We start from the raw sequence: 144,179 nt of genomic DNA on the forward strand, positions 1-144,179 counted from the left end.
TTAAAGAACACCTTAGAAGATGGAAAGATCTCCCATGTTCTTGGATAGGACGAATTTTATTGTCAAAATGGCCATACTACCTAAAGTGCTGTACAGATTCAATGCAATTTCAATTACAATCCCAATGATGTACCTTACAGAAATAGAGCAAGCGATTATGAAATTCATCTGGAAGAATAAGAAACCCAGAATAGCTAAAGCAATCCTTAGCAGAAAGAGCGAAGCAGGGGGTATCGCAATACCAGATCTTCAACTGTACTACAAAGCAATAGTAACAAAAACGGCATGGTATTGGTACCAAAATAGACAGGTAGATCAATGGTACAGAATAGAGGACATGGACACAAACCCAAATAAATACAATTTTCTCATATTAGACAAAGGGGCCAAAAATATGCAATGGAGAAAAGATAGCCTCTTCAACAAATGGTGCTGGGAGAATTGGAAATCCATATGCAACAGAATGAAACTAAACCCATATCTCTCACCCTGCACAAAACTCAACTCAAAATGTATTAAAGACCTTGGAATCAGACCAGAGACCCTACATCTTATAGAAGAAAAAGTAGGTCCAAATCTTCAACTTGTTGGCTTAGGATCAGACTTCCTTAACAGGACTCCCATAGCACAAGAAATAAAAGCAAGAATCAATAACTGGGATAGATTCAAACTAAAAAGCTTTCTCTCAGCAAAGGAAACTATCAGTAATGTGAAGAGAGAGCCTACAGTATGGGAGAATATCTTTGCCACATATACTTCAGATAGAGCACTAATCTCCAGAATATATAAAGAACTCAAAAATCTCCACACCAAGAATACAAATAATCCAATCAACAAACGGGCTAAGGAAATGAACAGACACTTCACAGAAGAAGATGTACAAGCAATCAACAGACATATGAAAAAATGTTGAACATCTCTAGTAATAAGAGAAATGCAAATCAAAACTACCTAAGATTTCATCTCTCCCCAATTAGAATGGCGATTATCAAGAACACAAGCAACAATAGGTGTTGGCGAGGGTGTGGGGAAAAAGGTACACTCATACATTGCTGGTGGGGTTGCAAATTAGTGCAGCCACTCTCGAAAGCAGTATGGAGATTCCTCAGAAAGCTTGGAATGGAACCACCATTTGACCCAGCTATCCCACTCCTTGGCCTATACCCAAAGGACTTAAAATCAGCATACTACAGAGATACAGCCACATCAATCTTCATAGCTGCTCAATTCACCATAGCCAGATTGTGGAACCAACCTAGATGCCCTTCAATTGATGAATGGATAAAGAAACTGTGGTATATATATATAATGGAATATTACTCAGCCATAAAGAATGATAAAATTATGGCATTTTCAGGCAAATGGATGAAGCTGGAGAATATCATGCTAAGTGAGATAAGCCAATCTCAAAAAACCAAAGGTCGAACGATATCGCTAATAAGTGGATGAGGACACATAATGGGGGGAGGGAGGGCTTAGTGTTAGGGTTAGAGTTAGGGTTAGGGAGGGGGGCAAGAATGGAGGAAGGAAGGATTGTATAGAGGGAAAAGAGGGGTGGGAGTGATGGGGTGGACGGGAAAAAAATAACGGAATGAATCAAACAACATTACCCTATGTAAATTTATGATTACACAAATGGTATGCCTTTACTCCATGTACAAACAGAGAAACAACATGTATCCCATTTGTTTACAATAAAAAAAATCTGCTCCTTTATGTGAGAAATGGAGAAAACCTCTATGCTGTGAGAATCAAATAAGATAATAACCATGAGAGCTTTCCAAAGGAGTACTACTACAAGTGATAATACAGATGTATATAAAAAATCAGAAATAGAGGGTTGATAAGTTTAAGAAGTTAATGCCAGATGGTAAGCTCCTTCTCAGGGGCAGGAGCAATGCTCTGCCCATGCTCACTCCGTGCTTAGTATAGAGTCTGCCACAGTGAGTGAATGAATGAATTAGTGAATGATCACAGCATCTCTTTGCCTCCAGAAAGACTTTCATGCAGAAGAAAAAAATTTAGTTATAGTACTTTGTAAGAAATTATATCAATAGTATTGTCTTTAGTTTTCATTTATTCATTCATAAGAATTACTAAGTACCTATTATGTGCCTAGTCTCATGGGACCTCATAGTATGATGAGAAAGACATTAATCAAATAATCACCAAAATAAAGACTTATAATTACAACTTATATGAGTGCAAAGGAATGGATTTGGAGTACTGTGAAAATTATAATGCATAACTATTTAAACCAGATGTTATAACATTTGTCAGACAAAACATATATGTTGGTTATTATGAAAGGAAGATAGCTGGATGAGAAATAGATTAAATAAATTGGTATTTTTGGCTCATCCACAAAGGTTTGCTAATTTAAATTAACTACGGAACAACTAACATGTCCAAATATTTATTTTCAAAGAAAATTTTCTCTATGTTCATATTTAAGTTCATCAGCTGCCTTTAATGTCACCAGAGTTTGGAATGTTTCTTTACCCTTCAAAATGAGTATTTCCTCTTTTGAATTGTTTGTCTCACTGAGTTCCTTTGACATGAGAAGGATTGAATGACAACTTTACTTAAGAATTTCAACCATCATCCAACAAAAGGAAAAAAAAAAGTACTGGTGTTTTTACAGGTGGAAATATTGTCCTTATCTAGCACCTCAGAAATCATTTTCAAAGTGTTCTAGGTGATCAGGTGTTATTTTGGATACTTTGATGGTTCTTTCATTTCTATGTCTTGAATGTACCTTCAATAATGTAAGCCAATTTCATAAAATTACTAAGAAATTCTTAAATTAAATCTAATTTTAGAAGAAAACAATTTGCTATGAATAACCTTATATGATAAAAAAATTTTGTTATATCCTTTCTGGTTGATAATGAGAGATTCAGTTTCTGTCTTTTTCCCACTTAAGATCTAATACAAGTAGATATGCATGATGGGAACTATTTAACATTGCATGTTCCTGGAATAAATATTTAAGAATAAAAATCACAGAACACTTGACACTTACCTGGGTTACAGGTAAATATTGGATTATTTTATATAGCTTATAGATTGCTACCATTATTAGAATGTCTTCTATTCCTAGGGAAGGAGTATAAATATATTCCTCCATTTGTACATACACTCTACATTTGTAAGTGTCTGTAATACAGTATCTATAGTTTTATTAAGTTATACTTCCAGATCAATTCTTGATAAATTTATCAGTGTGTAAATCCTATGATAAACATTTCATGCTTACTTGCTCTCAATATCCCTCTTTTCCCTTTCATTTGTTATTTTTCTCCCTCCCTTCCTTCTTTTCCTCCTTCTTTTTTCCGTTCTCTTTCCTCTTGTTCCTCCCTTCCCGCTTCTTCTCTCCCCTTTTCTTCCCTTCCTCCCTCAGTTTTCCTTCCCACCCTCCCTTCCTCCCTTGCTTGCTCGCTTGCTTCCTTCCTTCATTGGTCCTTTCTTTCCTTTTCTATAGGCAGTACATTCACATACATATATTTACACATACATAAAATATGCAGAAAAATTTCTTTCCCACACTTACCTTCTGTTACCCCAATTCCCAATCCTCAGTTCCATTCCACAGAAGTTATCAATTTTTCCAGTAGCTTTTTAGTTTCATTGTGTATATGAACTGCATAGTCTTACTATTTTCTCTTTAAAGAAATAAAATAACTCATAAAATACCATATACACTGTATATGGGGTTTTTTTACTTAATATATTGTGAGGATTAATATATTCTTCCTATCCAAGAACATGGGAGATCTTTCCATTTTCTAAGGTTTTCTTTAATTTCTTTCTTTAGTGTTGTATAGTTCTCATTGTAGAGGTCTTTCACCTCTTTTGTGAGATTGATTCCCAAGTATTTTATTTTTTTCGAAGCTATTGGGAATGGGGTAGTTTTCCTAATTTCTCTTTCTGAAGATTCATCACTTATGTATAAAAATGCGTTGGATTTATGGGCATTGATCTTGTAACCTGCTACTTTACTGAATTCACTTATGAGTTCTAAGAGTTTTCTGGTTGAATTTCCAGGTTCCTCTAAATATATAATCATGTCATCAGTGAACAGGGATAGTTTGAGTTCTTCTTTTCCAATTCGTATCCCTTTAATTTCTTTGGTTTGTCTAATTGCTCTGGCCAGAGTCTCAAGAACGATGTTGAATAGAAGTGGTGAAAGAGGGCATCCCTGCCTTGTTCCAGTTTTTAGGGGGAATGCTTTCAGTTTTTCACCATTTAGAATGATATTAGCCATGGGCTTAGCATAAATGGCCTTTACAATGTTAAGGAATGTTCCCACTATCCCTATTTTTTCTAGTGTTTTGAGCATGAAGGGGTGTTGTATTTTATCAAATGCTTTTTTCTGCATCTATTGAAATAATCATGTGATTCTTGACTTTAAGTCTATTAATATGGTGAATTACGTTTATTGATTTCCTGATGTTGAACCAACCTTGCATCCCTGGGATGAAGCCCACTTGATCATGGTGCACTATCTTTTTAATATGTTTTTGTATGCGATTTGCTAAAATTTTGTTGAGAATTTTTGCGTCGATGTTCATTAAGGATATTGGTCTGAAATTTTCTTTCCTTGATGAGTCTCTGTCTGGTTTAGGTATCAGTGTGATATTGGCTTCATAGAATGAGTTTGGGAGGGTTCCCTCCTCTTCTATTTTATGGAATACTTTGAGAAGTATTGGAATGAGCTCTTCTTTAAAGGTTTTGTAGAACTCGGCTGAGAAACCCATCTGGTCCCGGACTTTTCTTTGTTGGTAGGCTTTTGATGACTTCTTCTATTTCAGTACTTGAAATTGGTCTATTTAAATTGTTTATGTCCTCCTCGTTCAGTTTAGGCAATTCATATGTCTCTAGAAACCTGTTGATGTCTTCAAAATTTTCTATTTTGTTGGAGTATAGATTTTCAAAATAGCTTCTAATTATGTTTTGTATTTCAGTCGTGTCTGTTGTGATATTTCCTTGTTCATTCCGAATTTTAGTGATTTGAGTTTTCTCTCATCTTCTCTTTGTTAGTGTGGCTAAAGGTTTATCGATTTTGTTTATTTTTTTGAAGAACTAACTACTTATTTTGTCAATTTTTTGTATTGTTTCAATTTCATTGATTTCAGCTCTGAGTTTAACTATTTCCTGTCTTCTACTACTTTTGGTGCTGTTCTGTTCTTCTTTTTCTAGGACTTTGAGCTGTAGTGTTAGGTCGTTTATTTGTTGATTTCTACTTCTTTTATTAAATGCGCTCCATGAAATAAATTTCCCTCCAAGTACTGCTTTCATAGTGTCCCAGAGATTTTGATATGATGTTTCTTTGTTCTCATTTATCTCTAAGAATTTTTTAAATTTCCTTCCTAATATCTTCTGTTATCCATTCATCATATAATAGCATATTGTTTAATCTCCAGATGTTGGACTAGTTTCTGTGTTTTACTCTTTCATTTATTTCTAACTTCAATCCATTATGATCTGATAGAATACATGGTAGTGTCTCTATCTTCTTGTATTTGCTAACATTAGCTTTGTGGCATAATATATGCTCTATTTTAGAGAAGGATCCATGTGCTGCTGAGAAGAAAGTGTATTCGCTCTTGGTTGGATGGTACATTCTATAAATGTCCGTTAAGTCTAAATTATTGATTGTGTTATTGAGATCTATGGTTTCTTCGTTCAATTTTTGTCTGGAAGATCTGTCCAGTGGTGAGAGAGGCGTGTTAAAATCACCTAGTGTTATTGTGTTATGGTCTATTTGGTTTCTGAAATTGAGAAGGATTTGTTTGACATACATGGATGAGCCACTGTTTGGGGCATAGATGTTTATGATTGTTATATCTTGCTGATTTATGCTTCCCTTAAGCAGTATGAAATGACCTTCTTTATCCCTTCTGACTAACTTTGGCTTGAAGTCCACATTATCGGAAATGAGGATGGATACTCCAGTGTTTTTGCTGAGTCCATGCGCATGGTATGTTTTTCCCCATCCTTTCACCTTGAGTCTATGGGTATCTTTTTCTATGAGGTGAGTCTCTTGCAGGCAACATATTGTTGGATCTTTCTTTTTAATCCAATCTGCCAGTCTATGTCTTTTGATTGATGAATTCAGGCCATTAACATTCAGGGTTATTATAGAGATATGATTTGGTTTCCTGGTCTTTTGGTTCATTTTATAAATTTTATTTATTTATTTGTTTGACACAACTTGTTTCCTCCTTTATTTGACAATTCCATTAGGATAATTCCTCCCTTTGCTGATTTGCTTCTTTGTTTTTCATCTCTTCCTCATGGAATATTTTGCTGAGAATGTTCTGTAATGCTGGCTTTCTTTTTGTAAATTCTTTTAGCTTTTGTTTATCATGGAAGGATTTTATTTCATCGTCAAATTTGAAGGTAAGTTTTGCTGGGTATAAGATTCTTGGTTGGCATCCATTTTCTTTCAGGGCTTGAAAAATGTTGTTCCAGGCCCTTCGAGCTTTTAGGGTCTGGATTGAAAAGTCTGCTGATATCCGTATTGGTTTCCCTCTGAATGTAATTTGGTTCTTTTCTCTCACAGCCTTTAAAATTCTGTCTTTATTTTGTATGTTAGGTATTTTCATAATAATGTGCCTTGGTGTGGGTCTGTTGTAATTTTGTATATTTGGAGTCCTATAAGCCTCTTGAACTTGATTTTCCATTTCATTCTTCAGATATGGGAAATTTTCTGATATTATTTCATTGAATAAATTGTTCATTCCTTTGGCTTGTTTCTCTAGGCCTTCCTCAATCCCAATAATTCTTAAATTTGGCCTTTTCATGATATCCCATAGTTCTTGTAGATTCTGTTCATGATTTCTTACCATCTTCTCTGTTTGTTCAACTTTGTTTTCAAGGTTAAATATTTTGTCTTCAATGTCTGAGGTTCTGTCTTCCAGGTGTTCTATCCTATTGGATATGCTTTCTATGGAGTTCTTAATTTGGTTTATAGTTTCCTTCATGTCAAGGATTTCTGTTTGGTTTTTTTTCAATATCTCTAACTCTTTATTGAAATGATCTTTTGCTTCCTGTATTTGCTCTTTTAACTGTCGATTGGTGCGATCATTCAATGCTTGCATTTGCTTTTTCATCTCATCATTTGCTTCTCTGATCATTTTAATTATGTACATTCTGAACTCCTTTTCTGTCATATCTTCTGCCATGCTGTCATTGGGTTTTATTGATGTAACATCTAGATTTGTTTGTAGCATTTTCTTTTCTTGTTTTCTCATATTGTTCAGGTATCAGTGGACCGCTGAGATATTGCAGATTTCCTCTATTGACTTACAATGTCCCTGAAGATTTCTATATATATCCCCCCTTAGCCTTCAGTAGCCTGAAGTCTTGGAGGAAGTTGATAATGCGGTGCTCCACAAGGAAGCTGCCTCTCTAGGAGTGGTGGCCTTCAGGTGGGGTATATTCCCTGCTAGTGGGCAGAGGTGCCTCCACTTGTTGACCAATGGTCATCCAAAGGGGACCTAGGCTGCGGGCTGAGGCAAGGCCTGTTTGGGCCTGAGTCTCTAGTTTTACCGTCCTTGTGGGGAAACCTCACCCGGTAGGGAAGACTCACCCGGTGGGGAGGTCTCGCTGGTCAGTTCCCTCCTAGAGGTTCCCCTCAATTTACAGCTACTGCCTGGGCTGGGCTGCCTTCCTCTGCAAAGTTCCCAGGGGCCCGGCCCTACCTCCTGGGCCTGGGAGCCACACCCTTCGCAGATGGATCTCCTTAGGCTGCCCCTCCTCAGAGAATCTGCCCGCAGGCCTGGAACCTTCGCTCCGCCCTAAGCCTGTCTCTGTGCGGCTCTTCCACCCAGAAGCCTCCTAGATCCTGGGACCCTGCTCTGTACCTAATCACCTGGCTATGCGGCCCCTCCTCTGAGCAGCCACCTGGGGCCCCGTACAATCGCTCTGAGACCCAGAGACCCGCCACACGCCTCTTCCTCCAGACAGCCGCCCAGTATTCCGGTGCGGTCACTAGGAGTCCAAGAAACTCACTGCGTGCCTCCACCTCCCACCAACCACCCGTAGCCCTGGGCAATCAATCACTCTGAGTCGAAGTGACCCTGCCCGTTCCTCCTCCTTCTCCAGATAACCCCCCAAGTGTTCAGGAGCGGTCGCTCTGAGTGGCTCTGAATCCACGTGACCCGCAGCACGGGTCCTCTGGGCAACCGCCTGGAGCTCTGGTGCGGCCAGTCAAGACCAAGCAACCCACCACACTTCTCCTCCAGGCAGCCCCCGTGTTCAGGCGCTGTCACTTTAAGTCCAAACAACTCACCACTCGCCTTCTCCTCTGAGCAGCCGCCTAGAGCGCTAATGCAGTCACTGCGAGTCCAAACGACCTGCCGCGCTCCTCCTCCTCCTCCTCCTCCCCCCCCGGGCAGGCCCCGGTGCTCAGAAGTGGTCCGAGTCCAAACAGCTCGCCGCGCGGCTTCTCCTCTGGCAACCGCCTGTAGCTCTGGTGTAGTCACTCCGAATCCAAGCGGCCCCGCTCCTTCTCCTCCTCGTCCTCAGGGCAGGCCCCGGTGTCCTGAGTCCACACAGCTCTCCTCGCCACTCCTCCCCTGGGCAGCCGCCGGAGCCCCAGTGGTTGCTCCGAGTCCCAGCGCTGTGCCGAGCGGCCTCCTTTACGGCGCTCCCAGTTGTCCGAGTTCACTGCTCCAGCAGGGGGAGGGGCGTCTCGCCGGCAGCTCTACTTCACAAAGTTTCCTGCGTTCCGGGACCACCATCCCATCCGGGATGGCTTCCCAACGGGTGAGAGTCACCTGGCTGCTTTGAGTTGGTCCCAAGTGTCTCAATATCTTCTCTTTTGAATCCTGAGTCCTGGAGCAACATGAAATGCAGCCACCCTCTAGGCTGCCATCTTGAAACCCTCTGCTCATTAGCTATTGAAGCTTTTTCTTATTCAGGGTTCTCCAGAGAAACAGAACCAATAAGATGTATCTATAGGAATAGATTTATTACAAAGTATCAGTTCACACAAGTGTGGAGGCTTAGCAATCTTATCATCTGCCCTCCACAAGCTGGCAAGCCAGGAAAATCTGTGATTTTAATTATAATGTTAAATTTATGTTTTAGCTCAGCAGACAGGGTAAATTCTCCCTTTCTCCACATTTTTGTTCTGTTCAGGCCTACTATACTAAGGAAGGCAGTCAAAATCATGTAGTCCACTGATTCAAATGCTAATCTCTTCTAGAAGTACTCCCATAGATACAATCAGAAATATGCTTAATCATATACCTGGGTACCCAACAATCCCATTGAATTTGTACATAGTTGATCATTGCAGGCTTTATAATATATTTAATTCTACTCAAGTCAGGTACTGTTATCCCTTTTTTTATTTTGCAAAATTTTACAATTCTGATACATACATGTAACTTTTAGAATCAGGCAGAACAGATTTTTTTTAAAGTAAAATCTATTATATGGTTTAATTGGGATTGCAGTGAAGCTATGTATTAGTTTAAGAAAAATGAATATATTGTGTCTGATTAGTTTAAATCTTCTTTTGAATACTTCGGTTTAAGCTTTCCTTTAATGAAGTCTAACACATTTGTCTAAGTTTATTTCTAGTTTTTTGTTCTTTTTGTTGATGTAAACAGAATCTTTACTTTCATTGTATCTTCAAACTGACTTTTTGTGTATATATAAATTATTGGGCCATATAATTACATATTTGTTATATACTCCAGTATGATTTGAATGTGTACTCATTTTTCCATTGATTCTGTTAGGTTTTCCAAGTATACAATCGTATTATCCTCAAAGAGCGATAATTGTATCTCTCCATTTCAATTCGTCTGATGTATTAGGTCATGTATGTAGTCCAGTGTTAAATAATAGTGGTGACCATAAGATCCCTTGTTTTGTTCCTGGTGTTACTGAGACTATCTCTGTTTTCTCTTATTCTAATGGTTTCAGAATGGTCTTATTATGAAAAATGAGACCAAAATATGTCTTATTTTGTATTGTTAAGGAAGTATTCCTCTAGCTCCTTTTCTTTGTTAGTTTTAAAATCAAGAAAATAGATGCTGAGTTGTTCCAAGTTTCTTCTCAGTATCTGCAAATGCCCAAATAATATTGTTCTTAATAGCCTATTTATATGATAACATATGTTAGTAGATTTGTATTTATAGGTAAACCATCAGTTCATTCCTGGAATTTTAAAAAATGGGGTTAATAGTATATTACTTTTTAAATATGCTTCTGGATTCTGCTTGGTAATAAGCTAATAGACATATGCATTTATATAGTAACATCTTTACATAATAATTCTCAGTAAAATTGATCTGCAATTTTATTGTTTTGTTCAATCTATTTCAGTTGTTGGTATTAAAAGAAAATCAAAACTGCTTTAACAAGGAAGACTAAGCATACAATGGAAAGTTCATCTGTCCATCACATCACTTTTTTGAGGCAAGTAGTCAAGTTACTATTTGACATGATTATCTATGTGGTCACATTTGTTCCAGTTTATTTCTTCAACAAACCCTCTAATGCTGTTTTCCTCGGTGTGATTGAATCTGTGTGAGAAGTCACATTCCAGCATGTGACAAGAGGAAAGGATGTTGAAGGATACACATTCAATATTTGGAGGCCCAGAGGTGGAAGCACTATACATTCTCCTACTCACATTAGCAAGAAGCTATCATGTGTTCATACTCAAGTACAAGGGAATCTTTAGGTGGAGATCTATGAGCCCAGAAACAAGTGTGTTACTGTGAAAGAAGGGAAGAGAGATTTTCACAAGCAATTAGCAGCCTTTATAACAGGTCTCATTATCTTTGCTTTGATTGGAAATGGTCTTTTTTATGCTCTGAAATAGTTTCTGTATTTTTTATTTGTTCTTATTAGTTCTACATGACAGTGGAATGCATTTTGACATATTTGGAGTATAACTTCCCATTCTTCTGTTTGTGTATGATGTGGAATTACATTGGTCCTATATTCTATATGCATATAGGAAAGCAATGTCCGATTCATTCTACTATCTTTCCTATTCTCATTCCCCTTTTTCTTTCATTTCCCTTTGTCTAATCCAAAGTACTTCTATTATTCCCTACCCCTCCCCACTTACTGTGAGTTAGCATCCACATATCTGAGAGAACATTTGGCCTTTGGTTTTCGAATTCCCTATAAAACCATCTGATCCTGGAACCTTTGCAAATATCTGATAACTGCAGTTCTTTTTTTAAAATTTATTTTAATCTTGATTAGATTTTTATTTATTCTAGTCATTAATGATATTTTCTTTAAAATTGTACATTTCATGCTTGTTTCCAAATTTATGTGCTTAAAGTTGAGTAAAAGAACAACTACGATTCTTTCAATCTCCCCTTCCTCCCACTCTTTTCCCAGTACTGTGATGGAACAGAGGACCTAGTGAATGCTAGACAAGCACTCACTTTACCCCAGGCTTTTTTATTTTTCATTTTGAGATGGAGTCTTGCTAAATTGACCAGATTGGCCTTGAAATAGTGATCCTCCTGCCTCAGCCTCCTGAGTAGCTGGGATTATAGGCAGATGTTATTGTGCCTGGCAGCTTTCTCCTCTTTTGGTGGTTATTTCTCCTGTATTTCTTCTTGTGCTTTTGTTGTGTTATTCTTTAATTGAGTTGTGATTTTAAAATTTTACAGTCCTTCCATGTTTTGTGATTTATCGATTTTTATGTTGCTAATATATGGCCACACAAAGTTTACCTAGAATACTACATTGGCAATGGAATGGAAACTTTATTCTCTATTCTGTGTATATAGTTTATATTATTATGCAAAGCCGATCTTATTAAAATAATTCTTCTATATTCATACGCATTGTTTCCCACTTAATCTGTTATGGGTGGAAGGAAGAAGTGTCCTAAAAGTGGTATATTTCTATTTCTCCTTCCTACATGCTATATGCTTTCTGATTGATGCAACTACTTTATTCATAACTATTTAAATTCATTATAATTCTGTGATCTGGAAATGTTACCTCCTTTTTTGTCCCATTTAATGTGTTTGAATTCATCCTAATCTGCTATTAAGATCATAACCTCTGTTTTCTGTTTTTATTTGCCTTTTTCACTTACCCATTTTGAATCTAGTCAGGTGAGCCTATGTCTTAAATCTCATAAAGTAGGATTTGTTCAAAAATTTTTTTTCTGTTAATTAATCCAATATAAATGTATTGGTATGACTTAAACCTGGCCTCATTTCCATCATAATTTAAATTGGCAATTTGTATCAGACGCCAGGATGAAATTAGTCAAGCAGGAGATGTATTGGGTGGAAAGCCTGTGGCAGATAGAAGGGAGCAAGTGTAGGCAGAGGAAGCCTTCAGACCATGCTATAGGTCTGAAACTTGAGAAAGAAGGGAAGGAGAGGACAATTGGATAGGAAGGGCCTCCCACTGCAGTGCAGTTTGGAAAAAGCCATGGCCAACTTTTCAGGGAATTCCAGAACAAAGATACTGCATAAGAGAAGTCTCAAATTGGGTAGAAATGACCAGTATTTAATACCCCTGCCATGTCAAATCACTGGTTGGAGCTTCTGGAAAGAACATATTTGTGGCTCCAGTACTATTGACCATGCCAGAGGTGCTACAGCTTGAGGTTATACTGAATTGCACACATTAAGGAAGACATACTCTTTTTTAAAAATATTTTTTAGTTGTCAGTGGATCTTTTATCTTATTTACTTATATGTGGTGCTGAATATCGAACCCAGGGCCTCACACATGCCAGGGAAGCACTCTACCACTGAGCCACAACCCCAGTCCTAGACTTACTCTTAAAGAGCATCTGAATGAAAGATCTCTATGGATGCCACACACACTTCATAATATTTTTATTCAAATATAATTAACATACAGAAATGCACAGATCTTAAGTGTACACAGAAAACAAGTTTTGACAAAGTCATAAATCCATTTACTCTGTCCCAAACAAGGTATGGAATATTTTCTTCACACAGAAAAGTTGCCTTGGGCCATGAGATCCAATCAGCCCACTCCCCTCTGCCTACCCATCTCCCCCCACATTCACCACACACACAAACATACACTGAGGCAACCACTGCTCTGATTTTTATTACCATTGTTTATTTTGACTACTTTGAACTTCATATAAATGGAATCAGACCACATGTTCTGTTTTGTTTCTGGCTTCTCTCATGCAATACAATGTTTTTTTTTTTTTTATGCTCATACATGTAATTGCATGTATTAGTAGATTTAGATTTTTTGTCCCATAGAATTTCCAGTTGTTGATTATTATAAATAAAGTTACTGTGAATACTTTTTATTCAAGGTTAATTTTGTGTGTGTGCAAGGACATGTGTTTTCATTAATCTTTGGTAAATATCTAGGAATGGAATTGCTGAATCATTTGGTAAGTGTATGTTAAATTTAAAACTGATGGTTTTCCAAATCATTTGTACCATTTCTCACCAATAGTTGGCTGTGTGTTGATTGGTATTAATTAAGTCTATATACCATTTTGGAGTAAACTGACATCTTAACAACACTGAGTCTTCCAGGCAATGAACAGCATTTATCTCTCCATTTACTTAGAACTTTTTCTCTCAGAAATGTTTTGTCAACAATGTAAAAAACAGGTAATCACTTGTTAAATATATTCTTCAATATTTCATGTTTTTATGCTATTGTTTTAAAATTTTTCACTGTTTAATTTTTCATTGATATTATGTAGAAATAGTTGATTTTTACACCATAACCATATAGTACACAAACTACCTAAAATAATTTATTAGTCCTAGCTTTTCATTTGTAGATTCCTTTATATTTCTATGTACAACATCATATCTTTCAAAGATAAAAATTTGATTTCTTTCTTTCTCAATTTATACATTTAATTTCTTTTCCTGTTCTATCTCACTGGCTAGGACCACAAGTACAACAGAAGTGGTAAGAACAGATATTATTTGCCTTACCTCTGACCTTTAGGAGAAGTTGTTCAACATTTCGCCACTAAGTTTTCTTTTTACTATGGATTGAATGTTCTCGCTCCACTTAATGTCTTATTTTAAAATTTTTATTCCTAACAGTAAGTATAAAATACCAAGGTTGCTTTATTTGTCAAATTGTACAAGTTTTTTCTTATTTGTCAATTAGAAGAAAGGTTGTTTAGTCTGATTCTAAATAGGTTTAGAGTCAAGTTGAAGCTTGTCTAAGGTTACATTGCGTTTACCTACTCACAGAATGGGAATATGACTTTGCTTGACTAAAAAGAATTCATTTCACCCAAGTACTTAGTCCACTGAGGCTCCCTTGTATCTAAGACACTGTTTTAGTTCCATAGAAAAGTATAGTATTTACCTTATCCTCTATATTCTTGTTACCTCCAATAAGATATTTTGAATCCTTTGACATCCTAATCATTAACATTTGGAATATTTCAATTGTATCCTAGTTGTAATCTAGTTTGTCCCTTAAAGTGGGTTCCTTATTGTCCATTGTTACCAGTGTTTCTTTCCATTTATCTTCATTTCTCTAATGATTTTGTTTTTGCATCTTTCCTGAGATCTACTCTCTCTCCTCCTCTTGTTTTGTCATATCTTTCCTACATTCTTTTTGCTTGTTCCATTCCTTTCTGTAGTCTTTCTTCACATGTTACTGTTTTACAAGAAAAAAATTAAAAGGTCTGTCACAATTTTTCATGGATACTTTTTTGTAGTCAGCTGGTGAATTGTGCTGCTCTCTTCCACATGTTTATCTTATAGTATCTGTTTTGGGGTTGTGCCAGTATTCTTTATTACTTGTTATTGAATGGGGTGAATTTCCTGGACCAGCCACTAAGGAGTTTCTTGGTTAGGAAAGAGAGGCCAAGATAATTTGCCAAGCTTTAGAACTAAAAAATTCTCTCCTCTGCTCCCTATAAATACAGCACATGAGTGTTTGTGATGCTTTGTTTAGCCCCAAGCCAGGTTCAGTGGAGTTTCTGCCTCTATCCTTCCTTAATTTCTTACACCATTGCAAACAAGCAATAGAACTTTTCTTCTTAAGAAAACCTCTTTTTTTTCTTTTGTTGCTGTTGAAGTCTGCTGTTATTGAATACTTCTGTCACTTTTTCACTTCCAATCATGCAACTTTTTCCAGATCCCAGCTGCTCTTGGTAGCTATTGCATGTACTTTGAGTTTGTTTATTATGCTGTTTGCAGGTTTTTTAAATTGTCATTTTCTTTACTGCTTTTGTATGATTTCCAAGAGAAAGGGGAAAATGCCCACTTGCATAACTATGTTTGTATCAGACCTCACCTAAAGGTATTTTGGCAGATGCCTAAATTCTAACTCATGTCTTAAGACACAGTGTTTTGTCTGCTCTCTTGGATAATGTAAAACACAATTAGAAACACAGTAATCAAGAATTAAAAATGCTAAGTTCACTAATTTATCTTATTAAAGAAGGCATATGGGGGTTGGGGTTGTCCCTCAGCGGCAGAGCACTTGCCTAGAATGTGTGAACCACTGGGTTCAATCCTCAGCACCACATATAAATAAATTAAATAAAATAAAAAATATATTTAAAAAAGAAGAAGTATGTAACATTTCCCAATAGTGTCTTCTAGGAGAAATTCTCTTCATCTGAAATTATTAGAGCAATTCAATTATCAAAATACTTTATCATCTAGAAAGTGATTGCATGGTAAAATAAGCATTTTAAATAGGCAGAGAAATAGGCAGAGAAAACTGTTAGGTGGTCCCCAGGTTTGCTTAGAGAACTAAAGTATGAAGAATACCTAGTAAAATTAGATGAGCTATGGGGAGGTTATAAGTGCAAGGATATATTTCACTGTGAAATTAGAGTAGGCATTGAAGTTGAAGGCTAGCCCCCTGTGCATTTTCTTTTGGGAACACTAAGTAACCATCAGTACAAAGGTCACAGAAGTATCGTATGAAACTAACCACATATGCCTTTTTGTGGCTATGGAATTGATCAAGTCAGTTGTCAAATGAAGGCCTGGGAGCATGGGGGCATGAACTAAAAAGAAGAGAAACTGAAGGAGAAACACACAAGGACATAGATTTGAATGTTATTTTTATGTATATTTATGAAACTTTTGTTTTTAAATAAAAATTTTGGCTTTAATGTCTGGAAATGAAGAATTTTTAAAGATATTGAGGAGTTTTGCCTCATACCATTCCCCCATTCTCTCTCTCTAGCCCCAGATCATGTGGTACTCCCCCAATTTTTTTCCTCATATGCAGAAAATGATACTTGCATTACATCAAAATAGAGCATAGATTAGTGGTATTATTTAGTGAAGTATTTATTATCATGTTTTATATAATTATGATAAAAACACAACTATTAAATACTGAGTTTATGTAAGGTTTTAAACTAAACTATTTTTAGTTTTTTAATGAGAAACTTAAATTTGCTTTTCTAACTATACTTTCATAGTGGATTTTATACACAAAATGGCTACACATACTTCCTGGCCCAAATTTATGATTAAAATAATAAGTGTTTGTGACAGTGTCTACTAAATAGTGTTATTCAACTGCATATAAAATTTCATAAAAAAATTTGGAGATTTTTATAGTCATTCGATGTCTATAATAGTTGAGATTATACTTGAAAAAGCTAACAACTCTTCCTATTCTTGAAAAACAATGTTACAACTTGCATAATGAAAATGTCTTGTATTTAATCAAATTTTTCATATGAGAATGTCAAACTAATCATGAAGCTCCAATTTAGAAGCCATACATTGTTAGATTCATACTTTGTCTGAACACTAACAAATCAGCCCAGACCCTAAGAAACATCTCATATATAGAAAGACAGAGATCTGTGGCTCCTACCTAGAGCTACAGCCTCTCCCACCCTTTACCAGTCATACTTAAGCCACCTGGAACATGACCTCTTCTCTAGGTCCACAGGTTCCTAACCCAGGGCACACCCTGCTAAAGTGGCAATTTCCTGATGAAGCAGATATATGGGTGATGAACAAATCTTTGGCTATCCTCAATACAATGATAGCTCATGACAGATATCATCCGTCATACTTGCCATCTTTGGTGATCTCAAAATACATCATGAGACATAGTCCAGTTATAAGTTCATGAAGTCCTAAGTGAAATCACTCATGACCACTGAGACTGTCCTGAAGAATCTGGAGATTTGGAAGTTTTAGGGAATCCATATATTGCTGCATATCAGTGTATTCTAGCACATGGGTTAGGAATCTGAAATAAGATATTGCCCCTTCAATAATATGCTGAACTGAAGCTTTTCATTCCTTAACACAATGGAATGAATAATAGTAGCTACAAGTCACAGAGAGGGATACTTTTGGTAATGTTGGAGAAAAATTTGGAGTGGTTTTAGGGAACACAGACAAGTGCAGGTCATTATAGCTCAAGCTTCAAAATTAGGAGTCCAGTTTGATTCTAAATCCTAGTGGCAAAATGATCAAATGGTTTTAGTGCCTCAATTCCCTACCCATGTTAATATTTAACGCACACTACACATTTGTAAGTGTACTTTATTCAGTGCTATTTGTTCTCAAAACTTACTTCTCAAAACCCCCATTTGTTTCATTTTTTGTTGGTTCATATTATTATAACATTATGATTCATTTTGACATAATTACAAAAGCATAGAAAACAATTGACTCTAACTCAGTCCCTTTCACCCTCCTCTCTTCTCTCCTCCTGTTCCCTTTCCTCTACTCTACTGATCATTCTGTTATTTAATTTTTTTTTAATAACATCTTGTGGACATACATAATGGTGATATTCACTTTAGTATATTTATATATGTAGATAGAAAAGTTAGGTCAGATTCATTCCACTGTTTTTCCCTTACCCTGTTCCTCTTCCCTCCCCATCAATTGCCTTCCTCTGCTGCACTAATTTTTCTTCTATTTTAATGGAACCCTGCACCCCCATTTCTTTTCTCTCTCTCTCTCTCTCTCTCTCTCTCTCTCTCTGTTCTTTATTTTGAACTAACTTCCACATATCAGAGACAACATTTGACCTTTGAATTTCTGGGTCTGCCTTATTTCGCTTAGCATGATAGTCTCCAGTTCTATCCAATGATGTCATTCTGCTTTATGACTAATTTCCATTATGTATACATACCACATTTTCTTAGGTTGGTTCCATAGCTTGGGTATTGTGAATTGTGCTGCTATAAACATTGATGTGACTATATCCCTATGGTATGCTGATTTTAAATCTTTTGGATATATACCAAAGAGTGGGATAGTTGGATCATATAGTGGTTCCATTCCGAGTTTTTTGTAGAATCTTCATACTGCTTTCCACTAATCACAGTCCCACCAATGTATGAGAGTACACTTTTCCCCACATCCTCACCAATATTTATTGTTATGTGTATTCTTGATAATTGCCATTCTAAGATGAAATCTCACTGTAGTTTTAATTTGCATTTCTCTAATTGCTAGTGATGTTGAACATTTTTTCATGTATTTGTTGAACATTCACATTTCATCTTCTGTAAAGGGTATGTTCAGTTCCTTTGTCCATTTATTAATTGGGTTTTTAGGTTTTGGTGTTAAGTTTTTTTGAGTTCTTCATATACTGTGGATATTAATGTTCTATTGAGGAGCAAATGGCAAAGATCTCCCATTCTGTAAGCTCTCTCTTCACATTACTTCCTTTGCTGTGCAGAAGCTTTTTAATTTGATGCCATCCTGTTTACTGGTTTTTGGTTTTATTTCTTACACTTTATGGGCATTATTAAGGAAGTTGGTTCCTGTGTCAACATGTTGGAGTGTGGGTCTACATTTTCTTCTAGCAGTTGCAGTTGTTTTGGTCTAATTTCTAGATCTTTGATCTACTTTGAGTTGATTTTTTTGTGCAGGATGAGGGGTCAACTGTCATTCTTCTACAAATAGATTTCTAGTTTTCCCAGCACCATTTGTTTAAATGGCTATCTTTTCTCCAACATGTTTTTGTCATGTTTGTCTAGTATCAGACAACTCTATGTGAGTTTGTCTCTCTTTCTTCTATTCTATTCTATTGGTCTTCATGTCTGCTTTGGTGCTGTTTTTATTATTATAGCTCTGTAGTATAACTTGAGATCTGGTATTGTGATGCCTCCAGCATCACCCTTTTTGCTTAGTATTGCTTTGGCTATTTTGAGTCTCTTACTTTTCCAAATAAATTTTAGTACTTCTTTTTCTAGTCCTGTGAAGAATGTCATTGGTATTTTAATGGGAATTGCATTGAATCTGTATTCTTTCGGTAGTATGACCATTTTTTCGGTAGTATGACCAATATTAATTCTGCCTATCCAAGAATATGGGAGGTCTTCCTCTTGTCTAATGTATTCTTCAATTTCTTTCTTCAATGTTCTATAGTTTTCACTGTAGAAGTCCTTCACCTCCTTTGTTAATTTCCAGGTTTCCAGGTTTTGCTTTTCTTTGTTTTGTTTTAGGTTATTGTTAATGAGATAGTTTTCCTAATTTCTTTTTCAGCAGATTCATTATAGGAGCATAGAAAAGCAACTGATTTATGAATGTTATGTTCCTATAGGACTAGAAGAAAAGTGATTGATTTATGTATGTTGATCTTATATCCTGCTACTTTATTAAATTTGTCAACTCTAGAAGCCTTCTGGTGAAGTTTTTTCCATCTTCTAAATACAGGATTATGTCATTAGCAGAGATAAGTTGACCTCTTCTTTTCCTATTTGTATCCCTTTAATTTCCTTCATTTGCCTGATGGCTCTAGCTTAAGGTTCAAGGACTATGTTGAATAGGAGTGGTGAGAGTGGGCATCCTTAAGAGCCCTTTATACCTTTAAAAATAGAGGACCAGGGAATTTTAGATTATGTAGAAGGAAATGAGAGGGAGGGGGTATGAAAAATGGTGGAATGAGACAGACATCATTACCTAAGTGCATATATGATTACATGAATGGTATGAATCTACATCCTGTACAACCACAGAAATGAAATGATGTACCCCATTTGTGTACAATGAATCAAAATGCAGTCTGTAAAAATTAAAAGATGAATTAAAAAAAATAGAGGACCTCAAAGAGTATTTTCTGAGGGTTATGTGTATCAATGTTTACTGTATTAGAAAATGAAACCAAGGAATGTTTTTAGATAGTAATTCATTTAAAATGACAATAATAAACGTACCACCTGCTGGAATACATTACATATTCAGTAAAAATAAAAAAATTTCTAATTAAATTTAGTGAGAAGTTTAGTTTTATATTTTTTAAAAAATCACTTTAATATCAAGACCAATAAAAGACAATTGGATTTCCCCATATACTTCTGCACTGAATCTCCTGTGGTGTTATGTTAACATTCAACTTTTGTGAAACTCCTGAGAGAAAACAAAAAAGACAAATATCAACTTAGTGGCAAATTAGTTTTGATCTCAGATTTCCTGAAAATGTCCTGGGGAGGACCAGAGATCCCGTAAGCACAAATCGAGAATCAGCTCACTTATACTGATTTATTATATGGGTACAATTTATCCTATGGGTGTTGGAGGAATAATGGTGATAAAGTTCCTAAACAGCACTGATTTGTATTTGGAAAGTGAGATATTCAAGATGCTTTCTGAAGGGGTCCCTGTAGTGTTTTTTAGAATGGGACAGCATTTAAGCTAAAGCTGTTTTCTCTCTGATGTACACTTTTGGTTTTAAGAATCTCTTGACTTTTTCAAACATCTAAACAAAATTAGTCACTCCCCAAAGGCACCGATTACTGAATTAAATAAGCATACCTTTATTAACTGAACTTTATTCAGGAAAGTCAGATAAAAATCATTCCCAATGTAATGTCTCTCTTAAGATATCACAATAAAAAAATAAGTTACAAAACTGAAGTTTAAAAAAAAAAGTTTTTCAAAATATTTTTCATGACTTATTTTTAATTGGTAAATGAATATTGAATATATTTAAGGTATACAATATGAGGCTTTAAAATATGTATACAATGTGGACTGGCTAAATTAGCATACGCATTACTTCATTTTAGTGTGTATGGTGAGAATAATTAAAATCTAGTCTCAGCAGTTTTCAAGTATATAATACATTGTTGTTAACTATAGTCACCATGTTGTATGACAGATCTTTTAAACTTGTTTCTCGTGTCTAACTGAAATTTTGTATTCTTTGACCAACATCTCCTGCCAGTCCTCCATCCTCTTCCAGCCTCTGGTGACCACCATCCTACTCTCAACTTACATGAGATCAACTTTTTGGATTCCACATATGTGTGAGATCCTGGCAGTACTTGTCTTTTTGGCTTTTTTTTACCAAACATAATGTCCTCCAGGACCATCCAGGTCTTCACAAATGAGAAAATATCCTTCTTTTTAAAGGCATAATTTCATTCTACTGTGTATACGGACTGTATTCTTATCCATTCATCTGCTGATGGACATTTAGGTTGATTCTACCTACAACTTAGCTATTACAAATAGTGCTGCAACAAACATGGGAATTGAGTTATCTTCTTGACATGCTGATTTCATTTTCTTTGACTATGTACCCAGTAGTAGGATTGCTGAATCATATGGTAGTATTTGAGTGTGAGTGTGTGTGTGTGTGTGTGTGTGTGTGTGTGTGTGTGTAAGAACTCCATGCTATTTTTCCAAATGGTTGACTAATTTACATTTCCATTCAGTGTATAAGGTGTATAAGGGTTCCCTTTTTTCAGGTCTTCTCCAACACTTGTTATCTTTCATTTTGATGATAGCCATCCTAAAAGGTGTGAGGTGATATTTCATTGAAATATTAGTTTATGTTTCCCTGATGATCAGGGACGTTTAAATTTTGATATACTTATTGACCATTTGTTTTCTTTTAAGAAATGTTAATTAGAGTCCTTTACTCATTTTGGAGGGATATTGGGGATTGAACCCAAGAGAGCTTTACCACTGAGCTACATCTCCAGTCCTTTTTTTATTATTAATTTTTATTTTGAGACAGAATCTTTCTAAATTGCTGAGGCAGGTCTCAAATTTGCAATCCTCCTGCCCAGTGACCAGCCCTTGAGTCACTGGGATTACAGGAGTACATCACTGTATCTTGCTTTTGCCTATTTTTTAATTGAGTTATTTGCTTTCTTCATATGGGGTTGAGTTCTTTATATATTTTGAACATTAATCCCTCATTAGATGCATGATTTGCCAATTGTTTTTTCTATTCCATAGACAAAAGTATCATTGTATTTTCTTCCTTTGCTGTGTTCAGGAGTTATCCCAAAAACTATTGCCCTAAAACATTTAAAACGCAAGTCCAATATGTGTTTAAAGAATATTTTAAAAGCATGTACTTATGTAACCAATTCCTGGTTGCAATACAATCCAAAAATAAAAATTTACACTCCAAGCTCATACTGAAATAGAGATGCCCAAATCCTAAACAACATATTAACAAATAATGTGATCTCAGAAACAGTATGACAAAAACAAGACACAAATACAGATATGTATAATTCCATTCACATAAAGTTGAAAAATGGACTAACCTATACTATTTTATTTATAATGAAATAAGAGGCGATAAAGCTATAAAGAAAAGGAAGGCAATTATCATAAAGGTCGGAATAAAGGTAACTTCAGTGGGTGGGGATTTGTTAGTAGGGAGGATTTCTTGAATGCCAGCAACATTTGTTTAGACCTGTGGCCTCATAAAGTAAGTTGGGGACTATTCTACATTTTTCTAATCTCTGGAAGAGTTAGTATAGATTTGAATTCATCACTTTTTTGAATATTTAATAGAATCATTCATTAAAGTCATCTGGGCTTGAACTTTTCTATACAGAAAAACGTTAGGCAACTGGTTCAATTCATTTAACTGTTATAAGATTATTCAATTATAGCATTATTTAGGTGACATGATGTCATTATACTTTTAATGAATTTTCCATTTTAGCTAAATTTTGGCATAAAAATGCTTATCACATTCCATCCACATGTGCTACTTTGAGAGGCTTTGACTTACATTACATAAATACTAGGAAGACACTGAAACATTTTATAGCCTAAAAACAATGACAGGATCAGATTTTCTACTTTTAGAAAAATTACTGGCATTAGTGTAGAAGGTGGACTGGCGAGAGTGAAAAACAGAGACCACCCAGTGAGACAGCACAATAATCTAAAGGAGAGAAGATATGAACATAGAAAATAGAGTCATCAAAAGTTTCACTATGAAATTTAAAGAGAATGCGCTTTGACCTCAGAATGCCCCCCAATGTGAAAACTGAATTATTGTTTACATAGCATAAAAATTTATTGGACTCCCTTAAGATATTTCATAGACAAATACAATTAAAATTAGTTTCCTCTTGAAAATCATACACACAAAAAATCCCTTTTATTATAACCCAAGGGAATTATAAAGGTTTTTATAGACTCTTCATCTTCCTTTTCTAGAAAAGAATACTAGTCTTTTATGACCAGGGGTGGGGGTGGAAACAATCAGTTAAGGTTAAAACCCTATTGTAGTGAAAAATTAAGAATCCTGACCTAACCAGTCTAAGAAAATGTCACTAAGGCTTATTGCAAAAGGGTAGCTTGGTATAAAAAAAGCATAAAGAATTGAGTTCCTATCCCCTTCCACTTTCCACCCCATTCTGCTGCCCAAATACCCTCAGCTAAAGAGTGACCAGTTCTTTGATCTTTTCCCTTTTAAAACAACCAAATAGCTCTAATTTTTCCTTCTTTGTCTAATTTTCCTTCTTATAACAAGGGTTTTATTTCTACATTGGTAGTTGAGTTGGGTATTTATTAAGAAGACTTAAAATTAAGAAGATAATTTAATATCTTACAATTTTAATGTTTTCCAAAGTCTAAATTTAAATAATTTCATGGATATCCTGACTTCTTCCCATAATCAAAATATTTCTTTAGTAATAGAGGGTCTAAGTATATGGTCAGAGTAAATTAACTCCTGCCTCAAAGTCTCTGAGAAAATAAATTGCTTAAGAAGATTAGAGTCATTTTCTTTACTTAGAGGTATTTCTGAAAATCCACACTGAAATTACACAAGATTAACTCCATTAACACTATTTCCCATTCTTGAAACCAGTAGATATTTAGAAAGCAGCATTCAGACTGAATAGTTCAAAGCATATTTTAAGAAGATCTCAAACTTCTTAGAAATGTGAATACAAGTATCATTTAAAGATTAGAGTAGGGTGCTGAGAGGTCAAGCAACATATAGTGAGCCATGAAATATGAAGATGTTGCTTCTTTTTCTCTTTGTCATTTAGTCTGCACATTATATTTGCAAGTGGTATTTCAAATCAAATGAAAACTTGTAGAATATAGCACTGTGAATCCCTCAAAACCAGGGCTATTATCTTGTTTTTGTTTTTCCCATTGCAGATCATAGAGTGCCTTTAATTTAGGGTTATTCAAGTATTTGTGGATTATTATGGTCATATTTGGCACTGCTAAGTAGCCATTAAAAAATGTAAAGCAGAGGGTTTAGAAAACTAGATTAAAATAGTTCCATAAGACATCAGCTATCACTAAGATAGACTCTACTAGAAATGTGAAAGAAAAATCCCTAATATAGGCACTAAATTTTAAACTACAGTACTTATATAAGCTGTCATTGGCACTATTAAAAGATATAATGAACAGATTCATCTCCCTGGCAATATATGTTGGCATGGACTACCAGAACCTTTCTGAACAAATACAATCATAATCCATCAATTCCTTTACCTTCTATTCTCTGAACCTTAAGTAGTTTTCAAGATTTTTAATTGCAGAATTAATACCCAATCATATTCTTGTTTTAAAATTTAGTCAGGCAGAGTGGCGCATGCCTATAATCCCAGCTACTCGGGATGCTAAGGAAAGAAGGTGGCAGGTTCAAAGCCAGCCTCAACAACTTAGTGAGGACCTAACCAATTTAGAAAGACCCTGTCTCAAAATTTAAAAGTTAAAAGGGTTGGGGATATGGCTTAGTGATGAAGTGCCTTCATTCTCCGGTACCAAAAAAATATAAATAAAATTCAAACATTTCAGAAATAAGTGGAGGAAAAAATGTCCCATTTTGCTACCTTCTATACATTCCTCCAATTTCTTTTCCAACCTTTCATTAATGCAAGAAAATTTTGCATTTAGTTATGCAGGGTTATGCAAGGTTTCATGCTCTTTTTGGTCTCTGAATGGTTGTTTCCAGAGAGAAAATTTTGGGAAACACTGACCTAGATAGTTCTTAAAGATCCTAACTTCAATGAACTGCTGAATCTCTAGATTTAGAGATAGTCATTTCTACTTATTAAAAAAAAAAAAAAGCCTATTCTGAAAGTGAATTTTAATTACTTTATGCCAAGACACATCAGTTCTCAAAGGAAAGGTTATTAAGAATTGTATAAGACATTATAGAAAAGTAATATTAACTTTAAAAACACTTCCTGAAATTTATTGCATTTTACTAGGTGCCACACTATTCTCATTGTTTCATAGGATTTTCTAAAATGAATTCCTTATCAGTAAAATTTTAAGATATGGCATAGGTGATCATTAGTACTTTGATTCATAGTATCTTGAATTTGTATACTTTCATAATTTGTTTGATATAACACTACCTGCTACTGACAAAACAAAAACTAATGTTATTTCACATCTGAGCACAGTTCGATAGATAAATTCAATGGGTTACTAAAGTAACCAAAGCAGTGGTGGAGCCTGTGTGTGAGTTCAAGGATTCTCAACTATACCAGTATTCATTAAACTTTAATCATTCACATATTACTGTCACAAACTACTGCTATATTTTCACTATTATTTACTGAATACTTTTCAACTGATTCTTCCTTTTAAAAATTAAATTTAGTTTTAAAGGAAATACAGCATTATCACATAGAATAGACTCCAAAATTGTTTGCCATAAATACATATTAAGTGGAAAAATACATTCAATAAAACAAAACAATCTTATTAAATTCTAGTTAGATATTGCTGCCTGCTGATATTCCTGAGCATAAGATCCTAGCTATTTCTACTAAAAAAGAAAATCAGCAAGCACTACTAACATATGTAAATTAGTATCAATCAGCTTTAAGCGAAAAGATTGATGAGAGGACTAAGAGAAAATTCAGCAACTTCCTCACTATGCTTTTTCAATAATATTTTACATTGGACTAGGCACCATTTAAAATAACTTCCTAGGACCTATAATGGTTTTGCATTTCACTACAGTATAAATCCCAAAATATTTTGCAAAATATTTCAAAAAGATTTGGAAATTTCTTGAAGGATCTCTTTTACTTCTATTTTAGTCAGGAATCTCAAAAGGAATCTTGTTTCTCTCAAGACACACTCCAATATGCCTATTAACTAATGGCAGGCAATATCAAGCTGGCAGAAATGAACTTATGTAAAAATTCTTATCTTCAGAAGGTAAATGTTGGGTATATAAAATAGTATTGATCTAGGAAGCATAATCAAATTGAACTATACACTATCTTATTTGACCTTAAATAGGTCAGCAAACCACTCAGATATGTTTCTAATCTACAAAAAAGAGGGGAGGGGGATGCTACCTCCCCATGGGGTGGGTATATGGATAAAATTAAATAAACTGGCACAACAGATATTCAACACATGACAGTTGGGGCAAAAGTTACATGTAACCTTTAGTTTATTAAAACTGACAGGTGTTTTTATCTTGATAAAAAGAACTCAAAATTGTTTCCCTGTACTCATCTGCAAGAACTCATTCAGTTTCAAATACAACCTTGAAAATTAAAACTAAACCAAAGGTCATGCTTATGAAGATCTGAAATACTCTAGAGAAAATTTAAAAACCTGGATGACTGGTCATCAGTTGGTTCAAAGTACAATAATACAGCCCCAAAACTGAAAGAAAGAAAATTATCAAGGCAAATATTACTGGCATATAAAATGACTTCCCACATGAATAATATCTGAACATATTTTATAGTGGCTTGAAATAAACTAAGAGATCCTTTCTTCCTTCATGTATGGCTGAAGTATTTACTAAATAAATAAATAAATAAAATATCTAAAATTACAGTGCCATCTAGAGGCAAAGTAAGAGGGCAAATTTTATTCCTTTCATATTTTTCTAATAGCTACTCAACATTTACAAGAAAAGCAGGATTTTAGTAATTTATATAACTCATTTACTAATTACATTTATAGGATATATCTTATGAAATAAAGTTAAAACACTTTTTCTAATAAAAAATTTTACTACCTAAAGATCATCACTTCATTCTCAATAAACATTCAAACTCTGCAGGAAATTTTTTAAAAAACCAATGGTACTGTAATACCCAATTTTTTTTTGTTTTGAGATTTATTGCCAAATTATATAATGCCAAAACAGTAACTTCTTAGTATTTAAAAGAAATCAAACACTCCATCATCTTAAAAGAACATTTTCTTTTCTTTTTTCTCTTCCAAGCTTGCACCTGAAGACATTTTTTAATAATAACTTAAATGGTAGGCATTTCTTAAAGCTACTTTACATATTAATGTATTAGTTAATATTCAAAAATCCTCACATAAATCCTATGCAGTAATGTCTATATTAACATACCTATTATAAATGTTGAAACTAAAGCTCAGAAGCTTAAGTAACTTGCCCAAAGCTATAATTAGCAGAACCAGGGTTCAAACTGGGAGAGTTTGTCTCCAAAATTTGTGCTTTTAATCACGATGTCAACATGCCTTTCATTTGTAAAACTGAATTCAGTACCTTACTGCATTTGTTTAACACCCACGTTTTGTTTTTAGGGGGCAACATTTTCTAATGTTACTAAATTCTTCATCATCATTTTTTAAAATTTTTGTTTTGAAGTTGTAGGTGGACAGTATGCCTTTATTTTATTTGCTTATTTTTGTATTCGGTGCTAAGGATAGAACCCAGTGCCTCACACCTGGTAGGCAAATACTCTGCCACTGAACCCCAGCCCCAGCCCACCATTTTTAATAACTACATGTTTGCCATTAACTTGGTATATTTCATTTAACTTACATTGGTTATTTAATGCGGTCTTTGAAATTATTTCTAATTTCTTTTACTGTAAAAATGCTGCAACAAGCAAATTTTGCATTGCATGGTTTTTTTTTCCTTTTTCTGAATTTTATTTTCTTATGCTAACTCTCCCTAAATGGTTACACTGACAAGTAGATAAAAGTGTCTTGTTATTGATATATAATGATCCACACTGCTTCTTAGACTTCATCATGATATACTGTAATGAAAGGATGCGCAGAGTTTCTCTTTTCAAATACGTATCAGTCACCCTTCTCCCCCTCAAACACAATTTAACTGATATAAAATCATTAAGTGGGACAGTGAAACCAACAAACATTAAGTTTTTCACATGGGCAAAATGTTTTCTTCTAGCAACAGAAAAAGTAGGAATAATCGTCTTATTTATCACTTATAAAAATGATATTGTCTTGATTCTCAAAAAGAGTCAATAGCATATTCAAAGTCATTGGTAAATTATCATAGCTGGATCTGAGCAGAGCTCTGACTCTAAAGTCTGTGTTTTAGATAATAACCCAAAAAGTTAGGGGTCAATATACACTGAGATATAAAAATTATATGAAAATGTTTATTTCAAGTTATATCAAAGATTATTTCCTAAAGGAGTAATAACTAGCCTGGGATAGCTATCATAAAGAGAGATAATATTTTCCTCATATGTAGTTATGGGTAATAATTTCAAAAACAGGAAAGGATGACATTACTTTTTTAAAAAATATTTTTAGCTGTAGATAGAGACAATACTTCTATTTTATTCAGTGCTGAGGATCGAACCCAGAACCTCACATGGGCTAGGCAAGCGCTCTACCACTGAGCTACAATCCCAACCCAGGATGACATTATTAATTAACAAAGTGCTTCATCTGTTTCTCTCCAAACATAAAGGATTTCATTGCAACCTAGGTTTACCTGCATTCTAAGCAAGGAGCTAGAGAATACGAATACTATTTGACGAATTTTTTCTTAAGTGTTAGTTTGCAGTGGTATATGTTCTTAATAGATAAAAAAAATTGGAACTTTTATGACACAGAATAAAGTTCACTGAAACATGGTAAATAAAAAGAACACAGGCTGTCACATAGATCTTAAATTCAGACCCTGACACTTAATTGCCATACGTCCCCTGGAACTTAAAAGCATCAAATTCCAACTTCTCAATATGCTGTGAAAATTAAAGCAGACAACAATTACGAAGCTCCTAGCACATGATAGTGAAGAAATTTTAGCTCCCTTTCCTTCAAAGAGTGACACATACATGATTATATCAAGGGTTATTAGTTTTAAATGTTGTACTTCATTATTTCCCTCAGACAAACTGTTGCATAACATGAAGCATCGAGATCGAAAGAGATCAAAAGAGATAAAGTTGATTCATCAATGTGGGAACCTTCCATTTGGACATCATGATCTCCCATTAGTTGGTATGAGAGATTATGGGCATGTTTCAAAATCTGTCTATAGCATCCTGGTACGTTCAGTTTCAGAGGAGGTACTTTAAACCTACATGTTTGTAGTCCATCTCTACTAAGTATTTCATGGTACCACTGTCCTACTTGATTCCTTGGGTACTGAATATTGTATCCAAGTACTGGAAGAACCACCTGTGAATGAGAAAGAAAAAAAAATACATGAAACAGCCTTCAGAAAGATGTACAAATGATCATATTTTACTTTTATTACTGGGATCTACAGCTATAAAAACAGTTCAAGGTGTGTGTGTGTGTGTGTATGTATGTGTGTGTGTGTATACACACATACACATATACATGTTACAGTCAGCCTACAACCACAATATTTTTAATGCTGCCAAGTAAAGAAAAAATCTAAAATCAAGGACTCATAATAACTAAGGAAGTCAGTAATCAACTTGTTTAGTTATATTTAATTAACCAATAAAAACTAAATCTCTATGAAATCATGCAATTCCAAAGTCATATTATTTCTGTAACACAGAATGGCCTCTGTTGCTCAATCATAACAGCTATTCTGAGAGACAATTTTAAATTCCTTTTATTTATAAACAAGAAAGCAAACGAGTCACAGCAAAAATGTTTAATTTCTCAAATACTTATGAATAAACACTGCATTTTGTGGGGCTTCCCTCCTCTGCCAATAACTTCTAGACAGGTTGCTTGAATAGTACCAGAAGGTAATTATGAAAAGGAGTAAGGTTTTAAAAAAATCAAATATCACACAGCATGAATGAATTTTAAATTCATTATGCTAAGTGAAAGAAGCAAGATGTGATTCCATTTATATGACATTCTTTCAAAAGCAAAATCATTTGACATAAAATAAGTCAGTGGTTGCCAGGGGCTGGAGTGGGTGTTAACTATGAAAGTACATGGAGGTTGGGTGCAGTGGCCAGTGCCTATAAGCCCAACGGCTCAGGAGGCTGAGGCAGGAGGATCACAAGTTCAAAGCCAGCCTCAACAACTTAGTGAGGCCCTAAGCAACTGAGTGAGACTCTGTATTTTAAAAAAGTGCTGGGGATGTGGCTCAGTGGGTAAGCACCCCTGGGTTCAATCGCCAGTACCAAAAAAAAAAAAAAAAAGAAAAAAAGTACATGGGGAAGTTTGGGAAGGGATGAAAGTATTCTTTATATTGATTTTTATGACAGTCATATGAATGTATATGTTTATTAAAGCATGTAGAACTGTAAAGTAAGTGAATTTATACATTAATTATAACAATTTAAAAGTTCTTAAATGTTTCTCTAAAGCAGGGAGAACTGATCAACATTCTGTCTTTAGGGAACAAGGTTTACACTTAAATCTTAGTGACTGTTTTTTAAGCAAATTTACCTGATGTATTGCATATATACTAGCTGACGCTTCTTCTTCTGTTACCAGATGAACCTATTTAAAAAAAAAAAAATGATGAAAATATGAGTGATTCCCAAATGTTAAATGCGGGGGCGCCTAGCACATAAAACTCATGCCAGGGAAGTGTGCCTGGCGCATAAAGACCCATGCCAGAGGTTGGTAATCTTCCTCTGGAGGATGATAGCAAGGACTCGTCATAAGTTGGGTGCTGCCAAGGCCTTCCCTGGAAGACGATAGCAAGGACTCGTCGTAAGTTGAGTAAAGCTGGAGCCCCTTCCTCAGAGTGTTAATCTCTCTTCCTTTTTTGTTTTTCACCAGAACTCACAATATTACGCGGATTAATCATGTTTAATAAAGTTCTTCGGTTGAAGGATGATGGGAACACAAACAGTTCATATGAGTTAACTCAATTCCAGTAAAATAAAGTTCATTTGTTTACACAAAGCACTAATATTCCTATAGGGAATGGTGGACATTCTGAAGCAATATGTCTTGTGATGTTTTTGTTAACTTTTACAAGACTCCCAGACATCTAGTTGCATATAAGTGATTCTCTTAGCTTCAGTGATCAACATATTTATTACATCTGGTTTCTTCTGCAAAGTAATGAGCCTCCCACAGAAATACATTATATTTAGTTCAAAAGAAAAGTTTTAGTTCTTTTAGATGAAGATTTTTACTCTAAAGACAATAACTTGGTTCTTAATAGTATAATATGATTTAACATAGCATAGACATGTAATTATAGTCATGAAAAATTAATAACAAATTACTAGAAGTTATAATTAGTCTTAGCAGTAAGAGATCAAATAAGAAGTTAAACTTCAAAGAAAAACAAGTGGTATACATCAACTTGCTTTTGTAAGTTTCGAGTCAAGGATAGTTCATTGTGGGGAAATGTCGAGTAAGATGAATGTGCCAGGTGGCGCTAATTGGCTAACTGTGCAGACCTAACTTCTGTTATCTATTGATAAACTTCTAAGAACTTTCTTCTTCATATGAAGTCATAAATATTTTTAGTGAAAAGTGTAAGGGTATAAAAACTGTAAGAAGAATTCAATAAACTTGTCAGCAACCTAACACTGACCTGAGTCTGTGTGGTTGCTGTCCATCGCCGACGCTGCGCCGCCTAATCTTTTGGGGCTTTTACATTTCAGGCCATCAAGGACCCCTGGACTCTGCTGCTAGGGCTGGTCCCCGGCAGTTAAAATTACCTCAAATTTCTCTAACTCTATTGTGTATAATTTAATTCTCACACCTAATATGCATACAGTTGAACAAGATCTTTTCATAATTTGTCTCTGGAGACATAGACTACATAAAAATTAGAATAATTTTTCCTGCTCTAACTGCTAATAACTAAAGTTGGAAAATGAGAATAATGGGTTAATCTGAAGCAACTTTCACCTTAGTAACCAACAATCTTTTCCTGATTTATAAGGTATTCTTTATTATGGTGAATCAAAAGTCTACATCTGTAAAACCAACCCCTCTAATGCCACCGAACTCTGAACCCAACAAATATCATAATACTCTATGCAGGTGTGGTGTTTGTCAACATTTGTTTCATAGAATAGTGAGAGGTGTCATAGGTAGGAAAAAAAATATGTGCATGATAAATTAAGTTTGAAAAATGTTGCTCTCAACATTTAATATATAGTATACATTATATATCATATAATATAGTGTTTATGTCCCAAGTCTACTTACCCAGCCCTTTTTTGTATTTTATTTAGAGACAGGGTCTCACTGAGTTGCTTAGGGCCTTGCTAAGTTGCTAAAGCTGGCTTTGAACTTGCAACTCTTCCATACGATTCTGATTTCTCTTCTATATAAAAGCTCAAGTATAAAGGCAGCTACCATCTTTCCACAAGGATTAAAAGCATTCTGATATTTCTAAAGCATTCATCATACAATATGGTGTCTATACCCCAAGTCTATTTGCTTTCCCCTCAATTTTCCCTACTCATCAGGAATGCCCCTTCTCTTTTTCTCATTTTATTTTGTTCAATTATCGGTAAACAGCCCCTTTTAACAACTACACTCAGAAATGGCTATAAAGTTCTATTGCCCAGATGTGATCTGACCAAAATACAAGAGGCAGACAAATGACATTGGAACTATGATCTTTCTTGCATTGATACTTCCAGTTTTTCGTCTTCCAGAGAGTCACAGACAAGTATAATCTGTCTTTCACAGATCCACAGGCATACTAAGTAACAACATAGATACAGCTGTTAATCTAGTAACCAATCAAAAGAGGAAATGAGATTAGTTCCCTACAATTTTTAATTACAGATACACAATACGGCATGCCCAATATACTACTTGCTAGTAATCTTATTCCTTTTCCTCTTCATATTTTAGTTTGTACCTTGTAAGTCCTGCCTTTTCTTTTCTCAGTGCTAATAAAATATAAACAATAAGACTTGAAATATATAAAGGTTCTTTTCTTTTTGTTAGCAAAACGAAATTCTGCAAGCTTTCCTTTTCCTGCAGTTCCAAAAAAGGAAGAGTAGATACAAATCTGATCACAAAATTATCCTTGGCAAATGTTATTTTGAACAATGAAGTCTTATAAAACATGCATTTAAGGGATTTCTACTATACCTAATGAAAGTAATCCTTAACATCTAAAATCTGAATTAGAAAAGACTAACTTACTAAATAATGTGCTACCCAGGTAATATTTAAGTGGATCAGCTTTCTCAATTTTTTTTATGATTTTTAATTATTTATTAGAAGATTACTGACATATCTTTGCCCACATGATATAACCACAAAACCTACAAAACTGCTAAATTTCTTTTTCCACAGTTTGAGAGTCTGTCTCAATCGAATGACCATTCTCAGTAATATGTGATCACTTTCTTACCTCAATATTCATAAACCATCCATTTAATAAACAGTGAAGCACACATCTGTTGTACAACCTTTACTCCCACTTTTCTGGTACTAGCACCCTCATTTTCCAAGGGACTTCCTCCCAGATCTCAGATATACATTTGGTGGCATGGTCCCAGGAACACAGACTTAGCTAGTCAGGTACTGTAGTCCACATTAATTGGTTTGGTCTGGACATGTGACCCAGGCCAGGCCATTCCTAGCCACTAAGATTCAATTCCATGGCTCTTGTTGACATTTTGGGGGAAAAAAAATCCCTCTTTCCTGCAGAAAAAATGAGTAGAGTTATGAGAAGTAAGCCTAGAGTTTCCAATAACCATCTTGCTGCCAAAAATATATGCCAGACTGGAAATGGATCTAATAGAAAGAAAAACAGAGCTGAAAGATGGGACAGGAAAAAAAAAGACAGATTATTCAGGATGTTGCTTAAGCCTCTGGATACAGCTGCACCTGAATCAATAATGGACTTTCAGTCATAAGGGTGAATAAATTCCTGGAGATTTTTCCTTAAATTAGTTTTACTTAAAACTAAAACGCATATCTAGAGTTCTGCCATTAACTTAGATAATGCTTCCTTTACGTAGAGTTCAAATCTATTTTTCCTTCATTTTTGAAAAACTGGGCCATGATCTAGCTCTGCATGCTGACCCCTTTTTTATCTTCATGTAGTAAAGCCCAATTTGGGTTAGGAGTCAAGCAGCAGGATCTTTCTAGTTCTGTTACTTGTGTGACTCTGATCTCAATTTTTATGTATAAAATGGGAGTCAAAAAACAGTCTCTAAAATTTTTTTCTCCTTTCAAATTTAATTGCTTGTAGGATGTAATATATGAAAGCATTGCTCAAATCCTTGCACTAATTTCTAAAACTTGTTTGGAAGACTGACGTAAGATAATGATGGAGAATAATCATTTATTCCTTTTTTATTACAATATTATAAAATAAACTTTCTCACATGATTTGTGGAATCCAGTTTCATAATTTAGTTGAGACCCACAGAGGTAAAAACACTACTTAGAGAAGAAATGAAAGGGTCACCTTTTATGATATACATGGTTATAATTTCATTAATGTAAATGTCATTAAAACATTGTTAAGAGGAAAAGGGCAGTTATGAATTTATATTTACATAAAATCACATTTATAGAAAAGAAACACATTATATATTCTGCATATCTTTATCATAAAACTCTATTTCTCCATGTTCTGACTTCTTGATTCTCAGTTGGTAACAGAGTAGAAGCAGATGAGTAAGACTAAGTAAAAATAAATATATAAAAAGTATGCTTAGTTTTAAAGTGTTTCCAATCAGGCGTTCTGAAAATGAATGTCCCTAGTATGATAATTAAATCTACTTGATGAAATACTTACTTTACTACTTGGGAAATGCTCATCAACATCTTCATCCAAACAGACCAAATCACCCTCCACTACTCTTGATCCATAGGTTTCAAGTCGATAAGATGCTGCCTCATTCCAAATTTTGCTGCTGTATGCATGAACATAGAATATGCGCATGGAATGGGGAAAAGAGAACCACGCCTGGATACAACCCTCCTCTGTCATGCCAAAGCGATGTAATGACTCCAGCAATGCTCTCTCTCGAACTTTGAATTCAGGCATCAATGAAAGTGTGCCTTTAGCATCCTCTGAAATGAAAAGCAAATCAGACAGTTATCTTTATTTAAAAGCCACTATGAAGGTCTTTCTTATGCTGTCTAAAAGGTCTTTCTTATGCTGTCTAAATGAGGCAATCAACATATACATGAAGATGACATTTTTCATTTGTTCTTTTTAGTTCTATATGATAGACAAGTACATACATATCATACACACATGGAATATAACTTCTCATTTTTGTGGTTGTACATGATGTGGAGCTACACTGGTCATATATTCATATATGAACATAGGAAAGTTATGTAGGATTCATTCTACTGTTTTTCCCATTCCCATCCCACCTCCCTTTCTCCCAACCCTCCCCTATGCCCTGCCCCCCATCCCAAACAGGTGAACCTCCACTCCTCTCTCCCCACCCCTATTGTGAGTCAGCATCCACATATCAGAGAGAACATTCAGCCTTTGGTTTGGGGATTGGCTTATTTCACCTAACATAATAGCCTCCAGTTCCAACCATTTGCCAGCAAATGCCATAATTTCAACCTTATTTATGGCTAAGTAATACTCCATTGTGTATACATACCACATTTCTTTATAATTTCATCTGTTGAAGGATACATAGGTTGATTCCATAGCTTACCTATTGGGAGTTGAGCTGCTATAAACATTGCTGTGGTTGTGTCACTAGAGTAGGCTAATTTTAAGTCCTTTTAGGAGTGGGATAATGGTCAAATGGTAGTTCCATTCCAAGTTTTCTAGGGAATCTTTACACTGCTTTCTAGAGTGGTTGCACCAATTTGCAGTCCCACCAGCAATGTATAAGAGTACCTTTTGTCCCTACATCCTCACCAACATTTATTGTTACTTGCATTCTTGATAATTGCCATTCTGACTGGAGTGAGATGAAATCTCAGTGTAGTCTTAATTTTCATTTCTCTAATTGCTAGTGATGTTGAACATTTTTTCATATATTTGGTGACCATTCATCTTTCTTCTGTGAAGCATCTGTTCAGTTCCTTTGCCCATTTATTAACTGGGGGTTTTTTTTGGTGTTAAGTTTTTGAGTTCTTTGTATATCCTGGAGATTAGTGCTCTATCTGCATGTGGTAAAGATTTTCTCCCATTCTGTAGGCTCTCTGTTTATGTTCTTGATTGTTTCCTTGCTGTGAAGAAGCTTTTTAGTTTGATACCATCCAATTTATTGATTCTAATTCTTATTTTACTTCTTGCACTTTAGGAGTCTTGTTGAGGAATTTGGTTCCTACACCAACATGATGGAAATTTGGGCCAATTGTTTTTAAGATGATTTTTAACACTATCAGGTAAACCTGGCTATCCTTAAAGACCTACAGCTTTTTTTTTTTTTGTATTGGCCTTGCTTTTGCTTTCCCTGCTAAAAACACCACCACCACCCAATATCAACACCCAACATCAACATCAGTAATGGCTTGCCAGCATTCCGTCATTTAGAATAGAGCTAAACTAACCTGAGGACTGCCAAAACAAACAGCAACAACAAATATCCCTAAGAATTAAATAAGTTGCTAAGTCAGTAGGAACTAAAGAATTTTAAAGAGTTATTATGGACATATACAAAGAATTTTTAGAGTAACAAAGGGTTGAGATCTGGATCCTTTAAGTACAATATTAGGCCTCACTAATGAGACACTTTTTAAAATGTAGATTATTGAGCAGTACTGCAAAGATGCTCATTCAGGTAGGGCCTTATAACAGACATTTTAATAAAGACACAAGGTGTTTCTTATGCACATTAAAGTTTAAGAAACACTGATATGAGGAAATTATCTTCACAGACACTATATCCACTGTAAAGTATAAAGGAATAAGTTACCTTGAAATGTCTTTATTATTACTTAGAATATTCATAAAGTCAGAAATGCTCATATTGCTTATATATCATGGTGTGGCACAAAAATATTTCTCTCCTGCAAGTATCTATATTAATATGTATATAATTTAAAATCATGAATAGAGATATTTGAAAACTGGTGTCCTTTATTTCAATGTAAGTGAAATTTAGTACATAGAGGTATGTTGATCAGGAATTTAAATGAACCTGAAATGGTATGATTGCTTTTGTTATTATTTAAGTATAAGAAATATTTATCCAGTATGGGGTATACGACAGCCACTATTTTAAGAGTATCATTTAAATCTCTTAACATCTTTTAGGTACTATTATTAGCTTAAATTTACAGACAAGAAAACTGAAACAATGGGGTCAAATCGCCTGCAGGAGATCATACAGGTGGAAAGCACTTAAGTGAAGAGTGATGCCCATGCCGTTTGACTGCAGCCTCACTCACAGCCACTTTTCTTCAGTGCAACCCATTAAGTGTTCTATGTGTACACAATCACATTAATCTAAAATTATGAAGACTGAGAACCAGAATGTATTGCAACTAGATCAAAAACAACACATGAAAGTACTGAATATCAAAAATGAACTTTTATTTAGATTATGTTTCAGTTCTTCTCTGGTTCTAAGGAATTACATTGCCATCAGTACCATTTAAAATTTGGACTCTTTTTTTCATGGCACCTTGTGGCTATGATCAGCTAATCCAAGATGAAGCTGAATATCTCCTTCCCAGCCACTGACTGCCAGAAACTCATTGAAGTGGACAATGAACGCAAACTTCATACTTTTTACGAGAAGCGTATGGACACAGAAGTTGCTGCTGATGCTTTGGGTGAAGAACGCAAGGGTTATGTGGTCTGAATCTGTGGCACAAAGGACAAACAAGGTTTCCCCATGAAGCAGTGTCTTGACCCATAGCTGTGTTCGCCGGCTGCTGAGTAGGGGGCATTTTTGTTATAGACCAAGGCAAACTGGAGAGACAAAGTGCGAATCTGTTTGAAGTTGCATTGTGGATGCCAATCTGAGCATTCTCAACTTGGTAGTTGTAAAAAAAGAAGAGAAGGCTATTCCTGGACTTCGGATACTACAGTACTTATGGATACTACTCGTCGACTGGGACCCAAAAGAGCTAGTAAAATCCATAAACTTTTCAGTCTCTCTAAGGAAGATGATGTCCAGCAATATGTTGTCAGAAAACCCTTAAACAAGGAAGGTAAAAAACCCAGGATGAAAGCACAAGAGAATCAGTCTCATTACTCCACACATTGTTCTGCAGCACAAGCACTGGTGTATTGCTCTGAAGAAACAGCATAGTAAGAAAAATAAGAAAGAAGCTGCAAAATATGCCAAACTTCTGGCCAAGAGAATGACAGAAGCCAAAGAAAAACACCAGGAACAGATTGTCAAGAGACATAAACTGTCCTGAGAGCTTCTATTTCTGAGTCCAAACAAAAATAAGAATTTTTAAGTGTAACAAAGAAATAAGATCAGACCTTCAAAAATAAATTAATTAATTAAATAAAATAAAATTTGGACCTCCTCTCTGCAGAGGGTTTCAGCCAAGGAAAATTAAGATACCATATTATGTTATGTATCAGTATGGCTACGTATGGGATACAGAAACTAACATACCAGTTTGAAGAAAATATTTCTTTGCTCTGTTTACAGGATCATCCAAGTCTTCTGGTGTAAAAAATAATTTTATGGCCTTCACCTTAAAGAAAATAAAGCAAACAAATATATATTAAATGAAAATCTCAAATTACATTAAAAAAAAATTCAAATTCTTGGACACCCTATTAGGATAGACATTTAATGAATGATATCTGATGCTGTAATTTTCTCGGTAGGCTTTCAAAAGCTAATAGTTAATGTTAAATGTAAAACTAAACCTTTTATACAAACTAATTTTATATGTAGGCTTAAAACGTTATAGACTGAGGGCTGGGGATATAGCTCAGTTGGTGTTGGGGGCTGTGCCATGTTGGCGCCTGGATGGCGCCTGATCACATCCGCAGCGAGGAGGTTAATGGACATAAGCACACTCAGGTGATTTTCTCCTCCACGCACACAATGTATGCACATGTGTTCTCGAGCACTAACTGCCTGCTCGGAGCATCTCGCCTAATCTTTGCATAAGAGGCCTGGCCCTGCTCGCCGCGTCCTGGAGGTGATATAAGCGTAGGCGGAGGGAGGCAGAGACACAGCAGCCATTAGAAGCAGCCAGAGGGAAAAACACGCTACGGCAGCCATTAGCAAAAGACACGCCACAGCAGCCATTAGCAAAAAAGCCAGAAGAAAGAACACAGCAGCGAGTAGGGGCAGGCGGAAGGCAGATTGCGGAACGGAGAACTGAGACGCTTCCCTAGGGCACCTTAGGTGGACGTACTTTAAGGCATAGCAAGTTTCTCTCTTAAGCAAAGTCTCTCTCTCTCTCCTCTCAAAGCAAGTAAACCTCATTTCCTCTATCCTCCATGAACAAGCAAGAAAGCAGTTCGATAAAGAGAAAGATAGAAGTGCCTCAGTTTCCACTCCACCCATAAGACCCGTGCAAGTTGTTGCTGCAGGCGGTGACAAATATCCACGGATTTTGGAACCGCAAAGAGCCAGCGACAAGTTGGAAGGCCCTGGGTTTAACCTTCAGCACCACAAAAAAAAAACAAAAAAATTATAGACTGGAAAAAGTGCCCCCTCCTCCAATCACTTCCATAATTCTACTTCCATCATTCTTTTCCTCAATGGAGATATGAACACAAGTATAAAATAATGACATGAATATTCAGTTTTTGACCAACACACACAACAAAATAGGGAAGGAAGCAAGTACAGGAAATGGCAAGCCAATTAATTTCATTTCATTTGTGTTCTCAATTCCCCAAATTTCTTTCTTTTTTAAAAAATATTTTTAGTTATAGATGGACACAATACCTTTATTTTATTTATTAATTTATTTTTATGTGGTGTTGTACCTCATATGTGCGAGGCAAGTGCTCTACCACTGAACTACAACCCCAGCCCTATTCCCTGAAGTTCATCTTAAAAATAATTGCCAAAATCCTAATGAAAAGATTCTCAATTTTAATGTTCTGTTTTAAATCCTAAATAGGATTAAATGATGTTTCTTTTTTAAAAAATGATGTCTACTCAGTTCCTATATTTTATCACTGTCTTCAGCACTGAGATTTATTTCTAGCATATATCTTAAGAGTAGAAGGAATCTTAAAATAGGTCATTCAACCCAATCTTACACTCAAGCTTCTTTTATAGTATTCAATCATTCAAAAAAATCAAAGTTCTTTTTTTTTTTTTTTTTTGATATGTGGAATCTAAACCACAATAAGAGGGTGGGGGAAGAAGAGAAGTTCAGTATATTAGACAAAGAGGAAGAGGAATGAAGGGAAGAGGAGGGGGAAAAGAATAGGAAAGACAGTGTAATGAATCTAACATAATTTTCCTATGGACATATATGAAAAAAACTAAGGGAATCCCATCATCATGTATATCCACAAGAATGGGGTCCTAATTAGAATAACATATAAATCTACATGTATAATTTTATCAGAACTGATTCTACTATCATGTATAACTAAAAAGAATCAATAAAAATTGTTTAAAAAGAATAAACTGGTAAATAGGAAAGCAAATATTAAAAAAAAGAAAACCAGAGCATTATTAGTTCAACTGAACTTTTGAACAATTATCTGCTATGGGTCTGACTTTCACAAAAGCTACGCTCTATTTCTCACAAAAATCTTGTGCTAAACATGTTATCTCTATTTTACAGATAAGAAAACTTAGGCTTAGGAAAGTTAAGTAGTTTCCCTATAGCAACACGTTTGACAAATGGTGGAACTTATGTAGAACAGATGCTGTATCTTGCAAACCCCAAACATCTCTTCTTTCATACAAGAAAATTTCATATATTTCCTAAGTTAATTTCCACTTCAGAATTTTCTAGACAGTTCGTTAAACATTTTTCATCAATGTGGCTTCTGGACCAACCTTAATGGTATCAGTTATTTCACAGTTGTTAAAGTCCCTCCTAAAATGTGAGGCCCAGAACTGAATACAAATTTACAGATGTGGTCTAAATATACAGCTCTTAGCCATACTTCCATATAAAAGATGATATTTAATGCACAGTGCTTCTCACAAGTTCTGCTGCTTTTTTCTTTCACTCAAAAATTAGAACACAAATGAGTGAGCACTATACCATCATATGAATAATCTTGCATTTGTTCAAATATACAATTTTTATAGTTTTATGATTTTCCTCCATTATGTGCACTCCATTCCAATGTAAAAATATGTGAATATAACATGTAATTATATATACATATTAAAAGTATATATGTACAAATATACGTGTGCATACACATACAACAACTTTTAATTGGAGAAACACATCTTCTTATTTGTGACATACATTCTTATTTTCATTTGAGACTAGTCAGATTTTGTTTTCAAATTTGCTGTTTCCCTTTTAGTCTCTGGACTTTCTTTTATATGATCAGCGTGGCAGTCAGCTTCTCATCACTGTGACCAAAATACCTAACAAGAACAACTTAGAGAAAAAAAGTCAATTTTAGTTCAGTTTCAGAGGTTGTCTATGATCAGGCAACTTCACTGCTTTGGATTTGGGGTGAAACAGAATAACATGGTGGAAGGATGTGGCAGAGGAGTGCTGCTCTGCTCCTGGTACTCATGGCAGAGAAGGGGGAAGGGGCCAAATGGGAGATGAACCATTCCAGGGAATACCCCTAGCCATGCCCCACCTTCCTACAGTTACTGCCCAATCTGTCCATTCAAATTAGGATGGACTGATTATGTGACAGTTTTCACAATCCAATCACTTCACCTCTGTATACTCCTGCATTAACACAGGAGTTTTGTGGGGGACATCTCATATCCAAACCATAACAATCTGATAACTGATTTCTGTATGTATAGGGTATGTCTGAGTTAGCTTTTCTGCCTCTGTGACTAAATGATCTGACCAGCACAACTGTAAAGGAGGAACGGTTTATTTGAGGGCTCATGGTTTAGCTTTAGTCCATAGAAGGCCGGCTCCATTCCTCAGGGCTTGAGGTGAGGCAGAACATCATGGTGGGACAGGGTGGCAGAGGGAAGCAGCTTTCGACATCAGGAAGGGGGTGGGGGAGGGGTGGGAGAGAGGGAGAGATACAAAATATATACCCCATAGCCACACCCCAATTCCCACCTCCTCCAGCCACACCCTGCCACTTCAATTAATCTCATCAGGGATTAATTCACTGATTGGGTTAAGACTCTTACAACAATCATTTCTCCTTTGAACCTTCCTGCATTGTCTCACATGCAAGCTTTTGGGAGACACCTCACATGCAAACCATTACAGAGTAAGTTTTTTTTAAATCTTCTATTCAGTTCACTGAGAATTGAAGGAGTAATGGTTCTCTGTCAAGTCTCAAATAAATATTATTAAGGAATATCACATGTGGTTTGCTTCCTTATGATATCAAGAAAGCAGTAATTGCTTAATAATATATGTTCAATAATACATAATCTATGTGTGTTTAAGTGTTCATATGCTAAAGTTGAGAAAGCAAGGGGCTGGTTTATGTAATAAGTATACATGACTCAATAGATAAGATTATATGTTCAAAATCATACCATTTCATTCTTCAGCAAAGCCAATCCAATTTGGTCTGTATGAACTTTCCTTCCCTTCCCAAATCTCTGTGGCCCATAGTAATTCACAAAACCTTTATCCTATGAATACAAAATAGTCAATAAATTCAAAATAAATAAATATAATCATTGTGTCAAAAATTTACAATAATCATATGCTTTTCATATTTATTTTTTTAATCCTGTAAACAGTAATATGTACTCAGGGAGCAAATAACTAGAAAGGAGAAGACATAATTAAAAGCACATCAGACCAGTGAAAAGTGCTTAAAAAATAGGTAAGCTTTCCACTTACAATACTGAGGGTTTCCTGGAACATGCAACTTTCAGTGTTAAAGTCAGGGAAGTTCTAAGAAAACTGGAATGAGTTGGTTACCTAACACCAGGATCTGATCTCTGCCCTTAGGTTATTTCTTATTTTGAGACTCTTCTGCTATTAAGAAATGGAACAAGAAACAGATTTCTTTCCAAACCTCATAAGTCTTGGCTCCTTTATATATTATTATTCAGTTTGACTAGTTTCTTAAAGGCTGGGCAAGAAAAAGCCATGGTATCACTCCAGCAGTACTCCACTGGTTAAACCAGCATAACACTTAGATTCCAGGATGGGGCACAGAATTTACCTCTTGATGGAGGTGAATCTTGACACCATGTTTCCAAACTGCCAGAGGACTCAGAAGAAATAGAAAACGGTAATTTACTGCACTGAAGTGTATGTTTATTCAGCCAATAGTTATTGCTGAGCAACAGCTCAAAGACTGTTCAATAAAAGATGCTAAGGCAATTTTTTATCACTATGGTACAAAAGGAACTGCATCTTTATGTCATGCACAAAATCAATTGTAGATAAAGTACTCTGCATTGAATCTCATAGTTGAATATCTTTAATTATTTCAAATTTGAATAAAATTATGTCAGATAATAACTTAGAATGACCAGGATAATTTTAACTATCCCTCCAGATTACTTATATATAATAAAAGGTTTATGACAACTGGTTATTACTATCTGACAGAGAATTAATATCTACGACACATAAAGAGCTCAAAAAACTTTACACCAAAAACCAAATAGCTCAACTAATAAATGGGCAAATGAATTAAACAGACACTTCTCATAAGAGGAAATATAAATGGCCAACAGATAAATGAAAAAATGTTCAATATCATTAGCAATTAGAGAAATGCAAATCAAAACTTCACTGAGATTTCATCTCACACAAGTCAGAATGGCAGTCCAAAAATGTAAATATTAAATGCTAGAGAGAATGTAGGGAAAAGTAACACTTTTATACTGTTGGTGGGACTATAAGTTAGTATAACTACTACAGAAATCAATATGGGGGCTCCTCAATAGACTAGGCATGGAACCACATGACCCAGCTATATACTACTCCTTGGTATTTATCCTAAAGAATTTGTCATGTTACTACAGTGATAACATGCATACCCATGTTTATAGCAGTACAATTCACAATAGCCAAACTATGGAACCAGTCTAGATGTCCATCAACAGATGAATGGATAAAGAAAATGTGGTATATATACTCATTGGAGTTTTATTAAGACATAAAGAAAAATGAAATTATGGTATTTGAAGGAAAATGGATGTTAAGCAAAATAAGTGAAACTCAGAAGGTTAAGGGTTGTATGTATTCTCTTATATGGAAGCTGTAAAGGAAAAAGGAAAAGAAAGGTGGGAATGTATCTCCTAAAAATCAAAGGGGGATCAGTAAACGAAGGGACCAAGAGGTGGGAGGGAGGGAGGGACGAAGAAAGTGCTGTGGAGTAATATTGGTCAAATTATACTGGAGGATTATATTGTGCACATGTATAAATACATAACAACAAATCTCATCAGTATGTACAACTATAATGCACCAATAAAAAAATGTAGAGCTAGGTGCAGTGGCACATGCCTGTAATCTCAGTGGCTCAGGAGGATTTGGCAGGAGGATCACAAGTTCAAAGGCCAGCCTTGGTAAATTATCGAGACCCTAAGCAACTTAATGAGACCGTCTCAAAATAAAAAAATAAAAAGGACTGGTAATAAAGTTCAGTGGTTAAGTACCCTGATACCAAGAAAGAAAGAAAGAAAGAAAGGAAGAAAGGAAGAAAGGAAGGAAGAAAGCTGGTTAAAGCTAAGATTATTTCTAATGGAAATTTTATAATATGTAGTTGTATCTTAATAAATACCAATGGATGATTAGTAATAAAAGTAATGGAAATTCAGAGAAATCCCCTCCATTTTTAAATAGATGTATCAGTTTAGTAACAGTTTTTTTTTTTCCTTAGGGGAAAAATTTTTAGATCAGTCATGAAAAATTATAAAAAGTATAGAGTATATAGTCAGAGAATTCCTATACCTAGGTCAAAGTGCTGAATTTTAAAAATCTTTAGTTGGAATATTTTCCCAACTGTAAGTCAGCCAAAAACCACGCTTTGTTTGTTTTCCTATTAGAGAAGTATAAAATCATGCAAAAAGGTCTTTGTGGTCAGAAACTTGGATCAGTGTCTTTCTACGTTAGCTGCAGAGTAGAATTACTTAAGAAGCTGTTTAAAAATACAAATGCCAAAGCCACACCCCAAATGTTCTTATCTAATTGACTTGGAGGTAGAAATTGATTGCTGAAATTTTTTAAAAGCTCCCCAGTTTGAGAATTACTGATCTCAATTAGGAGTTGGCAAACCACTATAGCCCACAGGTCACACTTGGCTCAACACTCATATTTAAAAATAAACTTCTACAGACATGTTCATTCAGTTATGCATTATCTATGGCTACTTCTATACAAGATCATTTGATTAGTTGCAACAAGAACCATATGCTTACAAAGCCAAAAATATTTATCATTGGCCCTTTTATAGAAAAATTTGCAGATGCCCTAGTCTAGATGATTAGATTGAAGACTGTGGTTGTATATGCATATTTTAATGCCTGGCAGATGTCTCTTAAAAACTTAAATAACTTTTTACTGTAAGACATAATAAAATGTGCATGATCTATAATGTTTATATATTGAAGAATATTTTAAATCAGATTAAAAAGAAAAATGATTGTTATGTATAATTTTGAAAATGATTTAACAAAGATTTCTAAAAGAACTACTGAAAAAAATTTCCAAAAACTAAATAACTAAACTCCCTTGACTAAAATAATACTCTATAAAGAAGATGCTAAAAAAAAAAAAAAAAAAAAAAAAAAAAAAACTCTTCTTAAGCAAGGGATTATTCTCCCTTCTCTAGGAAATCTCCATAATTATATTTTTAAAATTATATTTGTTATAATAAAACTATAAGAAGAAAACAGAAAACAAGTCAAATAACCCTATCATTTTAAAAATAATTATACATGCACATAAAGATACAGAAGAAAACAAGTTTCCCTTCTCACTTCACTGTAAAAAAGGGACTATGAAGATTTCCTGTGATACAGTTTTAAAATTGAGTTTTCTTACCTTAACATTTTCAATTGCCTCGAAAATTCTCTCTTTCAAATTTGTAGAATCATTTATTTGATTTTGTAAATTTCTGATGATAATATCAAAGTGATTTCCTTTGAGTTGTCCAAGTCTAAGGGACTTGCCTACAGATCGAATATTAAACACATTCATTCTTTTCTTTTCAATTTCTTTTTCAATATTTTTCAACCTGCAAATGATAAATCATATAGATTTGGTTGAATCTTACATTTAAAAATTACTTTAATAAAAGATTTGAAATGATAGTTGCCATGTAATTCCTTATACCAGAATACTGATATAGTACTTTTTTGAAACATTCTAAAGTTGATGTTATTTCAACAAGAATTATGCATTAGTCACTATTGTAGACTACAGATACTAACAGAACTAGTTTAGGAACTTGAACATGTATTACCTACTAATGCTATCACACATTACCTACGTAGAACTTCTTACTTCTCCTTAGTTTGAATGTTAGAAGGTCCCAATGGCTCCCCTGATCTTCCTTCCTGTCCCTAGACTCTGCTCCTTTCCTTGTCAGTCTCTTTTCCCAAAATTACCAAAAAAAAAAAAGAGAATTCTAGCACAGAGAATTTTTCTGAAATTCTATCTTGAACACTTCCTTACTCAAACTTTCAATTCTTACCCAACACCTAAATAGATCTCAGCTTTTTTAGCATGAATTTTAAGGTTCTGTAAGAGCCAGTGTAAATTTTCCTTTACATTCATATTTTCTAATCCTTATAAAATTGTGTTTTATTAGGAAGATTATCTTATTGACCCTTCAAATATATCTCTCGATTTTTTGCATCTGCTAAAATCCTGCTACTACTTGAAGAGTAATTAAAACCACATACCCATGAGATAAATGAAAGTAACCTCTCTTGATTGGATCTAATAACACTTGTTTACTTCAGTTGTTAAAAACTAGCCTTTGTTTCAAACGCCTCAAATCTAAAGCTCTTCTTTCTTACCTGTACTGCACTTCTTGACCACAAAAACAAAATCACAATTTTTTGTCCCTCATACAAGAGCTCAGAACTTAGACAAGTCTACTTGTAAATAGGTGAATACTTAATATAAGATAGCCAAGGATTAAAATACTAATATTACATCAAATTAGGCTGAATTTTGACCAATGATTCAACTTTTTGATGTCTGTCTTGAGGAAAGTATGCATGAGGTGCAGACTTAAGTACCAGAATATTAATCATAGTATTATTTATAGTAAAAAAATGGAAAGAATTCCTATTTCCAAAAATAGGGGACTGTTAATAAATCTGTATTATGGACATGATTTTGAAATATTTGATGACAAAAATTTTCACATCATTTATTTTATTTTGAAAAGTATAATATAAACTGCATATACAGTATAATTTTCATATTATAATAAATATAATAAATGTGTGATATGTATACATGATAGTCTTTGAAAAATGACTTGAAATAAATAAATCAAAATTTTTATTGTAGTTTTTTCTTAGAATAGTGATTTAATTTATTTTTATGCTTTTTTCTACTTTCTAAATCTGTAATTGTTTTTACAAAAATATTTTACAATTACATAAACTATTTTTAAAACTTGATTAAGCTAAAGGGAAGCTAGAGTACTTTATACTCTATTTAACAAGGATATATTCTAAATAAGGATAATAGTTATAAAGTATTAAAATAATTAGGAAAAAAATTATTTATGACAGTTTTCTAAACATAATGCATATCTAAATGTAGTCCAGGATGTTTTAGAAATAATGTGGACAATTTAAAAAGTGTTACTTCTCAGTTTTATTCTAAAACTTACAATATTTCATTGGAAACTTAAGATATAACTCTATGCAGCAGACAATTATATGTTTAACGAAGAGTATTCTGTTTGGTCTGTAATAAATTAATTAATGTTGGTAGGTAAATATACTTATAATAATACCTTATTACCTCTCTGGAGTCACTTTTCTAACAACCATTGCTTGATAGGTGATGGCTTTCTTGTCTTTAAGGCCTGCATAACTAAAATCCGAAGGAATCACACCAAGTTTGATAGCTAAAAAACCAACTGCTTCAAACATCTCCAGATTTTCCTTTCGTAGGGTAAAAGCTGAAACACAAATTACCCTAGATTATTAAAAATGTAGCTACCATATATCTATTACACTGTTAGCAGACTACAGATCATGATAATGAATTAATTTAGATAAAAAACATTTTAATTGAAATACAAAATCAGTATTATAGATTTCAGCTGTTATTTTTAAAATGCAGTTGACTCATTAATGGCCTAAAAATTAAAAAAAAAAAAAATTCAAATCCCTTAAACTGCCATTCATATCTGGTACAAATTTAGCTTTCCCATCTCCACAAGCACCACTTTCATTTGTGTACCCTATAATTCTGACACAGAGAATTTCTTTTAATCCTTGGATAGACGAGAGCCTTCCACAGTTCTGTACTTTTGCACACGTGAGTCCCTCTGTCTAAAATGTGTTCTTTCCATGTATTACTCATCATACTTCTATTTATTCTTCAGGATCTAATAAAAGCAGCAGCTTTCCTTCAAATTCTTTTTAGTTTCCAAGGTTGAATGCTCCCCCCAAAATGGATTATTCTTATCTTATTAACTATTATATTCAATAACTGGTAGTTCTAGGCCAGGAATCCAATTTAAATTTTGTACAATAATGTTCACTGTAGGAGATTAAAGACCAGGGTTCAACTTGTCATATATATTCCTGACAGCCTTGGAGATGTCATTTGGAAAGCTCAGCCATATAAGAAGGAATTCCCAACTCACTTAAGACATCAGTTGTTGGGGATTAGCTTGAGGAAATAAGCACTTCTGAATCCATAAAGATTTAGAATTTCATATAAATATTTTAGAGAATCAAATCAATGATACTATGATATTAGTAACCTACGTTTACATAGAAGTTATACACTTGAAAGCTAAAAGAATGAAACTCTTAGTTCCAACTAAAAACAATCTATTTATCTTTCTACATTGAATCTTATTGAAGTTAGACAACTTACAAAAACTTAAATGTCATTAAATTTATAAGATTTATAACATTTTCTTTGTAAAAAAAAAAAATGGAGCTTTACAAAGAAAATCGATGATACTAATCTTAAAATTTAGTTTCAGACTTCCACTTTGAGCCATGTTGGAATCATTGGTACCAGACAAATTCCCACTGTAAACAATTAGAAAACTAGACAAAACATATAAAACAGCTGTTTTTGGAAACTGAATTACAGAGGTCAACAAACTGTACTCCAAAAAGAAAAACAAATGAGGTGAGTCCTGAAATGCCCTGGTTTTCTACCTAGAAATACTTCTGAACCACAGCATAAGGTGGCAGAATCCAGATAGAATAGTCTTGCTGACTTAAAAGGGTAAAGAGACTGGAGTTCAGGAAGGCTAAGTGAGCTGGAATTCACCAGGCAAACCAGATGAGAAGGATTTCCAGAAATCAGAATAGGTAGTCCCTTGAGTTTGTTGCTGATTAACAACTTGTGAATATCTAGGGTTAAAGGCTATGTGCTATTAATCTAATATTACATAACAAGTGGTTTACAAAGTTCATTTATCTCTCCCAGTTTCTCTGGGTCAGGAATTCAAGGGCATCTTGGTTTCAGAGATCTAGCTTAGGGTCTCATGAAGTCAGGTTAAATGTGGCTAGGGCTACAGTGATTTAAAAGCCTAAGAGGAACTGGAGAATCCATTTCCAAAGAGCACTCAGGTGGTAAGCGAGTTGGTGTGGCTGTTGGCAGGAGGGCTTAGTTCCTCTCCAATGGATGGCTTCAGTATCTTCCATTATAGTAGCTGTTTTCCCCAGAGTGAGCAATCCAAGAAAAATGGACTAAAAGTGTAATACTTTTAAGACCTAGCTTCAGAAGTCATATCATAACACCACAATTACTGTCCTAATTGGTCACTCAGGCCAAACTGTGGTCACTCAAGGCCAAACTGTGGTCATTAAGGCCAAACTGTGACAATATCAGGAGGATTGGCACACAGAGAGCCATCATGAAGGCTGAAAAACACGATCCATGCTCTGACTCATATTTAATGTTCCAACCCTATTCAAAATATATGTATTATCGATGGCCCTAAGACTCATCTTATTAATACACCAGCTCATATTCTAGGATCTCTTCATCTCTATCAAATTCATATATAAAAAGTTCCTTGGGTATATTTTCTTGAATTTGCCTCTTCAAATACAATTTATTTTAATATAAAGGATATAAAGAACTGTGAAAGAACATATCTGATTTTCACACACCTCAATATGTTGGGACGCACATGGGCATAAGCACTTTAGATTCCACATTCAAATTGGAATTATCTAGAGTCACTGGCCCATAGCAATTCAATCTAGCTAAGTAATGTTAGTAGTCCCTTTATTAAAATTAGTCCTATCAATGTCTATGTTAATGGCTCTTGGATTTACCTCTGGATCTTAGTTCTGAAGAATTAAAAAATGAAAATAAAAAAATGCCTTTTTCCATAAAAGCCTATTTATAGCAGAGTAGTTTTCCCAGACTAATGAATGCTTTTGCAAGTTTGGGAGTTCAAATGTCTCTTTTTATTTAGTACTGTCTTTGACCCTTTAAAAGAACTGTGTGGGTCTTCTTGGATTCACTCCATTAGACAAAAGATACTCCAATTTGTCAAGAAAGACCTTTTCTACTTTGTGCTGAAGCCACAAAAGTATATTTCCCCCCCAAAACCTAGAACTACTGTTTAACACAGGAGTCCAAGAATTACACCCTTAGAATCCTTAGAGGGCCTCTGTCTGTCTGAACTATTCTCTAAAGCACTATTACAGATCTTCCTGAAATTTTAACAAAAGGATTTAAAATTACATCTCGATTTCCTTATTAGAGCATGTTGTCTTGACCTTGCCATGGATTTTTTCTTTGCCTGAAAGTCATTTCTTAATTTAAACATCATGTGCTACCTGAAGTAACTAGAAGTTTAAATATATATGCATAGAGTTTGTTTGTTTGCTAGGACACAGATATCCTAGCTCCTTTGTATCTGACTGGTTTTCCTTTAGAATTTACTATAAGTAGTAAAAGGACAGTTTGCATTTCAACACTTGGAAATCTTTCAGTTAGAGCTTCCTTCAACAGATACATTTTCTGTTTTCCATTTTAACTAAAGATAACATAATGTTAAATTTTCAGGCACTATATAACAAGGATTCGTTTTGTCTTGATTCCAATATTCTCCTCTAAACTCTCCATGATAGCTTTCTGGAGAGACACTCAAACTTCTGCCTAAGAAAAGGTCCCTACCAATTTTAGGCTTTTGTTATAGCAGCAACCATTTCTGATACCAAAATCACTATGAATGACTGAATACTGCACTTTAAAACTTAGTGACATAAAATAATAATAACCATTTACTATCTGTTATGTACTGATTATCTGTATACCCTGAAAATTCATATGCTTAAGCCCCAAACACCAGTATGGCCAATTTGGAGATAGGGCCTCAAATGAAATAATTAAGGTTAATGAGGTCATCATGGTAGAGCCCTGACACAACAGGTTTAGCATCTTTATAAGATATACCAGAGCATTCTCTCTTTCTCTTCTCTCAAAAACATATATTTTCAGGGCATGTGGAGAGAGATGGTGTAATCTGCAAACTAAAGAGAGAATCCTCACCAGACTAAACCCTACTGCACACTGATCTTGATCTTGAACTTCTAGAGTAGAGCTATATAATGATCACAGAGAGTAAAGCCTACTCTAAACTTCCCTTTAAATTTAAAATGAAGCTTCGAATGAGTCTACAAAATACTTTCTACTGAATAAAGCTCACATGCTTAAAAGAGTACAACAAAATTCATACTCAACAAGGCAATATTCACAATATATGACCTCCAAAAGAATATTAGACATGCAAAGAAGCATAAACACATAACCCAAATAAAGATCAGTCAATTAACAGACCAAGAAATGAAAGAGATGGAATTAGTAAACATTTTTAAGGATCTATTAAAAATATACTCAAAGATTAAAGGAAAATGCAAACAAGTGAGGAAATTCAGGACTTATGAATCAAATCAATCCTCTAGCAATGGAAAATAAATATCTAAAATGAAAATTTCATTGGATGCTTAAAGTCTCCTACAAGTCTTTCAAAAAGTATCATAGAAAAATGGCAGGACAAGTCTTCGAAAATTAAACACAGAATTATCATATGACCTAACAATTGTAATGCTGGGTATATAGCCAAAAGAAGTGAAAATGGCAGCTTGAACAGATATTTACATACCCATGTTCACAGCAACATTATTTACAAAAGCCCAAAGTGGAAGTGATCCATATCCATTGGCATGAACAAATGTGGGTATATACATACAATGGAATATTTATCCAGCCTTAAGAAAGAGAAAATTCTAACACATACTACAATATGGATGAAACTGAAGACATTATGCTAAGTAAAATAAACCTTTGTTTAATGAGTCGAGCATGGAGTATCATATTGGGAAATGCATATCATAAAATTGCATATCATAAAATTCTGGAGACAAATAGTGGTGATGTTTGTGCAATGATGTGAATGCCCTTAATACCACTGAACTATACACTTACAAATAATTAAAATGGTAAATTTTACCACAATTAAAAATTTTTTTAAGGATTTTTAAAAAAATGCTCCAGGTTTTAGACAGATCTACTTGTTAAATATTTTTATTATTTTGATTCTTATAAGGATTGCCTAAGCAAAATATAGGGTAGGCAAAACTTACCTTTGTCTCTTTCTTTGTTCTTGGGCATTAGGGATCCCAGTACCTTCATATCATTCTCAGGAAAACCATTAATTCCTCTTTTAATATATCCCTCCAACCATTCATAGCTTTAGCAATTAAGTTACATAAAAAGTTTCCACATTTGACTTATTAACTCAAATTAGTACTGTTAGAATTTTAAGTAGTATTACAAAATAGGAATTCCTAGAACTGTTTAAATCACTTAACGGCAATTCTTCTCCCTACATGTAAGTTAATACTGTTTTTCCTTCATTATAGACCTATCTAAAATTTATTTCATGCCTGACATGTCAAGTTCTGCATTAGCAGCTTTATCATGGAAAAGACAAGTTCATACAACTAGACAGAAATTACCAGGAGGGAAAAAGATGCTAAACCTTTAAGTAATTATTACATATAAATAATCCATGAGTTCACTTACCTTAGAATATCATTGTAAAGCTTACTACTTTCCCATTTTTAAAGTACAATTAAAAGTTATGTATTGTTGCCAGGCATGGTGGTGCACACCATGTGCTTCAGGAGGCTGAGACAAGAAGTTCTCAGATTTAAGGGCAACCGTGGCAACTCAGTAAGACTCTGCTACAAACTAAAAAATTAAAAGGGTGGGGGTGTAGCTCAATGATAGCTCTGAGTTCAATCCCCAATACCAGGGAGAAAAAAAAAAGTTATAAATTGTTGAATAACTTGTCTAGGGTATTATTCCATTTTAACATTTAAGGGACTTAAAGATATTTAAAATTTCATAAATATTTTTGTGAACCAGTCATAATGAAAAGATAAATCCATATAGCTCAAAAGTCCAAACTCTTTTTCACTTACAACACAAAGTCCGTCCATACATGGTGTGATCCTGTTTCTGTGCCACATTTAATGGTGCAAACTTGGGTTACTGGTCTTCTTTTAAACAATTCACTAAGTAAACATGTAAAACATGACCATAGGAAATATTTTCCAATTTTCAAACAGGATACAGACCAATTAAAATTTGTAAGCTAGACTTGCACAGTGGGATTTCATCAGTCCCATCCAACCTAGGACTTATATATATATATCCTCTAAAACACTGATTCTAAACATGTAGTCACCAAACCAGCAGATAAAGCATCACCTGGGGATTTGTGAAAGTTCCACGACAATCCTTCTGAATCAGAAACTGGAATGGGACTCAAAAATTCATTTTACCAAAATTTTTTGGTGATTATAATGCATGCTAAAATTTCAGCACATCCTAGAGAAGACTGACAGAGTCTAGTTTTAGGATTCCTTATTTAATTATTTTCGGTTGTTTTCAACTTTTCCAAACATATCAAACAAATTCTTCTTATCTCCAAAAACTTAATTTTAATTGATTTTCATTGATTTATACAATCAATAAAACTTTTTGAACACAAAAACAATGGATTCAACATTATACACTTGTGATTATGTTAACTATAAATGTCTTTCTTACCCAAGTTTTCAATAGCAAGGCTAATATTTAAACTAATATAATTTGGAAGGTTTCATCTTCCTTTGAGTAACAGACCAATATATTTTTTCCAATATCTCTCTAGCCAAGTCTATTCAATTCATTTAAAGTATTCATTTTCCATACAATTTTAAATTTAAGTAAGCTTATCCATGAAATGATTTATTCAATTACCTGTATATATAACTTTTCTTTCCTGGCATTCAAGAAGAGATCTTTTCCTGTGCTTTATTTTTTCCCGAAATCTTACTGTTATCACTATGTTTGAATCACCAGCACCATAATTCTGTTCAGGAAAAGATTTGGTTTCCACAAGGTTTCCAAACTTCTTATTGACAAAATGATGGACAGCTTTTCTGTGGTCTTTGTTTATATCAGGTTTAAAGGTAAATTTGGAATTCTCTTTCTTTGCATCCAAATATTTAAAAAAGCCACGTGCTTCTTCTTCGGATACCAAATGACAAAGTTCTTTATACTCAAGATTTGGTTTTATAATAATTTCACTGTTTTTTCCTATAGTTATTAAGAAAGGGAATTTCTGCCTAATAGCACTGTGTAAATTAGCCCTTTGGTTTTTGTCAAGGATCCTGCCTAATGAGAATTCAGGAGATGGTCCAATTAGCTCAGTTTCTGAATTCCACCTCTCTCTTATATCACAGGCAAACTGATTCAGTAACTCATTTGTTTTTTCATCTAAAACGAAGCTTAATACATCAGCTTTTTCTTCTTCACACTTGGAAGTTCTGTCACTGATGGTATCTTCTTTTTCTGAATCGGGCTGATGATTCTGGTCACCATCAGAGCACTTAGACAAAGTATTAAGTTCTTGGTAACTTCCACCTTCAAAGGACAACTTTGAAAATCTAATTTGGCTTTTTGGAAAAATTTTTACCTCAGGTATTTTACTAATTGCATTAATTGGTTCATCAATGGCTTTATCAACTAACTGTCCTTGTTCATCAATCTCAATAACAATAAAGTCGCCTGGTGAGCTTTTTATAGTACCCTGAAATCCAATGTGTTCATTGATGAAACACAAAGAACTAAACCTGATTCCAAAATCTGTATCCTCTTCCATTTCTTAAGTAATAATGTCTACAAAAGAAACAAAAAGACAATTAGTTAGCAGAAAAAGAAGTTGTGGCTAACAAAAAAGGAAAAGGTTAGCAAGATCTACATAGTTCTATCTTCCTTTCAATCCTGAGTCCTCTTAAATGACATTAACGACTATAGATCATGTGTACTTTACTCGTTTTTGGTATAACTACTAATTTATAAATTGATTATTTACTCTAGGTTTCTGCCTATTATCCAGAATTAAAAAGATCAATTTCAAGCTTACCTAAAAAATATTATATGTAGGTCCACAAAGAAAAGACAAGTACGTAAGACGGTTGTACATTGATTTGTCCAATTCCATCTCTGGAGCCTAAAACTTCCAACTAATTCCATAGAAGTGGTGGCTAGGTTTATATATTAGAAGTTAAAACATGAGAGGGGACAAGATCTAAATAAATAAATAAATAAATAAAAGTCAAAACTGATGGCTTAAGGAAGTTCTAAATGCCACCTTGCTGAGTTTATATTTCATGGGAGGTTTAGGTTTAGTCCTGGACTTTAGACTTCCCTACAGCTATTAAGATAGGTATAAAAATCTGAGGTTGATTCAGAGGAAAATTGCAACCATATCCTTGGCATCATAGAAAAGAAACCCTTACAGAGTTTTCTTGGAGCAGTAGACAAGAGAATAGTTCTCTGAGAACACCTTCACTTAGTAGGCATACAATCCACTGCTACCATAACCCATAACCCATGGAGCTGTTGGAAAGATAAATTGTCCAGGGGCCTCATTACTTAGTTTTTGTTACTCATACTATTCAGATAATTTATCATCATATGGACCTTCATCCCATTTCTACAATATATTGTACTAAACTGGACCAATTGAGCAAAACCACTTCCCTTCTCAGTTCTTTCCATTGTGCTATGCAGAAATCACAGCAAATTCTCTATATCCCAATTTCCTAGGAATGTAAAAGGATTTATGTATTTTCCTTAATTCCTTAGTTTCCTGCAAGTCCCTTCTATTTCTTGCCCTTATTAAAACCTGGCTATTTCCCCAAGTTCCTTCTTCAATAGTCCTCTCAAGTGAAGTGGTTTTTTGTTTGTTTGTTTTTTCAATACTCATCTAGCTGAGGGACCTGGAGATTGTACTGTTTGCCACTGATCTTCCCTACCATCTCTCCCTCTACCTCCAAAAATTCCAATTCCATTGCAGATCATACCATCAGGCATTATCCTCCTCTCTCTCCTAATGACTCTTCTTTATTCAATGATAACTACTGACTCACAATATTCATATCCAGCATGACCTCTTGATCACAGATATGGATCATTCATTTAATTTCTTGGTCTCTCAGTTCCTCAATTTCATCCTCAAGCTCTCACCTCCACTTTATTTTGTTATCTCTTCTTATGGTTACAACTTTGACTTTCTCACCAACAAAATCTACACCAACTGTAAGGATATGACTCTCTGATCATTCTCACTATCCTTCCATTACCATTACTTTAAATATGTCCATCCCCCAAATTCTCAAGACATTGTGAAGGCCTCTACACCCTGCTGATGCATCCAGCCTACTGTAGTCTATACTCGATGTAGTATTCAGAATGTTGTTTTAAAAGGTAAATCATATCACAACTCTGTTTAAAACACTCTTATTCCATTTATAACAAAGTTCAAATTATTTGTTCTGGCTTTCAAAGACATCTTACCTTTTTTCTCCAAACTCATCTTGCACCTTTACCTCATTACACACTATACGAAAGTTATACAGATTTCTTCACTACCTTCATAACTGTTCCTGCTACTTAAATTTGTCCTTAATCATATAACGAGATCATTTAGGATTCACATTCTGAGAGGTTTATCCTGATGGATAATCTATAGTAATATACAAATTATTCTTTCACAAAATCCTATTTAATTTCTCCATATCATTTCTAGCTAAAGTTCTCTTTATTATTTACTATGTCCCCAAACCTAATATCAACTCCATATGAAAAGAATTGTCTGCCTTATGCACTGATTAACCCACGTTTAGAATAGCATCAAGCACACAGTAGGTCTGTGATCAATACTGATTGCTAAATGAAACACCTAATACAAAATAAGAGATTTAAGAATGAAAAGGAAGAAAGGGGTGACTTTTGCCTAGGATAATCAGGAGGCACAATGCAAGAAGTGGACATCTAAGTCCCTGAAATAATCCAAAAGATAGAAACATGGCAGAGACATCATAAGTAGTGTACAAACAAAATATGCAATGTGTTAGAGAAAAATAGCCCAGATGCAGAGCAGATGGGGGAGAGGGTAGGGCAGACTTTGATTCAGTTTTGGAAAAAACAGCTAGATTAAGGCCAGACTATGAAAAGACGTCAAATGGCTTGTCAAAGATTGCACCTTCACTGGATGACCACAGGAGGTGTTTGAGTAGGGAAAAAAAAACACAATCCAAAAGGACATTTGTCTAAGATGACTTAGAGGGAACTGAGTAGGCTGCATCTGATGGAGTAAGAGTTGGGGAAAGAAACAAGGGGTCCACAGCTGTAGGAACTGGCCCTGGAAGAATGATTTTTTTCTTTCCCCACGGGAAGGAAAAAGATTTGAAAACTTTCTAAGCTGATGAAATAGAAAAAACGAGAGGGGGCTGTAATGACGAGGGAATTCCAGCCAAGCGTTTTAGTGAAAGAGTGGAAGCAAACTTGAGGGTGGAAAGGGAGCCCACGTGGAGTTAAGCAGAAATAGGCAGTGTTCCCAAGCAGCGGTCTGCTGAGAAGAGTGGGGGTCCGAGGGCAGTTTGGCCTTTCCATGGTTTGAGTGTTAGAAACAGAGAACGGCAGCTCCTCTGCCTTCATCCTCTTCAGTCGCCCAGGCCTGTGAAACTCCCACAGAAGCCACCCTCCGCAGAACTACGGCCTCGAGCGGCGATGCCTTCACATCCAAACATCCTCCATCCGCTGACACTGACTTTCTTCTCCCACCTCTGCCCCACCAGTCCCAAGGCGAGACGCCGGCCACGTCGCCCTGTCCTTGGGGACAAAGGGTAGGAATCCTCAATCCCGACCTGGTCATGGACACATACAGGTCCTCCACGTGGCGCCAGAAGCTCGCACCCGTGTACCTCCAGGTGAAGGCATTCCTCTGCACGCTGTGCGCATGTCCGGGAAGCTTTTGATTTTTCAGTCTCTGACGAAGGCATATTTAAAGGGACAGACTCAACCCTTAGATACTGGATCTTCGCAGGACATGGAGTTTCTCCAGTCGTGGAGCCGCCTAGAGGTAACTAGAGGAATCAGGGGGCGTGGTCTTAACGGTGGCACCGCCCCGTTCCGGCGCTTCCGGGTGCGCGGCGTTCAGCTGCTCGCTGGGCTTGTCTGTGCGGGGTCAGCGCCTCATACCTGACTCCCAGGCAGGTAAGGGATTCCCCGCCTGTCTGTCTCCATGGAATGTTGTGTGAGGTCCACACCTTGGTCTCTTTGCTCACGCAAATCGCCTTACCATCAAAGTCAAAAAAGTTAGGAAGTAGGCTGCATGGACAGCTTTCGTCGACTTGGTGGGTCCCAGGGGATCAAAAAGTTCGTCAAACCAGAGGCTGAACCTGAGGCATGGAGGGGCGGCACCCAGCCCTTTTGTCGGCTCAGACTTACCTCAAGTTTCTCAGCTTCCAGGGAGTGTGTTCCCGAGCCGGTTTATCAGAGGAAGTTTGTCTTCCTCAGAACCAGGAAGTTAAAGTCAGCACCCACGGAGATGCCCGTGGCGTGGGAAGTAGTCGTAGCCTCCACGGGATTCTCATCGGCTCGTTTCTCTGGCTTTCAAGATTCCAGTGAGAAAGTGAGAGGCATTGTAGGGTCAGATAAATACATTACCAGACTTGGAGCATACCTGACGACTCGGAAGCAAAAAGAGGAGACAAAAGGATGAAAAGCAAACCCTGAGAAAGTATTTTTTAGCCTTTGAGAACAGAAACAGTGCTAATGGTGCCTCAAAAACCTGCCTGCCCTAGGCACCTTAAAAGCAGAGGATTTTAAAATCTGCCTTTTTCTCTTCTGGGAGTAATCCTTGTAGAATTGTAGAAGTCTGTTGGGAAGTTCAGACTTTTATTCTTCTGTTTCGTTCTAAACATTCATTGGAAGTTTGATTTCTACCTGTCCAAACTGACTTCCAGATCTTCCAGGTCAAACTTGCTGCTTCCAGTCTTCATTTCAGTACATGTCAGGATACTTGTACAAGTTCAAAAACTTTGGGGCCATCTTCTCGCTCCCCTTATCAACACACAAGATTCTGCTGGCTCTTCCTCAGAATATACACAGCATCCTGGGACTTCTGCACTTTTCTGCTCTAACCCACTAGTCCAGTCGCCAGCATTCCCGTGAGATTGTTGGCACACTCTCCTAATTTGTCTCTTCCTGCTTCTGTGTCCCTCAGTCATTTGCTTGTTGCCTGACTTCTCTATTAGAATAAGTTTCAGTTCATTCTTAATTTTCACCCCTAAATTGCCCTAGAAGCTTTGTTTCCAGGAGCTTTCCAGCACAGACTCTCAGTAAATATTTGATGAATGAATGATAGTATATGTTTTTAAATATACCCCAAGCATTTTCAATTACTTATGATAAAGTTAAGTCAGTATTTGGAAAAAGATATATTTTATTTAACAGTACAACACCACCACATATCCCAGTTTGAAAAAGGCTGCCCTGTAGAATTTCATATTTCTAGAAGGTATCAGCTTTTGTATATAGCGATGATATTGAAGTTTTTAAAAATAAACATTAATGACTATCTGGCATATTTTGCTAAGAACACATAAGAGCAAATAATGTATTTAGAAGGGTTACAAATATATTAAAAAGTACTGTGCTTGATCAAATAAGACTGCCAGCATCTACTGGCAGCTATAGTCTCAGATCTACTTTTTGTACCCTACCAGGAGCCCCTCACCACTATTCTGAAATTGAGCTTAAATATAATTCTGGCACATTAGATTTAAAAGCAATATGTTATGTAATAAATTATGTCAGTAAATAATTATTCCCAGAGCCATGCAACCCCAAAGTCCATCTTCCCCCAACCTGTAATACATTCTCTCCCTCTTATCACAGTCTTAAATTATATTAATTCATTTAACAAAAACGATTTGAAGTCTGTTTGGGACCCAGTACTTTTTCTGTTTGAGAATGGGCATAGAATGGAAAGGCATTGAATTTCACACGCAGACACCAATTTTAGCATATTGCCACCTCACCTTATATATATGTCCACATTGTCTTATTTGAAAATATGAATGTTTTTCTTTACCATTAAAATTAGTTATATGAGAAAATGATCATGAAAGTATTTATTTATTCATTTTTAAGCAATATATCCTGTAACCACTTCTATTAATCCAGAGTATACACAAGTAAATCTTAAGTTCAAAAAAGATGACACTTTTTAGTTTTTCTGCAGTTTTTTTTAATTATCAAAAAGCCATAAAAGCAAAATGAAAATAAAATCACTTTAGAATATGTAGAAGGAAATGAGAGGGAGGGGCGTATGAAAAATGGTGGAATGAGACAGACATCATTACCCTATGTACATGTATGATTACACAAATGGTATGAATCTACATTGTGTACAACCATAGAAAGGAAATGATGTACCCCAGTTGTGTACAATGAATCAAAATGTAGTCTGTAAAAAATTAAAAGCTAAATAAAAAAATTTTAAAAAATAGAAAAAAAAATCATCAAGAGATAACCACTGTTAATATTTTAGTTTATGTTCTTCCAAATATGTGGTTGGGGTGGTATGAAAATGTGTTTAAAGTAAAATTTTAAATTCTGAAATGTAGAACCTCTGGGCATTTAGCTGTGGAGGAGTTGTTGAAAGGCCTTGCTTTTCCTGGTGTCCCTATACCATCACCTCTGCTAGAAATCTGGATGCAGAAAAGCTACAGAATTTACTCATGACCCTGAGATAGCCTGTTTTAGTTCTCAATTCCCTGCATTTTAGCTATAATGTTTGGGATTATTAAGCATTTCTACCTTTCTAGCTTTGTCGGTCACGTATTTCTTACAGAGAGAAATCTGGATAAATAAGGAAAAATAACTTGAAAATTGTATAATCTATAAGTAGATGGGTTTTCTTAATTTAAAAAAATCAGCCTTTCATTCAACACAAATGTTTTCTGTAGCTGCTAAAGTAAATTTGGTTGAATTCCTACCCAAAAGAATACTCTAGCAGGGAAGACAGAAACACAAACAATAAAATATAATAATTATTTTATATTGGAATGACCAGGTGACATTTTGGAGCAAAAGATTTTATTTTCAGGGAAAGCCAATACTACCTTCTGAGTTGGACTCAGAGGGCTAGCTGTCATTTACCAGATGGCTTTTAAGGTGCTTGGAATTTTACTTTACTTAGCCCTAGATGACCTCTGTCCTACTTCATAGAGAAAATGACATTGTGTGGGAACTCTCTCTCTCTACTTCTCTCTTTCTAGAAACAGAGGAAGAGATTTCCTTCCGCTCATCACTGACCTTTTCATCTGTACTCTATTCACTATTTCATTTGTATCAACAACCTGCTTAAGCCTTAAACTGTTAAACCAGCAGTTCTCAAAGCGTGAGGAGGGGTCCCTGAAAATCTTTCAGGAAGTCTCTAAGGTCCAAATCACATATGGATAAAAGATTCATTGAGTTAGTGGGTTTTAATGTGTAGTGTTCGTTGATAACAACTTCAGATTCCACATCACAGCTTCTTTTCCTTCCACTCCCTTCCCCTGTTTCTCTTCTTCCCTTCATAGATATACATCTTAGAAAATCTATTTTTACCACTCATTCACTGTTCACTATAACTGTTCTTAAGTTACCAGTGACCTTTGGGTTTCCAAATCTTACATACCTATTAGTATTTATTTGCCTCTCTAGATTTTTAGAATGGGGACCAACCAATCCCCATTCTAGAAATCTAATATGGTACTGTCCTGATTTTTGGTTTTTGCCTCCATATCAAGTACTTTCTAAAGTTCTTTTATTTCATTCCTTCCCATTCTATATATTGCTAATAGGCAACTTCATTTAAAGACCCTGTCTCTAAATAAAATATAAAATAGGGCTGTGGATGTGGCTCAGTGGTCAAGTGCCCCTGAATTCAATTCCCAGTACTAACCCCCAAAAAAGTGACAAAATTGTCTTAGTTACTTAAAGGATTAAATGAAATACATTATTTACCTAGTAAGGTAATCAGCAATAATTTGTTCATTCCTAATATATGCACAGAACACCAATATCTACAATTTGCAAGTCACTAGGTATATATTAATGAATAAAATCAGCTTGGTCCCCAAACTCATGAAGCTTAAAGTCTAATGAGGCAGACAGATAGTAAACAAGTAACAACTAATATATGTACTGAGGAAAGATAACTAGGTAGAGGGCAGGTAAACCTATTTAGATGTGGTAGTCAAGGGAGGACAAAGAGAAGAAGTGAGTACTGACCTGGAAGCCTATAATACAGAGACTTTGCTTTTTACTCTAGTTTTTGAATTTTGTACCCTATGAATGTATTTTGTACTCTGGAAATAATGTTGTTTTGTATTTTCAAGAAAAAAAAATAGAGGGAATCAAAAATAATTGACAAAAGAATATCTGTTTGTCTTGATTAATTGGAAGGAAAGATCACCACCTACTAAGAATGAGGGACATGGAGAAAAGTAAAAGCCATATAGAGAGGTAAAAGTATGGAATAGTCACTAAGGACAATGAGAAAAGAAAAGCGAAAGATTCATACCAACATTGAAAACCCAGTTGAAAGGGAGTTATCGTAAATATGTGTTCACACCAGTCTTTCCATTATCTAGTTCTCTACAGCTGTATTCTACAGCTCTGGTAGACGAGTAAACTTATGAGACTTCTTTCTGGCTTCAGCTCTTCAGAGTGAAGTAATAGGAGAAAAAGGGGATTGAGGAAATAAAGGTTCTGTTTGGAGAAAAGTTGAAATAGCAAACCACATATTTTGGCTTAGTAGGGAATGAATTGTGGTAAGGCAGATCTCAGGAACTCGAAACATGTGAAGGGGATCCGGCTTGGTAGTGCTGGCATGTAAGCCCAGCCATTAGGGTATGTTGAGGCAGGAGGATCCTAAGTTGGAAGTCAGTATCAGAAACTTAGGGACACCCTGTCTCAAAATGAAACAATAAAAAGAACCAGGGATGTAGCTCAGTGATAAAGTGTCGCTGACTTCAATCCTCAGTACTGGGGGATACAGGAGAATGAAGGGGTCAATTAATCAAGACAAACAGATATTCTTCTGTCAATTTTTTTTACTAACAAAGTAGGTGGATGAACCATATCTTTTGTGTGTGTGTGTGTTGGTATGTATGTGGTACTGGAGATTGAACACACGGGTACTACACCACTGAGCAACATCCTCAACCCTTTTAATTTTTTTTTTATTTTGAGACAGGATGTCAGTAAGTTGCCCAGGGTGGCCTCCCTCCTGCTATTCTAAGTTGCCAAGCTTGTCCTTGAATTTGTACTCCTCATCTCAGCGTCCTGAGTCATTAGGATTACAAACAAGTGCCACCACAACCATCTGGATCACATCTTTTAATGCTATAAAATTATTTCAGTATATTTACTTTTTACTTTTACCAAAGAGTATTGCATGTATTTTAATAGTTAAGTACTGATAGAGAAAATCATCTTTTAAATGGAACAGTAAATAGATTCGATTCCCAAACATGCTCACGGGAGTTTTTCAGATAAAGTTAAACCTTTTGCTGCATTGTATAAATTTCACTTGCAAATATCAGTATCAGAAAAAAGCCCTTCAATTTTTATTGATATGTATAGGTGGAAAAATAAGGCAAAACCAGAGGACAACTTGACAAATGCATTTCAATTTGAATTTCTTCATAGGACATCAACTAGTTGACTTTGGAGTGTTGCTTTATTGTATTATGATCCGTTGCCAACATTTCATGCATTATAGCAAAGTAAGATATATGAGCTCACAGATGTCACCTCCAAAACTACTGTAAAATTTTAATGAGAATTTCTTCATATTTCAGGAATAGAAGATGAACAAACCCATAACACCATCAACATATGTGCGCTGCCTCAATGTTGGCCTAATTAGAAAGTTGTCAGATTTTATTGATCCTCAAGAAGGATGGAAGAAATTAGCTGTAGCTATTAAAAAACCATCTGGTGATGATAGATACAATCAGTTTCACATAAGGTAACATATAAAATTCTTTTTCTTTTTAAATTTGTACATCACAAATGTACAAGAATGATTAGTAAGTAGAAAAACTGTCTCATTGAAGTATAGAAAGTGAACCTCTCTACTGTGGGTACTAAGTTACCTCTTTTTGTTTTTTTCTTTTTCCTACTGCTTTCTAGAGTGGTTGCACCAATTTGCAGTCCCACCAGCAATGTATAAGAGTACCTTTTGTCCCTACATCCTCACCAACATTTATTGTTACTTGCATTCTTGATAATTGCCATTCTGACTGGAGTGAGATGAAATCTCAGTGTAGTCTTAATTTTCATTTCTCTAATTGCTAGTGATGTTGAACATTTTTTCATATATTTGGTGACCATTCATCTTTCTTCTGTGAAGCATCTGTTCAGTTCCTTTGCCCATTTATTAACTGGGGGTTTTTTTTGGTGTTAAGTTTTTGAGTTCTTTGTATATCCTGGAGATTAGTGCTCTATCTGCATGTGGTAAAGATTTTCTCCCATTCTGTAGGCTCTCTGTTTATGTTCTTGATTGTTTCCTTGCTGTGAAGAAGCTTTTTAGTTTGATACCATCCAATTTATTGATTCTAATTCTTATTTTACTTCTTGCACTTTAGGAGTCTTGTTGAGGAATTTGGTTCCTACACCAACATGATGGAAATTTGGGCCAATTGTTTTTAAGATGATTTTTAACACTATCAGGTAAACCTGGCTATCCTTAAAGACCTACAGCTTTTTTTTTTTTTGTATTGGCCTTGCTTTTGCTTTCCCTGCTAAAAACACCACCACCACCCAATATCAACACCCAACATCAACATCAGTAATGGCTTGCCAGCATTCCGTCATTTAGAATAGAGCTAAACTAACCTGAGGACTGCCAAAACAAACAGCAACAACAAATATCCCTAAGAATTAAATAAGTTGCTAAGTCAGTAGGAACTAAAGAATTTTAAAGAGTTATTATGGACATATACAAAGAATTTTTAGAGTAACAAAGGGTTGAGATCTGGATCCTTTAAGTACAATATTAGGCCTCACTAATGAGACACTTTTTAAAATGTAGATTATTGAGCAGTACTGCAAAGATGCTCATTCAGGTAGGGCCTTATAACAGACATTTTAATAAAGACACAAGGTGTTTCTTATGCACATTAAAGTTTAAGAAACACTGATATGAGGAAATTATCTTCACAGACACTATATCCACTGTAAAGTATAAAGGAATAAGTTACCTTGAAATGTCTTTATTATTACTTAGAATATTCATAAAGTCAGAAATGCTCATATTGCTTATATATCATGGTGTGGCACAAAAATATTCTCTCCTGCAAGTATCTATATTAATATGTATATAATTTAAAATCATGAATAGAGATATTTGAAAACTGGTGTCCTTTATTTCAATGTAAGTGAAATTTAGTACATAGAGGTATGTTGATCAGGAATTTAAATGAACCTGAAATGGTATGATTGCTTTTGTTATTATTTAAGTATAAGAAATATTTATCCAGTATGGGGTATACGACAGCCACTATTTTAAGAGTATCATTTAAATCTCTTAACATCTTTTAGGTACTATTATTAGCTTAAATTTACAGACAAGAAAACTGAAACAATGGGGTCAAATCGCCTGCAGGAGATCATACAGGTGGAAAGCACTTAAGTGAAGAGTGATGCCCATGCCGTTTGACTGCAGCCTCACTCACAGCCACTTTTCTTCAGTGCAACCCATTAAGTGTTCTATGTGTACACAATCACATTAATCTAAAATTATGAAGACTGAGAACCAGAATGTATTGCAACTAGATCAAAAACAACACATGAAAGTACTGAATATCAAAAATGAACTTTTATTTAGATTATGTTTCAGTTCTTCTCTGGTTCTAAGGAATTACATTGCCATCAGTACCATTTAAAATTTGGACTCTTTTTTTCATGGCACCTTGTGGCTATGATCAGCTAATCCAAGATGAAGCTGAATATCTCCTTCCCAGCCACTGACTGCCAGAAACTCATTGAAGTGGACAATGAACGCAAACTTCATACTTTTTACGAGAAGCGTATGGACCAGATTGCTGCTGATGCTTTGGGTGAAGAACGCAAGGGTTATGTGGTCTGAATCTGTGGCACAAAGGACAAACAAGGTTTCCCCATGAAGCAGTGTCTTGACCCATAGCTGTGTTCGCCGGCTGCTGAGTAGGGGGCATTTTTGTTATAGACCAAGGCAAACTGGAGAGACAAAGTGCGAATCTGTTTGAAGTTGCATTGTGGATGCCAATCTGAGCATTCTCAACTTGGTAGTTGTAAAAAAAGAAGAGAAGGCTATTCCTGGACTTCGGATACTACAGTACTTATGGATACTACTCGTCGACTGGGACCCAAAAGAGCTAGTAAAATCCATAAACTTTTCAGTCTCTCTAAGGAAGATGATGTCCAGCAATATGTTGTCAGAAAACCCTTAAACAAGGAAGGTAAAAAACCCAGGATGAAAGCACAAGAGAATCAGTCTCATTACTCCACACATTGTTCTGCAGCACAAGCACTGGTGTATTGCTCTGAAGAAACAGCATAGAAAAATAAGAAAGAAGCTGCAAAATATGCCAAACTTCTGGCCAAGAGAATGACAGAAGCCAAAGAAAACACCAGGAACAGATTGTCAAGAGACATAAACTGTCCTGAGAGCTTCTATTTCTGAGTCCAAACAAAAATAAGAATTTTTAAGTGTAACAAAGAAATAAGATCAGACCTTCAAAAATAAATTAATTAATTAAATAAAATAAAATTTGGACCTCCTCTCTGCAGAGGGTTTCAGCCAAGGAAAATTAAGATACCATATTATGTTATGTATCAGTATGGCTACGTATGGGATACAGAAACTAACATACCAGTTTGAAGAAAATATTTCTTTGCTCTGTTTACAGGATCATCCAAGTCTTCTGGTGTAAAAAATAATTTTATGGCCTTCACCTTAAAGAAAATAAAGCAAACAAATATATATTAAATGAAAATCTCAAATTACATTAAAAAAAAATTCAAATTCTTGGACACCCTATTAGGATAGACATTTAATGAATGATATCTGATGCTGTAATTTTCTAGGTAGGCTTTCAAAAGCTAATAGTTAATGTTAAATGTAAAACTAAACCTTTTATACAAACTAATTTTATATGTAGGCTTAAAACGTTATAGACTGAGGGCTGGGGATATAGCTCAGTTGGTGTTGGGGGCTGTGCCATGTTGGCACCTGGATGGCGCCTGATCACATCCGCAGCGAGGAGGTTAATGGACATAAGCACACTCAGGTGATTTTCTCCTCCACGCACACAATGTATGCACATGTGTTCTCGAGCACTAACTGCCTGCTCGGAGCATCTCGCCTAATCTTTGCATAAGAGGCCTGGCCCTGCTCGCCGCATCCTGGAGGTGATATAAGCGTAGGCGGAGGGAGGCAGAGACACAGCAGCCATTAGAAGCAGCCAGAGGGAAAAACACGCTACGGCAGCCATTAGCAAAAGACACGCCACAGCAGCCATTAGCAAAAAAGCCAGAAGAAAGAACACAGCAGCGAGTAGGGGCAGGCGGAAGGCAGATTGCGGAACGGAGAACTGAGACGCTTCCCTAGGGCACCTTAGGTGGACGTACTTTAAGGCATAGCAAGTTTCTCTCTTAAGCAAAGTCTCTCTCTCTCTCCTCTCAAAGCAAGTAAACCTCATTTCCTCTATCCTCCATGAACAAGCAAGAAAGCAGTTCGATAAAGAGAAAGATAGAAGTGCCTCAGTTTCCACTCCACCCATAAGACCCGTGCAAGTTGTTGCTGCAGGCGGTGACAAATATCCACGGATTTTGGAACCGCAAAGAGCCAGCGACAAGTTGGAAGGCCCTGGGTTTAACCTTCAGCACCACAAAAAAAAACAAAAAAATTATAGACTGGAAAAAGTGCCCCCTCCTCCAATCACTTCCATAATTCTACTTCCATCATTCTTTTCCTCAATGGAGATATGAACACAAGTATAAAATAATGACATGAATATTCAGTTTTTGACCAACACACACAACAAAATAGGGAAGGAAGCAAGTACAGGAAATGGCAAGCCAATTAATTTCATTTCATTTGTGTTCTCAATTCCCCAAATTTCTTTCTTTTTTAAAAAATATTTTTAGTTATAGATGGACACAATACCTTTATTTTATTTATTAATTTATTTTTATGTGGTGTTGTACCTCATATGTGCGAGGCAAGTGCTCTACCACTGAACTACAACCCCAGCCCTATTCCCTGAAGTTCATCTTAAAAATAATTGCCAAAATCCTAATGAAAAGATTCTCAATTTTAATGTTCTGTTTTAAATCCTAAATAGGATTAAATGATGTTTCTTTTTTAAAAAATGATGTCTACTCAGTTCCTATATTTTATCACTGTCTTCAGCACTGAGATTTATTTCTAGCATATATCTTAAGAGTAGAAGGAATCTTAAAATAGGTCATTCAACCCAATCTTACACTCAAGCTTCTTTTATAGTATTCAATCATTCAAAAAAATCAAAGTTCTTTTTTTTTTTTTTTTTTGATATGTGGAATCTAAACCACAATAAGAGGGTGGGGGAAGAAGAGAAGTTCAGTATATTAGACAAAGAGGAAGAATGAAGGAAGAGGAGGGGGAAAAGAATAGGAAAGACAGTGTAATGAATCTAACATAATTTTCCTATGGACATATATGAAAAAAACTAAGGGAATCCCATCATCATGTATATCCACAAGAATGGGGTCCTAATTAGAATAACATATAAATCTACATGTATAATTTTATCAGAACTGATTCTACTATCATGTATAACTAAAAAGAATCAATAAAAATTGTTTAAAAAGAATAAACTGGTAAATAGGAAAGCAAATATTAAAAAAAGAAAACCAGAGCATTATTAGTTCAACTGAACTTTTGAACAATTATCTGCTATGGGTCTGACTTTCACAAAAGCTACGCTCTATTTCTCACAAAAATCTTGTGCTAAACATGTTATCTCTATTTTACAGATAAGAAAACTTAGGCTTAGGAAAGTTAAGTAGTTTCCCTATAGCAACACGTTTGACAAATGGTGGAACTTATGTAGAACAGATGCTGTATCTTGCAAACCCCAAACATCTCTTCTTTCATACAAGAAAATTTCATATATTTCCTAAGTTAATTTCCACTTCAGAATTTTCTAGACAGTTCGTTAAACATTTTTCATCAATGTGGCTTCTGGACCAACCTTAATGGTATCAGTTATTTCACAGTTGTTAAAGTCCTCCTAAAATGTGAGGCCCAGAACTGAATACAAATTTACAGATGTGGTCTAAATATACAGCTCTTAGCCATACTTCCATATAAAAGATGATATTTAATGCACAGTGCTTCTCACAAGTTCTGCTGCTTTTTTCTTTCACTCAAAAATTAGAACACAAATGAGTGAGCACTATACCATCATATGAATAATCTTGCATTTGTTCAAATATACAATTTTTATAGTTTTATGATTTTCCTCCATTATGGTGCACTCCATTCCAATGTAAAATATGTGAATATAACATGTAATTATATATACATATTAAAAGTAATATATGTACAAAGATACGTGTGCATACCACATACAACAACTTTTAATTGGAGAAACACATCTTCTTATTTGTGACATACATTCTTATTTTCATTTGAGACTAGTCAATTTGTTTTCAAATTGCTGTTTCCCTTTTAGTCCTCTGGACTTTCTTTTATATGATCAGCGTGGCAGTCAGCTTCTCATCACTGTGACCAAAATACCTAACAAGAACAACTTAGAGAAAAAAGTCAATTTAGTTCAGTTTCAGAGGTTGTCTATGATCAGGCAACTTCACTGCTTTGGATTTGGGGTGAAACAGAATACATGGTGGAAGGATGTGGCAGAGGAGTGCTGCTCTGCTCCCTGGTACTCATGGCAGAGAAGGGGGAAGGGGCCAAATGGGAGATGAAACCATTCCAGGAATACCCCTAGCCAATGCCCCACACTTCCTACAGTTACTGCCCAATCTGTCCATTCAAATTAGGATGGACTGATTATGTGACAGTTTTCACAATCCAATCACTTCACCTCTGTATACTCCTGCATTAACACAGGAGTTTTGTGGGGGACATCTCATATCCAAACCATAACAATCTGATAACTGATTCTGTATGTATAGGGTATGTCTGAGTTAGCTTTTCTGCCTCTGTGACTAAATGATCTGACCAGCACACACTGTAAAGGAGGAACGGTTTATTTGAGGGCTCATGGTTTAGCTTTAGTCCATAGAAGGCCGGCTCCATTTCCTCAGGGCTTGAGGTGAGGCAGAACATCATGGTGGGACAGGGTGGCAGAGGGAAGCAGCTTTCGACATCAGGAAAGGGGGTGGGGGAGGGGGGGAGAGAGGGAGAGATACAAAATATATACCCCATAGCCACACCCCAATTCCCACCTCCTCAGCCACACCCTGCCACTTCAATTAATCTCATCAGGGATTAATTCACTGATTGGGTTAACGACTCTTACAACAATCATTTCTCCTTTGAACCTTCCTGCATTGCTCACATGCAAGCTTTTGGGAGACACCTCACATGCAAACCATTACAGAGTAAGTTTTTTTTAAATCTTCTATTCAGTTCACTGAGAATTGAAGGAGTAATGGTTCTCTGTCAAGTTCTCAAATAAATATTATTAAGGAATATCACATGTGGTTTGCTTCCTTATGATATCAAGAAAGCAGTAATTGCTTAATAATATATGTTCAATAATACATAATCTATGTGTGTTTAAGTGTTCATATGCTAAAGTTGAGAAAGCAAGGGGCTGGTTTATGTAATAAGTATTACATGACTCAATAGATAAGATTATATGTTCAAATCATACCATTTCATTCTTCAGCAAAGCCAATCCAATTTGGTCTGTATGAACTTTCCTTCCCTTCCCAAATCTCTGTGGCCCATAGTATTCACAAACCTTTATCCTATGAATACAAAATAGTCAATAAATTCAAAATAAATAAATATAATCATTGTGTCAAAAATTTACAATAATCATATGCTTTTCATATTTATTTTTTAATCCTGTAAACAGTAATATGTACTCAGGGAGCAAATAACTAGAAAGGAGAAGACATAATTAAAAGGCACATCAGACCAGTGAAAAGTGCTTAAAAAATAGGTAAGCTTTCCACTTACAATACTGAGGGTTTCCTGGAACATGCAACTTTCAGTGTTAAAGTCAGGGAAGTTCTAAGAAAACTGGAATGAGTTGGTTACCTAACACCAGGATCTGATCTCTGCCCTTAGGTTATTTCTTATTTTGAGACTCTTCTGCTATTAAGAAATGGAACAAGAAACAGATTTCTTTCCAAACCTCATAAGTCTTGGCTCCTTTATATATTATTATTCAGTTTGACTAGTTTCTTAAAGGCTGGGCAAGAAAAAGCCATGGTATCACTCCAGCAGTACTCCACTGGTTAAACCAGCATAACACTTAGATTCCAGGATGGGGCACAGAATTTACCTCTTGATGGAGGTGAATCTTGACACCATGTTTCCAAACTGCCAGAGGACTCAGAAGAAATAGAAAACGGTAATTTACTACTGCACTGAAGTGTATGTTTATTCAGCCAATAGTTATTGCTGAGCAACAGCTCAAAGACTGTTCAATAAAAGATGCTAAGGCAATTTTTTTATCACTATGGTACAAAAGGAACTGCATCTTTATGTCATGGCACAAAATCAATTGTAGATAAAGTAATCTGCATTGAATCTCATAGTTGAATATCTTTAATTATTTCAAATTTGAATAAAATTATGTCAGATAATAACTTAGAATGACCAGGATAATTTTAACTATCCCTCCAGATTACTTATATATAATAAAAGGTTTAGACAACTGGTTATTACTATCTGACAGAGAATTAATATCTACGACACATAAAGAGCTCAAAAAACTTTACACCAAAAACCAAATAGCTCAACTAATAAATGGGGCAAATGAATTAAACAGACACTTCTCAATAAGAGGAAATATAAATGGCCAACAGATAAATGAAAAAATGTTCAATATCATTAGCAATTAGAGAAATGCAATCAAAACTTCACTGAGATTTTCATCTCACACAAGTCAGAATGGCAGTCCAAAAATGTAAATATTAAATGCTAGAGAGAATGTAGGGAAAAGTAACACTTTTATACTGTTGGTGGGACTATAAGTTAGTATAACTACTACAGAAATCAATATGGGGGCTCCTCAATAGACTAGGCATGAACCACATGACCCAGCTATATACTACTCCTTGGTATTTATCCTAAAGAATTTGTCATGTTACTACAGTGATAACATGCATACCCATGTTTATAGCAGTACAATTCACAATAGCCAAACTATGGAACCAGTCTAGATGTCCATCAACAGATGAATGGATAAAGAAAATGTGGTATATATACTCATTGGAGTTTTATTAAGACATAAAGAAAAATGAAATTATGGTATTTGAAGGAAAATGGATGTTAAGCAAAATAAGTGAAACTCAGAAGGTTAAGGGTTTGTATGTATTCTCTTATATGGAAGCTGTAAAGGAAAAAGGAAAAGAAAGGTGGGAATGTATCTCCTAAAAATCAAAGGGGGATCAGTAAACGAAGGGACCAAGAGGTGGGAGGGAGGGAGGGACGAAGAAAGTGCTGTGGAGTAATATTGGTCAAATTATACTGGAGGATTATATTGTGCACATGTATAAATACATAACAACAAATCTCATCAGTATGTACAACTATAATGCACCAATAAAAAAATGTAGAGCTAGGTGCAGTGGCACATGCCTGTAATCTCAGTGGCTCAGGAGGGATTTGGCAGGAGGGATCACAAGTTCAAAGGCCAGCCTTGGTAAATTATCGAGACCCTAAGCAACTTAATGAGACCGTCTCAAAATAAAAAAATAAAAAGGACTGGTAATAAAGTTCAGTGGTTAAGTACCCTGATACCAAGAAAGAAAGAAAGAAAGAAAGGAAGAAAGGAAGAAAGGAAGGAAGAAAGCTGGTTAAAGCTAAGATTATTTCTAATGGAAATTTTATAATATGTAGTTGTATCTTAATAAATACCAATGGATGATTAGTAATAAAAGTAATGGAAATTCAGGAGAAATCCCCTCCATTTTAAATAGATGTATCAGTTTAGTAACAGTTTTTTTTTTCCTTAGGGGAAAAATTTTTAGATCAGTCATGAAAAATTATAAAAAGTATAGAGTATATAGTCAGAGAATTCCTATACCTAGGGTCAAAGTGCTGAATTTTAAAAATCTTTAGTTGGAATATTTTCCCAACTGTAAGTCAGCCAAAAACCACGCTTTGTTTGTTTTCCTATTAGAGAAGTATAAAATCATGCAAAAAGGTCTTTGTGGTCAGAAACTTGGATCAGTGTCCTTTCTACGTTAGCTGCAGAGTAGAATTACTTAAGAAGCTGTTTAAAATACAAATGCCAAAGCCACACCCCAAATGTTCTTATCTAATTGACTTGGAGGTAGAAATTGATTGCTGAAATTTTTTTAAAAGCTCCCCAGTTTGAGAATTACTGATCTCAATTAGGAGTTGGCAAACCACTATAGCCCACAGGTCACACTTGGCTCAACACTCATATTTAAAAATAAACTTCTACAGAACATGTTCATTCAGTTATGCATTATCTATGGCTACTTCTATACAAGATCATTTGATTAGTTGCAACAAGAACCATATGCTTACAAAGCCAAAAATATTTATCATTGGCCCTTTTATAGAAAAATTTGCAGGATGCCCTAGTCTAGATGATTAGATTGAAGACTGTGGTTGTATATGCATATTTTAATGCCTGGCAGATGTCTCTTAAAAACTTAAATAACTTTTACTGTAAGACATAATAAAATGTGCATGATCTATAATGTTTATATATTGAAGAATATTTTAAATCAGATTAAAAAGAAAAATGATTGTTATGTATATTTTGAAAATGATTTAACAAAGATTTCTAAAAGAACTACTGAAAAAAATTTCCAAAAACTAAATAACTAAACTCCCTTGACTAAAATAATACTCTATAAAGAAGATGCTAAAAAAAAAAAAAAAAAAAAAAAAAAAAAAAACTCTTCTTAAGCAAGGGATTATTCTCCCTTCTCTAGGAAATCTCCATAATTATATTTTTAAAATTATATTTAGTTATAATAAAACTATAAGAAGAAAACAGAAAACAAGTCAAATAACCCTATCATTTTAAAAATAATTATACATGCACATAAAGATACAGAAGAAAACAAGTTTCCCTTCTCACTTCACTGTAAAAAAGGACTATGAAGATTTCCTGTGATACAGTTTTAAAATTGAGTTTTCTTACCTTAACATTTTCAATTGCCTCGAAAATTCTCTCTTTCAAATTTGTAGAATCATTTATTTGATTTTGTAAATTTCTGATGATAATATCAAAGGTGATTTCCTTTGAGTTGTCCAAGTCTAAGGGACTTGCCTACAGATCGAATATTAAACACATTCATTCTTTTCTTTTCAATTTCTTTTTCATATTTTTCAACCTGCAAATGATAAATCATATAGATTTGGTTGAATCTTACATTTAAAAATTACTTTAATAAAAGATTTGAAATGATAGTTTGCCATGTAATTCCTTATACCAGAATACTGATATAGTACTTTTTTGAAACATTCTAAAGTTGATGTTATTTCAACAAGAATTATGCATTAGTCACTATTGTAGACTACAGATACTAACAGAACTAGTTTAGGAACTTGAACATGTATTACCTACTAATGCTATCACACATTACCTACGTAGAACTTCTTACTTCTCCTTAGTTTGAATGTTAGAAGGTCCCAATGGCTCCCCTGATCTTCCTTCCTGTCCCTAGACTCTGCTCCTTTCCTTGTCAGTCTCTTTTCCCAAAATTACCAAAAAAAAAAAAGAGAATTCTAGCACAGAGAATTTTTCTGAAATTCTATCTTGAACACTTCCTTACTCAAACTTTCAATTCTTACCCAACACCTAAATAGATCTCAGCTTTTTAGCATGAATTTTAAGGTTCTGTAAGAGCCAGTGTAAATTTTCCTTTACATTCATATTTTCTAATCCTTATAAAATTGTGTTTATTTAGGAAGATTATCTTATTGACCCTTCAAATATATCTCTCGATTTTTTGCATCTGCTAAAATCCTGCTACTACTTGAAGAGTAATTAAAACCACATACCCATGAGATAAATGAAAGTAACCTCTCTTGATTGGATCTAATAACACTTGTTTACTTCAGTGTTAAAAACTAGCCTTTGTTTCAACGCCTCAAATCTAAAGCTCTTCTTTCTTACCTGTACTGCACTTCTTGACCACAAAAAACAAAATCACAATTTTTTGTCCCTCATACAAGAGCTCAGAACTTAGACAAGTCTACTTGTAAATAGGTGAATACTTAAATATAAGATAGCCAAGGATTAAAATACTAATATTACATCAAATTAGGCTGAATTTTGACCAATGATTCAACTTTTTGATGTCTGTCTTGAGGAAAGTATGCATGAGGTGCAGACTTAAGTACCAGAATATTAATCATAGTATTATTTATAGTAAAAAAATGGAAAGAATTCCTATTTCCAAAATAGGGGACTGTTAATAAATCTGTATTATGGACATGATTTTGAAATATTTGATGACAAAAATTTTCACATCATTTATTTTATTTTGAAAAGTATAATATAAACTGCATATACAGTATAATTTTCATATTATAATAATATAATAAATGTGTGATATGTATACATGATAGTCTTTGAAAATGACTTGAAATAATAAATCAAAATTTTTATTGTAGTTTTTTCTTAGAATAGTGATTTAATTTATTTTTATGCTTTTTTCTACTTTCTAAATCTGTAATTGGTTTTTACAAAAATATTTTTACAATTACATAAACTATTTTTAAACTTGATTAAGCTAAAGGGAAAGCTAGAGTACTTTATACTCTATTTAACAAGGATATATTCTAAATAAGGATAATAGTTATAAAAGTATTAAAATAATTAGGAAAAAATTATTTATGACAGTTTTCTAAACATAATGCATATCTAAATGTAGTCCAGGATGTTTAGAAATAATGTGGACAATTTAAAAAGTGTTACTTCTCAGTTTTATTCTAAAACTTACAATATTTTCATTGGAAACTTAAGATATAACTCTATGCAGCAGACAATTATATGTTTAACGAAGAGTATTCTGTTTGGTCTGTAATAAATTAATTAATGTTGGTAGGTAAATATACTTATAATAATACCTTATTACCTCTCTGGAGTCACTTTTCTAACAACCATTGCTTGATAGGTGATGGCTTTCTTGTCTTTAAGGCCTGCATAACTAAAATCCGAAGGAATCACACCAAGTTTGATAGCTAAAAACCAACTGCTTCAAACATCTCCAGATTTTCCTTTCGTAGGGTAAAAGCTGAAACACAAATTACCCTAGATTATTAAAAATGTAGCTACCATATATCTATTACACTGTTAGCAGACTACAGATCATGATAATGAATTAATTTAGATAAAAAACATTTTAATTGAAATACAAAATCAGTATTATAGATTTCAGCTGTTATTTTTAAAATGCAGTTGACTCATTAATGGGCCTAAAAATTAAAAAAAAAAAAAATTCAAATCCCTTAAACTGCCATTCATATCTGGTACAAATTTAGCTTTCCCCATCTCCACAAGCACCACTTTCATTTGTGTACCCTATAATTCTGACACAGAGATTTCTTTTAATCCTTGGATAGACGAGAGCCTTCCACAGTTCTGTACTTTTTGCACACGTGAGTCCCTCTGTCTAAAATGTGTTCTTTCCATGTATTACTCATCATACTTCTATTTATTCTTCAGGATCTAATAAAAGCAGCAGCTTTCCTTCAAATTCTTTTTAGTTTCCAAGGTTGAATGCTCCCCCCAAAATGGATTATTCTTATCTTATTAACTATTATATTCAATAACTGGTAGTTCTAGGCCAGGAATCCAATTTAAATTTTGTACAATAATGTTCACTGTAGGAGATTAAAGACCAGGGTTCAACTTGTCATATATATTCCTGACAGCCTTGGAGATGTCATTTGGAAAGCTCAGCCATATAAGAAGGAATTCCCAACTCACTTAAGACATCAGTTTGTTGGGGATTAGCTTGAGGAAATAAGCACTTCTGAATCCATAAAGATTTAGAATTTCATATAAATATTTTAGAGAATCAAATCAATGATACTATGATATTAGTAACCTACGTTTACATAGAAGTTATACACTTGAAAGCTAAAAGAATGAAACTCTTAGTTCCAACTAAAAACAATCTATTTATCTTTCTACATTGAATCTTATTGAAGTTAGACAACTTACAAAAACTTAAATGTCATTAAATTTATAAGATTTATAACATTTTCTTTGTAAAAAAAAAAATGGAGCTTTACAAAGAAAATCGATGATACTAAATCTTAAAATTTAGTTTCAGACTTCCACTTTGAGCCATGTTGGAATCATTGGTACCAGACAAATTCCCACTGTAAACAATTAGAAAACTAGACAAAACATATAAAACAGCTGTTTTTGGAAACTGAATTACAGAGGTCAACAAACTGTACTCCAAAAAGAAAAACAAATGAGGTGAGTCCTGAAATGCCCTGGTTTTCTACCTAGAAATACTTCTGAACCACAGCATAAGGTGGCAGGAATCCAGATAGAATAGTCTTGCTGACTTAAAAGGGTAAAAGAGACTGGAGTTCAGAAGGCTAAGTGAGCTGGAATTCACCAGGCAAACCAGATGAGAAGGATTTCCAGAAATCAGAATAGGTTAGTCCCTTGAGTTTGTTGCTGATTAACAACTTGTGAATATCTAGGGTTAAAGGCTATGTGCTATTAATCTAATATTACATAACAAGTGGTTTACAAAGTTCATTTATCTCTCCCAGTTTCTCTGGGTCAGGAATTCAAGGGCATCTTGGTTTCAGAGATCTAGCTTAGGGTCTCATGAAGTTCAGGTTAAATGTGGCTAGGGCTACAGTGATTTAAAAGCCTAAGAGGAACTGGAGAATCCATTTCCAAAGAGCACTCAGGTGGTAAGCGAGTTGGTGTTGGCTGTTGGCAGGAGGGCTTAGTTCCTCTCCAATGGATGGCTTCAGTATCTTCCATTATAGTAGCTGGTTTTCCCCAGAGTGAGCAATCCAAGAAAAATGGACTAAAAGTGTAATACTTTTAAGACCTAGCTTCAGAAGTCATATCATACACCACAATTACTGTCCTATTGGTCACTCAGGCCAAACTGTGGTCACTCAGGCCAAACTGTGGTCATTAAGGCCAAACTGTGACAATATCAGGAGGATTGGCACACAGAGAGCCATCATGAAGGCTGAAAAACACGATCCATGCTCTGACTCATATTTAATGTTCCAACCCTATTCAAAATATATGTATTATCGATGGCCCTAAAGACTCATCTTATTAATACACCAGCTCATATTCTAGGATCTCTTCATCTCTATCAAATTCATATATAAAAAAAGTTCCTTGGGTATATTTTCTTGAATTTGCCTCTTCAAATACAATTTATTTTAATATAAAGGATATAAAGAACTGTGAAAGAAACATATCTGATTTTCACACACCTCAATATGTTGGGACGCACATGGCATAAGCACTTTAGATTCCACATTCAAATTGGAATTATCTAGAAGTCACTGGCCCATAGCAATTCCAATCTAGCTAAGTAAATGTTAGTAGTCCCTTTATTAAAATTTAGTCCTATCAATGTCTATGTTAATGGCTCTTGGATTTACCTCTGGATCTTAGTTCTGAAGAATTAAAAAATGAAAATAAAAAAATGCCTTTTTCCATAAAAGCCTATTTATAGCAGAGTAGTTTTCCCAGACTAATGAATGCTTTTGCAAGTTTGGGAGTTCAAATGTCTCTTTTTATTTAGTACTGTCTTTGACCCTTTAAAAGAACTGTGTGGGTCTTCTTTGGATTCACTCCATTAGACAAAAGATACTCCAATTTGTCAAGAAAGACCTTTTCTACTTTTGTGCTGAAGCCACAAAAGTATATTTCCCCCCCAAAACCTAGAACTACTGTTTAACACAGGAGTCCAAGAATTACACCCTTAGAATCCTTAGAGGGCCTCTGTCTGTCTGAACTATTCTCTAAAGCACTATTACAGATCTTCCTGAAATTTTAACAAAAGGATTTTAAAATTACATCTCGATTCCTTATTAGAGCATGTTGTCTTGACCTTGCCATGGATTTTTTTCTTTGCCTGAAAGTCATTTCTTAATTTAAACATCATGTGCTACCTGAAGTAACTAGAAGTTTAAATAATATATGCATAGAGTTTGTTTGTTTGCTAGGACACAGAATATCCTAGCTCCTTTGTATCTGACTGGTTTTCCTTTAGAATTTTACTATAAGTAGTAAAAGGACAGTTTGCATTTCAACACTTGGAAATCTTTCAGTTAGAGCATTCCTTCAACAGATACATTTTCTGTTTTCCATTTTAACTAAAGATTAACATAATGTTAAATTTTCAGGCACTATATAACAAGGATTCGTTTTGTCTTGATTCCAATATTCTCCTCTAAACTCTCATGATAGCTTTCTGGAGAGACACTCAAACTTCTGCCTAAGAAAAGGTCCCTACCAATTTTAGGCTTTTGTTATAGCAGCAACCATTTCTGATACCAAAATCACTATGAATGACTGAATACTGCACTTTAAAACTTAGTGACATAAAATAATAATAACCTTTACTATCTGTTATGTACTGATTATCTGTATACCTGAAAATTCATATGCTTAAGCCCAAACACCAGTATGGCCAATTTGGAGATAGGGCCTCAAATGAAATAATTAAGGTTAATGAGGTCATCATGGTAGAGCCCTGACACAACAGGTTTAGCATCTTTATAAGATATACCAGAGCATTCTCTCTTTCTCTTCTCTCAAAAACATATAATTTTCAGGGCATGTGAGAGAGATGGTGGTAATCTGCAAACTAAAGAGAGAATCCTCACCAGACTAAACCCTACTGCACACTGATCTTGATCTTGAACTTCTAGAGTAGAGCTATATAATGATCACAGAGAGTAAAGCCTACTCTAAACTTCCCTTTAAATTTAAAATGAAGCTTCGAATGAGTCTACAAAATACTTTCTACTTGATAAAGCTCAACATGCTTTAAAAGAGTACAACAAAATTCATACTCAACAAGGCAATATTCACAATATATGACCTCCAAAAAGAATATTAGACATGCAAAGAAGCATAAACACATAACCCAAATAAAGATCAGTCAATTAACAGACCAAGAAATGAAAGAGATGGAATTAGTAAACATTTTAAGGATCTATTAAAATATACTCAAAGATTAAAGGAAAATGCAAACAAAGTGAGGAATTCAGGACTTATGAATCAAATCAATCCTCTAGCAATGGAAAATAAATATCTAAAATGAAAATTTCATTGGATGCTTAAAGTCTCCTACAAGTCTTTCAAAAAGTATCATAGAAAAATGGCAGGACAAGTCTTCGAAAAATTAAACACAGAATTATCATATGACCTAACAATTGTAATGCTGGGTATATAGCCAAAAGAAGTGAAAATGGCAGCTTGAACAGATATTTACATACCCATGTTCACAGCAACATTATTTACAAAAGCCCAAAAGTGGAAGTGATCCATATCCATTGGCATGAACAAAATGTGGTATATACATACAATGGAATATTTATCCAGCCTTAAGAAAGAAGAAAATTCTAACACATACTACAATATGGATGAAACTTGAAGACATTATGCTAAGTAAAATAAACCTTTGTTTAATGAGTCGAGCATGGAGTATCATATTGGGAAATGCATATCATAAAATTGCATATCATAAAATTCTGGAGACAAATAGTGGTGATGTTTGTGCAATGATGTGAATGCCCTTAATACCACTGAACTATACACTTACAAATAATTAAAATGGTAAATTTTACCACAATTAAAAATTTTTTAAGGATTTTTAAAAAAATGCTCCAGGTTTTAGACAGATCTACTTGTTAAATATTTTTATATTTTGATTCTTATAAAGGATTGCCTAAGCAAAATATAGGGTAGGCAAAACTTACCTTTGTCTCTTTCTTTGTTCTTGGGCATTAGGGATCCCAGTACCTTCATATCATTCTCAGGAAAACCATTAATTCCTCTTTTAATATATCCCTCCAACCATTCATAGCTTTAGCAATTAATTTAACATAAAAAGTTTCCACATTTGACTTATTAACTCAAATTAGTACTGTTAGAATTTTAAGTAGTATTACAAAATAGGAATTCCTAGAACTGTTTAAATCACTTAACGGCAATTCTTCTCCCTACATGTAAAGTTAATACTGTTTTTCCTTCATTATAGACCTATCTAAAATTTATTTCATGCCTGACATGTCAAGTTCTGCATTAGCAGCTTTATCATGGAAAAGACAAGTCATACAACTAGACAGAAATTACCAGGAGGGAAAAAGATGCTAACCTTTAAGTAATTATTACATATAAATAATCCCATGAGTTTCACTTAACCTTTAGAATATCATTGTAAAGCTTTACTACTTTCCCATTTTTAAAGTACAATTAAAAGTTATGTATTGTTGCCAGGCATGGTGGTGCACACCATGTGCTTCAGGAGGCTGAGACAAGAAGTTCTCAGATTTAAGGGCAACCGTGGCAACTCAGTAAGACTCTGCTACAAACTAAAAAATTAAAAGGGTGGGGGTGTAGCTCAATGATAGCTCTGAGTTCAATCCCCAATACCAGGGAGAAAAAAAAAAAGTTATAAATTGTTGAATAACTTGTCTAGGGTATTATTCCATTTTAACATTTAAGGGACTTAAAGATATTTAAAATTTCATAAATATTTTTGTGAACCAGTCATAATGAAAAGATAAATCCATATAGCTCAAAAGTCCAAACTCTTTTTCACTTACAACACAAAGTCCGTCCATACATGGTGTGATCCTGTTTCTGTGCCACATTTAATGGTGCAAACTTGGGTTACTGGTCTTCTTTAAAACAATTCACTAAGTAAACATGTAAAACATGACCATAGGAAATATTTTCCAATTTTCAAACAGGATACAGACCAATTAAAATTTGTAAGCTAGACTTGCACAGTGGGATTTCATCAGTCCCATCCAACCTAGGACTTATATATATATATCCTCTAAAACACTGATTCTAAACATGTAGTCACCAAACCAGCAGATAAAGCATCACCTGGGGATTTGTGAAAGTTCCACGACAATCCTTCTGAATCAGAAACTGGAATGGGACTCAAAAATTCATTTTAACCAAAATTTTTTGGTGATTATAATGCATGCTAAAATTTCAGCACATCCTAGAGAAGACTGACAGAGTCTAGTTTTAGGATTCCTTATTTAATTATTTCGGTTGTTTTCAACTTTTCCAAACATATCAAACAAATTCTTCTTATCTCCAAAAACTTAATTTAATTGATTTTCATTGATTTATACAATCAATAAAACTTTTTGAACACAAAAACAATGGATTCAACATTATACACTTGTGATTATGTTAACTATAAATGTCTTTCTTACCCAAGTTTTCAATAGCAAGGCTAATATTTAAACTAATATAATTTGGAAGGTTTCATCTTTCCTTTGAGTAACAGACCAATATATTTTTTCCAATATCTCTCTAGCCAAGTCTATTCAATTCATTTAAAGTATTCATTTTCCATACAATTTTAAATTTAAGTAAGCTTATCCATGAAATGATTTATTCAATTACCTGTATATATAACTTTTCTTTCCTGGCATTCAAGAAGAGATCTTTTCCTGTGCTTTATTTTTCCCGAAATCTTACTGTTATCACTATGTTTGAATCACCAGCACCATAATTCTGTTCAGGAAAAGATTTGGTTTCCACAAGGTTTCCAAACTTCTTATTGACAAAATGATGGACAGCTTTTCTGTGGTCTTTGTTTATATCAGGTTTAAAGGTAAATTTGGAATTCTCTTTCTTGCATCCAAATATTTAAAAAAGCCACGTGCTTCTTCTTCGGATACCAAATGACAAAGTTCTTTATACTCAAGATTTGGTTTTATAATAATTTCACTGTTTTTTCCTATAGTTATTAAGAAAGGGAATTTCTGCCTAATAGCACTGTGTAAATTAGCCCTTTGGTTTTTGTCAAGGATCCTGCCTAATGAGAATTCAGGAGATGGTCCAATTAGCTCAGTTTCTGAATTCCACCTCTCTCTTATATCACAGGCAAACTGATTCAGTAACTCATTTGTTTTTTCATCTAAAACGAAGCTTAATACATCAGCTTTTTCTTCTTCACACTTGGAAGTTCTGTCACTGATGGTATCTTCTTTTTCTGAATCGGGCTGATGATTCTGGTCACCATCAGAGCACTTAGACAAAGTATTAAGTTCTTGGTAACTTCCACCTTCAAAGGACAACTTTTGAAAATCTAATTTTGGCTTTTTGGAAAAATTTTTTACCTCAGGTATTTTACTAATTGCATTAATTGGTTCATCAATGGCTTTATCAACTAACTGTCCTTGTTCATCAATCTCAATAACAATAAAGTCGCCTGGTGAGCTTTTTATAGTACCCTGAAATCCAATGTGTTCATTGATGAAACACAAAGAACTAAACCTGATTCCAAAATCTGTATCCTCTTCCATTTCTTAAGTATAATGTCTACAAAAGAAACAAAAAGACAATTAGTTAGCAGAAAAAGAAGTGTGGCTAACAAAAAAGGAAAAGGTTAGCAAGATCTACATAGTTCTATCTTCCTTTCAATCCTGAGTCCTCTTAAATGACATTAACGACTATAGATCATGTGTACTTTACTCGTTTTTGGTATAACTACTAATTTATAAATTGATTATTTACTCTAGGTTTCTGCCTATTATCCAGATTAAAAAGATCATTTCAAGCTTACCTAAAAAATATTATATGTAGGTCCACAAAGAAAAGACAAGTACGTAAGACGGTTGTACATTGATTTGTCCAATTCCATCTCTGGAGCCTAAAACTTCCAACTAATTCCATAGAAGTGGTGGCTAGGTTTTATATATTAGAAGTTAAAACATGAGAGGGGACAAGATCTAATAAATAAATAAATAAATAAAAGTCAAAACTGATGGCTTAAGGAAGTTCTAAATGCCACCATTGCTGAGTTTATATTTCATGGGAGGTTTAGGTTTAGTCCTGGACTTTAAGACTTCCCTACAGCTATTAAGATAGGTATAAAAATCTGAGGTTGATTCAGAGGAAAATTGCAACCATATCCTTGGCATCATAGAAAAGAAACCCTTACAGAGTTTTCTTGGAGCAGTAGACAAGAGAATAGTTCTCTGAGAACACCTTCACTTAGTAGGCATACAATCCACTGCTACCATAACCCATAACCCATGGAGCTGTTGGAAAGATAAATTGTCCAGGGGCCTCATTACTTAGTTTTTGTTACTCATACTATTCAGATAATTTATCATCATATGGACCTTCATCCCATTTCTACAATATATTGTACTAAACTGGACCAATTGAGCAAACCACTTCCCTTCTCAGTTCTTTCCATTGTGCTATGCAGAAATCACAGCAAATTCTCTATATCCCAATTTCCTAGGAAATGTAAAAGGATTTATGTATTTTCCTTAATTCCTTAGTTTCCTGCAAGTCCCTTCTATTTCTTGCCCTTATTAAAACCTGGCTATTTCCCCAAGTTCCTTCTTCAATAGTCCTCTCAAGTGAAGTGGTTTTTTGTTTGTTTGTTTTTTTCAATACTCATCTAGCTGAGGACCTGGAGATTGTACTGTTTGCCACTGATCTTTCCCTACCATCTCTCCCTCTACCTCCAAAAATTCCAATTCCATTGCAGATCATACCATCAGGCATTATCCTCCTCTCTCTCCTAATGACTCTTCTTTATTCAATGATAACTACTGACTCACAATATTCATATCCAGCATGACCTCTTGATCACAGATATGGATCATTCATTTAATTTCTTGGTCTCTCAGTTCCTCAATTTCATCCTCAAGCTCTCACCTCCACTTTATTTTGTTATCTCTTCTTATGTTACAACTTTGACTTTCTCACCAACAAAATCTACACCAACTGTAAGGATATGACTCTCTGATCATTCTCACTATCCTTCCATTACCATTACTTTAAATATGTCCATCCCCCAAATTCTCAAGACATTGTGAAGGCCTCTACACCCTGCTGATGCATCCAGCCTACTGTAGTCTATACTCGATGTAGTATTCAGAATGTTGTTTTAAAAGGTAAATCATATCACAACTCTGTTTAAAACACTCTTATTCCATTTATAACAAAGTTCAAATTATTTGTTCTGGCTTTCAAAGACATCTTACCTTTTTTCTCCAAACTCATCTTGCACCTTTACCTCATTACACACTATACGAAAGTTATACAGATTTCTTCACTACCTTCATAACTGTTCCTGCTACTTAAATTTGTCCTTAATCATATAACGAGATCATTTAGGATTCACATTCTGAGAGGTTTATCCTGATGGATAATCTATAGTAATATACAAATTATTCTTTCACAAAATCCTATTTAATTTTCTCCATATCATTTCTAGCTAAAGTTTCTCTTTATTATTTACTATGTCCCCAAACCTAATATCAACTCCATATGAAAAGAATTGTCTGCCTTATGCACTGATTAACCCACGTTTAGAATAGCATCAAGCACACAGTAGGTCTGTGATCAATACTGATTGCTAAATGAAACACCTAATACAAAATAAGAGATTTAAGAATGAAAAGGAAGAAAGGGGTGACTTTTGCCTAGGATAATCAGGAGGCACAATGCAAGAAGTGGACATCTAAGTCCCTGAAATAATCCAAAAGATAGAAACATGGCAGAGACATCATAAGTAGTGTACAAACAAAATATGCAATGTGTTAGAGAAAAATAGCCCAGATGCAGAGCAGATGGGGGAGAGGGTAGGGCAGACTTTGATTCAGTTTTGGAAAAAACAGCTAGATTAAGGCCAGACTATGAAAAGACGTCAAATGGCTTGTCAAAGATTGCACCTTCACTGGATGACCACAGGAGGTGTTTGAGTAGGGAAAAAAAAAACACAATCCAAAAGGACATTTGTCTAAGATGACTTAGAGGGAACTGAGTAGGCTGCATCTGATGGAGTAAGAGTTGGGGAAAGAAAACAAGGGGTCCACAGCTGTAGGAACTGGCCCTGGAAGAATGATTTTTTTCTTTCCCCACGGGAAGGAAAAAGATTTGAAAACTTTCTAAGCTGATGAAATAGAAAAAACGAGAGGGGGCTGTAATGACGAGGGAATTCCAGCCAAGCGTTTTAGTGAAAGAGTGGAAGCAAACTTGAGGGTGGAAAGGGAGCCCACGTGGAGTTAAGCAGAAATAGGCAGTGTTCCCAAGCAGCGGTCTGCTGAGAAGAGTGGGGGTCCGAGGGCAGTTTGGCCTTTCCATGGTTGAGTGTTAGAAACAGAGAACGGCAGCTCCTCTGCCTTCATCCTCTTCAGTCGCCCAGGCCTGTGAAACTCCCACAGAAGCCACCCCTCCGCAGAACTACGGCCTCGAGCGGCGATGCCTTCACATCCAAACATCCTCCATCCGCTGACACTGACTTTCTTCTCCCACCTCTGCCCCACCAGTCCCAAGGCGAGACGCCGGCCACGTCGCCCTTGTCTTGGGGACAAAGGGTAGGAATCCTCAATCCCGACCTGGTCATGGACACATACAGGTCCTCCACGTGGCGCCAGAAGCTCGCACCCGTGTACCTCCAGGTGAAGGCATTCCTCTGCACGCTGTGCGCATGTCCGGAAGCTTTTGATTTTTCAGTCTCTGACGAAGGCATATTTAAAGGGACAGACTCACCCTTAGATACTGGATCTTCGCAGGACATGGAGTTTCTCCAGTCGTGGAGCCGCCTAGAGGTAACTAGAGGAATCAGGGGGCGTGGTCTTAACGGTGGCACCGCCCCGTTCCGGCGCTTCCGGGTGCGCGGCGTTCAGCTGCTCGCTGGGCTTGTCTGTGCGGGGTCAGCGCCTCATACCTGACTCCCAGGCAGGTAAGGGATTCCCCGCCTGTCTGTCTCCATGGAATGTTGTGTGAGGTCCACACCTTGGTCTCTTTGCTCACGCAAATCGCCTTACCATCAAAGTCAAAAAAGTTAGGAAGTAGGCTGCATGGACAGCTTTCTTCGACTTGGTGGGTCCCAGGGGATCAAAAAGTTCGTCAAACCAGAGGCTGAACCTGAGGCATGGAGGGGCGGCACCCAGCCTTTTGTCGGCTCAGACTTAACCTCAAGTTTCTCAGCTTCCAGGGAGTGTGTTCCCGAGCCGGTTTATCAGAGGAAGTTTGTCTTCCTCAGAACCAGGAAGTTAAAGTCAGCACCCACGGAGATGCCCGTGGCGTGGGAAGTAGTCGTAGCCTCCACGGGATTCTCATCGGCTCGTTTCTCTGGCTTTCAAGATTCCAGTGAGAAAGTGGAGAGGCATTGTAGGGTCAGATAAATACATTACCAGACTTGGAGCATACCTGACGACTCGGAAGCAAAAGAGGAGACAAAAGGATGAAAAGCAAACCCTGAGAAAGTATTTTTAGCCTTTGAGAACAGAAACAGTGCTAATGGTGCCTCAAAAACCTGCCTGCCCTAGGCACCTTAAAAGCAGAGGATTTTAAAATCTGCCTTTTTCTCTTTCTGGGAGTAATCCTTGTAGAATTGTAGAAGTCTGTTGGGAAGTTCAGACTTTTATTCTTCTGTTTTCGTTCTAAACATTCATTGGAAGTTTGATTTCTACCTGTCCAAACTGACTTCCAGATCTTCCAGGTCAAACTTGCTGCTTCCAGTCTTCATTTCAGTACATGTCAGGATACTTGTACAAGTTCAAAAACTTTGGTGCCATCTTCTCGCTCCCCTTATCAACACACAAGATTCTGCTGGCTCTTCCTCAGAATATACACAGCATCCTGGGACTTCTGCACTTTTCTGCTCTACCCACTAGTCCAGTCGCCAGCATTTCCCGTGAGATTGTTGGCACACTCTCCTAATTTGTCTCTTCCTGCTTCTGTGTCCCTCATTCATTTGCTTGTTGCCTGACTTCTCTATTAGAATAAGTTTCAGTTCATTCTTAATTTTCACCCCTAAATTGCCCTAAAGCTTTGTTTCCAGGAGCTTTCCAGCACAGACTCTCAGTAAATATTTGATGAATGAATGATAGTATATGTTTTTAAATATACCCCAAGCATTTTCAATTACTTATGATAAAGTTAAGTCAGTATTTGAAAAAGATATATGTTTATTTACAGTACACCACCACATATCCCAGTTTGAAAAAGGCTGCCCTGTAGAATTTCATATTTCTAGAAGGTATCAGCTTTTGTATATAGCGATGATATTGAAGTTTTTAAAATAAACATTAATGACTATCTGGCATATTTTGCTAAGAACACATAAGAGCAAATAATGTATTTTAGAAGGGTTACAAATATATTAAAAAGTACTGTGCTTGATCAAATAAGACTGCCAGCATCTACTGGCAGCTATAGTCTCAGATCTACTTTTTGTACCCTACCAGGAGCCCCTCACCACTATTCTGAAAATTGAGCTTAAATATAATTCTGCACATTAGATTTAAAAGCAATATGTTATGTAATAAATTATGTCAGTAAATAATTATTCCCAGAGCCATGCAACCCCAAAGTCCATCTTCCCCCAACCTGTAATACATTCTCTCCCTCTTATCACAGTCTTAAATTATATTAATTCATTTAACAAAAACGATTTGAAGTCTGTTTGGGACCCAGTACTTTTTCTGTTTGAGAATGGGCATATGAATGGAAAGGCATTTGAATTTCACACGCAGACACCAATTTTAGCATATTGCCACCTCACCTTATATATATGTCCACATTGTCTTATTTGAAAATATGAATGGTTTTTCTTTACCATTAAAATTAGTTATATGAGAAAATGATCATGAAAGTATTTATTTATTCATTTTTAAGCAATATATCCTGTACCACTTCTATTAATCCAGAGTATACCAAAGTAAATCTTAAGTTCAAAAAAGATGACACTTTTTTAGTTTTTCTGCAGTTTTTTTTAATTATCAAAAAGCCATAAAAGCAAAATGAAAATAAAATCACTTTAGAATATGTAGAAGGAAATGAGAGGGAGGGGCGTATGAAAAATGGTGGAATGAGACAGACATCATTACCCTATGTACATGTATGATTACACAAATGGTATGAATCTACATTGTGTACAACCATAGAAAGGAAATGATGTACCCCAGTTGTGTACAATGAATCAAAATGTAGTCTGTAAAAAATTAAAAGCTAAATAAAAAATTTTAAAAAATAGAAAAAAAAATCATCAAGAGATAACCACTGTTAATATTTTAGTTTATGTTCTTCCAAATATGTGGTTGGGGTGGTATGAAAATGTGTTTAAAGTAAAATTTTAAATTCTGAAATGTAGAACCTCTGGGCATTTAGCTGTGGAGGAGTTGTTGAAAGGCCTTGCTTTTCCTGGTGTCCCTATACCATCACCTCTGCTAGAAATCTGGATGCAGAAAAGCTACAGAATTTACTCATGACCCTGAGATAGCCTGTTTTAGTTCTCAATTCCCTGCATTTAGCTATAATGTTTGGGATTATTAAGCATTTTCTACCTTTCTAGCTTTGTCGGTCACGTATTTCTTACAGAGAGAAATCTGGATAAATAAGGAAAAATAACTTGAAAATTGTATAATCTATAAGTAGATGGGTTTTCTTAATTTAAAAAAATCAGCCTTTCATTCAACACAAATGTTTTCTGTAGCTGCTAAAGTAAATTTGGTTGAATTCCTACCCAAAAGAATACTCTAGCAGGGAAGACAGAAACACAAACAATAAAATATAATAATTATTTATATTGGAATGACCAGGTGACATTTTGGAGCAAAAGATTTTATTTTCAGGGAAAGCCAATACTACCTTCTGAGTTGGACTCAGAGGGCTAGCTGTCATTTACCAGATGGCTTTTAAGGTGCTTGGAATTTTACTTTACTTAGCCCTAGATGACCTCTGTCCTACTTCATAGAGAAAATGACATTGTGTGGGAACTCTCTCTCTCTACTTCTCTCTTTCTAGAAACAGAGGAAGAGATTTCCTTCCGCTCATCACTGACCTTTTCATCTGTACTCTATTCACTATTTCATTTGTATCAACAACCTGCTTAAGCCTTAAACTGTTAAACCAGCAGTTCTCAAAGCGTGAGGAGGGGTCCCTGAAAATCTTTCAGGAAGTCTCTAAGGTCCAAATCACATATGGATAAAAGATTCATTGAGTTAGTGGGTTTTAATGTGTAGTGTTCGTTGATAACAACTTCAGATTCCACATCACAGCTTCTTTCCTTCCACTCCCTTCCCCTGTTTCTCTTCTTCCCTTCATAGATATACATCTTAGAAAATCTATTTTTACCACTCATTCACTGTTCACTATAACTGTTCTTAAGTTACCAGTGACCTTTGGGTTTCCAAATCTTACATACCTATTAGTATTTATTTGCCTCTCTAGATTTTTAGAATGGGGACCAACCAATCCCCATTCTAGAAATCTAATATGGTACTGTCCTGATTTTTGGTTTTTGCCTCCATATCAAGTACTTTCTAAAGTTCTTTTATTTCATTCCTTCCCATTCTATATATTGCTAATAGGCAACTTCATTTAAAGACCCTGTCTCTAAATAAAATATAAAATAGGGCTGTGGATGTGGCTCAGTGGTCAAGTGCCCCTGAATTCAATTCCCAGTACTAACCCCCAAAAAAGTGACAAAATTGTCTTAGTTACTTAAAGGATTAAATGAAATACATTATTTACCTAGTAAGGTAATCAGCAATAATTTGTTCATTCCTAATATATGCACAGAACACCAATATCTACAATTTGCAAGTCACTAGGTATATATTAATGAATAAAATCAGCTTGGTCCCCAAACTCATGAAGCTTAAAGTCTAATGAGGCAGACAGATAGTAAACAAGTAACAACTAAATATATGTACTGAGGAAAGATAACTAGGTAGAGGGCAGGTAAACCTATTTAGATGTGGTAGTCAAGGGAGGACAAAGAGAAGAAGTGAGTACTGACCTGGAAGCCTATAATACAGAGACTTTGCTTTTTACTCTAGTTTTTGAATTTTGTACCCTATGAATGTATTTTGTACTCTGGAAATAATGTTGTTTTGTATTTTCAAGAAAAAAAAATAGAGGGAATCAAAAATAATTGACAAAAGAATATCTGTTTGTCTTGATTAATTGGAAGGAAAGATCACCACCTACTAAGAATGAGGGACATGGAGAAAAGTAAAAGCCATATAGAGAGGTAAAAGTATGGAATAGTCACTAAGGACAATGAGAAAAGAAAAGCGAAAGATTCATACCAACATTGAAAACCCAGTTGAAAGGGAGTTATCGTAAATATGTGTTCACACCAGTCTGTTCCATTATCTAGTTCTCTACAGCTGTATTCTACAGCTCTGGTAGACGAGTAAACTTATGAGACTTCTTTCTGGCTTCAGCTCTTCAGAGTGAAGTAATAGGAGAAAAAGGGGATTGAGGAAATAAAGGTTCTGTTTGGAGAAAAGTTGAAATAGCAAACCACATATTTTGGCTTAGTAGGGAATGAATTGTGGTAAGGCAGATCTCAGGAACTCGAAACATGTGAAGGGGATCCGGCTTGGTAGTGCTGGCATGTAAGCCCAGCCATTAGGGTATGTTGAGGCAGGAGGATCCTAAGTTGGAAGTCAGTATCAGAAACTTAGGGACACCCTGTCTCAAAATGAAACAATAAAAAGAACCAGGGATGTAGCTCAGTGATAAAGTGTCGCTGACTTCAATCCTCAGTACTGGGGGATACAGGAGAATGAAGGGGTCAATTAATCAAGACAAACAGATATTCTTCTGTCAATTTTTTTTACTAACAAAGTAGGTGGATGAACCATATCTTTTGTGTGTGTGTGTGTTGGTATGTATGTGGTACTGGAGATTGAACACACGGGTACTACACCACTGAGCAACATCCTCAACCCTTTTAATTTTTTTTTATTTTGAGACAGGATGTCAGTAAGTTGCCCAGGGTGGCCTCCCTCCTGCTATTCTAAGTTGCCAAGCTTGTCCTTGAATTTGTACTCCTCATCTCAGCGTCCTGAGTCATTAGGATTACAAACAAGTGCCACCACAACCATCTGGATCACATCTTTTAATGCTATAAAATTATTTCAGTATATTTACTTTTTACTTTTACCAAAGAGTATTGCATGTATTTTAATAGTTAAGTACTGATAGAGAAAATCATCTTTTAAATGGAACAGTAAATAGATTCGATTCCCAAACATGCTCACGGGAGTTTTTCAGATAAAGTTAAACCTTTTGCTGCATTGTATAAATTTCACTTGCAAATATCAGTATCAGAAAAAAGCCCTTCAATTTTTATTGATATGTATAGGTGGAAAAATAAGGCAAAACCAGAGGACAACTTGACAAATGCATTTCAATTTGAATTTCTTCATAGGACATCAACTAGTTGACTTTGGAGTGTTGCTTTATTGTATTATGATCCGTTGCCAACATTTCATGCATTATAGCAAAGTAAGATATATGAGCTCACAGATGTCACCTCCAAAACTACTGTAAAATTTTAATGAGAATTTCTTCATATTTCAGGAATAGAAGATGAACAAACCCATAACACCATCAACATATGTGCGCTGCCTCAATGTTGGCCTAATTAGAAAGTTGTCAGATTTTATTGATCCTCAAGAAGGATGGAAGAAATTAGCTGTAGCTATTAAAAAACCATCTGGTGATGATAGATACAATCAGTTTCACATAAGGTAACATATAAAATTCTTTTTCTTTTTAAATTTGTACATCACAAATGTACAAGAATGATTAGTAAGTAGAAAAACTGTCTCATTGAAGTATAGAAAGTGAACCTCTCTACTGTGGGTACTAAGTTACCTCTTTTTGTTTTTTTCTTTTCCTTTTGCAATTTTGGCTTCATTCTCCAACATGTCAGCTGGGCTAATATTGTGATCTTGAAAATAAGTTTTTGAGTTAGAATCAAGATTCTCACCTTTGCTGTAGTTCTCTGTCAAACCAAGAACAGTTCACTGTCTTACACTTTTAATTTTCAGATTGAAGGAACATAAGAATGTTGTAAGACTCTTTAGCAAAATTCTGGAGTTTAAACTTTTAAGTGTGTGAATCTCTAAGGCACACTTACCAATGTATTTTAACAGTTTTTAAAATTGATTTTAAGGCTGTTTCTTGTAAGTATACATATCTACAAATGTAATTCTTAGATCATACCCAAAATTTTTCAATACTGTCTTCACATGATTTCCATACTTTGTTTCTACTCATTTTTGTTTGATTTAGTGTAAAATATGTTTATTTTTATCAGTCACTATAGTTAAGACCTATGTCAAAATCTGTCTTTGAAAGCAAGAGGAAATCTATTTTTGATTTTCAACATTAACCTGGCAAAGAATCTAAAGCCTTGATACCTGTATTAGTTCTTCCAGGAAATATTTGCTCATATGAAGGGTAAGAATCCTATATCACTTGGGAAAGCCACAAGTTTAAAACTTGAAAGCTATTTTTTAAAGATAGTTCATTAATATATTAATATTCAAAACTTGATAATTGGAGCAGGAGAATAGGAAGAAAGCTCTCCTTTACAGAATAATGCCAGGAAATAATGATTTAAATATGACAGAATTAGGAAGTTACCAATTTACAACTGCTAATGTTAATTTGTTCATCAGTGAAATTAAAAGCATAAGATAAAGGTTGTTGATGAACAGGACGTATATAAGATTTCCATATATTACCCTCAAATTAAGAAGGGAAAAGTTACTTTTATCATGAAGAAATCAGAAGCACTCTTCCTTAAACAAGTGATCAAACTTAGTGTCACCAGTAATGACACAAAATGGCATTTTGTACTTCCAAGTATGATACAGTGGGGAGGGTATGTAGTGCTCTTACCAAAAATTATAACCTGACTTTAATCATGAGAATGTTGTCAGGTAAATCTGGACTGTGAGACATTCTACAAGACATCTGTCTTATATTCCAAAAACCCTTACGCTCAGAGAGATTGAAAAACAGTATGGCAAGAGTACAGATGTAGCAAAGTGTTAGCAATTGGTGACTCTAGATGAAGGGTAGGTAAATGGTTGCTCATTGCATTATTCTTTCAACTTTTCTCTAAGTCTGAAATTTTCCAAATAAAATATTTGGAGGAAAGACAGAAAAAGCTATTTAATTAAGTTTTTAAATGTTACTTCATGAAACTGATTTTTAATTTTAAAGCAATGAATGAAGAAAGGATCTATTTTTCTTTAAATTTAATTAAATATTAAATATAGTTAAAATTGAAGGAGTAATTTCCTAAATGTATGTATATTCTATTTGTTTAAGTAAGGGGTCTGATTTATTTTAAAAAATCAAATAGCAAAGTTACTAAGTCATTTAGAAAGTAATATAGCTTAGTAGGTTGAAAGCACATCCTTCTGTGAAAAGAAATCTGAATTTGGATCTCAACTTGAATGTATCTTATTGGCTGTGTGGCCTTGGGCTGATTACTCTACCTGTCCAACTCTGGCTTTCTCATTAGTAAATTAAAATGTTAATCATAGTATCCTTAAACAAGTTCATGTATGTGCATTCTGTAGCCCACTTAGTAAGTACTCAGTAAATGTTAACTTTTATTATCACTGTCTTCTGCATCTTTTCTCCTGCCTTTCCATCCTGGCTTATAATGTTTGCTTGTTCTCCTGCTCTCCCTTTCTTTTAATTTTATAGGAGATTCTGTCACCAAGACAAGGGCAGAGGAGATTAATTCCTATTTTCATATGAATTCAAATTATATCCTAATTTGTTTCTTTGTTACTTGCTTTTAAGGAGATTTGAAGCATTACTTCAAACTGGAAAAAGTCCCACTTGTGAATTACTGTTTGACTGGGGTACCACAAATTGCACAGTTGGTGATCTTGTGGATCTTTTGGTTCAAAATGAGTTTTTTGCTCCTGCAAGTCTTTTGCTTCCAGGTAAACTGAGTGTGACCAGGGTGTCAACAATTAGGGTAAAAAGACTAATGGCAGAAATGAAAACTTACTTTTACTTTTACTTTTTTTCTCATATGAACCTTACACTTAAGAGTGCCTTTCATTCTTGGAGCTCTCCCCCACTCTTTAGAAGCAGACACAGGACACTTACTACTGCTGCTACAGTGAGTCTGATCTCAGCCATTAAAATTAGATAGTTCTGTGCCAGTGAGAAGTTTAGAGAAACTTTAGACATCTTGTGTAGACTATAAAAAATTTTTCTTTTGCTCTCCTGCTTTTTCCACCTTCAAATTCTACCCTGGTGATACTCTATAATCATGATTCCCTCACATTTGCATTGTGGTGTGTTAGTATCTAGTTATCTTCCTTATAAGCTTACCTTTCTCCCTTCAGTGCCATTTATATCACTGGTTCTCAATCTTTATTGTGCATAAGAGTCACCTGGTGTTCTTGTTGAACAAGGGGGTCTTTTCCAGATCTACTTAGAACTTCTGGAGTTAGATTCAAGGTCTGTGTTCTTAAACAAGTACTTTAGTGTACAAGTACTATACCTGCTCTGGTGCCGGTGGCATGTGAACCACTTTTTTAAACACTGCCTTTCTCTACCAATCTTTATTATGACTGACAAGTTCTTACTAGGTAGCTTCTTATGTGTGCTGTCAAAATATAGGACCAACCTATAGGAAACTGGAATGTTGCTAAATGAATTGAGTTCCTAGTTGAACTTTTTTACAAACACTTCTTATGTAAGGACAACTTGTTTCTTATTCCATTTTGAAGATGCTGTTCCCAAAACTGTTCATACTCTACCATCTATAGAAGCTACAGTAGTTCAGCAGAAACAGATGCCTTTCTATGAAAAAGACAGGATATCTGTGATACCTGTGCAGAATCTTGAACAAAATCATATGCTACCTGACTCTTCAACTCCAGAAAATAAAAGTTTAGAAATTAGTGATACACGTAAGTAACATTTTCCATGCTCTCTCTACTAGTAAATTGGTAATGTTGACAATCACTGTTTTAAAATAAATCTCTCCTTTTGTTTGTTTAACAAAGGCACACTGGCAATAGCTTTTTCGTGGTTTTTTTTCCTCTTAATTTATTAAAAGTACTGTCTTCATTGCATCAATAAGTATTAGTGATTAGAGTAAGTATATGTGAAAAACAACATATAAAGCGGTAGGCTGGCGATTTAGCTCAGAGGTAGAGTGCTAACACACATGAAGTTTGAGTACTGGTACCACACACATACACACACACAAAAACATAGAAACTAGGGAAAAAGTAAGTAAAATTTACATAACTTGCAAGGGACTTTTTTTTTTAAAGAAATTAATGTGATTTGACTTTGGGTAGGTAACTGGAATATTTGGTTGGTAGGGTCAGTAAAAATAATTCTCATAATAAAGTTTATGATTTGTATTTTAAGCATGGTTTTACCCCATCCCATCTGTCCCATCTTCTTTTGTATTTGCATATATATAAAATCTTAAGCTGAGAAAATATCAAAATTATTAAAACCAATTTCCTTTCAATTTAATCACTTTTTCCTTATTTTATTGTCATAGGTTTTCATAGTTTTTCATTTTATGAATTGAAGAATGTCACAAATGATTTTGATGAACGGCCCATTTCTGTTGGTGGCAATAAAATGGGAGAGGGAGGATTTGGAGTTGTATATAAAGGCTATGTGAACAACACACCTGTGGCGGTGAAGAAGCTTGCAGCTGTAAGTAATGTTTTGAGGAATAAAAAGAATGAAAGGAGTAGTTGCTTCTTAGTGTGCAATATAACAAGCTTTAAGTTAATCTTTAGGAAATATATTATTTCATGATGTATTTTCTTCTGATGAATGCCTTCCTAAGCTTGTAGTCCTTAACATATAAAAATTGATTGAAAGAAATGGACCCCATACCTAGAAAAATGCAATCATGCACACATACATACGATCATACGTATAATTTTGAGATATTTGCAAAATAAAGTTGATAAGCTCTGCTCCACATAGTACCTCATGCCTATTAAGATAAAAATGATATTAAGAAAATTTATATATTTATTTATATTACTTATTTCATTTAAAAATACAGTTTAGAAAATATATGTCAAGAAAAAAGACTAAAATTTTCCTATCTGTGTCCTTTGTTCCCATTTCTATTGAGATATTCACCCTTTACTTATTGATTTGTTATATTCTAAAATCTGTTGTATCCTAAAAATATCAATAAATTGCACATGTTTATAACATGGTCACTCTTTGTCATATACATTGCAAATATTTTCTTTTTGCCTTCAAATTTGCTTGTTTTCTGTCATACAGAATGTTTTTCAAAATTTCTATGCAGTGAAGTCTCATATTATTTCATTTTGTTCCCACAGTTACATAGGGAGACTTATTTTTTTTTCCCTCTGGCCAATCATGGACCTTGAACAAATCATTAGTATTTCTATATATCAGTTGTTCTATAAAATAAGGAAAATAGTATCCCTTATTATTTTATAGAAAGCAGATCAGCCAGGTATCACTTGAGCTGCCCCAGCTTTAAAAGTCACGGGTGATGGTATTGTATTATGTTGCATATTATTTTTTCAGATGGTTGACATTAGTACTGAAGAATTGAAAAAACAATTTGATCAAGAAATAAAAGTAATGGCAAAGTAAGTATTAGTTGTGATGTGATATAGGGCAAAAGAACCAGACAAGGTACAAGGAAGCTGGTTTCTACCAAAGTGTACTATGAGATAAGGATATTTGCAAATGCAGATATAAAATCAAAGTTTAGGGTTTAGACAAGTGCTATTGACTCAATTCTATGACTGCATACATTCATAAGCTTATAGATTAAACAGCAGTTAATATTTTAAATCATGACAAAGTTGCATGGAATTTCAGCAGTTTTTCATTATTAATTTTTCTGTTCCCCAAACTCATGAGAGATCAGTTATAGAGATACTTAAAAAAAAAACCTTATAGAATAATAGACCCTTAGATAATAGTCATAAAGTAACCAGGGAAGTATTGTATGCAAAGATGTTTAGAAGACTTTGACCCAGAATCCTGGGAAATTGTTGATATCATCAAGAAAGGTAGGAGAAACAAATCAGGAATGTATTTATTACTTATACTGATTGATATTTGAGTATATATAATATGCCAGGTTCTGTGCTACATACTTTATTTATATTGACTCATTTAATTCTCAGAATAACTGTTACAACCACCCTTTAAAACAAAGATTAGAAGTGTCCAATAACTTGCCCAAGATCACATAGCCAGTAAATGCTAAGAGATGGGATTCAAATCCAGATCTGTCCAATTCCAGAGCCATAGCTCTGAATTTGAATCTCAGTGGGATTTAACAAATTATATCCCTGAGGCCTATTGCTATAAATTAGTCATTCTATTTGCTTAATCACAAGAAATATTTAAAAACTGAAATTGATTCATATATAGCAAACATAATGCACACTGAAAAAAAGAGGGTTTGTTCTCCCCACCCTTACCTCCATTCTCTAGTTGTAAAAGTAATCTGTTCAAAGTAGATAATCTGGGAAATATAGAAAAATCTTTTTTAAATAATAAAAACCAAACTCTTAAATATATAACTTAGAGATAACCATTGCTAATATTTTGATTTACTTGCTTTATGTTGTGGGTAGCATTTTTCCCATGTCTTTAAAAATAAATTTTAAAAAATTAAGTTACTTACAACATTCTGTCATTTATAAAGACCATATTTTACCTAACCATTACCCTACTAGATTTTTTTTCTAATCTTCAGTATTACAAATTGAAACACCTTTAAAGATCACAAAGATCTTTAAATATTTAACTATTTAAGTGTACTTTTTGCTTATTTCATCAGGATAAATTCCTAGACTTACCAGGTCAGAATACATGAACCTTTTCAAGACTTTCCAAATACATGTCCAAATGACTTTTTATACATAAGTAATGATAATTTATTCAATTTTTTTCTGATGCTGAAGATTGAACCCAGAGTCTCACTCATGCTCACCACATGCTGTACCACTGAACTACACCCCACACCCCAAGTTATGATCATTTTACTTCTACTAGCAGTATTACATAATTTTGAGTATTACTGCTGCATAATCACCATTGACTATTATTATTTTTTAATATGTGCCAATCTCTGAACCTTACTAGAAGAATGACCTTGACCAGGTTTCTTACTCTCTATCCATTAGTTTTATAATCTATAGAATGGGATAATATTACCCTGTTGTGAAGATTAAATGAAACGAAGTAAGTGAATCATCACAGTACCTTATGGATAGAATAAATTCAGTGTTAACTAGTAATATTTAAAATGTGTCAATTTGGTAGAAAATGGGGCAATTATTGTTTTAATTTATACTTCTCAAAATATTAATGAAAGTAAAGGTAATTGATTTGATATAAGTAAAATGCTAGAAGTATTAAGCATTTTGAATGAACAAAGTGAGGAAGCACTTGGATGGAGCACTTATGTACCAGGTATGTTTCTAGGCTCTCATATATTTGCTCATTTAATTGTCACAGCATTCATATTACATGTTAAGTACTATTTTCTGCATTTGGAAGATTAAGGAGCTGAGTATCTTTGAGATTGTTGACCTGCTTCAGGTCACATTTTTAAGAAATGGCAGAGTTAAACTTTCATCTTGACTTTGAACTCATCTCTGTTTTCTCTCTGCTGAACCACAGATCCGTGACGTTTTGTTATACTGTAACTCTCTTTAGTTTTATTCTCCTCAAGGATATATAAAAAAACATAGACAATCAGATCTGATGAAAGATCAGAAATGTATAATTTAGATGCGATTAAAGATCCTGTCTGTAAATCAGTGTGTGAGAGAGTATTTGGGTCTGTGAGAGAATTCTTGAAGAGTTATAAAAGTTTCAGCAGACTTCCTGAAATCTTATGCTATTAAAGTACTGAACAAATATAGGCATCAGCCTAGTCTTTAACCAAACTATTACAAGTACTAATGAGCCAAATTATTGAGTTTTCACTATAAAAAAGAAAGAAGTTTAACTTCTAATGTTAGTCAGTATTTCTGAAGAGAGAACTATTTATAGAAAATTATAATTATATTATTAAAACAGATATATAGTATATTTCATATATAAACTATTTTCTTAATCTTTTCTGTTAAAACACTAAATTGAATATTTAAAAATATTATTATAATGATCTGCATGGAAAATTATTTGTCACAGGTGTCAACATGAAAATTTAGTAGAACTGCTTGGTTTCTCAAGTGATGGTGATGATCTCTGCTTAGTGTATGTTTACATGCCCAATGGTTCATTGCTAGACAGACTGTGTTGCTTGGTAAGATATTTTGTTCATTAGATTGTTTGACTCTGTTTCTATGTTAGAATATTAATATTTACTTTGTGTAGGATTATTTAAATCACACTAAACTTAATATTTTTCTTGCTCAATGAAAAGTGTCCAGTTGATGTGGAAGCAACTAGGATTGCCAATTTTAGGTGATCACCTAAAATGGAAAATTACCAGTCTAGGTTAGATGTTGAAATTATCTTATACATTTTCATCTTCAAATAAGAAATGCTAACCCCCATTTGATCTTATTTAGTCATAATTTTAACAACTTAAACAATTATAGTCCTACATTCTTAGTGATATAATATCATTTTTCAGTTGTTGCCTAGAAAAAATATTTGAGTTACATATTTTCTAGGGATTTTTTATTTATTTATTTTTTTAATTGGTTTGTTTCTTCATAAGGATGGTACTCCACCACTTTCTTGGCACACAAGATGCAGGATTGCTCAGGGTGCAGCTAATGGCATCAGTTTTTTACATGAAAACCATCATATTCATAGAGATATTAAAAGGTAAATGCAGCTGTGAAAAATTTTTGGAAAGCCATCTTTTAAGAATAACTTGTTCTCATTCTGTTTATTCACTATTCACATGCATTTCTTGACCTGGAGCAATTAGATACTTGTCTCCATCAGTTCATGAAAGCTCTTGTTACTGGGGACATGTATAATCTGCTTTATTTCAAACCCAGTGACCTATTTCTGATATTCATCCTACTTGGATTTTTTCCCTTTATTTTTTTGACAGTAGGTTATTCTGTTCTTCTTGAACACTTGCCTATGGAAATTAGTTTCTTTCTTAGTTTCTGTATCACTGCTATTTTCTGGATCACCTTCATCCTCCATGAGTACTTTTTGGTTTTCTTCCTTCTTAAGTACTATATTAGCTTTGTGTCACTGTGACAAAATACTCAACATAAACAAATAGAAAGGAATGATTTATTTTGGCTCACTGTTTCAGAGTTTTCAGTTCATGGTCTGCTGGCTCCATTGCTTTGGGCCTGAGGCATGGTAGAGCAAAACTGCTCACTTCATAGCAGCGAGAAACAGAGAGAGGGAATGAGGAAGAAGTCACAGGAAATACCCTTCCCCTTCCAAGGCATGCCTCAGTGACCTACTTCTTCCAACTAGGCCCCCCCTCCCAGTAATACCATTAACTACAAATCCCTCACTAGTTCAGTTAATGAGGTCAGAGTGCTCCTGATCCAATCATTTTCCAAAATCCCCACCTCTAAACATCATTTTATTGGGGACCAAACCTTCAATACATGAACCTTTTGGGGATATTTCATATCTAAACCATACATGTATATATATTTCTCTAGTTAAATATTAACCTGCTATATGTTAAGCACAGTAGATAATGTAATTTAGCAAACTGGCATATATAGAGTTTGATATAAATTGAATAATCACAAAATAATTAATAGTATCATAGTATTTATTATAGGATTAGTGTGTGTATGTATATGTGATATATGTGAGTGTGTATGTATTTATATATATACCACTCCATCCTGGTGGAGTGGCGTTTAATCTGACATCCAAAAAATGAGTAGGAAATAAGTAAGGACAGTTTGAAGGTAGCTATAGAAGATGGGGAGACCAATCCAGACAGAAGGAATCATGTTTGTAAGACCAGTAGTTGGGGAGAATATAGGAGCATAATGAGTTAGGAAGTGAAATAAATGAAGTTAGATGTATAGAAAGTGAAGGGATGGAAGAGTTGAGATAAAATTAGACAAATAGGTAGGGAGTTAAAACCTGTAGGACCTGGTAGACCAAGGTAAGGATTTATATGTGATTAAGTTTTATTAAAGTGTAGTGAGATGTTATTGAAAATTGTAGTAAGAAAGTGACATATAAGTTTTGCAAAGATCATTGTGACTTCAGTGTAGAGAACAGTTTGTAAGAAGGGGTGGTTAGTAGCCTATCACAGAAATCCTGGTCATAGCAGTTAACATGAAGAGAAGTGAGCAAATTGGAGAGAGTAAGATAGCGTGCTTTGCTGATATCTTGGTTGTGGAGGGGACATGTGGAGAGGAAAGTATCAGGAATAACTCTTGGAATTATGACATCCAGAATTGTACTCTGGAATCATTGTGGCATGATTCACTTATATAGAAAGAGAGGTCCCTATTGGGGTGGTGTTGGGGAAAGTGGAAATATGAATTCTCTTTTGTGCATGTTTTGTTTGGGAAAATGGAAATATGAATTTTCTTTTGTACACGTTGTGTTTGAGGTTCTTTTAAGATAAAGAAGAAGAGCTAGGTGCAGTGCTGTATGCTTATAATCACAGCTACTGGGGAGGCTGAGATAGGAGGATTTCAATTTCAAAGGCAACCTGGCAATTTAGTTCAAGGGCATTTTGGGCGACTCTCAAGTCAGAATCATCAGCTTCCAATCCTGTATTTTCAATGTATGCCCCATACCAAAACTCCTTACCTGAGTATCCCACAGGAGTTCTAACTATCTTAGAAATCAAACTATTCCTTCAACTAAATGTCTTTTTCCTGTATTATCATGACCTGCATAACATTTACTCAGTTTACCTGAACTTGGGTTGATGAGGGGTTTAGAAATAAGAAATATAAGAAATACAGACAAAGAATCAATAGATTAATAGTGGGGCTCGGTGCATGAATCAGCCCTGGTGGGGTCTTGATATCTAACAAAAAGTGAGACTCTGCATGCTTTATTTGGTATGCAAACACATCAAAGCAATTTATTGTGAGAGAAACTTCTACAGGATAAACAAAAGTGAGGCTGGGGGGAACACAGCACAATTAGGAGCTTATCAACTTGGGCAGTATTTCTTCCTCCTCCAGGCAGCTGATGCCTCAAAGCTGTTTGAGTGCACTGATACCTCTATCACCCACAGGCAGCTGTGTTTGAACCTAGGGCTGTTTGAACCAATAAATTCAGTAAAAGACAGAATTTTCTCTGAGCAGGCATCTCTAGCAACTGAGAAGTCTGGAATTGGTAAGATTTCACCAAGAGTTCTCAGAAGAGCAAGGCTCCTGTCTTGAGGTGGCTCAAACAAACCCTTAATTCATTCAGGGCTCCCAACAAAGTATTTCCTTTGTAATCAAATGAAGTAGCTATTTATTCAGTTTCCCAAACTTAAAACTTTTTCATTCTCTATCCTGTTGTCACAAATTTCTTTGTCTGAAAATGTGCATTTCCCATTCATCAAAGCCAGTGTTCTGCCTCTGTTTAGATCTTTGTTATCTTCTATTGGCTTTATTTCAAACCTTCCTAGTCAACCTAAAACAAGTCTGTACCAGTTCTCACCTATTCACTACAACACTGCCAGGTTATGGTTCTAAAAGTCAATTCTGAAAGCATCAGTTCCATTCTATGAAAAGTTTAGATGCTGTCCTGTTACTCAGAGGGTAAAGTTCAAGTTCACTCCATGTTCCGTGGATACTAGTTTTTAAACTGATTCTGTATACCATATGCTGTCATGTTTATATTACTTTGTACATGTTAATCCATTTTCCTGATACGCCTTTCTCTCCTTCATATAACCATCAACTTCTAGTAATCCTCCAAAACAGCATACTGCATACCTTCTCTTTGGAATTTTCTGTGGTACTTTCTGGCACAATTGTTCTCCCAGTATTTGGTATCTGATAGTCTTATCATGTAATACTGGTTTTTAAAAAAAGTTTTTCATATGCTTTTTTCACAGATAAGATTCTAAGATTCACCCCATATTCAGCACCAAGTTTAAATACTATAAAACAAAGTTTTCTAAATGAGGTTTTATTAAATGAAAATATGAATATATAAATGAATGCATGTCATGAATTTACTAATACCTTTTAACTATAATCTTTCCCTTTACAAGATTCCAGATGGTACAAAAATAGTTAAAAGTAATAAATAATTGAGATACTTTGGAAATTTGTTTTTAAATAAATTGAGTAATGTTAGGAAAGGAATTAAGAATAGTGCTTTCAACTTATTTCAAAGCTAGAAACAGAAAGATAAATAGCCTATGTTTTCACTCATTTGTGGAAACTAATAAATCAATCTCAGAAGAACAGAATAGAATAATTGTCACTAGAGACTTGGAGGGGAAGGAGGGGTGGGAAGGGAAGTTCATAGGGTACCAAAAAACAGTGGAGGAATAACTTCTGGTTCTTCTGTAGTCCATAGGGTAACTATAGGTTAAAATAATACCTATGATATATTTTGAAATGACTAGAAGAGTGTGAAATTCTCAACACATAAAAATGATTATAAAGCAATAAAACTACTTATTACCCTGATTTGATTATTACACATATATATTATCAAGTTCTCATGAAATACCCCACGAAGATGCACAAATATTATATCTCAATAAAAAAATAAAAATTTTGTTAGAATGGTGATTTGTAGACTGGGATATAGCTCAGTGGCAAGCACTTGCCTAGTATATGGCCTTGAATTCAAGACCTTGAATTCAACCCCCTATACACAAAGAAAAATAAAATGGTGCTTGGGAAGACTGGGAAGTTACCCTGTGTTATGGTTTGGATGTGAGGTGTCCCTAAAAAGCTCATGTATGAGACAATGCAAGAAGGTTTAGAGGAGAAATGATTGAATTATGAGAGCCTTAAGACAATCAGGGAATTAATCCCCCAATGGGGATTAACCAAGTAGTAACTGAAGGTGGGTAGGGTGTGGCTAAAGGAAGTGAGCCATTGAGGGCATGCCTTTGGGATATATATTTTGTATTGAAGAGTGGAGTCTCTTTCTCTCTCTCTGCTTTCTGGTCATCTTGTGAGCCACTGCCTTTTGCCACACTCTACTGCCATGGTGTTCAGCCTCACCTTGAGCCCCAAGGAATGCAGCTAGCTGCCTATGACCTGAGACCTCTGAAACCACGAGCCCTCAAATAAACTTTTTCTCCTCTAAAATTGTTTTTGTCAGGTCTTTTAGTCACAACAGCATAAAAACTGACTAAAACACCCTGTAAAAATTTATTTTTGAAGTAATGAAAATATCTCTCACTAGCTTGGAATGTTCTGTTTCATTTTTAGTTTCCTAAATGTTTTTCCTCAAGAAACAATAAGGAAAACAGCCCATTCTCTTTGACTATAATCTGAATCCTAGACTTATTTATACAATTTTAGGCTTTTATGATATATACAATAAAATGGCAAACAGTGTAAATATATATGTACATATATGTATGCATATATACTTTCATACATCTATCTAAGGAACTGTTTGACTTCCTTGGAAAGAAAAACATTTTTTCTCCAAATTTTAAATTTTTTCAGTGCAAATATCTTACTAGATGAAGCCTTTACTGCCAAAATATCAGATTTTGGACTCGCACGGGCTTCTGAGAAGTTTGCCCAGACTGTCATGACTAGCAGAATTGTGGGCACAACAGCTTATATGGCACCTGAAGCTTTGCGAGGAGAAATAACAGCCAAGTCTGATGTCTACAGCTTTGGTGTGGTACGTTACATACAATATACAAGTATGAAATTAAGAGTAGTTTAATATACCTCTCTTGCATAGCTTTTTTGTTTAAAGATATAAATCATTCATATTAACCTTCGATTACATCAGCAAGTTTATAAAAACTTCCCAATGCATAACATTTTTGAGTTGTTTTTTAAAAATATTGTAATAAATGATTTTTTTGCCACCTGTTCTTGTGAACTGAATGAGCTTAAATTAAATCAGTATATAAAATGAATCATGTCATACAATATGTACTTTAGTCTCCCTCTTCTTGGCATTTTCTGATCTAGTAGTCTGTTCCTAAGAGTTATTAAGATTGAGTAAGAGAGTGTGTTGGAGATGTCTTCATCTAGTCTTTTTTCAAATATATTTCACATATGGAATGTTAACTTCATTGCACTATGACATTGAGGCATGGGGTTGTAAAATATGTCTAGTGTTTAGAAAATAAGATTCTTCTGAGAGCCAGATAAAATCATTCTTGTGAATAAGTACCTGAAAGACAGGAAAAGGATTGGGAATTCCCAGAACACATGTTAATTGGAGCTGATTCTTTTACAAGTTGCCAATAGGAAAAAATTGCATATGGGGGGGGGGCATGGTGGGATCCTAGGTATCCATGAAGGAATGTGATGAGAAATGCCCATGGTTCATATTCTTTCTGCTGTAATATCTAAAAGCCATATACTTTGTACAGAAATTATTGACCAGATTTTATAATCAAGATTCATATTCCTTCTAGGTTTTATATGCTATCCTAAGTATTATATTAATGGATTTTTTTGTCTTCATAGGTTTTACTGGAAATAATAACTGGACTTCCAGCTGTGGATGAACACCGTGAACCTCAGTTATTAGTAACTGAAAGATTCATTTTTTTTTTCTAGTTCTTTTCTCTTTTCATTTATAGTCTAAATATATATGTGGGTAAATTTGACATCTAGAAATGGAATTTTCTTTTACCAGTATTTGTATGGGTAATATGAAATGGTATATGGCAAGAACATTAAATATTTCTATTCTCAACTCTGCCATGATGTATTTGTGAAGCCTAGTGCAGTCACATATATTCTTTGTCCACCTTCTTTGTGAGTAAAATTAGAACAGAACTAAATGATTTCTAAGATCCTCTCCAGTTTACCTTAATTTCTTACTTTCCAGGGTGGTTACTAACAGTTTTCCAGCTCAGAAAGAAATTACTCCATTTAAATTTGTATCAGAATAGAATTTGCTAGTAAAAGTTCTCTATTTACATTATAGGTTATTTATAAAATTATCATAGAAAAACATTATGTAATTTTATGTATTGGACATTTCAGTGACAATTTATAAGTAGGTTAACTGAATGATAAATAAAACTATGGGAAAATTATGCCCTGCTCTTTTTTTTTCCTCTGTCACAAATTTTAAGAATTTTGAAATTTTTATAAAATTAAAGACTGATGGAAATATGTAGTATCATGTATACATTTTTCTTAAACTTTGATACATAACTACACTGATTTTATTCTTTACTTATTTATGTATCCTAATGGGACAAACCAGTATGACCAATTCAGAAAATAGTCATATACCAGATTATGTACCTGGAGATGGAATTAGAAAATCAAAGGATATGATTTTTTTGCTCAAGGATCTGGTGCCATATGGTGGAAACCATAAGTAAAGTATCTGTATGTTAATAATATTGTTATAAGTATCCATTATAAAAATGTACATCATAAATTTTTTCATGGTATATTGGAAATGTAATTGTGCAGTAGTACATGCATGCTATGTACTATTTCATATCAGTACATTTATAGAACATTGTGGCAAAAGTTATTGTTTTAGTAATATTTAAATTTTTAAATGGTACATTAAAATAAAATTTTGTCATAATCAGAGAAATAAAATTATGTTTAATTAGTTATTGGAAGTTGATAGAGAATCCTGGATTGGAGATGCTATTTTTGAGCCATTAGTGTAAGGATACAGATAAAGCTTTGGGTGTGGATTGAATTATATAGACAAAGTATATAGTTTGAAAGTACAAGAGGGCAGAAAAAAGAAGTACTAAGGGCAAAAGATGGAACCCAGTATTTTACTAACTTTCAGCTTATGCTTTTTTTAGGCAAAGCTTACCTGCCTAAAGGCCTAAATTTTCTGTACTATTACCTATAACATTTTCCCCTTCAGAATGTATTAAGAGCCTCACAACTTTGGCTTAAGTGAGGATGTAATACAGAAAAATATAGAATCTCTCTCTTAGTCACAAGTTTTATACTTTATAATTTAATAGTGAACATCATAAAACTTCAGGGAAAATTATACTCTTTCACCTATTCTTAAGGCTTGAATATTGTATCACTATAAAATAATAAGATTTTAATGCAAAGATAGCTAAGAGTGTGATGCTTTAATAAGCCCTTATGTCACTAGATTCTGCCATTGCCCACTTTCAAAATTCATCTTTTAGAAAGTTTTCTCTTATGTTTACAATCTACTTCTCATAAATAATCTTTTCCATATGTACTAGTTTCCTTGAGCTGCTGTAAAACATACCACAAACTAGAAGACTTAAAGTGACAGAAATTTATTCTCTCACACTTCTGGAGGCCAAATGTCTGAAATCAAGGTGTCAGCAAGGCTGTTCCCTCGTAAGAATCCAGGGGAGGATCCTCCCTTCCTCCTCCACCTTCTGATGGCATTCCTTGACCTATGGCTCTACACTCCAGTCTCTGCCTCTGAATTACATTGTCTTCTATATATCTTTCTTCCTCTTTTTTTTCAGATACAGACACTTGTCATTGGATTTAGTGGCCATCTGGAGAATACAGATAACCTCCTTTCAAGATATTTAACTCTGTCTACAAAGATGTCGTTTTTCCAGATAAGGTCACATTCACAGGTTCCAGGAATTAGGACACAGACATGCTTTGGGGGCTACCTCTGTACTACCATAGCCCTACACTTCTTTTCCTTATTCATTTCCTATACTTTTTTTACCCCGGCCTCTCCCTTCTGCCCCTTCCTTTTTTCTCTTTGATGAAACAATCAAAAAGTACCTATAGAGAAGTTTTTCAGGTGCAGGGAGGGGAATCTGTTTCCAGCAGTTAGACTTGCATTAGCAGAAGCACATCATGAGGCACATAACCATGCACTGCCTGCCTAGTAAATACTACTAATGGGAACACATGAGCAATTAACTCACATGTAAATGCAAAAATTAGAAGGCAAGAGTTTAAAAGTATTTAGAGGGGCTAAATAAATATTTATTTAATGTTTGTCCTGTGTATCTTCCATTCTTAAAAGCATTATAAAAGAAGATAGTGAAATGAGAGTATATGTTATTACAAAGTAGGTTAATTAAAATAATTAAAATTGATATTTAATTTATTTCTCTTGTATTTGAAGCTCTTAACAAAATTTTAACACTCACTCTCTAAGCTAGATATTAAAGAAGAAATTGAAGATGAAGAAAAGACAATTGAAGATTATATTGATGTGAAGATGAATGATACCGATTCCTCTTCAGTTGAAGCCATGTACTCTGTTGCTAGTCAGTGTCTTCATGAAAAGAAAAATAAAAGACCAGACATTAAGAAGGTACCAATTTTTTACACTCATTTAAAAACTAAAGAGAATGAAGGGAATGGGGTTTGTCATTTTTTTCCTAAGTGTACGTTTCAAACCAGCTGTGTAATGTAGTTTTTTGTTCTTTTTTCTTAAAAGGTTCAACAGATGCTGCAAGAGATGACAGCTTCTTAAAACTGTAGGAAAGGATGCCTGATTTTTTATATATAGTTATCTAAACCATTTTTAAACTATTTTTTCTAGATGTTCTTTATCTTTAATACGACATCATGATGCAATGCAGTGGTTTCTAAAGCATGCATTGAACCTCCAACATATAGAACAAATAAAAGTAAAGCGTCCACATGAACACTTAACCCTACCCACTTAGTATCAACTTCAGTATTCATAGTAACCCCCGAGACATCTGCTTTGAACATCATCAAACATAGTTAAAAACTTTTTTTTTTCCTTTATAACATGGACTGAATTTTTCTGCCTCCCGCAGGTGGTCATGAAAATCAACTGATGCAGAATATGTACAGGCACTGTGTAAATAGTGAAGTGATAATAACATTTAAAGTTTATAGATGCAATTATAAAATTGTATTATAGTCAGATGTTTACAGGCTTGTGTTCACTTTATTCTATTTTCAACAATCATTTGCCACAAACTAAATATCTCCTAATGATACTGCCCTGATGGTATGGCTGTTATTAGGTTATATTACATGGCAAAGTTGAAGGGATTTTACAGATGCAGTTAAGGCCCCTAATCAGCTAACTTTGAGTAATAAAAGGAATCCTGTTTTAAATGAGTCTAACCAAATCAGGTGAACTCTTCAGGAAATAAGAGAGATTCTCCTATGGGTCTCAAAGAACTAAGTACCATGTTGTAAGAGGGCAACATTGCCAAAACTAAAGGGTGGTCTGTAGCAGATGAGAGCTGTTAGTCAGCAAGAAACAAATGGGACATCAGTTCTGCAACCACATGGAACTGAATTTTGCCAACAACCTGAAAGAACTTAGAAGAATATTGCAACCTTCAGATGATACACTGCCCCAACTGACGCCTGGATTTCCATTGAATGTGAACCTATCCAAGCTACCCAGACTTTTGATATGTAGAACTGTGAGATAATAAATGGGTTGTGTTAATCCACTAAGAGTATGATAATTTGTTATGCAGCAACAGAAAATGAACACAGAGAGAGACTCTCAGGATGATTTGCCTGTGAAGATCCCATCATATTTATAGGTTCTACATATGCTTGCGGGTGTTTGGAAATTACAAATTGAGTATGAGTATACCCTAGGATTGTAATGTACTGATTTTCACTGAATTCTTCATTTCATGAGGCCCTAGTTTTTTGAAATTGGTTTGTTTTATCATAGTGAGAGACTTCCTATAGTAGTGGCCAATTGATATATTAAATGATGTTTAACTATTCTACATTTAAAGTTCATAGTTGGTTTATATTATTTGAAAGTCTATTTTATAGCTTTAGGTGAATAGAAGGAAGGAATTTACTTAAGTATGAAAACTGACTGACAGAAAAATGACTATGTATGAAAATAATCCCTAGTATCAGTAACTTTTCATTCATTCAGTAACTTTTATGTCATTAGTTCTTTTATTTTACACCCAGAACATGAGCATGTAAGGCAAGCTGTAGCAAATTATCATCCTCTATAATGTACTATTTAGTCCTTCCTAAGTGCTGTCCTGGGAAATAAAGATAGAATATCTTTCTTTTTTTTTTTTATTGTAAACAAATGGGATACATTTTGATTCTCTGTACATGGAATAAAGGCATACCATTCGTGTAATCATAAATTTACACAGGGCAATGTTGTTTGATTCATTCTGCCATTTTTCCCCCTTCCCCCTCTCCCCACCCACAAGAGAGAATATCTTTCAAATCACCTTTATAAATTAAGTATGTAAGTAGTTGCCACAACTTATTGAAATATAAGCAATTTATTTGCTGGTTAAGAAGGAAAATGAGTAAATAAAAAGACCACATCCAAATTAATCTCAACAGGAACAAACGTAATTTGAGACATACAATTGTTGATAGTTTTATTATTTTAAATATAGCTGATAATTTAAAATATAGTTTGAAGATTTAACTATTTCTTGAAATGAAAGCATGTATATAAAATAGCATGTAGCTCTGATTATGGACTGTGACAAAACCATATAAAAGTCTTAAAATAAACCTGGTACAATGGTGTACACCTGTAATCTTAGCACTTGGGAGGCTAAGGTAGGAGTATTGTAAGCTTGAGGCATCAGCAGCTTGTGAGACCCTGTCTCAAAATAAAAAAAAAAAATTAAATTAAAAAAACTGGGGATGTAACTCAGTAATAAAGCATTCCTGGGTTCAATCCCCAGTACCAAAAAATAATGAAACCTTAAAAAGAAGTTAATCCTTATATAAATTTTGAAAATCAAAAAATAATTCAATAGATGTTTCCATTTCATTAAGTGGAATTAATATCACTTTCATGAAAATTAGGCCTAACTTCTTTTTCAGGTAACACTGTAACTCCCACTCCTGAAAGCAATAATTCAGCAAATTAAAGCTACCAAAGGGAATATTTAACCACACTGTTTCTTTCCTGAACCTGAAGGCATCTGATCTCTCTTGGATCCCTGTGTTTGTAAAATTCACTTGAATATGGGAATAAACTATGAGAGTAGTTGCCCTCAGCTTACACGGGACATGACTTGTACAAAAGTTCCAAGCAGAATAATGTGCAGGCTCTTTTTGTTTTTTTGTTTTTTGTTTTTTTCCCTCCAGGAAGATAATGGAGGGCCTGGAGTGACATCTAGTTAAGTTCTGTGGGTTTTTGTTTTTGTTTTTGTTTTTTTTAACTTTACTTGAAATATGTTTCCCACTGATCTTTTATAAAAACAACCAAAAAAGAGAATTTTTGAGAAAACGTGTTGGGATTGGGACGCTGAGCAGCCTGGCAGGATTCAGGAAGATGAGTGCGATGGCATACACTCTACACCAGGAGCCAGGTTCAGGTGACGCAGACTCGACTTTAATGCGGAAACACACAGGTTTTATATTCTCAAGCAGCCAATCAGCGACAAGGGGAGTGTCTTTAGAGCATGGGGGCTAGCAGGTAACTCTCGTGCTGAGCTGTGCTCACTCCTTATAAGGGAAGAGGAAGTGCCTGCCACCAGTGTGCCTGAAAGGAGTTTGACTCACAACAGGGGTGTGCCGCCTGCTTCTGAGAGGTCAAGGTGTGCCTGCGCCATAGTCAAACATCATCCTTCAGCACTAACCACATAGCTTGGGGCATTCCTTCAACGTTGGACCGATGATTTGCAGACTTTGATACTTTCATTTTGCCTCCAACAACTGATTGTGCAAACCAATGAATAATGATGCATGGGTGAGAAACACTGGCCTACCACCTTTCCAGAAGGAACTACTATATATCTGGCCCACTAGTTTGCTAGTTGACCAGTTAAAATGTTTTAATTCTAAGTTTCTCTTAATATGTTCTATGAGGAACAAGTAGGTGTTAGGAACACTTAGTGTTTTGCTTTACTTTTCTAACATCAGGTTTAAGATTTTGTAAAGCATTTATTGCTCTGTCACTTTGTTTTTCCATAATATTATAAAATGGTCATAGAGCTAATAAATTCATATAAAGTTATACTATTCCATTATAAGAATGAATGAACACAAACAGAATGCCATTTTAATCATCCAGATTCTAGTGTCAGATAGTTATATTCCCTGGTCATGGTGCACACATTTTGTAATCTCAGCAATTTGGGAGGCCAAGACAAGAAGATCATAAGTTTGAGGAAAGCAAGACCCTCAGCAACTTTGCAAGACCTTGTCCAAAAAATAAAATAATAATAATAATAATAATAATAATAATAATAAAAGACCTGGGAGGTAGCTCAGTGGTAAAGTACAGATATGGTTTGGATATGAGGTGTGCCCTGAAAACTCCTGTGTTAATGCAGGAATATTCAGAGGTGCAATGATTAGATGATGATAGCTGTAACCTAATTAGTTCATCCTCGCTTGAAAGGATTAATTGGGAGGTAACTGTAGGCAGGTAGGGCATGGCTAGAATAGGTAGGTCACTGGAAGGGTTCATCTTTTCTGCATTTCCTTCCTCCCCATGGACACCTCTCTTTGTCTTTTTTCCTCTCTCTTGACCTGTGTGAACTGAGCAGTGCTCCTTCATTCACCAAGACTTTTCTAACATATTCTACCATGGACTGAACTTCTGAAACCATGAATCAACATAAACTTATCCTCCTCTAACTTGTAATTGTCAGGTTGTTTAGGTCACAGAGACAATAAATAAACATAGACATTGGTACTAGGAGTGGGGTCCTTTATGTGACTTATCTGACCGTGAAGTTCAGAGTCCTTTGAAGCTTGTTCATGGGAGGAATTTTTAACAATCTGGAGATGCAGGCTAGAAAAGTCTTAGAATTTGATAAGCAGAACTTAATGGGTGATTCTGGAGGGAGTGCAGGAGACCAGAATGCTGAGAGGAATGCCGACAATAAATACTGTGCTCATGAAGTTTCAGAAGGGAATGGGCATGCTACTGGAAGTTGGACTAGAGGTCATTCATGTTACATTCTGGCAGATATCTTGTTACCATTTTGTACATGTCCTGAGAATTTGTGTGAGAATGAGTTTAAAGGTGATGGACTGCTGGGTATAGTGATGCATACCCGAAATCCCAGTGACTCACGGGACTAAAGAAAGAGGATTCCAAGTTCAAGCCAGCTCAGCAACTTAGCAAGACCCTATCTAAATAAGAAAATAAAATGTGCTGGAATGTAGCTCCCTGCGGATGTAAAGCAACCCTGAGTTGAATCCCTGATACCAAATAAATAAATAAATGTGATGGGCTAATTAATCTTGTGGAAAAAATTTCAAGGCAGCACAGCATTCAGGCCATGGCATGGAATTTGCAGTCATCTTTTATCCAGGTGTACAGTGAGAATCAGAAGCACAAAGAAGAGCTTAATGATTTTTATCTATTTTTTTATTGTTTGTTCTATTTAGTTATACATGACAGGAGAATGCACTTTGATTCATTGTACACAAATGGAGTACAACTTTCATTTCTCTGGTTGTACATGATATAGAGTCACACCATTTGTGTGAACATAGGGTAACAATGTCTGTCTCATTCCACCATCTTTCCTTCCTTCTGCCCACCCTCCTCCTTTCCCTCTACAAAATCCAAAGTGCCTCCATTCTTCCCTCACCTGCTTCTCCCGACCCCTCTATGTATCAGCATCCCTTATCAGAAAAAACATTCAGCCTTTGGTTTTTTGAGATTGGCATATTCCACTTAGCATGATATTCTCTAGCTCCATCCATTTAACTGCAAATGCCATATTATTATTCTTTATGACTGAGTAATATTCCATTGTGTACATATACCACTGTTTCTTTATCTATTCATCTGTTGAAGGGCATCTGGGTTGGTTACACACTCTAGCTATTGTGAATTGAGTTGCTATAAACATTGATGTGGCTGCGTCACTGTAGTATGTTGATTTTAAGTCCTTTGGGTATAGATGGAGGAGTGGGATAGCTGAGTCAAATGGTGGGTCTATTCCAAGTGTTCTGAGGAATCTCCATCCTGCTTTCTGGAGTGCCTGCACCATTTTCAATCCTACCAGCAATGTTATGAGTGTACCTTTTCCACCACATCCTCTCCAACACCTGTTGTCGCTTGTATTCTTAATAATAGTCATTCTAATTAGAGTGAGATGAAATCTTAGGGTAGTTTTGATTTGCATTTCTCTAATTACTAGAGATGTTGAACAATTTTTCATATCTTTGTTGATCACTTATATGTCTTTCTATGAAGTGTCTGCTCAGTTCCTTAGCCCACTTAGTGATTGAGTTATTTGTATTCTTGGTGTAAAGTTTTTTGAGTTCTTTATAAATTCTGGAGATTAGTGCTGTACCAGGAGTGCATGTAGCAGATTTTCTTCCACTCTGTAGGCACTCTCTTCACATTGATTGTTTCCTTTTCTGAGAAAAATGCTTTTAGTTTGAGTCCATCCCATTTATTGATTCTTGTTTTTATTTCTTGTGTTTTGGGAGTCTTGTTAAGGAAGTCTGGCCCTAAGTTGACATGATGAAGATTTGGGCCTACTTTTTCTTCTGTTTGGTGCAGGGTCTCTGGTCTAATTCCGAGGTCCTTGATCCATTTTGAGTTGAGTTTTGTGCAGGGTGAGACATAGGGGTTTAATTTCATTTTGCTGCATGTTGATTCCAACACCTTGTTGACGAGGCTATCCTTCCTCCATTGTATGTGTTTGGTGCTTTTGTCTAGTTTGCGGTAACTGTATTTATGTGGGTTTGTCTCTGTGTCTTCTGCTCTGTACCATTAGCCTATGTGTCTATTTTGGTACCAATACCATGCTGTTTTTGTTACTTTTACTCTGTAGTATAGTTTAAAGGTCTGGTATTGTGATACCCCCTGCTTCACTCTTACGCTCAGGATTGCTTTGGTTATTCTGGGTCTTTTATTCTTCCAAATGAATTTCATGATTTCTTTCTCTATTTCTATTAGGTATGTCATTGGGATTTTAATTGGAATTGCATTGAATCTGTATAGCACTTTTGGTAGTATGGCCATTTTGACAATATTAATCCTGCCTATCCAAGAACATGGAAGATTTTTCCATCTTCTAAGTTTTTTTTTTTTTTTTTTTTTTTTTCTTTCGTGTTCTGTAGTTTTCATTGTAGAGGTCTTTCACCTATTTTGTTAGATTGATTCCCAAGTATTTTATGTTTTGAGGCTCTTCTGAATAGGGTAGTTTTTCTAATTTCTCTTTCAGAGGATTCATCACATGAATAAAAATGCATTAGATTTATGAGTGTTGATTTTATATCCTGCTACTTTGCTGAATTCATTTAGTAGTTCTCGAAGTTTTCTGGTGAAATTTTTTGGATCCTCTAAATATAGAATTATGTCTTTGGCAAATAGGGATAGTTTGAGTTCTTCTTTTCCTGTTCATACCCCTTTAATTCTTCTGGTCTCTCTAATTGCTCTGACTAGAGTTTCAAGGACCATGTTGAATAGAAGTGGTGAAAGAGGGCATCCCTATCTTGTTCCAGTTTTTAGAGGGAATGCTTTCAGTTTTTCTCCATTTAGAATGATGTTGGCAATGGGCTTAGCATAGATAACCTTTACAAAGTTGAGGGACGTATGTTCCTACTATTCCTATTTTTTCTAGTGTTTTGAGCACGAAAGGGTGTTGTATTTTGTCAAATGCTTTCTCTGCATCTATTGAAATAATCATATGATTCTTAACTTTAAGTCTATTGATGTGGTGATTTACATTTATTAAATTCTGGATGTTGAGCCAACCTTACATCCCTGGGATGACCCCCACTTGATCATGGTGCACTATATTTTTAATATGTTTTTATATGTGATTTGCCAGAATTTTGTTAAGAATTTTTGCATCTATGTTCATAAGGGATATTAGTCTTTTCTTGATATGTCTTTCTCTGCTTTTGTTATCAGGGTGATACTAACTTCAGAAAATGTGTTTGGAAGGGTTTCCTCCTTTTCTATTTCATGGGATACTTTCAGGAGTATTGGTATTAGTTCTTCTTTGAAGGTCTTGAAGAACTTATCTGAGAATTCTTCAGGTCCTGGGCTTTTCTTGGTTGGTAGGCTTTTGATGCCTTCTTCTATTTCATTGCTTGAAATTAATCTGTTTATATTGTGTATGTCCTCCTGATTCATTTTGGATGGATCATATGTCTCTAGAAATTTGTTGGTGTCTCCAAGATTTTCTATTTTGTTGGAGCACAGATTTTCAAAATAGCTTCTAATTATGTTTTGTATTTCGATAGCGTCTGTCATGGTATTTCCTTTTCATCACAAATTTTAGTAATTTGAATTTCCATCTTCTCTTCATTACTGTGTTTAAGGTTTACCAATTTTGTTTATTTTTTCAAAGAGCCACTTTTTGTTTTGTCAGTTTTTTCAATTGTTTCTTTTGTTTCACTTTCATTGATTTTATTAATTTTTTCCTGTTCTCTACTACTTCAGTATTTATCTATTTTTCTTTTTCTAGGGTTTTGAGATGTAATTTTTGGTCATTTATTTGTTGACTTTTATTCTTTTATTGAATGAGCTCAATGCAATGAATTTTTCTCTCAGTACTGCTTTCATAGATTCCCAGAGATTTTGATATGTTATATTGGTATTCTCATTTACCTCTAAGAATTTTTTTATCTCCTCTCTGATGTCTTCTGCTGTTCATGCATCATTCAACAGGTGTATTATTTAGTTGCTAGTTGTTCAAGTAGTTTCTATTTTCTATTTATCATTGATTTCTAATTTCATTCCATTATGATCTGATAGAATACAAGAATATTTTTTGTATTTACTAAGAGTGGCTTTGTGGCATAACATATGGTCTATTTTAGAGAAGGATCCATGTGCTGCTGGGAAAAAGTGTATTTGCTGGTTGATGGATGGAATAGTCTATATATGTCTTTATGTATAAATTATTGATTTATTATTAAGTTCTATTTTTTTGTTCTCTTTTGTTTGGAGGATCTATCCAGTGGTGAGAGAGGTGTGTTGAAGTCCCCCAGTATTGTTGTTTTGTGATCTATTTGGATTCCTGAAATTGAGAAGGATTTGTTTGCTCCATTTTTTAAAGGTATAAATATTTACAATTGTTATGTCCTGTTGATTTATGGTTCCCTTAAGCAGTATGAAATGTCCTTCCTAATCCCTTCTGAATAACCTGAATAACTTTTACTTGAAGTCTACTTTATCTGATATGAGGATGGAAACCCCTGCTTTTTTACTGAGTCCGTGCGTGTGATATGTTTTTTCCCATCCTTTCATCTTTAGTCTGTGGATATCTTTTCCTATGAGATGAGTCTCTTGAAGGCAGATATTGTTAGATTTTGTATTCTTAATCCAGTCAGCCGGTCTGTGTTTTTTGGATTAAAGAGTTTAGACCATTAATATTAAAGGTTATTATTGTGATATGATTTGTATTCCTGGACATTTTGGCTTATTTTTGGTTTTTACTTTACTTGGTTTCTCCTTTGATTGGCTTTTCCTTTAGTGTAACTCCTCCCCTTTGCTGACTTTCATTGTGTGTTTTCATTTCCTCCTCATGGAATATTTTGCTGAGAGTGTTCTGTAGTACAGGCTTTCTATGTGTAAATTCTTTTAATTTTTGTTTATCATAGAAGAATTTTATTTCATCATCAAATCTGAAGGTTAGTTTGCAGGTATAAGATTCTTGGTTGGCATCCATGTTCTTTCAGAACTTAAAATATGTTGTTTCCAGGGCCTCCGAGCTTTTAGAGTCTAGGCTGAAAAATCTGCTGATATCTGTATTGGTTTCCCCCCTCTATGGTAATCTGATACTTTTCTCTCACAGCTTTATTTTGTATGTAGAACATTTTCATTATAGTTTACCTTGGTGTGGATCTGTTGTAGGTTTTGTACATTTGGTGTCCTGAAGCCTCTTGTATTTGATTTTCCATTTTGTTCTTTAGGTTTGGGAATTTTTCTGATATTATGTCATTGATAGATTATTCATTACTTCGGTTTGTATCTCTGTGCCTTCTTCAATTCCAATAATTCTTAAATTTGGTCCTTTCAGGTTATCCCATAATTCTTGGAGGTTCTGTTCACGATTTCCTACCATCTTCTCTTTGTGGTCAACTTCATTTTCAAAATTAATATTTTATCTTCATTGTCTGAGGTTCTGTCTTCCAAGTGATCTAGTCTGTTGGTTATGCTTTCTATTGAGTTTTTTAATTTGGTTTATTGATTGTTGCCTTCATTTCAAGGATTTGTATGAGTTTTTTTTCAGAATATCTATCTCTTTATTGAAATAATCTTTTGCTTCCTTCATTTGCTCTTTAACTGTTTATTGAAGTGATCATTCATAGCCTGCATTTATTCTCAGTACCATCCTTTACTTCACAGTTCATTTTAATTATGTACATTCTGAACTCCTTTCTGACATTTTTTCACTGTGCTGTCAATGGATTCTATTAATATAGCATTTTGGTCTGTTTGTGGGGTGCTTTCCTTCCCTTGTTTTTTCATGTTGTTCCTATATCTTCCCCTCTAGCAGTGTGGATATGAGGTATGAGGTCCCCCCCATAAGTTTATAGTGTCCTTGTGGATTTCCAATACCTCACCTTTAAAGGGGAGAACAGTATTAGCAGCACCCAATACAATGTGCAGCCTTAAACCAAATAGCCCCTTTTAAGACATCAACAGTATTGTCATAATAAATGGAGATGATGAGTTCAATTATTATCTACAGCATAAACATTAGGTTTGTAATAAGGTCTACAAATTCTAATGGTAGACAAAGAAGGTGGGGGGAGTGGTGTAGGATGTAATGTTAATGAGATAAGCAAGTATATAGAGGTACTAGATCGTAGAAGAGTGAAAGCAGAATCAAAAGAAGTTGGTTGTTAGCATGAGAAAAGGGAGAAAAAGACTCTGAGGAAACATATATAAGAGAACAGAGAGAGAGAAATTTTTAAAAAATTTAAAAAATATATACAATGAAACAGTAATATACTATTCAAACCTCCCAGTCTTCAGTAGCCTGATGCATGAAAGGTACTTGATATGAGCTTCTAGTCTCTGGCAGGTGACCCAGGATGGAAGTTGCCCCAACTAAAGATGGTGCTGTCAAGGTAAAGGATAATACAAGATGGCAGCAGAGTTGTCACAATGCATTGGTAGATGGGGAGCCTCAGCGTGTGGCACTGAGTTTTCACCCAGCTGGGTCTGGGCCTGGGTTGGCACTGGAGATCCGATCTGGGCCACACAGGGCTGTGAACTTCATGATTTTTAAAACTTGCATTTTAGTGAGAAAAGTGCATATAAAATTGGAACCAATGAAGCTGTGGTAGTTAAAGAGATCATAGACACCAAAAAGACATTAAGTGCCTTGCATAGAGACAACAGGAAAGATGCCTTGATAGCATCTCAGGAAATTTTCAAGTCCAAGCCCATTGCAGCCTCAAGGGTGTAAAAATTAAAAACCCCTATAAGTTCCCATGGGAGCCACATGGTGGACAACACCTGTAATTCCAGCAACTAGGGAGGATGAAGCAGGAAGATAGCAAGTTGAAAGCCAGCCTCAGCAACTTAACAAGGCCCTACGAAACTGAGTGAGACCCTACCTTAAAATAAAAAGACTGGGGATGTGGCTCAGTGCTTAGCAGTGGGTTCAATTCTAATGATAGACAAGAAGATGGGGGATTGGTGTAGGAGTGTAATGTTAATGAGATAAGCGAGTGTATAGAGGGTACTAGATCATATGAAGAGTGAAAGCAGTGGGTTCAATCCCAGTAGACAAAACCATGGGGACATCTTGCTCACATGGGTGCCCAGAAAGTTGTTCTCCCAAAATTCATATGATTGTGCTCAAGTCACCGAAACACTCACATGCCTTTGCAGCCATAGTCCAAAGTGGCCCGAGTATTGCTCAAGCTGGCAACCAACCTTTGCATCATTCATGTGACGCTAGTTCTACATGATTGCAGGATGCTGGAGTTAAGGAGTTCTGGAGGTTTCTACCAAAATTTCAAAGGCAGGCCAGGGAGAATGGGAAAAAATGTGACAATATCAAAATATTGCATGCAGCACTGACAAGGACAATATGTGAAGCCATGAAAGAAAGCCAAAGCTACAGTGGAGATCCTTCAGATTAACAGATGCTAGTAACATGTCTGTCCTCTGAGGAAAACTGCTGGCTGCCGAGACAACAAAATTGAAAGAAGCCACATGTGTACAACCAGCCAGGCCAAAGTGGCAGGGCTGCCAAAGCCCTTTGGAAATAACATCTCCCCATCACATGTCCCAGATGCTAGATGTAGAACTACAGGAAATATTTGCCTGGCTGGGTTTAGCTCTTGCTCTTGTTTTAGCTCTTCTTTCAATGCCTCTGTTCCTCTCTGTTGGAATGTTTACTCTGTGCCATTGAATATTGGATATATGTAACTTGCTTTTGAACTTTACAGGGGTTCAAAGCCAATTTTCCTTGAGTCTCAAATGAGGCTTTCACTTGGACAACACTGAAACTGTTTAGACTAGGAGACTATAGGAGATGAACTAAATGTATTTTGCATTGTGAGATGGACCATGAACTTTGGAGATTCAGGGGTAAAATGTTGTAGTTTGGATATGAGGTATCCCCCAAAAGCTCCTGTGTTGATACAGGAATATTCAGATATGAGATGATGAAAGATGTAACCTAAATCAGCCCATCCTAGTATGAATGGAATAACCGTGTGGTAGCTGGAGGCAGGTAGGACATGGTGGGAGGAAATAGATCACTGACGGTTGCTCTGGGAGGTCTAACTTCCCTGTGGCTCCTTCCCCTCTTTTTCTCACCTTCCTGGACACCATGAATAGAACAGTGTTCCTCCACCATGTCCTTCTGCCATGAATGCTCTGCCTCACCTTGGGCCCAGAGCAAAGGAGTTGCCAGTCATGGACTAAACCTCTGAAACCATGAGCCAAAATATGTTTTCCTCCTCTAAGTTGTCCTTATGAGGTAATTTGGTCACAGCAATGAAAACTGACAAGCCCCCTGGATTCAATCAGTACAAATAAATAAAGTCAATATGGAGACCATAGCAATGAACTCCAAAATTAAGCTAAGATCTGATTCTTCTGATGAAATTAGGAAAACTTTATGGAATACTCTTACCTAACATAATAATGAATAAATTGATATAAGAAATATTACTGATCATTTTCTCTGGTTTAGGTAAAGGCAATGTGGCAACTTGTAAAGGCAATGGGCATAAAATATATAAACAGTACAAAATTCTTAGGAACTTGTTCTCAGGAGAAAGTCTTTTCAAATGAATGTGATACACAAAATAAGAGAATATCAGGTAGTGATAAATACTATGGAAGCATTAAAACTAGTGTCATCAAGAGAGATTCCCTTGACTAATAAGATTTAGCAACACTCAAACTCAACCGAATTGAATGAATATACCATTTTCATAAAAAAAAAGCAAATTCCATGATCATATCAATAACTAGATAATGTATTTTACAAAATCCAACCTCCTTTTATGATTAACTTTTGTATGTGGAATCACCGAGGTGCCCTTGAATAAATCTACCTAGTTTTAACATATAATACTTTTATATATCTTTTTCATGTTTGTACATAATTCTTATCACATGAATTTAATTTGTTAGAATGTTTTTGGATTTTGTGTCTACTTCAGTAAAAGACCAAAAATTTTTCCCTAAGATAAGAACACATGACAAAAAATGTTGCTCCAACCATTTCTATTCAATGTTGAAGGGGGATTTTAGCAAGGAGTATCAGGTAAAACAGAAGAAAAAGGAGAAAGAAGAGAATGTGGTTGGAGGAAAAAGAAGAAGCTGGAAAAGAATAAAATGAAAAGAAGAGATGGAAAAAAAAGGAACCCATACTAGAAAGAAAGTAAAACTATTTGTAGATGACATGTCTTAAATACAAAAACTCTAACAACTTTATATATACAGCAGGGAGAACTACTATTGGAACTGATGAGTAAAATTCATCAACATTTTCAGTATGCAGATAAAAATGTGTGAAAAAATGGGTTGCATTTATATACCCTAGCAATGAAAATCTGAAAAGGAAATTTTTAAAAAACTTCATTTACATAGAATGTAAAAGAATAAAGTCCTTATAAATGTGATCAAAGAAGTGTAAGACTTCAGAAAGATACTACAAACCAATGTTGAACAAAAATTAAAGAAGACCTAAATAAATGGAAAGGCAATCCCATATTCATGGATTGGCAGACAATATTTTGCTTCACAAAACAGTCTGCTGATTCAGTGCTGTCCTTACCAAAATCCAACTTGAACTTTTTGCATCAATTAAAAAAAAAAAATCACATGGAAATGTAAGAAAACCAGAATAATAAAGTTATTCCCAAAGTTGGGAAATTCACAATTCCCAACTTAAGAACCTACTGCAAAAATATAATAAACAAGACTATATGTCATTGACATAAAGACAGAAATATACATCAATGACAGAATTGAAATTTAAGAATAAACTGTTTGTATGTAGTCAATTGATATTCCAAAAACATCCAATAGGGAAAAATAATCTTTTCAAAAGATGGTGCTAGGACAATTGAGTATCAACATGCAAAAGAATAAAGTGGGGCACCTACTTCACACATATGTAAAAATTTAATTCATGAGGAATAAATACCTAAAGATAGAGATAAAACTAAAAAGCCCTTAGAAGAAAACAAGGGTGTAAACACTAATGATCTTGATTAGACAAAGTTTCTTAGTGAAACCTAAGTAAGATTTAAGAGGATAAATAGAGGCTTAATTAACATTTAAAATTTCGGTGTGTCAAAGGACATTATTAGTGGGATTTGTGGTGATGACCGTAATCCTCAGGAGGGTGAGGCAGAAGGATCGCAAGCTTGAGGCTAGTCTGGGCCAATTTAAGGAGACCTCATCTCATATTAAAAATAAAACAGACTGGGAATGTAGCTGAGTGGAAGAGTGCTTGCCAAAAATGCACCAAGGGCCCTGGGTTTAATCCCCAGTATAAAAGAGAAGGAAAAGGAACATCTTCAAAAATCTTTAAAGATATGGTATATTTAAAAATCATATGTGTGGTGAGAGTTGCCTATCTAGAATATATAAAACACTTTTATGACTCAATAATAAAATTACAAATAACCCAGGTTTAAAAGTAGGTAAAGAATCTGAATGAAAATCTCCCCAAGGAAGATGTACTAATGGCCAATAAGGATAAGAAAAGATACCTAATATCAATAGTCATTACAGAAAGACAAATCCAAACTGCAAGAGATATCCCTTGACACTGATTAGAGTGGCTATAATAAAACAAATTTTTAAAAATCACAAGTGGAAAATATTGTGAGGATGTAGAGAAATTGGAACACTTGCACCTTGCTAATGAAAGTGTAAATGGTATAGCAGCTGTAGAAAACAGTTTGTTAGTTCCTCAAAAAGTTAAAGAGAATTACCATATGATACAACATGTGATTACATTACCATATGATATATATGATTTGAATTTACACACCTAAGAAGGTTAACAGGTTGCTGATGAAAGATCATGCAGAATAGAGACAAGACATCTCAGTTGGGGTTATCCTCAACCAGCCAACCTGCTGGCTAACCACAGATGTATACAAGAGGTCAAGTCAACTGTAGACCTGTGAGAAATAGTCACTATTGTATTAAACCAGTATTTGATGGGGGGTAGTTTGTTATGCATTAGTAAGATTGCAGTACATAACTGATTCAATCACATCTCTAGCTAGTGGCAGAGTCTCAAACACACAAAGATACGGCCTAGGTCGTCTTATGTATGTAGATTCATACCATTCACATAATCATACGTGTACATAGGGTAGTGATGTCTGTCTCATTCCACCATTTTTCATACACCCCTCCCGCTCATTTCCTTCTACATAATCCAAAGTTCCTCCATTCTTCTCTCACCCTCCACCCCCACAACCCCTATTAAATATCATCATCCACTTATCAAGGAAAACATTCGACGTTTGGTTTTTTGGGATTGATTTATTTCACTTAAACGTGATATTCTTCAGGAGACTCATAGAAGATGGATTTCTTTTTAATTAAAAATAATAATAATAAAATAAATTGTGTTCCTCCTCCTCCAGTTCAACAAATAAATGGTGTGTGGTGTACACATAATGGTTATGACAGTGATTTTAATCTCAGTAGAATAAAATCTCATCTTTATAGTTGCTCACTCTCCTTCCTTTGCTTAATCTGCTCCAGCTCTTTGGCTGTTCTTCCTGCATGACCTTGGAAACACTGTGCTGTTCCCCACCCTAGACCCTCTAACCTATTATTTACATGTCTTCCATGTCCAATGCACTTCTTTGCTCAAGTGTCATCTCCTTAAGTTTCCGTGGACCTTCAATGTGATTGCGCTATTTCTCCCCTCTTCCTTTAATTCTGTTTTATTTTTTCTCACAATACTTTGGCATTATGTATCCATATATATTTTCTTGTATCCTCAACTAAAATACAAGCTCGATGGGGGCAAGGAACTTCATTTTAATCACTACTGCATCCTCAGCATCTAGGAGAGTCTAGGACATTGGCAGACACTTGCTGAATCAATAAATGAATGAGTTTACCTTTCTACGAAGACCAGCTGTGTGAACGGAACACACACCCGCAGTGGTGGGTACAGCAGAGGACTTAGCCTCTATGGCTGCATTTCTGGCCACAGCAAACCTCACCAGCATTGGTAGAGCCTCTTGCCCAGTGAAAACCATAGTTTCTACCACACAAAACTCCAGTACTGACTCATTCCTGAGCATCAAGTATCTTACAGTGGACATCCTCATTCAGTTGAGTCTGCTCTGAAAAGACTAGGACCTGTCTACTGAACTGTCAGGATTGTTCTACCGCAATCTGCACTTGATTCAGCTAAGCTACAGTTTCTCCGTGAACTCTGGGTGCTTAGTAGGGAAAAGGCAAACCATGAGTGGAGGTTAAGTTGTGTGTTTTAGTTTCCTATTACTAAGAATCTACATTGTGTACAACCATAGAAACAAAATGATGTACCCCATTTGTGTACAATGAATCAAAATGTAGTCTGTAAAAATAAATAAATTAATTAAAAAAGAAATTCATTCAAGCCGTATTTCCAATACGGTGTATCATAGTCAATTGAATCACAAATACGAGAAGGTCTTTTGTCCACAGATCAGCAAGCAAACAATTTTGGTATTTAAATCGGAAACCTAAGGGGAAGTGGGCAATGATGTGGCTAAAGGGAGAGCTGGAACACCAGGTCTGCAGAAAGCCATCTATGAGCAATGTGTGGACTGAGCAACATTCAAGCCATTAGACAGGGAAGGCTGGTTTTGGGAAATCCCAGTCAGAATCTCCTAGTTCAAGGAAACCTGATTCACATGGCACCCTATTGTAGCTCACGGTTCACTAGTCTCCAAGATTGGAGTAACCCACTAAGAGCCAAACAGCCTGCTTACACCCACCCACATCCTGCTTCTCCTGAAGAAGCAAGCATCAAGACAAGACTCCTCCCACACCGAAACCTTAGACCTAACAAATCCCCCTTGATCTGTACCACTACAGATAAAGCAAACAGGGGCTCCATCTTTGTTAGAAGCCATACCCCTCTGGTAGCTTAACCCATCACTGCCCCCACTTTTTAAAATGTTTTTCTGGTCTTTTGTGTCTATTTTGTGGTTGTATTTTCATAGCTTTTCTTTCACAGCCAGCCCACCCCTCAGACGGGAACACAGATCCAGGGTGGTGGTCTGAGGCCTCCCTGGACCCCAGCCTCAGCATGTAACCACCTGGTCCAGTTCACTGTGCTCCTGGGAACTTGCACACAGCTTCCCACACGTGTTTCCCCACTACAAAAGGAGCATCTGGCGGCAGGGGTCCTACATTATGGCCTGCACCAAGCCCAGGAGAGGGTGCTCAGGAAACAGAGCTGGAGGGGCAGCTGACTGGCTGGATAGCTGGCTGGAAGGATGGAAGGGAGGGATGGATCATGGAAGGGAACATAATTTATACCATTCAAGGTAAACTGTCCCCAGTCAGCTTCACATGAATCACTCGTGGCACTATTCATTCCTGGACCCACCTACTGTACCAAAATTTCTCAATATGAAGATACAGGATCAATGTTTTATTTTTTAACTTGTTCCTTTTAGATATTCATGACAGTAGTGTATTTTTGACATGTTATACATACATGGAGTATAATTTCCTATTCTTGTGGTTGAACATGATGTGCAGTTACACTGGTTGTGTATTCATAAATGAACATAGGAAAGTTATGTCTGATTCATTCTATTGTCTTTTCTATTTCCATCCCTCCTCCCTTCCCTTTATTCCCCTTGGTCTAATCCAATGAACTTCCATCCCACCCTGACTTACTGTGAGTCAGCATCCACATATCAGAGAACATTTGGCTTTTGGTCTTTAGGGATTTGTTTGTTTCACTTAGCATGATAGTCTCTAGTTCCAACCATTCACTGGCAAATGCCACTTTGTTGTTCTTTATGGCCAATATTCCATTGTGTATATATACCACATTTTCTTCAGGATCAATGTTTTATATATTTAAAGAAACAACAACAACAAGAAACCTTCCATCCTTACAATGTATGCCTAAATATGTAATGAAAATAAGCGCCAAACTACTTACAATGTTACTTCAGGCACATTATCTTAGTTCTCTTGAGTAGAAATGCTTTCAAAAAACTTAATTAAAATTAACCCTTTTAAGATTCTTTATCTTCTGTAAAACTGCTATCAAAGTCATCTATTTTGTAACATATCCTTAATTTAAAAAGGGTTTATTAGATACTGAATTGCATAGGAGGAATGCATTCAATACTTTTGGATGATTGGCAAGTCTCTAAGAATTTAATGACAGGCAAGCTAGTCAATGTATTATACTGGGTGCTTCTGTCACAGTAGGAACTGAGTAACTTGTGGAATTTTCATCAGTGCTAAAATAGTGGGAGAGTTCTAATCTAAATTAAGCACTCTATAATCACAACTATTCTTGCCAAGGTTTCAAATTACTTAAAATCCTTTTGGGACTTAGGCAGGCTGATTAATAAATAAATAGATGAATGGAATTTCTAACCTATCACCAGTTATTTAATTGTGCAACATTATTCAAACATAAAAAAAGTCATACTAGAAAACCAAAATAAAACATACACAATTTAAAGAGAAAAAGAATCTTTATTGTGATATAAAATGCACTTATAAAATGTCCACAGAAGGCAGGTTATTTTTCACTGCTATATAAATTTATTGGGAATATGTTACTCACCATTTAGTGTCACCTAAAACATACTGTAAACAATGAGTTATACTCTAAAACAAATGCATCACTGATTCTCAGCAATCATTGATTTAATAATAAAGATCATATAATCACATCTATATTCTGGAATGTCCATTTACTTTCATGTAGTGTAGCAGAATTTAGAGTATAATTGCACATGGATGGTACAGAAAAACATTCACTACTAAATTATTTTATATCTTTATGACAGGTAATATTCTTCCTGATTGAAAAATGACAGCATCAGCTATGGTCTGCAACATAGCTTTCAGATTCTTACTACAATAATTTCTGTATGTTTGTCTATTGGTACACCCATGGAACAACTTAAAAGTGTATCTTTAGTAAACAAGTGCAATATTACTGTCAACTATTTTGCATGTTTAAATATTATAGTCTAATTATTTGTAAACAAAAACCCCACACAAGTACTCTTTAATCTATTTTAAAATCTTTCAACCCATAATTATTCTTATATGCTTTACTTAAACACACACTGAATTTTTGAAAGGTGCATGTATTACCTTAGATAATAAGGTTTAGCAATGAGTGCTTCATATTTTATTCTATGAAATGTGCATTTCTGATGTTTTATGCAGCATGAAATTTAGGTCAAGAAATTCCAAATTCTGGATACCCACAGTTCATTTTGAAAACTCCTCAAAGTTATGGCTCTGCAGCAGGTTTAACAGATTAAATATGAAGTGTTCTAGCTCCCTCTATTTCAAGTATCAAAGAAATACGAGGCTCAAAATCTCTCTAGATTATAAATGAAAATGCAAAGATTTAGAGAACAGTTCAATGTGTTCTGAAATAAGACACTCATTGAAACAAAATTAAGCTAATTGTTTATCTGTGTTATTAACCACTAGAAATTCAAACCACTTTTGTATCTAAATATTTGCTCGAAAGTGATATAGAACATAAACTGCCTATAATTACATGGTTTTAGAGAAAAAAAAAAGTTTAAACAATTTTCAACATATTTTACTTTTAGTTTGGTATCCTTTTTGAATTATATTAATTTAAATTTCAATCTGCACATTAACATTTTGGCTTCACAGTACTTATAATGAAATGAATCACTTTGAAAATAGATATTTTTTTAAAGCACTAAAAAGAGAACTTACTAAAGTTTTTAAAGTCTTTCAATGTTATCAGAGATACTGCAATATAGAAAACATCTAGTACCCTTAAAGTTTCAGAGTGAGCTGATCTTCGGAAATTTTAATGCCATTAAAAAACCAAAAAGTCAAATAGAAAAGACTGCTGCAGTAAAGCACTGTTTCTAAAAGTTGCAGACATGATCCCAGTCTGTCAGCACTGCTCCTCGAAGTAAGCAACTTTCTATATTTTCCTAGGCATACTAAATTTTCATCTTAGAAAATAATCTAACCTGGTCCTTAAGTACTTATCAAATAGTATGAATATTTTAAGGTCTTTCTGCTTCCCCTAAAAACAAAAAACAAAAAAAAAAAATTCAGATGTCTCACCAAAGAGTAATATAAGTAGATCCCACTTTAAGACATCAGACTTTCTGGAAACTGGCCCATTTATATAAAATTTTAAGAATTATGTGAAAGTGTGGAATCAATAGTCTATGAAAACAGTGTGGCAAAATTAAACATTACTAGGTTGAAATCTTTTCTAGCTTTAACTCAAAAATAGAAATCATGAGTCTCCTATAACGTTAATTTTAAAAACACACAGAAGTGAAAAGTGCTATTTTTTTCAAAAAGTACAATTTTTCTCCTTATTATTTGTCAACATGGAATGATTTCAGTTCTCTCGTACTAAAAGCTGTACTTTTAAAAAACTAGTATTGCAATGTTTAATACAACAATTTTAATCAGTAGTGGCTTCTGTTTCAGCTGGACCCCTAATTAGTCTTCGAATTCCTCTTTTTCCTGCTGGACCTTTTGGTTTTGCAAAACTTTGCTTATGTGCATGCTGTTTGGGATGTACTTCCTCATAAAGGAAATCTGCAGTCAATTCATCCCCATTGTCTATCTCGATCTGTAAAAGAGGAAATTAGTAGTGTGGTGACACAATTTAAAACAGCATAACATTCAAAACCTAATATAAGCAAAAAGCCAGTTTTTATGTGTGAATGCTCATAAGCAAATGCATAATACCCATTTCAGGAAAACAGAATCCAGGACCATATATGTAAATTGTTTCACTTTCATCTTTTTTCCAGAGTATTGCTAAATGAGTTGTTAAACTATATATCCAACTATAATCACTTTCTATTTGGTTTCCTCTTACTTTTCCTATTTAAGTAGGTTTAAAAGTAGAAGCCAGTTATTATATGCTCAAGTTGTTCTGCTTTGTTTCATTTTATACTCAAGAAACATTACTCATTACTTCATCTCTTGGTTCACTTGAAATCATGCTAGAACAAATGGTAGGCAAACTGGCCTGCAGGCCAAACAGAACCCAAGTCAAAATTTTTAAAGGGTTGTAAAAAACAAAAACAAGAACAAACAGAACATGTGACAGGAACCATATTTGTAGCCAAACCTGAAATGTTTACTATCTGATCCTTTGTAGAAAAAAATCAGCCAAGCCCTGCTGTAGAAGGTGTTAACCATAGTACAGTCATTCTTACAATCTTAATGGCTCAAATGGCTCAATATCTAAAACAATGGTAGTCTGAAAGGACCTGTATTTTAAGAGATGAAGGGCTCAAGAATAAACCATACCTTTCCTCCAGGCTTATCTGCATTGAACAAAATAAATTTAAGAATACTGGTAGCTTTGTTTCCAAAACTCAAATGTTTATGCCAAACACCTCCTTCCTCAATAATTGGAATGACTCCCAGCCATCCCCAGATTCAGTTATAAATTGAGACTGTAGTTCTGTATTAATAAGAGGTCCAGAAATAATCCAAAGTATGTAGCTCCAGCAGCACTGTCCAACAGAATTTTTTAAATGGATGGAAATGTTCTGTAAATTCTATACCTCCCAACAGCGTCACCAATAGACACATGTGGCTAATGAGTACCTGAAATGTAGTTAGTGTGATTAAGAAACTCAATTTAAAATTTTACATGCAATTATATTTCAATTTAAATAGCAATATATGACTTGTGGCTACCATATTAGTGCAGATCTGTAGATAAATGAGAATGACAGTTTATCTCCATGCACTTATAGGATACCCTAACGATTCAGGGTAAGAACATTAAAAATAAATGTTTTCATTTATAACTCATAATGTATCTTGTCCTACATGAAAATGACAAGAAAAAACTAAAGATTTTAAAATAGGTGAGCCTACCTTTCTGATTATATCCATTTGTAGCTGTCTTTCGACAATTTCTAGCAGAGGACTCTTACAGCTAGAATATAGCATCCGTTCTCTTATACTGCATGTATATCCAGGCATTGAATAAATAAAAACTGTAAGTTAAAAATAATAACAAATACAATTAGCATATCCAATTAAATCAAGTACATAAATCACATAAAACTACAACTAAGCCCACTGGGCAAGAAATAAATAAGAATATAGTGCTGAAATATCAATAAGCAAAGTGAAAATAACACTTTAAAAACAAGGTACCATATACCTATGGACTCTAAGTAGTCTCCTTCATGGGAATGTTTATACAGGAAGAAATGATAACGTGCTGAATCCTTGGGAATCCTCTTTGGCAAATCTTTCAGTTCTGTATTTGTTGTATTGGCCAAAATTATAAATTCATTTTTTATATCTATTTCCTATCAATAAGAAAAAAGATATGTTCATTAAAGACATTAAGTTAAAATTTTATAATAAAAAAGCATAATACAGAGAACTTAGTTCGGAATTATTTGACATTTTCATAATGAATACATATAGTTTTTGTAATTTTAAAAAATGAGTAACAATAATCAAGAAGCAAATTTAAAAAATTTAAAGTTCATTGAAAATAAACTTTATATAAGCTGTAAACTACCAAAAAGAGTAGACCTTCATAACAACCATTATGCATCTCTTACCAACTGTACATAGTTGAGCTGTCTGTTGTTCAGTTTTTCCAAAGCCTGAAAAGCTTCTCGAGAAATAGGAAATGCTACTCCTTGTAGTGTTTGATGCTTAGTGTCCACTCCCACATCAGTTTGTACCTAAGTATGATAGATACAATTGGTTGGTAAAACTTTAGCAATTAGCAGTGTCCTATGGCAAAAATGAGAAAACCCAACACCTATAACATAGCATCATTTAACCCTTTCACAACCTATAACTAATTAAGATTAATGCCTAAAACACTGTGAATTTAAAAAGCAAATTACTTTTCATATCTGTTCATGGTCCACTGGCACTTGGTTGACATGCAGAGTCCCTGACACATCTTTATGAAAATGTTAGGAGTGAATATTTGAGTAAGTATGCAGTTTTAGCGGGAATTTGTTGTATTTTGTTCTCTTTAATCTTCACTGTGCTTGGTTTGGCACAATTTCAATGAGATATATAAACTTTTTAAAGTGTCACCAGATCAACCTTTTAGATACAAATTTTTACTTGATGAATTTATGAATCATAAACTATGTGTAGAAATTTACTTGGTTCTCTTGGACATAAAATACAACACAAACACCATGCACTGAATTGAAAGGAGTACAAACAATATGCAAAGACACAACACAGCTCAACAAGCTATACTACTGCAGAAGTTCCAGACTTAGAGTTTTCTTTACTAAGAGTATGAGTGTGCATGGATTGGAGGATTTTTCAAGAAAGCTTTCAATAAACATATTTAAGATTTTTACACTTCATAAATGATAGCTAGGATAAGAGTCTCATTTGCTGTGTTTCATCAGAAAGTCAAATACAAATTTTACTTTTTAAAAAAATGAATGGAGATTCTACAGCATGATACTGGATAATGAAAACATCATAGAACATATCCAAATGCATACCCCAATATGATCCTCTGGGTTCTGATTGCAAGGAATAAAACAAACTATCAAACTTTAAAAAAAAAAAAAAAAAAATCACATAAAAAAACCCTATTCAAATAACGAGTTAATATAATGATAGATCCTTGCTACCAATTTAATATTAATGATATTTAACCATTTTCCAAACCAATCCCTATTCATCCATTACTCAAACTACTGGGCTACTTGTTCTTTTCTATAAAATCCAAGTAGAAATACAGTAGTAATTCCAATATTCAATCAGAATGGCTGCAGAAAACACATTAAAATATGATAAACTATAATGTGGCTGAAATTTATTGACTCATATGCTCATAAGTACTCAAATAACAATCTTCCACATTTATCTCCATCCAAGTTCATAGAAGTGAATTACAAAGCTTATAGAAATCTTGTACATTCTATAGCATTTTTATTTTTTTCTCTTTAACCCTTACTATTCTCTGAAACAACTTTAGAAAACTGCTTTAAGCAACCTTATTAGATATAAAATTCTTTGCAATACACACTTCCCATATTTATACAGTAATCAAAGTACAGAGTTTTAACAACAGTTTTATTTCTAACAGGAAGAATTTATTGTTACAACATGTACATTTGATGAGAAAGCTATTTAGTAAATTGATGTGAAGCTTAATATTTAACTTTTTAATGAAAAGGCATTGACCACACAAGTTTAACTCCAAACTAAACAGAATAAACCTAACCGACCTAATATCTTTATTCTCTAGTTACCATCATATCTGTTAATTAAAAATAGGATATTCTGAAACACTTATAATCTTGCAAGCATTTCAAAGTTGTAATTTACCTCATTAATTTTAATCTGTCGTAATTCCTCCTCAGCTGCAGTCAGTGGGGCAGGGGAAGATTGTGACAGCAAGTATTTTTTATACCCATGTAATGACACATCTTCCTGTAAGCATAGAAATTAACTATTATCAGTATTCTTTGGAAATAAAATCAGAGCAAGATTGCTTTAGGAAAAGCAAAACAATTAATTTACTAGAAAAGATTTGAAATAAAAATAAATAGCATTAAGAATTTTATTTCTCTTTTTTAAATTCTCTATTTTAAAGGTTTCAAATTTAAGGGGAGTGTCTATTCTTCATTTCCTGAAGTTTTATAGTGATTATATTTTTTATATGAATTTGGTGGTGGTGATGCTGGTCATGATTCAAGTATATAAAACAATTCTAATTACTCATCCAGGAATAACTGTCCAATCATTATGCAATAAAAAATATTAACATTCTAAAAAAAAAATAAAAAAAAAATAAAAAAAAATTAACATTCTAAAATCTATATTAATATAATTACATAATTTCTCTATAATTATTCATAGGACATTATTACAGTTTTGATATTAAAAGAAAAAAATACTTCAAAGAGGTCTACACATCATAAGAATTTTATGATTTGGAAGAAAAAAATCCAAAGAAAAATGAGAAACCAGCCCAACTCACAATTAATGGTAAACAAGCATCGTAGTCCCATTTATTCTTTTGAGCTATCTAGTAGATTATATTGCTTTATGAATCAGAAAAGCTATGAACAAATGACAATGAAAAAAATCTATTAAAAATATATTTCAATTTTCTTAATCTGTGTGTATGTGCATAATATACAAATTTGCCATGTGAACATTTCAAAAGAATAAGTATGTTTTAATAGTACCAATTTTATGAATTCAAAATTATATATTCTTTAGAGTTAACTTACATATCATGAAATACAACATTTTCTCTCTTATCATTTTATTTACTGATTTACCAATCTGAATTCCTATCAATCACCCGCTACCTAGGAGTTCTTATTTTATTTACAACCTCAAGAATCCACATAAAAATGTAAGTTTAGATGGGCACAGTAGTGCACACGTAGAAGTCCCAACTACTAGGGAGCTGAGAAAGGAGAATTGCTTCAGGAATTTGAGACCAGTTTGAGAAACACAGTGAGACCTTATCTCTTAAAGAAAAAAAAAATTATATACATGTACATATAAGTTTTATACCTTTACTGTTCCAAATACTTCATCTTTAATGTGGCCACCTCCAAACTCCTTTTTCAAAGTTGCTCTTGTTGCTGCATATAACATTTTTTGCCGAACCTATTCAGTTGTGAAAATTTACTTAGAAGTTATAGATGAAAACACACCATTACAAAGGAGAGCAAATTTTTAATATATGAAAATATTCAAGCACATTAAAAATAAATAGGTAAAGTGGAAGTTCATATTATAAAGCTTATAATATGTAAAGAATATGTATACTAATAACCATCATAACATGAGTATCCAAACTATCGATGGCTATTATGGTATATTTCAAATTATAATATGTCACATTTTTTTATGTGGAAAAAAAATTTAAAAAGAATTACCAATTTTTTAAAGTACAAATTGAAATCCAAGTAAAAAACACTACTTAAAAATATTTTAAAATATGCGGAGATAAATACTGAAATGAAGTAACCTAGATAGTGTCATTTTTCTCAAAGCTAGATCAGATATTGAAATTTCTAAGAATCAAACATTCATGGCTTACTCACCATTCTATGAGGAGCACAGAAATGAAAAGAAATACAATACATACTATTATGGAAGAGTTTACTAGTATCTATGGAAAGCTACTGAAGTTAACGACTAACTAGTTTTCCTAATCCTAAATAATTTCATAATCCAGAAATAATTTCATAATTCTAAATGGTAAAACCCAATATTTCTTTTAGAGAGATTATGTAAAATTAAGATGGGATCATGTTTTGCAAATGATATCTAGATAGCTTTAAAAATTAATTTTTAATAGGAAACCTGACAATCTTTAAGATACTAGTTAGTATTCATATATTAATTTCATCTATTTAGTCAGTCTACTACCAACCTTTCTAAAAGAAATATTTATTAGTGTACATGCCTATCATTTGAATGATAACCATTAACAATCTATGAATATTAACAAAATTTAATCTTCAATTAATTATCAGAATTATTACAAGTATTACTCTCAGGGCAAAATAGCATCATTCTTCAGAGGCACGGTCAGTTACAATTGTCACAGATTTTAAAATTTTAAATCAATAATAATCCTTTTGATTTCAAGGACAAAATTTATGAATCTATTATTCCTCATTCCACAATACCAGTCTAAGAATTATCCACATGATCAATCATTCCCATCTATTGGAAATGACTACCATTTATTAGCCTTCTTTTGACCTGAAAATATTTCAGAAAAATAATTCTAGCACTTAATGGAAAACAGACTCAAAAAACTACTTACATGAGAATGATCTGGAGACCATGCAATGAATATCCATTCATATCCCTGGGCATTCTGAGAATCTAACCTGAATAATATATAACATGGCTGCTTGTCCTCCAACAGAGGTAAAATAAAGGAATCATAATCCTTATCCCAGGAATTTGAAGGTTGACTACATGATCCAATCACAAGTTGCTCTATGAAAAGAAATTTTTAAAAAGACGAACAAATGGTCTGAAATACCAATTTAAAAATAAAACATACACAAATGATCATAACAGTTGAGTTTAAAGGTTAAATAACAGTGATAGATTATATTTCTTTCAGAATGTCTATGCTATAAAGTACAAAAAATACATTTAAATAACTATACTACTGCTTAAAATTAGCATTTCTGAAATTAATATTGAACTGTAAGAAATATTAAATAAAACCAGATTTAAAATTTGCCTCAAGGCATAAATTGGTATAGCCCCTTTCTATCTGCCAGAACTGAGTAAAATTGTGGATGTATTCTTCACATAGAATTTTTTGCACATATGCACAAAGGTATTCACTACAGCACTATACGGTAACAGTGAAAACTGGAAATAGCCTCAATGCTCATCAATAAAAATGAACAAGTGATACATGGCAGAGTCATATGAAAACATTCTAATAGGATTCACACACACTCTATAAAAAATGCATTATAAAAATAACATTTACAGAAAAAGATGCAGAATAAGATAGTACGTAGTTTATGTGAATTTAAAAAACTCAAAAGAGCACTATCTTTTATTTAGGGATACATGTAAAAAATAGTTTGCACAAATCCTTAAACTTTAAAAAAAATCATTAAATTAAAAAAATTTTTAAACTTATAACATTGACTTTAAAAAGGGTTGAAGCAGCCTGCGGTTGTGGCTCCATGGCAGACTGCTTGCCTGACACATGTGAGGCACTGGGTTCAATCCTCAGCATCACATATAAATAAATAAATAATTGTTTGAAAAATATTTCATTAAAAAAAAAGGCTTGAAGCAAGTATTATAAAATATTTAGTTTAATTTGAAGGAAGATATAGGTATTTATAATTTTATTCTTTGGAATTTTTTTCTCAAAACAAACAAAAAACCCAGATAATAATGACATAGGGAATAGTTTTCCTTCTGAAGAGATGCTAGTTAGATGAACTTTAACTTTTCTTTAGTTACTTAAACTAGTTATTTTGAAAGTAATAACACTTAAAATTTGAGCTTAATATTGCTAAAATATGCTGCTTTACAGTATACATTTATTCCTGTTGAATGCTGTAGTATCTATAGAACAAATGCAGATTTTATAAACTATTCTGGTTTTGTTTTTCTGTCTTTGCAGTATTAGGGACTGAATCCAGGAGCCCTCTACCACTGAGCTATACGCCAACCGTTTTGTTTGTTTGTTTTTCAATTTTGTTATAGGGTCTTGCTAAGTTGCTGCTGGCCTGAATCTCCTGAGTGTGCCTCTGGGGTAGCTGGGATTATAAGTGTGTGTCACTGCACACAGCTGATCTGGTATTTTCAATATACAAGCAGAACATGGAAAACAAAGTAGATTTACTTTCAGTTTAAGAGAGAACAAGTTATTTTTCCAAAGCAAAATATTTCAAAGTATTTTTAAAAAGTAGGTCATTGAAATATATCTTAACATAGTCACAATCAAGTACTTATAGTAGGAACTGTACAAATTCAACTCTACCTGGTTTAGAAAATTCTCCCAAACTAACCATTATCCCAGTTTATACAGTTATTTTTAAAAAGTCAACTTAGAGTTTGTTACATTCTCAGTACTTGACCGAAACAAGAAAAGGTAATCATACCTGTAGCACAGATTGCAATCAGATGGAAAAAATGATAGAGTACTTCAAAACAAACTTGACCAAATAATAATTCACAAACTACCTTTTTTCCATTGACATTAGAAATGGATAGTGATGTAAAAATTGAGACACAAAAAAGTCTAAGAAAGATGTTACACTAAATATAAACTTTGAGTTTCCCTGAATTGAGAAGAAAACCAGGGACCTTTAGTAACCTGCACAAAACATGAGAAATCCAAACTTCTTAAGTGAAGGTTTGAACTTGCTTCATACTAATTTATAGTTCAAATTACTGATGACACTTAATAAATTTAAAATATAACACCTAATAGTCCAGGAACACAAAATGCTTTAAAAAGTATAACTAACCATTTTCAATAGATATTTTCAGAAGTCTGTATTTTCCATTTCTGGCTCTGGCAAAGATATCTTTAACATCTTCACTTGCTGTGGAGAAAGATAAGGAAAAATAAACCTAGTTTTTATACTTAGAAGTATTTATTTTGCTATCTAATTATAATGAAAAAATAAATTACAATTCAAAGGAAAAGTTGGAGCATCCTTTTATCAGTATTATAAAATTTAAAGGCATAAAATAGTGGGCATTGACAGCTAAGAAATATGAATATTAATATGTTTAAAGTATGTTAATTCCAATCTGCCTTAGCTAGATAATTCTGCAGCAGAAATAAAACATAAGTGAACATATTGAAGGTACTCAAACCAAATAATGGATAAATGACTGTTTTGAAAAACACTTTTATTACTTGTTTGAACAATGTAGAAAACTTTTCATTCTCTTCTAGTTCAATTTCAAAGCTTGTGATAGCTTTTTTTAATCAATTCATTCTCTGTATATACCCATTAAAAATAACAGTATCAGATACTCTATCCTGATTAAAGAAAAAGCCAGTAACACGTATTAGATCTTATGCTTCTTATATTTTTCTTGTATTTCCCCAAAAGTTAAACTCATTAAACACACAATAACATAACCTTTCTGCACCTCTTAAAACTTCAATTTCGTTTCTGTTTTGTCTGTTACCAGCAAGAAGACGCTTCAGGCAGTGCTTGCTATGAGGTCCAGGCATGAAAGTCAATAACTACATATTTAAACATCAAAATTAATGCGGACAAATAAAACAATGCGTTTAGAACTGAGACTTTTTGCTTGTGTGTCATGAGGCTAGATGTTTGTGAATTGTCAGAAGACCCTTAAGAATAACACACACAATTAAGTGTACATCTGGGGGAAGGATTCATTGCCTATTAACAGGAAAAGGTTGAGTTTATACTGGAACTCTTAATTAAGAGATCGTGAGTAACCCCGGGACATATTATTTGATTCTGATGAGGTGAGCGTTTCCAGGCTGCCCATTTTCAAACCAGGAAATAATGGAGGTCAGATACACAGTAATTGCACTTTGTTCACACGGGATGATTAAAGGCAGAGATCAGACTTTTTCAGTTCCCCTGAAATACCTAGGAAAAGACCAAAACACACCCATCCTCGGGATTCTCTTAACATAATCTATGCTCTCATTTGGAAGAAAATGCGGAGTTTGGGGAGCACCCTACAGATGTAAGAAAGATTCTGATACGTTTCTTTTTACAATCAAATCTTGTAACAATCTCCTTTGACGGTGAAAAGAAAACTCGCCCAGCTCGACAGAGAAAGGAGCCCCAGGCGCCTCCACTCTTCCAGCTCTTCCCAGACTGATAAAAAGGGGGAAAGTTGGACTAAAGTCGGGGCGTGGAGGGCACGCCCCCTTCACACCAGCCGCCTCGGACTCGTTTCCTTCGCTCCTCCGAACTGCGGGTCGCCTGTTACGTGGCGGCGACCCGGGCTGGGAGGGACGCAGGCCGGGAGGACCCGGGAAACTGGAGCGCCCGAGGCGCCGGGGCCCGCTCGATCCGCAAGACGCACTCCCCGCGTGGCAGCCCGCCGGCTCCCGGGCCCCTCCCGAGAGCCCCTTCCCCGCGGGCCGCGCCGGGCGCCGTTACCTTGGATGCCGGTCTGGTGGGACATGGCGGCGGCCGCGGACTCCCGGCTCCGGCGCTGAGTGCAGCGAGCGGCCCCGGCCGGCGGCTCCAGGAAGTGGCGGGTCCTTCGCCGGCCGCGGTGCGTCATCCACCCGCGACCCGCGGCCGCCCCGCCCCGCCCCGCGAGGCTGACTGCACCCCAAGCGTCCCTGCCGCCCGCCGCAGGTCCACGCCCCCGCTCGCCGGCACCCGGCTTCCTGCCGGGGGTCAGTACCCTCAGTCTCTTGCCATCGCCCCTCTGGCTCCACCAGCCTGGAAGTACGGCGGAGTCTGCAGGATAGCCCGCTGCAGACCCAGCTGCACGCTAGCTCTGCGAGGGATGCTCAAAAGTGGAAATGACCATTTTAATAGCATTCATTTTCACCTTAGATGATGTACACAACCTCCTTCTTGGTTTACTCTTCCTGTGATCCAGGCCGTAAGATGTTAAAAAAAAAAAAAGGCCTTTCCTGCCCCTCCCCCTTTTAAAAATGAAAATTAACATATAAGAAGGTCTTTTTAATCTATTTTCCCCGCTATTTAAATTAAATTAATCTCAAACTATTGACTTTTCAGTTGGGCATATTTAAACCACGTTCTTCTTTCTCTTTATTCCCAAAAGATGCAGTCACTGAGAATGAAAAGATTAGCTGACTTGAGTATTCCTCTTTGGTCAGTTCTACCCCAGGAAACTATAATACTGCTCTGTTCTAGAGTGACCCTTTAGTCTCTTAGACAATTATTCAAATAATTTGTATGACAACAGCATATATTAATTAAAATTCATTCTCTGTACTGTTCGTTTCTGAAAGATAATTTTAGTGTTTGTTTATACAACTTTTCTACTACTCCTAGGTATGAATTAAGATCATGTTTTTAGGGCCTTGGATTAAAAAATACACAAAATGATTATCTACTAATGAACAAATACTGTTCAGACCAGCAATGTAAGTATAAATTAATAAGACCACTCTTTGAATACAATGTATTTTACATTAGTTACTAATAAAATCACTCTGAATACAATGTATTTTACATTAGTTACTAAGCTGATCGGTGAGGTTTTCCTTACAGAGACCACAGCACACAAGGTTGCTACATTTTGTTACTTGTTATTAAACTTGTCCTCAAACAAATCCTTGTATTCAGGAATAAACAAAATTTAATCTGAGTTTCATGACTTGTTTGGATTTAAAAACAAAGGGAAGCATTTAATTATAACCGAGTTCTTCCTGACACAATGGTTCACCCTGATTTACCAGTTCTGATTGCATTGTTGAGCAGAGAAAAAAATTGCAGAATTCACTTGCAATTTTTTGGCTGATTCATGTCCTGGTGACTAGGGAAAATTGCTTAAGGAAGTTGGCACTGCTCAAAAGTACTGAAGAGTAGGGGAAAAAGAAAAAAAGACTCTCCCATATTCATGCTTAGAAAGGACCATGATATGCTTAGCCCTGAAGAAGAAGGAAGTTGAGTTAAGTTGGGACCACTCTAGGATCCTCCAGAAAGTGCTTATTTTCTACCAAAATACTTATTTTCCACAGTAGTTTGAAATAAAAGCTGTAAGAGCCTTGGTTGCATTGCTCTACCTTAGCCACAAGAATTTTCTCTCTTATTTTTCTCTTTTTCTCATCTATTGTGCCTTCTGTTATTGAACATTTGTCAGAGCTGTCCTTAGACTTTTGTAGTGATTCAGTTTTCAAAGAAAAAAAAAAAAAACTTAGCACTAATATGACCCAGTCTGGTAGGCTGAATGACTGACATAACACTGTCTGGCAGGTTTTATTTTATTTTATTTTTTTAACTTTAAGAAATTTGGAAATTGAGGCATAGAGGAACTGAGTAGGTTTCAAGGCTAGGACAAGTGTAAGGAACAGAAATCATTCTAAGACAATGTCTACAAAAAGATTCTGTATTATGAGGCTATAGTAGAATCTCGTGGATCCTAATGGCCTAGTGTCTCTGCCCCACTCTTTCTCTCTCCCCCAAAATGGAGTCTGCTTACACAGATACAATGACAGAATATAGCAAGGCATGGTGGCCCATGTCTATAATCCCAGCTACTTGGGAGGGAGGCTGAGGATCACAAGTAGGAGGCCAGTCCAATCTTCAGCAACTTGGCAAGACCCTGTCTCAAAGTAGTAAGGACTGGGGATATTTCTCAATGGAAAACTACAAAAACAAACAAACAAACAAAAAAACAAACAAACAAAACAAAAAACAGATTATGGCCACAAATTAATAGTCTCAGTTCCAGCTACATGCAGGGATTAAATAGTCTTTCTTTCCTTTCTTTCTTTTTAAAAAATCAGTCTGAGTTCCAGATTCCTAGGAGAAAACATATCATTGATTGCTCTTGGTTTAGGTATCAATTCTGTCTTGGTCCCACTGACTGCTTCACCCAGATCACAGTGCCCATGAATAAAAGGCAATTACCATAGAAGAGGAGATGAATTTTGGGTTTGGAACACAGACTTAGAATTCAGTAAAGCTGGTAGTAGAACCTAAGTTCAAGGTCACAAACCCACATGCATGCAGGAATGGGGGGCAGTTAAGTAACATAAATTAAGCTGACAAATGCTGACTGTGGCACCCAGGAGCACATGTTCCCCCTAAAGGGAGTTGCTGCTACCTCAACTCCAGCCAACTGATGCCCTGTGGGAATTCAGGCCCAGGGTAAC

At 34.8% G+C, this 144,179-nt stretch overlaps 3 protein-coding genes and 3 pseudogenes across 14 annotated transcripts; 3 read left to right on the forward strand and 3 right to left on the reverse strand.

The window, feature by feature from the left end:
• Window positions 1–20,999: 20,999 nt before the first annotated feature.
• LOC306660885 (pseudouridylate synthase PUS7L-like) lies at window positions 21,000–58,865 on the reverse strand. Of its 5 annotated transcripts, none has more exons than XM_079139575.1 (9): window positions 58,766–58,865; window positions 54,810–55,730; window positions 48,312–48,471; window positions 46,368–46,560; window positions 42,893–42,991; window positions 38,873–38,954; window positions 35,110–35,387; window positions 30,816–30,869; window positions 21,000–29,612 (listed from the first exon to the last, which is right to left on the reverse strand). In XM_079139575.1, exons 2-9 carry the CDS (start codon window positions 55,711–55,713, stop codon window positions 29,292–29,294), a joined length of 2,091 nt encoding a protein of 696 aa, XP_078995701.1. In that variant the 5' UTR covers window positions 55,714–55,730; window positions 58,766–58,865; the 3' UTR covers window positions 21,000–29,291. The 5 variants fall into 5 exon arrangements, with proteins under 5 accessions (XP_078995701.1, XP_078995703.1, XP_078995702.1 ...); XM_079139577.1 differs by lacking the exon at window positions 58,766–58,865 and adding an exon at window positions 58,683–58,705; XM_079139576.1 differs by lacking the exon at window positions 58,766–58,865 and adding an exon at window positions 58,427–58,674.
• On the forward strand, window positions 36,753–38,670 carry LOC306660912 (small ribosomal subunit protein eS6-like; annotated as a pseudogene). Its single transcript has one exon. The product of its transcript is annotated as a small ribosomal subunit protein eS6-like (transcript).
• Window positions 58,866–66,327: 7,462 nt separating the features above from the next.
• Window positions 66,328–67,623, forward strand: LOC306661073 (small ribosomal subunit protein eS6-like; annotated as a pseudogene). Its single transcript has one exon. The product of its transcript is annotated as a small ribosomal subunit protein eS6-like (transcript).
• Window positions 67,624–71,821: 4,198 nt separating this feature from the next.
• Window positions 71,822–84,710, reverse strand: LOC306661074 (pseudouridylate synthase PUS7L-like; annotated as a pseudogene). Its single transcript, XR_013766658.1, has 5 exons — window positions 83,777–84,710; window positions 77,253–77,411; window positions 75,311–75,503; window positions 72,467–72,504; window positions 71,822–71,924 (listed from the first exon to the last, which is right to left on the reverse strand). The product of XR_013766658.1 is annotated as a pseudouridylate synthase PUS7L-like (transcript).
• Window positions 84,711–87,924: 3,214 nt separating this feature from the next.
• On the forward strand, window positions 87,925–112,199 carry IRAK4 (interleukin 1 receptor associated kinase 4). Of its 5 annotated transcripts, none has more exons than XR_013764055.1 (12): window positions 87,926–88,082; window positions 93,722–93,891; window positions 95,969–96,114; window positions 96,913–97,095; window positions 97,704–97,864; window positions 98,729–98,793; window positions 101,363–101,477; window positions 101,898–102,007; window positions 106,771–106,954; window positions 107,758–107,820; window positions 110,397–110,551; window positions 110,678–112,199. XR_013764055.1 is itself a non-coding variant. In XM_079141553.1 (12 exons), the coding sequence occupies exons 2-12, from the start codon at window positions 93,731–93,733 to the stop codon at window positions 110,711–110,713; spliced, it is 1,383 nt and encodes a 460-aa protein (XP_078997679.1). In that variant the 5' UTR covers window positions 87,926–88,082; window positions 93,722–93,730; the 3' UTR covers window positions 110,714–112,199. The 5 variants fall into 5 exon arrangements, 4 of the variants coding, with proteins under 4 accessions (XP_078997682.1, XP_078997681.1, XP_078997679.1 ...); XM_079141553.1 differs by having other exon boundaries at window positions 110,393–110,551; XM_079141554.1 differs by lacking the exon at window positions 87,926–88,082 and adding an exon at window positions 91,495–92,381 and having other exon boundaries at window positions 110,393–110,551.
• Window positions 112,200–131,058: 18,859 nt separating this feature from the next.
• Window positions 131,059–141,617, reverse strand: TWF1 (twinfilin actin binding protein 1). The gene is made up of 9 exons (XM_079140516.1): window positions 141,481–141,617; window positions 139,846–139,923; window positions 137,655–137,833; window positions 136,388–136,483; window positions 135,185–135,289; window positions 133,432–133,557; window positions 133,020–133,170; window positions 132,728–132,849; window positions 131,059–131,459 (listed from the first exon to the last, which is right to left on the reverse strand). The coding sequence occupies exons 1-9, from the start codon at window positions 141,605–141,607 to the stop codon at window positions 131,289–131,291; spliced, it is 1,155 nt and encodes a 384-aa protein (XP_078996642.1). The 5' UTR covers window positions 141,608–141,617; the 3' UTR covers window positions 131,059–131,288.
• Window positions 141,618–144,179: the final 2,562 nt, after the last annotated feature.

This window comes from Sciurus vulgaris (genome assembly GCF_902686455.1).
Source record: "Sciurus vulgaris genome assembly, chromosome: 5".
Classification (NCBI taxonomy): Eukaryota; Metazoa; Chordata; class Mammalia; order Rodentia; family Sciuridae; genus Sciurus; species Sciurus vulgaris.

Excerpts from the sequence above, each read along its gene's own strand:
- LOC306660885 (XM_079139575.1), bottom strand. The coding sequence starts at position 55,713 with ATGGAAGAGGATACAGATTTTGGAATCAGGTTTAGTTCTTTGTGTTTC. Across the intron at positions 48,472-54,809 it reads AAGAAAAGTTATATATACAG|CTTTTACCCTACGAAAGGAA; the intron begins GTAATTGAATAA and ends TTTGTGTTTCAG. Across the intron at positions 35,388-38,872 it reads GAAATATTTTCTTCAAACTG|AGGATGCTAAAGGCACACTT; the intron begins GTATGTTAGTTT and ends TTTTCATTTCAG.
- IRAK4 (XM_079141553.1), top strand. The coding sequence starts at position 93,731 with ATGAACAAACCCATAACACCATCAACATATGTGCGCTGCCTCAATGTT. Across the intron at positions 93,892-95,968 it reads TACAATCAGTTTCACATAAG|GAGATTTGAAGCATTACTTC; the intron begins GTAACATATAAA and ends CTTGCTTTTAAG. Across the intron at positions 97,096-97,703 it reads TTTAGAAATTAGTGATACAC|GTTTTCATAGTTTTTCATTT; the intron begins GTAAGTAACATT and ends TTATTGTCATAG.
- TWF1 (XM_079140516.1), bottom strand. The coding sequence starts at position 141,607 with ATGACGCACCGCGGCCGGCGAAGGACCCGCCACTTCCTGGAGCCGCCG. Across the intron at positions 136,484-137,654 it reads GGTCTCCAGATCATTCTCAT|GTTCGGCAAAAAATGTTATA; the intron begins GTAAGTAGTTTT and ends ACAACTGAATAG. Across the intron at positions 132,850-133,019 it reads AGACTACTTAGAGTCCATAG|TTTTTATTTATTCAATGCCT; the intron begins GTATATGGTACC and ends TTTAACTTACAG.